Here is a 134,391-nt window from a genome sequence, read left to right on the forward strand (position 1 = left end):
GTTTGAATAAACATATGTAGAGGACCATGGGAATATGTTACTTCTTAAATATTGAAGCATTGCCTAGAAAAAATATTGTTGAAATACACATTTTCTGATCTGGTGGCCTACATTTGCACCGGACCACAACAAAGGATGAGGATCGCCGGGTAACCATTGTTAAAATCTACATTGTAGAACATTTCATCTGAAGCCGAATGTTGACATCACACGGAACACCATATACGATACCGGATGCCAGACAGCAATATGCCACAATAGCTCACCATGAGCATTTCGTGCTCAGGGCGACTGAACAAAAACACATTATTCCACAACGAGCGTAAAATGATTCTACTATACCTTGAGCTGCATTATGACCCTGCTCCCCCCTCCAGGGAGGGAATTTTTAAGGTTATGTTTTTCTTAACCCTGAAGGTAGTTGGCATTTCCTGGAAAAAGTTAGCAAAATTTTGTTGGGTATTACAGAGTTATGGGACTTTGAGACGCATACCCTTTATTTTTCCTTTTTACTCTTTTTAATTTGCAATACTGCTGCTATTTATTCTTTTAAAGCAATATTGTTGCTAAATAACTGCTGCACAAACATATTCTATCGAATCTAGACATTGTGAATGACAAATCTACCTACATAGAGTATCTTTGATACACACTCATTGTAAATATCAACTATTTTTACAAAAAGTTACGTTGCTTTGTTTTGATCAGTTCATTTGATTGAATTTCTACAGACGAAACCAAAGTTTTGACTTTCAAAATGTCATGAAAAAGTAAATGGAATTGATTTCTTAATTATTTGATCAGTTTTGGTAAATCAGAAATACATCTTAATGTATTTTTCAAAAATGAGTTATAATTGAGCAGAAATATGATGTTCTATCAACTGTAATGTTTTCATACTGCATTTGTATTGCAAGGAATGCAAGTTAATTTATCACAGCTCAGGCTCTGTTGATAAATGTGCTCAATTGGCTCTATATATTTGTTCCAAGGTTTATTATTATGTTCACATTTATATAGCTCTCTCTGTTTATTAAATATGCAAGAAAATGTCATTGCTGTTTCTCCTTGAAATAATACTGACAACACAGTTCATAGCAATTTTCATTTGAACTAAAACTGTGAATAAAAGAGGAACACAATAATATGTGCAGACGTTAACACCGCTCTATTTTGAAAATACTGTGAGTCTTTTGCGAAATTATTAAAATGAAATACTATTTTAAAAATATACAATAACATAATTAAGAAGGCTATTGTCAAGCAATATGGTTCCCTACCGGCTCCACCATTGTCAGAAATTCCACCATTTTCAGATTATTATTTTTTTGGTTACCATAGCAACCACAATTTTTGACGTAGGAACAAAATGAAATGACGTGCATAATGTCCATATTGCCATCTATCCATGTTGCAAGTTTCATGAAAAAGTATTAAGAACTTTTAAAGTTATCGCAGGATCCAGAAAACCACCATTTTCAGCAGTATTTCTAGTCTATTTGTTGCCATAGCAACCAGAATTTTTGACGTAGGAACAAAATAAAATGACGTGCATAATGTCCATATTGCCATCTATCCATGTTTCAAGTTTCATGAAAAAATATGAAGAACTTTTAAAGTTATTGCAGGATCCAGAAAAGTGTGACAGACTCACAGACTCACAGACGCACAGAGCGCAAACCATAGGTCCCTTCCGGTGAAACCGGTAGGGGACAAAAAGTTGTTTTCTATATATAATTAATCTTGCGAGTAAATTATATACAGTTAGAAGAGTAATTATACTAGAACAAATGAAATCCGTGCCACATGTACTATTTAATTCTTTATACGGCTTTCAATTAAGAAACTGTTCAATGAAATAAATCTGGGTTTCTATGTATATTGTACCTTTTAAAAATGAAGTGTAATAGTATTCAAATAGTACTTGTGCCTGTAAAGTGGCAGAAATTCTCTCAATTGTCTCTGTTCATAAACTTATTATGGAAAAACCTATTAACCTAAAACTTTCATAGAACTTAAAATCTAGCCAAAAGATACATAGGGGGGAACTATGTATTGTTCATTTTGAAATAACAGTAAAGGAAGAGGTACATTTACTTACAGATTATAGTTTACAAAAACTTAAAGATGTAGCAAAAAACAAGGTCGACATACAACTCCTCAAAACATAGACCAGAACACTTTAGTAGCCCGCACAATTGGATTTTGAAAAACATGAAATACACAGGTGAAGGTACCAGTTGTTCACCAATCCAAGTCATGTTCCAAAGCGGGTTCATTCATTACCTGATGATGATGACAATCAGCCCACTACATAAAAGTACATGCGTATATCTTTAGATGCTACCAGTAGCTCTGTTCTGTTTCCAGTCTATGGTTGCATTTTATCAAAGTAAAGGGCTTCAAGCAAAATTTAACTAAATGTGTTACAAAATGTGCTCAAGAATCAGTTAAGCTATCAGCAATTCAAAAGTTTGATAAACGGATGCTTTGTGAAGTTCAGAATCAAAACTTTATTTCACCTGAAGCAATCTACCATAATGCTAGCAGAAGAAATAAAACAAGGTCTTGGACTATCCATGCAAGTCATGAAGGCTCAGAAGCAAGCATGATCCTATTAGTGCACACTGAAGCTTTAAAGTACATTATGTTATTATGCTGAAGAGCATAATGTACCAGGACATCATGTGGAACGGCTCACAATGATAAAAGAAATATACCTTAGCTACATTTTCAAACACCACCCTTCTAGATACAATGAAACATATAAAACCTGTAAACTCAAAGAAATAATTGTCAGAACTGTTCCAAACCCATTTGATGTGGAGTTGTATTGTTTATCATCTGGTGTTCCTGCTGAACCTAAAGCAGCTGCCAACATTCTCAAGGCAGTTGATATTGGTTGTGCGGCTATGGAAGCCTGTATCACTGGCTGTCTCATTGAAAAGAATGTATTGATACATGATCCTGTCAAGCGAAACAAACTAAATACATTTGCTACATCCGAAGTAAGACAATTAGAAGTTCTAGTAACAAGCTGGCACAGGTTAAAACTGAACACAACATATTGGCACAATTGATCCCTCTTTCAATTCAGAATGATATTGATCTTGAACGGTTACTTTCTTCTCCACTTTCTCCATTACCTTGGTCTTTGGAAACAGCTGATGGAATGTCAGTGAAAGCGGATTAAGCAAAGCTTTTACATGATATGGAGACAAATTGAACCAACACCAAATGATGATATTCCCAGTATCATTGATGGCAACGCAGTACTACACAGTCTGGTATGAGTGCCTGATACCTTTGAAGAAGTAGCCAAGATGGGTTTTGGTCACCTTTGAAAGTTTGGTCGTAATTTTGGCACAGATACCTATCATGAAACTGTAGTCAAATCATCACCATCATTTCTATTGCCAGGTGCAAAAACCAAAACGCCCAGGGAGTGGCAAAAAAAATCCACACCATTTTAACAAAATACAGCTTAAAAAATTACCATTGGAACAATGGAGCACTGACAAATATGCAGAACAACTTTAGGATCGCCAAATGTATTATGTTCTTGGTGAACGATACTGTCTGCTTACAAGATATGACGGACTGATAACTGAGGTACTTCCAGACGAATCTATGTTTTCGTCTCAAGAGAAAGCAGATACAAGAATTATGTTGCACTCCATACACGTAAAAGAATTTAAACCTGACACCAAAACCATAATTGTGAGATCACTCGATACAGATGTATAAGTGCTTCTTATTAGGTATTGGAGACAAATTGGATGTTCAATCCTATTTGACATGGAAACTGGAAACAAACGAAGACTCATCGACATAGAAAAGATTGAACAAGCAAAGGGGAATGACTTTTATTCAGTGTTACCCGCAATTCATTCACAGCTTTACTGGTTGCAATACTGTGAGCGCATTTGTGAGAAGGGGGAAAGTAGGTCCAGTAAAGCTTCTCGATAAAAATACAGACTTAATGCGTACCTATGCCAAGTTCGGTAAAAGACAGGAGTGTAGTGATGCATTGTTAGTGGAGTATTGTGTATGTTATATGTATGGAAAGCAAAAAAAATACTCAGATGTAAATAAGCTCCGGTCTTAAACTTTCTGTAAGAGAAATTAGATCAAAGGTAATACTCTAAACTCATGCGACACTATTGACTTAAGTTTGCTACCTTAATGCGAAGCAATACTTAACATGCACACCACACGAGCTAATTACCAAACATATTTTTGGTTACACGCCCATGAAAGATATCCCAGCATGCCTGATTTTCAAAATAGTGGCTGGAAACTTTGTGAAAACGGAATCAAATATGTGTGGTCTGATAGTGACATTTTCCTCAGTGATCTAGTGGACATACTCTGTACAAAGTTGCAACAGGATAAAATCAGGACGAGGATGAAAATGATGATAGTATTGAAATCGACAATTTGCTTGATAAAGTGTTCGATGATCAATTATATAACTCCTGTGTCCTAACTATGAAAATGAAAAAATGGCAAATCGTGAGTTACAATTTGATTTGAAAGTATAAAATAATAATAATAATAATAATAATAATTATTATTATTATTATTATGGTTATTATTATTATAACAATAATAATCATAATAACAATAATAGTTACTATATTCAAGATGATACAATTATCAGGTTATAAATATCTTCTAAGTTGAGTATTAATCGCTCTATTATTTGCGTGAGAGATGAATTCCTATCTATGCTATCTCTTTATCATCATTATCATTATCACTATTATTGTTATTATTATCATCATGATTAATAATTGTAACACATTAATTATTGTCATTATTTTACCAAGCTTGTTGGCATATTGTTTGATAGGATAATTTGATTTACAATTAGTATGTTAAAGAAACATGTATGTGAATCATATACAAATATATGTAAAATATGTATGTGTCACATATATTTTAATAGAATATATTATTATATAAACATAAGAGGAAGGCTTTGAATGATTACAATCTTTTCTTTATTAAGAAATGTTAAAATAATTTGTTTTATTACAAAGTTTGTATTTTGTATTTAAGGTAATCTAAAAAAAATATTTAAAAAACGTTTTACACTCATATATTTTAAAGTTAAATTTCTCCCCGCTAGCCAATTGCAAACAATGTGTCATGAGACTCAGTGTATATAGAGGATTTAAAACAAATAGGGTCGACAAAATTCTCCTGGTGTTCTTGGCTCACGGCCTATACGCATTGCAACGCACATTCCCACACATCGACAGTCTAAATTTGTTGGAATAAAACAGCCTTTACTATGTTTCGCATGTCGGTCGTCAACATTTTTGAAGTCAGAAAAAAAAGAAAGAAAGAAGCCTCACACGTTGGTAAGTAGATACTCTTATTCATGTATGGATCATATTAAAAGTTAAAACTTGCTTTTAGATAATGACATGCTGTTTGATTGGATGCGCCAATGTGGGCAACGTTAATGTGTGACAAGTCAAGCGAGACGCTGTTGTATCGGAAAATTGCTGTAGTACGAGTAAACATTGAGAGGTACATTATTATTATTTGATTGTTCACATGTAGCATAGTTTGTGTATAATCAATAATTTATGCAAGCGATAAATACTAAAGTAATGCATTTTATTTCGCGCAATGAGTCGCATTAACAACTTAAAGGACGTTGAAACAATGAAAATCATTTTTCTCATTGAATCAATTGTACGACTCTTTTAGGTTGTGTGCAGTTTGGCAGCTAGGAGTGCGATAGAACTGATGTGTTTTTTGTTATATAAAATACCAATGTCTACAACGGATTCAAAAAAGAAAAAAAATATTTGGAACACACCCTTTTTTTAAAAATTCACATGATGGACATTCTCGAATTATTAGCACCTACATGTTATTCATTGCTCGATTAGTTTTGCGAGATCCGTATAAAAGACTCTGATCACATTCTGTCATTGTGTTTTTAAAGTGTATTGTTTATACTAGTTTTCACGTTCATATGTTGTTAACGAGTCATACATTATGTTTTGAATAAGAGCGTCTACATCCGTGCGGTGCCCAGTGTTATATGTGTTATAAACGAGTATTATTCTAATACAGTGCATGTATTATTTGGAACGCGTGCAATACGTCGAAATAAGTATCACATGCAAAACTACGATACGACAACCTTTTGCAGTTTGTTTTATTGCATAATACTACATGTATTTCATTTAAATATGATTTGAAATTTAGGGGTTTTATTCCAAATTAATTCAAATGAAGCATGTACGTCGTGAAGCGAACACTTAATTACATGAGCCCATCACTGGTATTTTTTCAAGCATTTAAATTTGCATCAGTGTATAACGTTGCGATATGTCACCTCTGTTTAATAGATGTGTGAAACTAATCATGTATATATTACTGACATTTGAGATGACTACACTCCTGTGATTGTAAAGGGTATGTTCGTGACGCTAATCAGTAAATAAAGTATGATTGTTTGATAGTTTTGCTGTTAATTACTTGTAAACATGACATTATACATGCGTTATCAATCTTAAATTGACGCGCGCGATGTTGGAATTGTTAATAATTGCCCTTCAACATAATATCCACTGATAAAATGCTGACTTTTCAAATTTTCCATTTTAAATTACTTACCGATTTGCCCAAGTCATCATGTTTCTTAATTTGATGTGTTCTGTCGCCATTCGATGAATTGCTTGTTAACCCCAGTAAACACTGAAATACCGATATCATTTACAATTACTTTATCTTGCTTAAGTGAAACATAAGAATTTAAGTTTATTAACATATATATCTTGGTATGAACATTAGTAACAGTTGATTTTTCATACATGCACTAACTCGTATTTTTGAAAGAAACTGTAAACAGACATACGTGGATAATGTGAAATGTGAGCTAACTGTTTTATGGATACTATTATGTCTATTGTTGATTTATAAACCAATGTCAACATTTATTTTAAGTTTACCAGTATATCCTTATCGTTGAGTTCATTGCGCTTTAAAATGACGAGAACCTTTTTTACATACTGTATGGCAATCTTTACGCTCGAATATTAATACAAAACACACTGATAATATAATCAAATGTATGATATAAATTAATGGTCACTTCTTTCACTTTAACACCTATTGTGTTACATTTGTATGTAAAACATACACAGATAATTAATTCGAAATTAATAGCATGTATTGTATAATATAGTTTACCTATGTACGGTCATTCAAATGATAAACTGGATAATACCGTGAATTGTTGTTCTCAGCAGTGAGTCAATAAACATAATATCTTACGTTCTTAACGGGCGCTTGCGAGAGTGAACATGTGTAAATTTTGTCACTTGACTGAACAAAAAAATCAAGGTATTAATTCGGAAGCAAACATATGCTCAGTGTATTCAATGCATTCAAATATTCTTTGTAATTTAGTTACTTTTAATTTGTAAACATTATTGCCTAGCAATTGCTTTAAGAAATCAACATTCCGTTGCCTTGTGTGCTTACAATTAATAAGCCGTGGTTTTAAGACGTGATTTTAAGGGGGCTGATTTTGACCCTACCATTAGACAAAACGACTAGGAACGTTATAAGCGACATATATCTGCTGCGAATTAAATTGTCAAACCGATCCACAAATAGAAATTAGTTAAGGTATTTTACAATGACCTGTGATAAGACAAACAAATCTTGCATTTTCTAAGTGCTGTGATTTTAAGGGGTTCTTGGCAAAAAAAAAGAACCTAATTGATATCAATAACTCAAATTACGAACAAATATATAATTTATACATACTTGAATGACGCTGATAACCCCGCTGTTTAAAACGTGTTTAGTTTCACTTTTTTGTAAAGATTTGGTTTGCTTTTAGATTGACCAAGCTAGGCTCCGCATGAATTTTCATATTTCACGCATACAAGAGCGATTTTCGATGATAAAAGCGTACCAAGCAGTAAATGTTTCACTACATATCACTTTTTTTCCCGTGAAATGCTTTACACTAAACTTAAACAGACCAGTTGGGGTAAGACCATTAAAATTTGCTCCTTTGCTACCGAAGACTGTTTATCATTTCGGATACACTATACTAATTTAAATCCGTATATAATTAAATGTTAAACCTTTATTTTCATAAAAAATCAACGTAAACATTGTTCATGTAGAGACAGTCCTAACTTTACATTGTCTTAAAGAGCATGGTAAGTTTAATGATTTCAAGAAATAAAATGCCATGCGAAATGTGAGAGAGACCTTGACAGGAATACAATTCAATGTTGTTTAAACGTTGTTTTTTTTAATTTGATTGTGACCCGTCTTCGTGCAGCCAAGTTTACGGGAAATACCTCTGTCGTCTCCAATCTTAAAACATAATAGTATTTTTTTTATTGAACATCAATGCTCGTCTGCACACAGGTCGAGAAAACAATAGGGAAACGTATGCAAATCCCTGAGAACTTGACTCCGGTAAATCAAAATGATTGTTAGCGATTATAACATCGAATATATAAAGCTATAGAATTTATCCGACTCATAGCCAAGCCGAAAAAAAACACACATACAAACCAAAATATTTAAAGTGCGGTATAAGTATCGACAACGCGTTTAAAAGAGAAATACACGGTCACAAAATGTTGAGACAGACACGCTGTAAAATTGAAATAATCTTAAACTGTATAACTGTCAAAGCTGTACGCTGGATGAATGTTCTATATATATTATCATTATAATAGGGAATGAGGCCGTAAAAATATGATTTCTGACTCGGATAAACACAACGTGAAAATACTCTGTATTTAACATAACGTTTGCACCAACATAAACCGATCCAATGGATTGTATGTTTATTAAATTACCTTGGCTTAGAACGATTGAGGAGGCCGAAATCGCGTGTATTTCAGTGGTGAAGCATTTGTAAATAACGTTGTTTTCATTATTTATAATAAGTACGTGTGATCATGAACGATGGCGCAAACATAAACTGGTGATTGATTTTCTATGAAAAAAGGTGACAAGATATTCAAATTTGATTCAAATAAAATTAAAAAAGTAGTCCATAGTCAGGCGTAAATGAAATATTATCAGAAATAACTTCACCGATACTAAACAAAAGTTAAATTCTTAACATTAAATAAAGAAAGGTAATTCGTTAGTAGTTGTTTAAAAAGTATATATTGTAAGACACACGAATTAAATGGCGTCATACAAAACGCACGAACAATACCGCGGAGTGGTTTTCATTTTATCTCATATGACAATTATTTTGATTTTAATATGAACACCATGTTCTATTAAGTTGCATTCGGTTATTTTGTGCATAGAAGTAGAAAGAAGATAAGCGAAAGCAAACTGTACGTGACGCCTTATATTTCTGCTGTAGGTTGCTGTCTTCAACGAAAACTAGTTAGTTTTCATATTCATACAATACTAGATAAGAACATGTGACTCGTCATAGAGCACACATTACACTTTTTGATGTCTAAGGTTTGACGCAAGCCTTACGCATTCTGAATAAAATATGTGTATATACATTTTCATGGTAGCAAACGATCACGAATGAGTAGTTACTTCAACTTTGCTTTATTCATATGTTCTTTATTATAAATAGATATGGCTTGAAAGTTGCATAGTGATGCAAACATGTATTAAAGCAGTATTATGAAAAAAATGAAGAAGGACTGACAACTATCAAAATTGACTTAACATGTTTTAATGTTGTTGATTCGGTTTTCTTTTTAAAACATTATTACGCAAGAAAAGCTCAATACATTATACAAAAACAATCATTTTATGATACCAATTAACTAGTTTGCATTGTTAATAACTCGTCATGTAAATATTACTTACAGTGTTTTCATTTTCTTCATTCAATTTTGTTTCTGTGGTTGATGTTGGTGCGGACTACACAACGTGATAAAGATAAATCTATAGAAATACAAACGTGTTTGAACTAAGCACATATAGCTACAAACTTAAACATGATTTTAACAAATCGATCCTTATTATTTGACACCGAATACGAGATTGCCATACGTCAAAATGATATTTATTGAAACAGGATATTGTTTAACGATTAAAACGTATTGCGGAAACCTTAATAAGCGATAAATATAATATTTAATATAAGTTATACATTTACGAGTAGTCATCAATACTAAGAGACAAACTATAATAAATATTACCATTTCCGAATCGTTGGCCTGCGAAGAAGCGCAGATGAAAGCTGAAATATAAGAACACAAGTGGATACAAAGGCCAATCTAACAAAAGAGTTAAACTTTAGTTGCATCCGTAGGAGAGCATTCATCACTTATAGGTCATGTATACGTGGCAAGGGGCGAATGACTTATTGCATAACAATAAGACACAAAACAAAAAACGATGACGAAAATAAACACCATGGAATAACATTGGAGTCACCGCCATGGGCAGGTTGATACCGGTCATAGCATTGGGGGTTAAACACTTGTTTAAACAACTTGTGGTATAAATGTACATGCATATAAATTGATGTATGTGATATTAATATATTAAAATTGTTACATTTAGTAGTCAAAAATACATAGTTTAATTTTCTATGTAGTTTCTATGAATTTAAAAGAATAAAATCCGGCAGAGGATTGGATAAACATGAACGTACCTTTCTTCTTTAAATAAACTTTGACGCATGCGATTCCAGTTATTGTCAGGGCAGCAAGAAGAAGTACAATTGCAAATATTAATGAAGAACTATTTGTTGCGCCTTTATCCAAGTGGATTTCTTAAATGCAAGTTGTACACTGTTATGAGACCTTTTACTAGAAAACGATAATATTATGGCTTATAATAACTTTATTGGATTATTCTTAGTACTTTGAGAAAACATATTTAACAGTTTTTGACCGCGAATTGTGCATGGCGTATATAGTTCGTATTTGTACTTTATAGCGCACCATTTAATAATATGTAAATAAAAAGTACGCACAAACATAACGCTTGCAAAGAACGTGAATACTATGTGCCTGTAGTATTCTCGGCCAATACAGTTACATTAGTAGTGGTATCTGCTGCATCCAAAATGTGTGCAATAACGTCAATACTGATAAAGATGATTGGGTTGTATGTTTCACAACAGATATATGTTCCAAAGGATTCATTCAGACTGTTTATATGCAAAACTCCTCCAATGCCTGTGTAAGACAGATTGTATGTGTTATGTAAACTTGGTTTCAATATAGTACATGCTTTCTTAGTCACATTCTGCAAGTATTACTGTGGCGTTTGCTTTATTGCTGATGAATTTAAAAGTAAAATCCGCATTGGACGAGCACTCTATGGATTTATCCTTCAATACGCCTAACACGATATGCCCATTTTTTTCTGAAAGACGTGGCTCTAAAATTAAATGAAGAAAATTGCAACAATAACCGAACAAGAATATTTCAAGTAGGTGTGTTTAGACTTCGGTCAGCATTATAATATCAAGTAAAATATTCCTTTATTTTTCTTATTTTCGATATACATGGTGTGATTATTAACGTAAGCAAAAAAATAATGTCAAACTTGGTCGCATTCAAATTTAATTCAATAACAATCTCTACAAGTACACTGTTCAGTTCTACAGTTTTATCCAAACATAATTCAGTACGTAACATGATGACAAACTAACAACTGTTGATATCCTTTCATGTCTTTTTGTAATAAAAATTTACGTACCAGAAGCTTTGGTTGGAACACTATAACTATGTCCGTTTGTGGCTGTATATTGCGATGCTGTTATATCCGTGCTTACTAAATTCTTAGGAATATACGTTTCATAGCATTGATAAGTTCCACTTGTTTCTTCGTCTAGATCTCTTATTACCAGGATACCACCACGTCCAGTGTACGAAATAGTGTATACATGTGTATACAAAGATGCCAATAACACACATGACTTTCTGTTAATAATATCACATTCTGCAATGGTCAGAAACTTCTTTAACAAGTTGCTTTACAATTTGAAAGTGAGATCGGTGTTTGAGGCAGATTCAATTGACATTTCCTTTCTTCGAACGACTTACATGTTTCCGATAATGGTAGTACATTCTGAAATAGTATGACACACATGTGATTTGCACTACTTCAGTTATTGTGTGAGTGTGTTTGCTGGTGATAAACACTCTCGTATTTGTGGTTAATTGAATATTGACGAGCATAAGTTAATTTCATAAGTGCTTAGATATGTAAAATGTATTTAATGTATAAGAAACATTTGAACCAAAATAACATAACTTTTCCGAGCATTGAAAGAAAAGTTTGATATGCATGTGGTTTACCCAATGTAAGGAAAGTCACGAGTCCGAAATTCACGGGCCACATCATCTGAGAATGTATGAAACCTGCATATTTTTATCACAGCTTTTCTTTAAACGAAACAATAATCTTAAATATAGAGTATATTTTTATAAATAACGACACTGACCTAAACATACGTATAAATCACTAATGCGCTATTTCGCCGTGGCTGTATTACCCAGCTTTTCACCTTAAACGACTTTTACTAAACGCCAACAGACACGCATGAATATTTTCGAATACGTCATAGGTTGAAACCAATGAATTTTGGCTACATCACTGTGTCTGTGCTCAGCGCAAAGGATGTAGCACTGTTCAGTGTAAGGAATTCCAGAGTACTCTCTGTTTGTTCAAACGACACAAATTGTGGCCAAGTTAAAATTACGCGTTTAAATCCATCTCAAAAAAAATCAGGGCCAGTATTCGTTAACTAAATCGTTCGGGGAATATATAATTTACTATCGATAAACACAGTTTTTTATTTCAAGATGAGAAAACAAACGTTACCGAAATACTTTTAGCGTCACGATAAGAGGAAACTCGTTCAATAATCCAACCACAATGTTTGCCGTACTCGGTCAGCAAGCTGGAAATCGTCCCTGAACGCCTGGATAGGCTGCCCTTATATACAAGTTTGTTATTTTGAATTCAATTTTGTATCGAAAAGTATTGTGCTAAAATGTGCCATTTACAATTCGCAATGGGTTTTTTAATGACCCTCGTCTAATTCTATATGCGCCCATCATATTTATAGCTCAATAAGGCTGCGCATCTCTTAGTCTGGACAGGAGATACATAATGAGACCATAACACATTGAGTGATTTTATAGCATCGCCTCTGACCAGACTGCGCAAATGCACATGTTGGGTGAAAGATACGCTAGCCGAAACGCATAAGACCCATTTTCTCATGACGCGGCTATGAAAGTGGGATTTAAATGTGTCGAAAGAAAACTGCGTTTAAATCAAATATTAACATATGATATGTTTCGATAGTGAAGCAATATACTCGTAATAAGGCATGTGAGGACACCTATGATGTGCACTTCCGTAGTATAATTTTTATCTACTTACACTTATTTGTGGTTTGACAATTGTAACACGCATTTCATGCGATGAATATGCGACTTACAAGTAAAAACAAGATATGTGTTTTTCAGAAACACTATGTCCCCTTTTGCGCCGGTATGAAGCTATATATTTGACCTTTGGCCTTGAAGGATGACCTTGACCGCGTCCTTTCACCACTCAAAATGTGCAGCTCCATGAGATACACATGCATGCCAAATATCAAGTTGCTATCTTCAATATTGCAAAAGGTATTGCAAAATGATAAAGTTTGACCAAACAAACACACAAACAAACAAACAAACAAACCAACAGACAGTGCAAAAACAATATGTCCCCCACTATAGTGGTTGGGGAAATAAAAACACAATAGTTAAACTTTTGTTTTCAATTTATTTATTTAAAAACGTAAATTGCAAACTCTATTTCAAAGTACGCATTTACGGCGACTACCTTTTTAAAAGATATGTTATATTTAGTTGTCTTTTAATATTCGGTTTTAGCGATTATAAAGCATTTTGATGTTGTATACAGTATATCTGTAGTAATTGGTTAACTCATGTTCAACGTTTTATAAATTGAGAACTGTGAATATAAACAAGCTTAACCTTCAACTATTGCGTTGTTAACACTCGTAAATACAACAGATCGCCGCTATATGTTGAGAACAAAAGAACGTTTCCCAGGAATATAAAACTTAACTCCGCTGTAGAAGCATGAACGAGGTTACGAAACATAAAACTCTTGTTATATTTTTTTTTATTATTCGGTTTTAGCGGTTATGAAGCATTTTTGTTGTTGTCTATCGTATCCCTGAAATTATTGTTGAACACATGCTCAACGTTTTATAAACTGAAAATATAAACAAGCGTAACCTTATACTATTGCGTTGTTTTCCCGAATCTATTAATAGCCTCAGATTATGAATGACCTGTACTACGCCATTAAGACGATGCAGATGGTAGGATATTTTAACCATTCAAAAACAATCTCTTCCGTTGAAGAACTCAAAAATCAAACCAATGCTCGCTTTCGATAAGGAAAACACATGTCTGCTTCTTGAATCTAAAAGTCATGCTGTTCCTTCTCGATAACTCTGACAGCTCGAACTATGATTATATTTCCATTAATATCTTTGAAAATAAAAGCGTTCTTTTAATAAAGGTAAGGAGTGTCTTAAAGTTGAATAAAATATAATTATTTACTAGTAATAACCGTGACTCAAATTACTTCGTGTAAGTACAAACCATGCGAAATATTAGCACACGGAGCAATCAGGTCATGTTTCAGTTTGAAGGTATTATGGCAATAAAAAACAACTACATTCCTTCTGCAATGTCATGTTTAGTTTGTTTTTCATAAAACATCGCTTTATTGAAACTCATTTATAGGTGCATCGATACAATGTAATCCAAAAGTAAACATTTGATATAAGACTGTACACTCGTACTGTTCCAAGCATAAGCTTCCTATTTTTCAAAGCGGTAGTAGCCTACTGTTCCGAAAATAAGCTACTTTACGTTGTGAACATTGGCTGCCTACGGTTACAAACTTTAGCTTCAAGCCTACCAACTGTTCAACCATTAGCTGCCTACTTTTCCAACCATTGGCTCCCTACAGAACCAAACAGTATCTACTTACTCTTCTTACCATTAACTTCTTACTGTATCAAACAATTACTGCCTATTGTTTTAAATATTAGTTACCGTCTGCTCCAAAACATTATCTTCCAACTGTTCGAAGCATTAATTACCTACTGATCCGAACATTGGATGCCTACTGCCCCAAATATTATAGTCTTCCTCTTCAAACATAATTTTCCGTCTGTTTAATCAGTAGATACCTACTGTTCCAAAAATTAGCCACTTACTCTCCAAATACAAGCTGCCTAATGTTCCAATGTATTTGAAGAGTTTCGGTTATATGTTATTATATATATATTTTTAATATATATATATATATTGTACAGTGGCAGTAATATATCCTTCTATGCCCCTTGTAATTTAGCCGTCATGAATATAAATTAGTTATATACATATTTTATGATTATCTGAGTACTTTTATGTACAAGATGTTGAATGGTACCTGCTACAGTTATGCCGGCTTGCTCAGTTTGCAGAATGCTTGGCTAGAAATCAAAGGATTAATGTGTGTTGTTATAAGTCTACGACAATTCTCGTCCTACCTCTGAGTCAAGTAGATCAGACGTCTTATACTTTTAGAACTTGTTAACCAGCTAGACCAGAAAAAGTGCCAGTAAGTTGACTGAACCCATTGAAATTAAATATTGTTGTAAACATCGAGAACAACAAAACAAACAAACATTATTTCTATGCTATTAAAATCTTTATAAATAGACATTTAAGACACATATTGTACATAGTGTTTGTGTCAATTTCCTGTTTAAAACAAGAGATGTATTTGTCAGAAACTTTAACAAATAAAATTAATAACAAAGTTTATCATTTAAATAGTGTTTATCTATTGTTGGGAAGTTCCTACTTTTGATTTATGTTTATACCCGAGTGTCCACAATTTATCAGAAAAAAACTGATTTGTTTGGTGCTTAAACTTCATTCTAACATCAGTAAACGGTGAATACAACATTGAATATGTCATCATACCCCTATTTATTAAAAGATATGTATTAAAAACTACTATACTACGACTACGACTACTACTACTACGACGACGACGACGACGACGACGACGACGACGACGACGACGACGACACAGACTACGATACGACGACGACGACGATACCACGACGACCACGATTACTATACGAGACGACGACGAGACGACGACGACTACTAGACGAGACGAACTACTACGACACACTACTACTACGACGACAACAAGACAAAGACTACTACTACGACTACGACAACACTACACACACGACACATACAACTACTACTACGACTACTACTACTACTACTACTACTACTACTACACTACTACTACTACTACTACACTACTACTACTACTACTACACTACTACTACTACTACTACTACAACTACTACTACTACTACTTCTACTACTACAACAACTATTACTACTACTTCTACTACTACTACTACTGCAGCCTTGCCTGAGATATTACAAAAAGATCAGGCAGTAATCTGTTATTCTCTATTTTCATGTGCAGTTTCAAGAACATTATAAGATAATTACAATTTGTATATATGAGCATATAATGAGGTTGAAGCTGCATGAGAAAATCAATCGTCAAAGCCTTTTATTATTTTTTGCTCGTCCATTTAATTGATTCGTTTAAACAACTACGTATTGAAAATATACATCTCCGGGACAAAATAAAAAGTCACGTTTGAGCGTAATGTATGATTATCAAACTTCAACATTCATACTTATGTTTAAGTATACATGTACAATCACCGTCATCACAGTTGATAATATTGTCGATTATAATTGCATAATTTATCTTCAGATCTTAAATGGTACTAAGTGTGTGCTTATGCTAGCATGTGAAACATTACAATAAGAGTACGAGCGTAGTATATAAACATATATAACACATTTGGTAGCCCTAGGCCCAATTGTTATGGACAGGAAGATTTTTAAAGTTTGCACAAAAGAGGCTTTATATAAGCATATGTTCAGTTTTGTGACCCCCGGGGCAGGGTCAAATTTGAGCCCAGGGGAATAATTTGAACAAATTTGGTAGAGGACTATTAGATGTCACAACATATTAAATTTAGTATCCCTAGGCTCTATAATTATGAACAAGAAGATTTTTAAAGTTTGTACAAAATAGGCCTTATTTAGGCATATGTTCATTTTTGTGACCCCCGGGACAGGGTCAAATTTGACCCCAGGGGCATAATTTAAAAAACTTGGTAGAAAACTTAAAGATTTTAATACATACCAATTTTGGTAGAAATAGGCCCAATGGTTATGGACAAAAAGATTTATAAAGTTTGCACAAAAAAGCACCAATATAAGCATATGTTCAATTTTGTGACTCCTGGGAAACATTCAAATTTGATCACAGGGACTTAATTTGAACAAACTTGGTAGAGGAGTATTAGATGTCACTACATACCAAAGTTGGTAGCCCTATGCCATACGATTATGGACAAAAAGATTTTTAAAGTTTGCACAAAATAGGTTTTATTTAAGCGCATGTTCATTTTTGTGACCCCCGGGGCAGGGTCAAATTTGACCTGAGGGGCATTATTTGAACAAACTAAGTAGAGAACTATTAGATGTCACTACATAACGAATTTGGTAGCCCTAGACCCTACGATTATGGACGAGAAGATGTTTAAAGTTGGCACAAAATAGGATTTATATAAGCATATGTTCATTTTTGTGATCCCCAGGTCAGGGTGAAATTTTACCCCAGGGGCATAATTTGAACAAACTATGTAGAGAACTATTAAAAGTCACTACATACCAAATGTGGTAGCACTAGGTCCAATGATTGTGGACAAGTAGATTAGAAATAGGCTTTATATAAGCATATGTTCAATATACTGACCCCCGGGCGGAGTCAAATTTGACCCCAGGGGAATAATCCGAACAAATTTGAAAGAGATTCACCCCAGGAACATTTGTGAGAAGTTTTATCAGAATTGGACATGCAGTTTAGGAGAAGAAGATGTTTAAAGAAAAAGTTAACGCACGCACGGACGCACGCACGCACGACGGAAACAGGACCATGACATAAACCCCGCTGGCGTCTGGCCTGTGGAGCTAAAAATAAAATATAAAAGCTAATGTTTTTCTTCAGCTTGACTAAATGGTGTAATGTTACCTATTGCCGTTATGTGTCTCAAATTGTTGATCCCCGATATACAAGTATGTCTGAGAACGTCAAGAATTATTCTAAATGATGCTTGTTCCCAAGATGTTTGCCTTGTCTTTAAAACCATAACGAGATAATTATGTATTGGATTCTAGCCTGGTCATGGTCAAAGTTGACATAACAAGTGAATATTTTATACAGATCAAAGAAGGAATTTATATAAAAATCCACCAATTTTATATGTACTTCTATTACCTATGTTGATAAAAACACAATTCAACCAACCCCGTCAGTGTGTCACAGCAACAAATAATTCAGTCATTTCAAGATCTCAATCTGGTTTTATTAAAGGACGATACATTGGTGAAAATGTACGTCTGATACAAGAATGCATAAATTACTTCAACCAATCAAACAATGCTGGCCTCATCTTCTTTGCAGACTTTGAAAAGGCTTCCGATTCACTAGACCATTCGTTCATGTTCTCTTGCTTAGAAAATATGAATTTCGGTGAAAGTCTAATAAAATGGGTAAAACTATTTTATACCGATATTAACAGTATAATAATTAACAATGGCTTCTTGTCAAACAGTGTTAACATCGAACGAGGGGTACGACAAGGATGTCCCCTCTCATCCTCACTATTTATTATATGCATCGAGTATCTATCACACTATATCCAATCAAATGAACATATAAATGGAATATCGTTAGAACCTGACGAAGAAATTAAACAGTCCCTATTTGCTGACGACGCAACTTATTTTTTAAATAACAGTATTGACTCATTCAATAATCTTATAGAATCACTTACCCTTTTTGGAATGGCATCGGGTCTTAAACTTAACACAAGTGAATGCACTGTGCTACGAGTAGGTAAATTTAAACAAAGTAATATTCAACTTAAAAAAGAAATGAAATTCCACTGGACATCAGATGAAGCAACAACGTTAGGAATAACCTTTACAAACAATGAAAATGAAACCATTCTAAAAAACATACTGCCTAAATTACAAAAATTTAAAAATTGTTTAAAATCATGGCAGCATCGTAAACTTACGCTAATCGGAAAAAACACAGTGTTAAAAACGTTTGCACTCCCTAAATTAATTTATACACTAACAGTTCTCCCAAACCCACCAAATGATATTATTAAAGATATACAATCAGAAATATTTAATTTCATATGGGACGGTAAACCTGATACAATTAAGCGAACTCAGTTAATTCAATCTGTAGAAAATGGAGGTATCCAATTAACGGACATCGACTCATTCTTGAATGCAATCAAATGCAGCTGGGTTAAAAGATATCTAGATAATACCAATACAAGTAAATGGGAATTATTCTACCAGGAAATCCTAAAAAAATATGGTGACTCCTTACTTTTTGAATGTAACATCAGCAATACCATTTTGCATGAAATTGCAAACGAAAACATATTTCTGTCTCATGTCTTATCGGCATGGACTAATGTTACTCATAATCTAGAAACCCAAATCACCAGTAAAACTATTTTATGGAATAAAGACATAACTTTAAACAATAAGACCTTTTTCTATAAACATTGGTTTGAAAAAAACATTAAATATGTCGACCAATTGTACGATTACAGAATAAAAGACTTCTACTCTTTTGAGAATATATGTTATATATACGGAATACCTTCGGGCAATTTCCTAATGTATTACACATTAATTAAAAGCATACCCATACATATTAAATCTACAATTAATACAAAAGACACACCATGTACTCAAACATCATTCACAGAAAACATACTTGCAAAACAAAACAAAACAAACAAAATATTTTACAAACTACAAATTAAACACCCTGCAGAAAACTCCAAGATTCAAAATAAATGGCAAAGCCTTCTTCGAGAACACGAATTTAATTGGAAACAAATATTTATCATGCCATATAAAACAACTATTGATAGCACACTGAGAAATTTTCAATATAAATATGTCCATAGAATCATAGCTACAAATAAATACCTTTTTAAGTGCAACCTATCCAACACAAGTTTATGTGATATATGCAGCGAACACATTGAAACAATAGAACACCTTTTCTGGGAGTGCAAACATATTCAAATTCTATGGAACCAGTTAACAACATTTCTAGAGAACCAACAATTAAAATTAAAACTGTCTCTCTTAAATATCAGTTTCGGTGTGAATAATTTTAAAATACCAGAAATTAATAAGACTGTGAACATTATCAGATTAATGAAATATTTTATATTTAGCTTCAAATACATAAAACAAATACCTACTTTCAACTGTTTTATAAACTATTTAAAACTAAAGATCCAAATTGAAAAAGAAATAGCCCTCAACAACGATAAACTTCATATTTTTGAACAAAAATGGAAACGCATAAACTTTCATAACCCAGTCCAGTTGTCTTCTACCTAACTCTAGTAATAACAGCATACACCACATGCAACCAAAGCAAAAGAAAACAGTATATCCTAGCATATCATGTATAATATGTGTTTGACATTATTACTGTTGTATTATACCACTTTTGTTCTTGCTTATGCACATATTTACATTGTTTGTTTAATATTGAATAAAAAAAACTAAAAAAAACAAACAAACAAATAATTCAAAACTAAGTATTTTTTTTCTTTTTATAAGATTTGTTCCTAAGACATACATAGCCTTTTAACTTGAACAATTACAGCTAAGACTGCAGTACTTGATTTTGTAATGGATGATTGAACTTCATTTAATCACTCAAATTCAAATTTTTTACAAATCGCATGTCCAAAGTTCCTAAATAAAATATCTGTAAACAAATTTCATTACAAAAACAAGAATATCAGTGAAACTGATGGTTGCTCCCCAATGATGCGCTTTGTCAATCTATGTGTTAATAACCACCTAAAATATCTATTATTAGCCTCTGTGACCTTAACCTTGACCCCAGTGACCTCAAACCTCATCAAAAGCTAGAGGTCCATGCAAGGTACCTACATGCCAAATATGTAAGAGATTGGTAAAGTATTGAAGGTGCTATGAGAAACTGTAACAAAAGTGTGACGGAAAAATCTATTATAAGCTTCAGTGACCTTGACCTTGACCCCAGTGACCTCAAACCTCATCAAAAGGTAGAGGTCCATGCAAGGTACCTACATGCCAAATATGAAAGAGATCGGTAAAGTATTGAAGGTGCAATGAGAAACGGTAACAAAAGTGTAACGGAAGGTAGGAAGTAAGGAAGGAACTTCAAACTGGCAACTATATGCTCCCCGAAAATTTTCGGGGAGCATAAAAACTAAGATTAAAAAAATAACGTTACAATGTATTGGACACTAAAAGAAAAAGTGCCAGTTCAATGAGTATGTGGTTTGGTTTTTAGCAACGATTGTACAGTACAGTAGCGCGCAGTAATTGCTATTTATAGAATGCTGTATATGCAGGCTCAATAAAATAGGTGTTTTTTTCATAATGTTGAAAAATAATACATACTGTTAATGACAGGAAATTATTAATAGGGCTCTTTTTTTATCTTCAGTTCCAGAGTTTTTCTGTAGAGAATCTACTCATAACTGTGTTTCAACAACTTATTCTTATAATTATGTCATTTGTAATTCCCAAATGTACCCAACAGTAATTGTGGACGTGAAATCATTGTTGTATTTTGCATTCCCTAAAATTAACAAATAAGCACCAGTCTATTGGACATTGAATTCTCCTGCTGCAAAAGTATCTAAACATTCAAGGTCAAAAGTGCACCAGTCTATTGACATTGAATTCTCCTGCTGCATGTTTATCTAAACATTTTAGGTCAAAAGAGCACCAGTCTATTGGACATTGAATTCTCCTGCTGCATAATTATCTAAACATTTGAGGTCAAAAGAGCACCAGTCTATTGGACATTGAATTCTCCTGCTGCATAATTATCTAAACATTTTAGGTCAAAAGAGCACCAGTCTATTGGACATTGAATTCTCCTGCTGCATAATTATCTAAACATTTGAGGTCAAAAGAGCACCAGTCTATTGGACATTGAATTCTCCTGCTGCATAATTATCTAAACATTTTAGGTCAAAAGAGCACCAGTCTATTGGACATTGAATTCTCCTGCTGCATAATTATCTAAACATTCTACGTCAAAAGAGCACCAGTCTATTGGAAATTGAATTCTCCTTCTGCATACTTATCTAAACATTTTAGGTCAAAAGAGCACCAGTCTATTGGGCATTGAATTTTCCTGCTGCATAATTATCTAAACAGTCTTGGTCAAAATTTATCTTAGTGAGCAATGCTAACAAGAAAAACATTATTTCTTCTGGAAAAAAAAACCAACAACATGTATTCAACGATTTAAAACCAGACATGTCTGCTCCAGACAAAACTGTCTAATAAGTTAATTACTTTTTTTATGAAAACAGATGACAAAATGCAAGCAGTCAAGCTTTGCCAAGCAGTCCAGGATTTATGATTCCAAAAACTAATCACAGACTTCCCAGCATATATTTATGATGGCAATTGGAATAGTAAATCAGCTAATGCTCATTTAAAACAAAACATTGTTAATCATTTAAAATAAACATTTCAGATTTCAGAATGACTGACCATAAAGCCTTGCAAAGATATTGAATAAATTCACCATCAAATTGTCATTCATGCCTCATTTAGTGATACAATATAATCAATAATCAAACACTATGATAGCGTTTTGCCCTACAGTCGCTGGCTGAAAGTAATGATGAAACATGGAATATCTCTTGCTAACCGATTAACTAATGTCAGTTTATGAGAAATGAGAGGAAGGGTGGCTTTAGCACAAAAGGTTACACTTCACTCTACACTCTGTCAGTCATTTGACACTCATACATGGGTATATTGGCTTTTCATTCCCAGAGTATCGATATCAAACAAGATTAATTGATGACTTCATATGACAAAGATCGAGTTTCATATCTTCCAGAGAAATATCAAATTGGTTACATTTATCATATTTCTGACATTTTTTTCTATGAACTCAAAATCTGTGTAGCATAACAATGTTCTAAAATTGCCTGTTTGATGCACTTTCCATATCGATTTTGATAGAGTGTGTTTGTGGCTTCCCAAGCAGAATATTCATACTGTTATTTCAGATATAAGCTTTTACACCATGCCACTTTAAGTTGCAGCTATAGACTTCTTATTGATTTCTTAACAAAAAATGCCCTTGGTGCATATTTATTTGCACGTTCACAGTGAAGTTATGTGTATCTACTCCAATTAAGTCATTATGAGATTGCTTGTAGAACACAATAACTATCGATAGATGACAGACTACAAGCTACATCAAACAATGCTTTGTTTCATTGATGTGTTTCATATTGCTTTCATATTTGGTATGCATGTGTATCTAGACAACACCTATCCAAGCGCACACAATTTTTTACCCCTATGACCTTGAACTTGGGGTCAGTTTTCAGGTTTCGAAATCTGCGACTTCAATTCGAAAAAGGCTCATAACTACTGTGTCCCATCAGATATTGCTTTCATATTTGGTATGCATGTGTATCTGGACAAGACCTTTCCATGCGCATATAATTGTTTACCCATGTGACCTTGACCTTGAACTCAGGCCAGTTTTCAGGTTTTGAAATCTGCGACCGCGATTCGAAAAAGGCTCATACCTACTGTGTCCCTTTAGATATTGCTCTCATATTTGGTGTGCATGTGTATCTGGACAAGACCTTTCCATGCGCATATAATTGTTTACCCCTGTGACCTGACCTTGAACTCGGGCCAGTTTTCAGGTTTTGAAATCTGCGACCGCGATTCGAAAAAGGCTCATAACTACTGTGTCCCTTTAGATATTGCTTTCATATTTGGTATGCATGTGTATCTAGACATAGCCTATCTATGCGCTCACAATGTTTTACCCTTATGACCTTGACCTTTCACTTGGGGTCAGTTTTCAGGTTTCGTAATCGGCGACGGTGATTCGAAAAAGGCTCATATCTACTGTTTCCCATCAGATATTGCTTTCATATTTGGTATGCATCTGTATCTGGACAACACCTTTCCATGGGCATAACAAATTTTTACCCCTGTGACCTTGACCGTGAACTTAGGGCCAGTTTTCAGGTTTTGAAATCTGCGACCGCGAAACGAAAAAGGCTATTAACTTCTGTGTCACTTCAGATATTGCTTTAATATTTGATATGCATGTGTATCTGGACAATACCTTTCCATGCGCATACATTTTTTGACCCCTGTGACCTTGACCTTGAACTTGAGGTCAGCGTTCAGGTTTGGAAATCTGCGACCGCGATTCGAAAAAAGGCTCATACCTGCTGTGTCCCTTCAGATATTGCTTTCATATTTGGTATGCATGTGTATCACAACAAGACCTTTCCATGCGCATGAACTGTTTTACATAGCTGCACATTTTGATTGGTGAAAGGTCAAGGTCATCCCATACGGTCAAAGGTCACATATATGGCTTCAAAGCAGCGCACTAGTTGGCATTGTGTTTCTGACAAACACATCTCTTGTTATAGTCTTGCTTGTGTTCATCTAGTAATAACGTAATTATCCCCACGCCGCATGTTTGACCCAAGGGCGCCCAAGAGTTGGTAATGGGGCCATGCATAATTGAGATTGACAGTATTGTCAAAAGAGATGTTCAGTATCAATTCGACGTAAATGGGTGTAGAAATTAAGAAGTCAATGTAAAATAACCAAAAAAGGAGTGAAAATCTCTGACCCGGCCCCACCCCAACCTCCATAACTTTTGACCCAAGGGTCAGATCAAAATTCAAAATAGTTCACTGAGGCACATACGGTATGCTCATAGCTACCATGTGTGTGAGTTTTAAGGTTCTAGTGCTAATAGTGTAGGAGGCGATTGACACATGCATGCCAAATATCAACTTGCTATCTTCAATAATGCAAAAGTTATTGCAAAGCTTTAACCAAGGTTAAAGTTTTGGGACACACAATGAATGAATGAATGACAGACGGACAGGCCAAAAACAATATGCCCCCGATCTTTCGATCTGGGGGCATAAAAGGAATATGATATACAATGAATATGATATACAATGAAGACAAGCGAACACAAACGTCTCATTAAAATGCAAATCACAAGCCAGTGACTGGATACTTAGCTCACATGTCTCATTGAAATTAATGTTCCCAATTTTCGCACACAAAAAAAGACCAATTTAGCTTCAAAATATATTACCTTTGAAAACCTATTAAAGATATGCCTTGAGAATTTCTTTTTATCAAACATCTTAAATCTTAGCTGGGAGATGATTTTGTTTACAAAGTAGCATAAGGAAACAAATGTACCTATGTCAACCAGATAGACTGTTTTTTAATAAATGTAATACCATTAAAAAAATCCTTAATAATTCTAATACAACTATATAATGTTAGAATCCAAATATAAAACATCTAGGCTTAAGTGGGCTTAAAACTATAAAAAAAAACTATTTTTAGAAAAAAATGACGTTACCATAGTATTGCATCGGGCCTTCAACAGTTGTATCATACAGTTTTAATAACACGTTTTATTACTAGACAAAATATTTACCCGTCACAAATGAATGGATTGAATCATTTCATAAGTCCAAATCAGTTCAAGGTAAAGGTAAAAGCAATTTTGAATGATATAAGGAGATTGGTTACGGCGGTTAAATGCAACAACTGTATTATTGTCTAATAAGTTAAGCAATAGGTTTTGTTGATAGACAAAGAATAAAACATTCTACATCTGTCATCAATTAAAACATGGATTATTAACATGAAGTACGTATCGAGTCTGAATTTAGAAAGAATCTTCAATTATACAATCTAAGAAATAATATGTTAACTGTTATCATTATTAATCACCATTCATGTAAGTACATGCAAGATAAAAAAGTAACTTACATATATAGGAATCATATAAAGAATATCAGTCATGTATTTATTTCTAATTTAGCCAAAGTTTAATATGAGCCTTGTTCTGGGAAAACTAGACTTAATACAAGTGTCGTCTCAAATCAGCCTGTGCAGTCTGCACAAGCTAATCTGTTACAGCAATTCCCGTCTAGACTGGATTACAAAGGAAGTCTCTTCTTAGCAAAAGTCCAGTTTAGGCGGAAAGTGTCGTACCTGATTAACCTGCGCGTCAGCTCATCAGGGACAACACTTTAGGCAAATGCGTTAAACCCCATTTTACCAGAGCAAGGCTCGTTTTTTTATTTCAAATATTAAGCGCATGCAGTGGACCCAAGTTCAACATAAGGATAATTACTTGATGGAAGTTTTTCATAATTATAGAAGACGGGATGCAGGAAGTTCGACTCATGGGCCTCAGAGGGGTCACCGGTGGCCCGGTTGAGTCTGATGATGTCGTTTCAAGGCCCGGAAAACGAGGCCCCATACTGCATGTTTAGGACGATTATCCGGCCCGCGTCATGACCGGACGACTCTGGGAGTTCGTTGATCAGAGTGATTGGGAACTCCTCTAAATATATGTACGTGTCATTCCTAGAGAACAGAAGTGCACTTTGATACAAACATTAAACAAACATATGCAGTCTTTTCAGTTGTTATGCTGTTTGCTACTCATCAGTATCTTAGGGTTTGAAATGAAGCCTTTCAAACTTGAATATATTAAGAAAGGACTTGAATTTGATTTTCTTAAGGACTACAAATGCGTCAAAGTTTGTAAAGGGTATATATCGTGAACATCTTGTAATCCAAATTATTTAAAAGGCTAATTAATACAATCATTAAACAAACATAATTATCAGGACCATGTTGTTTGCACATTGTTTTTTTTAAATTATGAAATGAATTATTCGTCAGGATTATCATACCAACTTAATCCTGAAGAGTAAAGATGTTGGTTTCAGAATTTTCAATAGTATTTCAGTTAAAAGTCAGATTTCCATCATACAATGTTCCTAGGAAAGCTGATTTTACCACTACTAAGTCCATATGAAGCCAATGTATGAAAATGTCATTAATGGAGCACCAAAATATGGTAAAGGCCCTTTTATTTCGTTATTAAGCCAAACTTTTATATACATTCAAATAAAACATGCATGCCCGCCATATGGGCTGTCAGTTGTAGTGGCAGCCATTGTGTAAATACGTTTTTTGTCACTGTGACCTTAACCTTTGACCTAGTGACCTGAAATTTAATAAAGGTCATCTGCCAGTCATGATCAATATACCTATTAAGTTTCATGACCCTAGGCCTAATTTTTCTTGAGTTATCATCAGGAAACCATTTAACTGTTTTGAGTCACTGTAACCTAGACCTTTGACCTAGTGACCTGAAAATAATAGGGGTCATCTGCCAGTCATGATCAATGTACCTATGAAGTTTCATGATCCTAGGCGTAAGCATTCTTGAGTTATCATTCGGAAACCATTTTACTATTTCAAGTCACTGTGACCTTGACCTTTTACCTAGTAACCTGAAAATCAATAGGGGTAATATGCCAGTCATGATCAATGTATTCTTGAGTTATCATCCGGAAACCATTTAACTATTTCGAGTCACTGTGACCTTGACCTTTGACCTAGTGACCTGAAAATCAATAGGGGTCATCTGCCAGTCATGATCAATGTATGACATCACCGAGTATAGAGAACATCTGATAGATGTCAGAAGCCTCGTTGATGAGCTTGAGGATGTGGGTCAGCAGTTGGGACGAGGGGGCGCTGGTATGGGGCCAGGGGACACGGTGGTATCGCCACTCCAGCAGATGGAATAAGGCACGAGCTGAGAACACAAAGGATCAAATGTGGTGGATATGGGATCACCATTACAATCAGAGCTGCATTTCCGGAAAACTGGGCTTTCATTTTGTAATTTACCTAAAATAGAGTTTTCAAAAATCAAAAACATAAAAGCAGAAAGTATTATTCCTGATTAGCCTGTGCATGCATCAAACCCAATTTTTCCAGAATGCAGTATTCATGAATTTGAGGATGTGGGCCAGAAGTTGTGAGGTGGGGTGGGCGCTGGTATGGTGCCAAGGAACGCTGTGGTTTTGCTGCACAAGCAGACCAAAATAGGGATCAGCTGCAAGCATGGACAAAAAAGTCAATTACTTTGGGCTTTATGCATGTGGGTAAAGTGTTGTCCAAGATTATCCCCCTGTCTGCATGAAGAAAAAAAGTATTCTTGAATAAATGTACGTGGTGGATATGGAGTCAGCCTAAAAATCAGAGACTCGTTCAGGGAAAACAAGGCTTAATGATTGTGTGTAAAGTGTTGTCCAAAAGTGTAGTCTGCAGAGGGTAATCAGAGACAAAACTTTTCACCTTAACTGAATTTCTCCAAAAAAGAGTATAGATTTACACGTATATGGAAATATGATAAAAAAAGAAAGCGTTGCTTCTGAGTAGCCTGTGTTCACTGCACAGGTTCATCTGGTATGAAACTTTACACACATGATGCATTTAGCCCAGTTTTCCCAGAATGAGGCTCATTCAAAAATCCTACCCTGATCCCTAAGCAGGGCATTATACATAAAACCAGAAAATACAAGCAATGTAAGAATGTGAACTGTTTATTAATGCGGCAAAAAACAAAAGCTTTAGGTTTCCCACATTTGCTTTTAGCTTTTTGCATACCAAAGTAGACATTTTTTGCTATCATTATATGTGTCTGTTATGGAAATTTATGCATTAAGAAAATTATCAACAAATCAATGTCCAACTAATAAAACAAGAGCACCGCATAACGGGTGCCACGCTCGGCTGCGAAAGCTTGTCAGAAATTTTATTCTAATTGTTTTAGAGGTCACAGTGAACTTGACCTTTGACCTAGTGTCCCAAAATGGGTGTGGTGTGTAGAAGTCATTAAGGTGCATCTACATATGATGTTTCAAAGTTGTAGGTGGAAGCACTTTGATTTTAGAGGCAATGTCAAGGTTTTTGTTAAAGTTTGATATTAGAGGTCACAGTGAACTTGACCTTTGACCTAGTGACCCATAAATGGGTGTGGCGTGTAGAACTCATCAAGGTGCATCTACATATGAAGTTTCAAAGTTGTAGGTGGAAGCACTTTGATTTTAGAGGCAATGTTAAGTTTTTTATTAAAGTTTTATATTAGAGGTCACAGTGACCTTGGCCTTTGACCTAGTGACCAAAAAATGGGTGTGGCATGTAGAACTCATTAAGGTGCAACCACCTATATAGTTTCAAAGTTGTAGGTGGAAGCACTTTGATTTTAGAGCCTATGCTAAAGTTTGATATTAGAGGTCATAGTGACCTTGACCTTTGACCTAGTGACCCAAAAATGGATGTGGCGTGTAGAACTCATCAAGGTGCATCTACATATGAAGTTTCAAAGTGGTAGGTGGAAGCACTTTGATTTAAGAGCCAATGTTAAGGTTTTCGCACGACGCCTACGGCGGACGGCGGACAAGCTAGTTTTGACAATAGCTCGAGTTTTCTCCGAAAACAGCCTCGCTAAAAACAAGAGAAAATAACCATATAGTCAGTGAGTTTTGTCAAACCATTATCTAATTATCTAAGGCATTTTTTTTCCTGTTTTTAAATAGAGTTGTTCACAGGTTGGCAAAATGACAATTTTCAAAAATAATTGTCATAGATTCAACCTAGAATGTATACATTATGTTTAAACAAGAATGTATACATTATGTTTTAACTCTTTCAGTGCTGGAACCGAATGTTGAAGGCCTTTGCAAACAGAACGTGGCGTCTCATCAGGATCTATGGCAAACTGTTTGCTATTCTGATAGTATGATTTGAAAAAATTTCGAAGAAAATGCTAATTTTAGAAATTCAGCAGACGACATTTTAGCAGACGACAAAATTCCCAGCATGAAAAGGGTTAACATGCAAAATAACACTCCTGACTAATAAATTCCTTTAAACATTGGTTCATTAATGGATAATCACGATTTTAAATTGTTAAAATCAGTGTTTGTTACACTTCATTGATAATTTGGAAACTACGTTGAGTATTTAGATAGTGTTTATGTTTCTAAAGCTGGATGGCACACTGGTAATGTGTTAGCTTTTGCTTATAGGACTGGTTCTTCACAGTAAATATACTACATTAGCAGCGTTCTGATATAACTGGGCTTAATGTATGAGCGTAGTGTTGTCCCAGATTAGCCAGTTGACAGTCAAAAAATATTTCGCCTAAACAGGATTTTTGCTAATAAGAGAAATTTAAACAAAAATTTCTATAACAAATCAAATTTTCATCCATAAGTAGCCTTTGGAATCTGTGCAATCTAGGACAAGACTTCACCCACATGCATTAAGCCCGGTTTTCCAAAACAAGGTTCAAATGTTGTATATACAAACTAAATGCTTTCACATTAATAAATAAGTTTTAACTAAACACTGTATAAAAGTACCTGAGTATCGGAAGCCGTGAATGAAGCCCCCCGCTGACTTGCGGAAGTCCAGCGAATGAGATGCAGTTCCAGCAATGAACATGCCGGGGTGTTCCACTGACTCGACGTTGCAGTTGATGTAAGCATATTTCTTGGCGCGACCCTTTGGCCTGCTTATTGTCATTTAGCTGGGTGGGGGAGATGGATATAACGAGTTTTATCCAACTGAGCAATCTATGAACCAAAGCCTTCATGTATAGATTTTCATATATTAAATTACCTAGTGAAACAAATTTCTGAAAATCAATATTTCCAAAATAACACATTAATAGTATATTTTTCATTTAACATGCAGAAAATGCAGCTATGACATAAACATAAGGTATTCTAAAAATGTTGCAATAAAATATTATAGTTTAAATAGACATGCAACCATACTTGTCTTGGGTAAATACTCCAATTTATCATTTGATAATTTAAATGAGCCTTTATATTCTGGAAATACTGAGCTACATGCATTTGTGTAAAGTGTCATCACAGACTAGCCTTTGCAAACAGCACTTTCCACATAAATAGGATTTTCGTTTAGAAGAAACTACCTTTGAACAATAAATTCCATAAAAGCAAAATCTTTCATCACTGATTATAATGTTTCCCTACCAAAATGAGACTTAAATAATAAGTCGCACCTCTTTTCCACTCACCCATTAAATATATCCGTATCAAAAACAAATCCAAGGCATCTGATGATCTTATCGTAAGGCTCGCGCATCGAAAAGTCCATCTCCTCGTGCGAGCTATTTTCACCATCTTTTACAGCGAGAATTAACTGCCCCTTGTCATTCTTAATAAGCCCCATCTCATCAATAGACGCCTCCAGGACCCCATCCAGTGACTTCAGCTGATAGGTGTCCAACAACCCATTGTTAACAGCCCTGAAAGGTAAAGGGCAAGGTCGAGAAAACTGTTTTAAGAACTTGACTGAACTGAACTGAAACTTGCTTGTTGTTGTAGTGATGAATACATCCCCACCCCCTGAGCCACAACTTTAAAATAATGTTGTGATACCAGTTCCATAAAAAAATGAAAATTGAAAGTGAAGGCTCGCGCATCGCAAAGTTATCGAAGTCCATCTCCTCATGTGAGCTAGTGTCACCATCTTTTACAGCAAGAATTAACTGCCCCTTGTCATTCTTGATAAGCCCCATCTCATCAATAGACGTCTCCAGGACCCCGTCCAGTGACTTCAGCTGATAGGTGTCCAACAACTCATTGTTTACAGCCCTGAAAGGTAAAGGGCAAGGTCGAGCAAACTGTTTTAAGAACTTGACTGAACTGAACTGAAACTTGCTTGTGGTGGTAGTGATGAATACACCTCCCTCCTTGCATCACCACATGACAGTTAAGTTGTGATACCAATTCCATACAAATTTGAAATTTGAACATAGATTATAAAAATATGGTATGTATCCAACTACTAATTAGTTATGGCCCTTAAAGATAAAAGCTGCTTTGTTATGCCTCTTGATTAAAAATAAGCCTTTTTATGGGAAAAAACGCGCTTAAGGCTTGTGAGTATTGGTGCAGATTAGCTTTATGTGCAGTCCATACTGGCTTATCTGAGAAAAAAACTTTAATTTACCTTACCTTACTTTACCTTAATTTCATTTAGTGTTTGTATATAAAACTCTACATCATATAGAATGGATGAAAATTTAACCAATTAATTATTCTGTGCTTTTATATTCAGCACATATAATGCTGGTTTACCTTCTGAACAAAATTTTAAAGGGACTGTCAACCACGACGACGAAGAAAAGAAAAGTTCTAAAATACCGTCTTTTTACAATTATTAGTTTATATTGATTAAAATATCACGACTGGTATATTACATTACTTGAAAAAATTCATATTTCCAGTATATTTGTAATACAATTTTACTGGGTATGTCTACCAGGTAACTACCAGCTAATTGTAAATAACACATGCAGATTGATCATAATCGTCACGTGGTAAACCCATGAATGAAAAGTGTGCATGCGTAGTGAATTCTATATATTTTATATATAAATTATCAATATAATTGCGTTATTTATTGAGTGTATATTGTTATGTCACCTATTTTGGCGATGTACTTTCGATTTCACATCGCAAAATTTTATTACCGATTTTACTGAAAAAATGAAAAATTAACAACTTTTTTAAAGTAATGTATTATACCAGTCGTGATATTTCACTCAAAATAAACTAATAATTGTACAAAAATTCTGTATTTTATAACTTTTCTTTTCTTCTTCGTCGTGGTTGACAGTCCCTTTAAGGTCAATGCATATTTAACAGTTAATTATTGGCAAATTTATTGTTACTTATTGGTTGAACTTGCTTGAGCCACAATATAACTATTACACATGTGAAAAAAATCAGACAAGAAAAAAATGACTTATCATGAAAGTGCCCGATATTGAGTATGATTACCTTAATTGTATCACCTACCTTCAATAATTAGTGTCATCTTACAGTAGATCTTTTGATTCAGATTTTAGCTAACTGATAATTATGACCATTATGCAGGAGGCAAAATTACCATATGAGTGTGTTCTGGGAAAAGCTGGGCTTAATTCATCTAAGTCATTAAGTGTCATCCCTGTTTAGGATGTGCGCTTAACACAGGCTGATCAGGGACAGCACTGCATAAAGTGTCGTCCTATATAAGTCTGTGCAGTCTGCACAGGCTAATCAGGGACAACACTTTCAGTTTTCATGGAATTATTTGTTTAGATAAAGTCTCTGCCAAATGAAAATCCAGTTAAGGAGAAAAGTGTCGGCCCTGATAAGCATGTGCACATCACAGGCAAATCTTGGACAAAACTCAATGCAAATGAGCCATGCTTTGTGAAAATTGGGTTAAATGCATTTGTGTAAAGTGCTGTCTCAGATTAAAGGGGCCTTTTCACGTTTCAGTAAATTGACAAAACAAAACAACAATTGTTTCCGATTCCTAAATTTTCGTTGTAGTTATGATATTTGTGAGAAAACAGTAAAACGTTCTGAACATTTACCATGCTCTTAAATATCCATTATATGCATCTTTTGTCAATTTAAAAACCTGAAAATTATAAAGCGTTGCAACGCGAAACGATTATATATTTTATCGAATTTTGTTGTTCTCGTTATATTTTGCGATACTACGAATTTGGCATCTATATAGTATAAAATTCATTTAATTGTATAAGCGTGGATGGCCGAGTGGTCTAAGTGATAGACTTTTACTCCAGGGGTCAAAGGTTCGAGCCCAGGTGAGGGTTACTTTTTTCTTTCTGTATTTTTATTCTTGTTTTTTACTGGAGCTTTTTAGATCCAGTGTTTATATTTATCAATATAAAGCAATGACAAACGTCAATACAGGCCAAAGTCTGTGAAAAGGCCCCTTAAACATGTGCAGTCGGCACAGGCTATTCAAGGATGACACCATCCAGCTAAACTGGATTTTTGCTAAGAAGAAACTTTCTGTAAACAAAAAATACCATAAAAGCGGAAAGTGCCGTCCCTGATTAGCCTGTACGGACTTCATAGGCTCATCTGGGAAGACACTTTATGCACATGCATTAAACCACTGTTTCACAGAGCAAAAAGCATATGCATTAAGCCACGTTTTCGCAGAATGAGACTCATGAACTAAGAATGGCCACATAGACATCAATATATACCTCCTGCATCATTAGATGTCGGGCGGATAAAAGGATTCAAATTTCAATGGAATAATCTAATATGATTAAATTCATATTATCAACAGTTTTTTCTTCTATAAAAGCAACTTCTGGAATATGCTCACACCCATCGTCCAATATATTTTTCCTGAGACACTAATAAAGCTCTTTCAAAGGAGATAAAATACCAATAGTTAATGGATAGTTTTAGTATGGACAGGAAATTACATGTACTGACCGTAATAATATTCTTTTAGCTCTTTTGTCAGATACAGATCTCCTTGATTTGAAATGATTAATGATCAAGTCAAACTGTGTCTGTAAATGTCAATTTCAGTTTTCAGACGGATCCTAAGTTAGCAAAATAGCACAAAAGGAAACTTTATAAAACCAATTTTCTATAATCTTTAGCTTGTTACTATTTCATACTAAGGTGGGGAAATGCCAGTATGGACACAAGATTGAAGAAAATATGTCACTATCATGTGCGTGTGTGTGTGGTGGTGGTGGAGGGTGTATTTCGGGTGTATTTCAAAATTTAAGTGGTTGCGTCCCTGCCTAAGGCTGTATTATTTGAGGACCCGTAGTGGGTCTCAGCACTCATAACCTATGAACTATTTGACTCACAACAGTTCGGATGAAGTTTTACATTATAGTTACAATTTACAGCTTTTTGTTTTCAGTTACTGAGAGATTTTTGTTAATTTGTGTGTCTTGTGTTGTGGGGGATGCCCGAGTACCAGAAGAAACCCCACCTGTCTAGTTTGGAGACAATCAATAAAACTCCCATAGGTTGTAAAAATAATATCTCACAAAGTCATCTTAAGGAATGCCCGGGGAATGTAATGATATTTTTTCTAAATTCATAATTTGTAGCAGAGATTTATTTGTACATAAATATGATTGATATTCATTTTGACCATTTGTTTAAAATTGTATTATTTATAAATGTGGTATTATTATTATTTGTAAAGGGGCTAAATTCTTTAAATGCTTATTCCTGTGCATTTCTGTTTCAAAACCTGATAAAGTCTACATAATTTTCATATTGCATCTAAGGTTAAATTAGTAAGTTTGTACTAAGCTACCAATGTCCTACCTTAGATCTCCCACATAGTGATACTAAGCTACTAATATCCTACCTTATATCACCCTCATAGAGGTACAAAGCTACCAATGTCCCACCTTAGATCTCTCTCAAAGAGGTAAAAAGCTACCAATGTCCTACCTTAGATCTCCCACATATTGATACTAAGCTACCAATATCCTACCTTATATCACCCTCATAGAGGTACAAAGCTACCAATGTCCCACCTTAGATCTCTCTAATAGAGGTACAAAGCTACCAATGTCCAACCTTAGATCATCTTCATAGAGGTAAAAAGCTACCAATGTCCCACCTTAGATCTCCCACATAGTGATACAAAGCTACCAATCTCCCACCTGAGATCTCCCACATAATAATACAAAGCTACCAAACTCCCACTTTTATCTCCCACATAGTGATACAAAGCTACCAATGTCCCACCTTAGATCTCTCTCATAGAGGTACACATTTACTAATCTTCCACCTTAGATCTCCCACATAGTGATACAAAACTACTAATCTCCAACCTAAGATCCCCCACATAGTGGTAAAAACTACCAATGTCCCAACTTAGATCCCCCACATAGTGATAAAAACTACCAATGTCCCACCTTAGATCTCTCTCATAGAGGTACAAAGCTACCAATGTCCCACTTTAGATCTCTCTCATAGAGGTATAAAGCTACCAATGTCCAACCTTAGATCACCTTCATAGATGTAAAAAAAATAACCAATGTCCCACCTTAGATCTCCCACATACTGATACAAAGCTACCAAACTCCCACCTTAGATCTCCAATATAATGATACAAAACTACTAATCTCCCACCTTAGATCTCCCACATAGTGATTCAAAGCTACCAACCTCCCACCTTAGATCTCCCACATAGTGATACAAAGCTATCAATGTCCAACCTTAGATCGCTCTCATACAGGTACACATTTACTAATCTCCCACCTTAGATCTCCCACAAAGTGATACAAAACTACTAATCTCCCACCATATATCTCCCACATAGTGATACAAAGCTACCAATCTCCAACCTTAGATATCCCACATAGTGGTACAAAGCTACCAATCTCCCATCATATATCTCCCACATAGTGATACAAAGCTACTAATTTCCAACCTTAGATCTCCCACATAGTGGTACAAAACTACTAATCTCCTTCCATATATCTCCCACATAGTGACACAAAGCTACCAATCTCCAACCTTATATCTCCCATATAGTGATACATAGCTACCAATCTCCCACCATATATCTCCCACATAGTGATACAAAGCTACCAATCTCCAACCTTAGATCTCCCACATAGTGGTACAAAACTACTAATCTCCCACCTTAGATCTCTCTCATAGAGGTATAAAGCTACTAATATCCCACCTTAAATCTCCCACATAGTGGTACAAAGCTACCAATCTCCTACCATATATCTCCCACATAGTGATACAAAGCTACCAAACTCCCACCTTAGATCTCCCACATAGTGATACAAAGCTACTAATTCTCAACCTTAGTTCTCCAACATAGTGGTAAAAAACTACTTATTTCCCACCTTGGATCCCCCACATAGAGGTCTACCACCTTTGATCTCCCACATAGTGATACAAAGCTATTGATCTCCTACCTTAGATCTTCAACATAGTGATACAAAAACACTAATCTCCCACATAAGATCTCCCACATAGTGATACAAAGCTACCAACCTCCTATCTTAGATCTCCCACATAGTGATACAAAACTACTAATCTCCCACCTTAGATCTCCCACATAGTGATACAAAACTACTTATCTCCAACCTTACATCCCCCATATAGTGGTAAAAAATACCAATGGCCCACCTAAGATCTCTCTCATAGAGGTACAAAGCTACCAATCTCCCACCTTAGATCTCTCATATAGTGATACAAAGCTACCAACCTCCCACCTTAGATCTCCCACATAGTGATACAAAACTACTAATCTCCAACCTTAGATCTCCCACATAGTTATACAAAACTACTAATCTCCAACCTTAGATCTCTCTCATAGAGGTACAAAGCTACCAATGTCCCACCTTAGATCTCTCTCATAGAGGTACAAAGCTACCAATGTCCAACCTTAGATCACCTTCATAGAGGTACAAAGCTACCAATTTTCCACCTTAGATCTCTCTCATAGAGGCAGGGCTTGACACTAACTTTTTTACCTATTGACCCAAAGGACCACCAGCTTTCAGAAATTACTGGTCCTCCAAGATTTCAATTTCTATGTTATTTTACATAAATGTCAACTTACTTTCCGGACTATAAATATCCACAGTGTATTGAGCATTTTTAACAAGAAAACTATACTTTCTACTAAATTATCTCTTATTCTTTTCATATTTTTTCTGTAGTTCAAGCTCCTCTTAATTAGTTTTTGGGTTTTTCGGCAGAGCTTCTTTTTGTTTTTTTAGGCAGAGGTTCAACCACCCTGGAATGAAATTCCACATCGTGAAAACTTGTAATCTTGAAAATACGCACGTTAACTCTCCGGCAATATCAAAACATTATTCGGCGCCCTCCAGTGTAAATTCGTTCGGTAAACAAAGTATATTCTGATGGTACTAAGATCAATAAAATGCTGATTATGGCTGCTTTTTCAAAATAATAAATACCATTTTGTTCATCCCTCCATCCAAACGCTTCAAATATTATGTTAATGTGTGTATCGATCACGGCGAATTCCGGAGACATTTGCGGGAGACATTTGCAAAACGCAAATCGATTTTTTGATCCGACAACAGGTTTTGTCATCCGAGCATCTAAAAAAATTGGAATTTCCGATATGTTGCTATTTTTATCTCGATCTAGAGTCGGCCCATAAAATAATGATGAAAGTATCAGTTTATTATGAACATATAAAGTTGTTTTATTGATAAAAAACGGCTTTCCACCAGTATTTCACAAAAGCTGGCCAGGATTTTTCACTGGTCCAACGGATCAACCAAATTTCTAGTTTCACTAGTCCTCCCTATTTTTTTCTGACCCCGGATCAACGGACCGCCGTTAGTGTCGAGCCCTGTAGAGGTACAAAACTACCAATCTCTCAACGTAGATCTTCTACATACAGATACAAAGCTACCAATGTCCCACCTTAGATCCCCCACATAGTGGGTAGCCCATGAAAGTCGAACCCGTAACCTTGAAATCATGTGGATGAGGTTGGTGGAGCCATAGATGTGTTTGGCTGTCTCAAAGGCTGAATTTCCTCTGCCTACAGATACCAAAGACATGGTGACAATTATATCACAAAGATTTATTTTTTTAATAAAGAGAACAAGATTTTTTAAGATTTAGCATACTGCATTATGAGTTAATAAACATTATATTTATATGTGTCAACATGCAATCCAGGTAATCTTGGTACAAAACAAGAGATGTGTTTGTCAGAAACACTATGCCCCCTACTGCGCCGCTTTGATTTATTATTGAAAAAAATATCAACAGGTTCAGATAATTTTTACAAGGGAAGTAATTTTTTTAAAGGGATATAATATAAAAAAAGATTTCCCTTGTAAAAATGATCTGTACCTGCCAAATAAAAAATAGAAATTATCTCCCTTTAAAGCTTATTACTTCCCTTGGATTTGTTTTTTTGACCTTTGACCTTAAAGGATGACCTTGATCTTTCACAATTCAAAATGTGCAGCTCCATGATAAAATGCATGCCAAATATCAAGTGTTTATCTTCAATATTGAACAAGAGGGCCAAGATGACCCTAGTTCGCTCACCTGAGAGGAATCGGTTCATTCAATCTTTACCAAATGTCAAACTTGACCTTGATATTGTCCAGACAAACATCCGGGTCAAGTTTCATCATTATTTCATATGCGAGTCATGATCAATGTCCCTATGAAGTTTCATCCTAGGCGTAAGAATTCTTTAGTTATCATCCGGAAACCATTTTTCTAAGTTGAGTCACCTTGATCTTGACCTTTCCCCTAGTGACCCTAAAATCAATAGAGGTCATATGCGAGTCACGATCATTGTATCTATGAAGTTTCATGATCCTAGGCATAAGCGATCTTGAGTTATCATCCAGAAACCATTTTACTATTTCAGGTCACCGTGACCTTGACCTTTGACCTAGTAACCTGGAAATCAATAGGGGTCATCTTCGAGTCATGATCAATGTACCTATGAAGTTTCATGATCCTAGGCATAAGCGTTCTTGAGTTATCATCTGGAAACTATTTTACTATTTCGGGTCACCTTGACCTTGACCTTTGACCTAGTGACCAGAAAATCAATAGGGGCCATCTACGATTCATGATCAATGTACCTATGAAGTGTCATGATCCTAGGCCTAAGTGTTCTTGAGTTAGCATCCGGACACCATTTTACTATTTCGCGTCATCGTGACCTTGACCTTTGACCTAGTGACCTGAAAATCAATAGGGGTCATCTACAAGTTATGATCAATGTACCTATGAAATTTTATTATCCTAGGCCTAACCGTTCTTTAGTTATCATTCGGAAACCATTTTACTATTTCGGGTCATCGTGACCTTGACCTTTGACCTAGTGAACTGAAAGTCAATAGGGGTCATCTGCGAGTCATGATCAATGTATCTGTGAAGTTTCATGATCCTAGGCATAAGCGGTCTTGATTAATCATCCGAAACCCATTTTACTTCTTTGGGTCACCGTGACCTTGACCTTTGACCTAGTGACCTGAAAATCAATAGAAGTCATCTGCGAATCATGATCAATGTATATATGAAGTTTCATGATCCTAGGCATAAGTGTTCTTGAGTTATCATCGGGAAACCATTTTACTATTTCGGGTCATCGTTACCTTGACCTTTGACCTAGTAACCTGAAAATCAATAAGGGTCATCTGTGAGTCATGATTAATGTACCTATAAAGTTTCATGATCCTTGGCATAAGCGCTCTTAAGTTATTATCCAGAAACCATCTGGTGGACGTACGGACCGACATGAGCAAAACAATATACCCCCTCTTCTTCGAAGGGGGGGGGGGCATACTAAGAAAACTGCCCCCCTCCCAGCAGCCATGTTATTTAACTGACCGGAACCATTTTTGAACTCAACTCTCGTATCAAGGAAACAATTGTTCTGAGCAAATTTTATGAAAATTGGGCCAAAAATGTGACTTCTACTGTATTCACATGTTTTCACTAAATACATATATAGAAATATGCCCCGCCCACTGGCGGCCATGTTTTTTCACCGATCCCGACCATTTTCAAACTCGTCCGAGATATTAATTAATCCAATGTTTCGACCAACTTTCATGATGATTGGGCAAAAATTGTGACTTCTAGAGTGTTTACAAGGTTTCTCTATAGCCAAATAGGGAAAACTGCCACTAAATAAATATAGAGAAAAATGCCCCGCCCACTGGCGGCCATGTTTTTTCACCGATCTCGACCATGTTCAAACTTGTTCGAGACATCAATTGAACCAATGTTTTGACCAACTTTCATGATGATTGGGCAAAAATTGTGACTTCTAGTGTGTTTACAAGGTTTCTCTATAGCCAAATAATGAAAAACTGCCCCGCCCACTGGCGGCCATGTTTTTCAACGGATCAGAACCACTTTTAAACTCAACCAAGATATCATTAAAACAAACATTTTGACAAAGTTAAATGAAGATTGGGCATTAAATGTGACTTCCACAATGTTTACAATGTTTTTCTTTTTTTTTGACCTAGTGACAAAGTTTTTGACCCGGCACAACCCAGTTTCAAACTCGGCCGAGATTTCATTGGGACAAAGCTTCTAACCAAGTTTCATGAAAATGGAACAAGAAATGTGGCCTCTAGAGTATTTACGAGCAAATGTTAACGGACGGACGGACATACGACGGACAAAGACCGGTCACAAAAGCTCACCTGAGCAATAAGGTGAGCTAAAAAGTTATGGCCAATGTTTAACTTTTCTGACGGACAGACTGACTGACGGACAGTTCAACTGCTATATGCCACCCTACATAAAAATAATCGGATACAATAAAACGACTGTCCAAACTGTTCATTTTCAGCCCTGATAATTTTAACGATGGTTGTTATATCCAAATTTGTTAGTGGTCTCAATGCTTTTTTTATGAACAGTTCAGTTTTGCAATCAATTAAACATATATTCCATGAACTGATGCTTAAATGTATATTTGAGTTCTCAATACTTTTGTCGAATTCTTATTTGCTCAATGCTTTAAATCCTTTAATTAAAATTGTAATTGCCTCAATGCTTTAAATGCGTTAATCAAAATTTCAATTGTCTCAATTCGTTAAATGCTTGAATCAAAATTTCAATTTTCTCAATTTGTTATTCAAACTGTCAGAGCTTCTTTTACTAAGGATGAGAACCGTTTTTCCCTCATAGTCGTCTGTGTTCAGTGACATATCCTCGTAAGTGTCAACGTATTGTATCCCGTCAAACACGGGCGCATTCGTCTTACCCATCCCTGTAGCGATGATCATGTGGCTGCAACATTGAAAAACATTGATTCTAGTAATCATACACACAACATGGAAATCATTGATTCTAGTAATCATACACACACCATGGAAATCATTGATTCTAGGGATCATACACACACAACATGGAAATCATAGATTCTAGTAATCATACACACAAAAAATGGAAATCATTGATTCTAGTAATCACACACACACCATGGAAATCATTGATTCTAGTAATCATACACACAACATGGAAATCATTGATTTTAGTAATCATACACAACATTGAAATCTTTGATTCTAGTAATCATACACACACTATGGAAATCATTGATTCTAGTAATCATACACACAACACACAACATGGAAATCATTGATTCTAGTAATCATACACACAACACGGAAATCATTGATTCTAGTAATCATACACTTAACATGGAAATCATTGATTCTAGTAATCATACACACAACATGGAAATAATTGATTCTAGTAATCATACACACACCATGGAAATCATTGATTCTAGGAATCATACACATTACATGGAAATCATTGATTCTAGTAATCATACACACACCATGGAAATCATTGATTCTAGTAATCATACACACAACATGGAAATCATTGATTCTAGTAATCATACACACAACATGGAAATCATGGATTCTAGTAATCATACCGACAACATAGAAATCATTGATTCTAGTAATCATTACACAACATGGAAATCATTGATTCTAGTAATCATACACACAACATGGAAATCATTGATTCTAGTAATCATACACACAACATTGAAATCATCGATTCTAGTAATCATACACACAACATGGAAATCATTGATTCTAGTAATCATACACGCAACATGGAAATCATTGATTCTAGTTATCATACACACAACATGGAAATCATTGATTCTAGTAATCATACACACAACATGGAAATCATTGATTCTAGTAATCATACACACAACATGGAAATCATTGATTCTTGTAATCATAAACATAAGCCAGACTTATATAGACGTCAACAAAAGCTATAATTTTACATTTAATGCGCAATTAAGTACAATGGGGTCTAATGCATGTGCGTAAAGTATCATCTCAGATTAGCCTGTGTAATCTGCTCAGGCTAATCAGGGACAGCACTTTTATCTTTAAGGTATTTTTCATTTAAAGGAAGTCTTAGCTTTAATCCAGTTTAGGCATAAAGAGTTGTCCCTGACATATGTCTCTAGGGCGACACGTCCGTGAATGCATTAAGCCCTATTTTACCAGAGATAGGAACATTATTCTTTTTTATTTAAAGTTGGATTAAACTTTTTTCCAATTTCCATAGGGTCCCATTAAAAAGACTGCCAATAACCAAAGCATTTTTCTTGCCTTTCCTTTTCTATATCTTATTTAAATAATGGATCTGTCCTCTTTCAACAATTGCAAATAAAAAGAAAGCTTCTTGCAACTTCTAAGAAAATAAACTTTGTCCACATGACAGCAACTTTTTTGACAATAGCAAACTCATAACGTCATGAAAACAACCTCTACATTTTGCAGTAATTTTCACTGTTTATAACAGTGTATTATCAGTTTTAATTTATTGATATTTCTTTCTTAATGTCACCTTCTGGGAAAATTAACTCACAAGTTATTTTTGTAGTTTAGAACATATGTGCCCTGGTTGTAAATACAACCAAAATTTTAATAACAAACAAGGTTAAAACATATCACTTTATTTTCAGAGCAACCACTATGACTGAAATAAAACAGTTAAATTTGTTCATGTCTTCGAATTTTGACTTGAGGGTGGGGCCTTTATTGCTTTTATTTTAAACTTATTTATTTCAGCTTGAGTGCATTTTAGTACTTTCTACTTATTTGAATATTTAAAACGTTTTGAGTCCGTTTCCTAGGCCTAGAAGAAGTACTCGGTGCTTTTGGGCAAGATCTTAAGAACACTCACACAGTAGGGATTTCACCCGTGACAGCAGCTTTTGGATTTTAACTAAGTGGTGTTTCTGGCTTTTATGTTTGCATGTATTACAACAAGCATCTTAAAATGAGCAGGTTTTCAACGAAGATATAGAACATTATGTAATACAAATGTTATTAATTATAATGTTTGGTATTTTCCATACTTCATTTACAGTATCAGTGATAATTTTTCATTTTTGACCAATGAGTTTTAAAAGTGCACATGTGCTGAAACAATGAGCTTTTTTAAAAAACAATGAGCTTTTTTAGTTTCCAAATTATTAATAAAAAAACAATTGAAATATCAACAAAGTTTTAATGATTCATTAACATTTTAATTTCTCAAGGTGACTGTTATAGCTAAAAACACATATATAACACTAGCACTGAGTTCCGAGTTTGTTATAACTAAAACACTGAGTTCCGAGTTCAATTCTTTGAATAGAGCCATTAAGGCAAAAACGTGTTCGAAACAGACTAAAAGTAGATGTACTTGCCCCCTTGACGCTCTCGGATGATGCTACATGTGTATTCTCTCGGATGATGCTACATATTTATTCTCTCGGACGATGCTACATGTTTATTCTCTCGGACGATGCTACATGTTTATTCCCTCGGATGATGGTACATGTTTATTCTCTCAGATGATGATGCATGTTTATTCTCTCGGATGATGCTACATGTTTATTCTCTCGGATGATGCTACATGTTTATACTCGCGGATGATGCTACATGTTTATTCTCTCGGATGATGCTACATGTTTATTCTCTCTGGTGATGCTACATGTTTATTCTCTCGGATGATGCTACATGTTAATTCTCTCGGATGATGCTACATTTTATCCTCTCGGATGATGCTACATGTTTATCCATTCGGGTGATGCTACATTTTTATTCTCTCGGATGATGCTACATGTTTATTCTCTCGGATGATGCTACATGTTTATTCTCTCGGACGATGCTATATGTTTATTCTCTCGGATGATGCTACATGTTTATTCTCTCGGATGATGCTACATATTTATTACTTTCGGCAATTCCAAATGCAGCCTTCAAAGTTAATTGATCTTTACAGGGTTTTATTATTATTTTTGGTGGCATTTCGACAGTTCAGAAAGCGAAAGTATTTTGATGGTTCTACGTCGTCTTATTCAACCTTATAGTTCACGCACAAAGCAGAGAACCATTATTAAATGCAGATACAAAAGACTTCGTATGACGTAGTACACATATAGCCGGTGTTACAGTAGAAATCACCTTTTGCGTTCCAATAAAATGTGGAAGAAAAATCGGGCCGTTTTAAGTATCGACAAGTACCTTTCCTATTTTGTATTTCTTGAGAATCAATGCGCTTCATTAGACGCAGATATGTTTGTCACATGCGCTTTTGGTTATTTTAATGCACGAATAACGCAAAACGCACATGAAAAATTATCACTGAAGTATAAATATCCACTTTTAAAACAACCAATTATGAATATAATACTTTGTATACATATATTGTTATCTTAAATAAACTGATTATTTCCAATAAAAAATGACAACTTAACATAAAAACAAGGCAAGTCAGACTCAGTTCTGAATGTAGTCTCTAAAATTGCATACGTTACTCTCAGCCCTCTCCATGAATCGGCAAACAAGAAAAAATGAACGAGTTTATTACATATACCATACTTTAAAGGGATCTTTTCACTGTTTGGTAAAGTGACAAAATTAAAAAAAGTTGTTTCAGATTCGCAAAGTTTCGTATTAGCTATGATATTTGTGAGGAAACAGTATTACTGAACATTTACCATAGTCCAATATAGCCATTATATGTATCTTTTGACGATTTGAAAACCTAAAAATTATAAAGCGTTGCAACGCGAAACGATTGAATAATTTGGAGAGTTCTGTTGTTGTCGTTTAAATTTACGAAACTACGAAGATTGCTTATATAAGGTATAAAATACTAAAACTGTGTAAACCCGGCGGAATAGCCGAGAGGGCTAAAGCGTTTTTACTTAAGACTTACTCCAGGACTCCGGGGGTCACTGGTTCGAGCCCTGGTACCGGCTACTTTATTTTGGCATTTTTAAATTTTATTCTTGATTTTTTACTGGAGCTTTTAAGATCCAATGTTTACATTTATCAATAAAAAGCATTTAATGACAAACTTCAAAATATGCCAAAATCTGTGAAAAGGCCCCTTTAAGTAAAGATTTAATGCTTTAACCCTTTACCACTTAAATACATATTTTGATGCCTTTGTAGTCCATTAGAAAGTTACATTTAAAGCCACACACCTTGCCTCTGACTTTGAAATGAAATACATGTTAATCAATACATATGGATGCAATTTGAAAGTTTGCAAAATTGTCATTAAATCTATTGCATAGTTAGCAAGAAAATTATTATTTTTCAAACGGTACCACTTTTTAAAACCGAAAGTAGGATTTCGATACTTATTCGTCCATTCATTTCGACAAGAGAGATTATTTTTAAGTTTTAAAACGCAAAAAAGACGGATTTCTACCATGTAACCAACAGATATATTCTAATTGGCTTGGATAAAATGAAATATCTAGCCTAGTTAGCAAGTAATTTATTATTTTTCAAACGGTATCGCTTTTAAAACTCAAAGTAGGATTTCTAGACGTATACGTCCATTTCGACAAACGCGATTATTTTTAAGTTTTAAATCTCAAAACAGATGGATTTCTACCTTGTAACCACCAGATATTTGTACTTAAATTTACTATGCCAAATAATGTGCTTCGCTTTAATTAAAGACTTTTCGTACTAGATATTTAAGGCTTCATTTCTAAATCTTAGATACTGATGAGCGGCAAACCTGAGCCTGAATAAACTGCGAGTTACTCGCAGGCTGTTCAGGTTTGATGTTGTTTGCACATAGCCGTTTTCACTTTGCTTCTGAGTGGGAAAGGGTTAATGATGGTATGAATCCTGTATCTCAGAGTGTACATGGACACTGGATTCATTGGCCTCAAACGTGAGCAAAAACAATATTAACTTAACGTCATTTTTGGTTGTAGGTTTCTTACATTTATTATCTTTCAATATTAATCTGCATGTTCCACTATACTAAAAGACAACCAATTGACAGCAGTTTGAAACTGCAGTTGCAAGATTTATTAAAGAAAGAAAATCAACATGCAGACAAGGTGTAATGTGTACAGGTTTTGTTGTGAAATTCATCCCAAGACAGGCTGATGTATATCGTTACAGACCATTGGCTGTTTATGCCAGCTAATTAAAGGCAGCTTAAGTGGCATTAAGAATATCTGGCAAAGAAAAACAAAATATTGAGAATCTATTGACCACAGTCCATTATAGAGCCATAATATCAATTTGAGACACACTCTGGGATAATTGGGCTAAATGCATGTGCATGCAGTTTTCACAGGCTTATAATTGACAACACTGTCCACATAGATAAACTGGATTTTTGTTAAGAAGAGACATTTAATTGAACAACAGCTGTGTTTGTGAAACACAATGCACCCTATTGTGCCGCTTAGAAGCCTTATATTTGACCTTTGACCTTGAAGGATGACATTGACCTTTCACCACTCAAAATGTGCAGCTCCATGAGATACACATGCATGCCAAACATCAAGATGCTTTCTTCAATATTGCAAAAGCTATGACCAAGGTTCAAGTTTTGGGACAGAATGACAGACAGAATGACAGACAGAGAGACAGACAGGCCATAAACAATATATAGCCGGGCCGATCATTCGATCCGGGGGCACAACAATTCTATGAACGTGGAAAAATTATCACTGATTGACCATTGCAGACTGCACAGGCTAATCTGGGACGATACCTTATGCACAGGCATTAAGCCTGGTTTTCCCAGAGTACAGCTCATTCTTCAACATTTTTTTGTTGCATAGCCCAGTAAATACAAAAAAGATCAGTTGAACCTTCGGATAATTAATAGGCCAAAAAAAATTTCGACAACTTTCCAATGCTGTTCTATGTGTAGGTGTCTGCTTCTGCAGGTTTACCCTTTGATGGAAGGGATACACTTATTTCTAGAATTTAGATGCGTAACAAAACCAGGAGACAAACAACATCTATGTAACAGTTTGAAATGGCATGGAATTAGGGACGTCACATTTTTTATTTGTTTACACAATGTGGACCATCAATGAAGATACAGGATTGCCAATGACTGATGGATATTTGGGAGGGCTGAATGGCAGTCAATTACAGAGGCATGAGTCAATCATGAAACACAATTGCAATACTATTTTACGCCACAATATTTAGTTGATTCTCCTGTTTTTTCCTTAAGAAAATATAATTAGTGTTAAAGTTGCATTAGGCTCCAAAGCACTGAAGATATGATAATGGATTGCCCCTGTGATAATGCTTAGTCAGATTTGACCAGCATCCTGCAAAACAAATTGATCTAATGCCATGTGCTCCAGGAGCTACAGTCGATTGGTGTATAACGGATAGCTAAGGACTTCGAGTCTCATTTCAACGTAAACACCATGCATTCAGTAGTTTCAGTAATTAAACCATTAAACCTAGATAGACACATGTCTTTCCTACTGAAACCTGCCAGGGGTTTTAAATTTCCGAAATAATATAATTTGTTCAAAGCGCGAATTTCATGGTACACTGATTCAGCCATTACCGGATCGCTTAGGTCTTTATCGGATTACATGAAAGGAAATTCATTTCTGCGTTTAATAAGACCAAGTTCATGGAAATCGCTGCACAATTGATGAAGCAATGGCTGTTCAAAGCGATGCACCCTATATTCGGGTCATTTTGAGTAGAATACCTTGTTATATATATAGATTTGATAGTGAAAAATATGTTTTAAGAGAAATCAATTTTTCGTTATAATTTGATTATTTTTCATTAAAAATGATGTTTTTACTAATTAATATCATAGCCACACGCTAACCACATGTGTATTGGACAACTTCAATTGAGTTTATATTATTTATTTTGAGACAATCCCCACATTCCTGAATATGGGTCACCACATGTCCGTTATTCACTAAATCCCGAGTTGCACCTGTCATGCTTATTTTATATGGTACGCATCAATTTGGTTTCTGAGCATTCTTACTTTTGTAAAGGACACATAATACTAAAATATGACATCAATGAACATTATGTTTACCAAACAAAATCTGCAAAATTCAAGAAACCATTCGTCTGCAATTTTCCTGTCGTCACAAAAACGGTGCGTACATAACGTGACCTTGTTTTGCTTTCGAAAAAAGAAACAGTTGTAAACATTGACACACGTCAACAAAAACATGAATCGACTTAACAATGATAGGCTTTTTGTATTCAACTCATAGAAAACTATAAATCTTAACATAAATAAAAGTATTTTGCAAAAACCGTTTAACCTATCCGTTACTCACTAAAATCTGCTATACACCAATCGACTGTACTCTACCCCTTACAAGACTATGCATATGCGCAGGCTAGCCTAAGGCTACGCTGGTTGCATATGACATAAGACCCATTTAAAGAAGGCCACGGCTCAATAGACGCTTGATTGATTATAAAGATGTGAACTTAAATTGCATGATTGAGATTCATAATTAAGGAATATATAATTGGTTAATTGAAAACAATAATTTTGAAAGATAAATAATACTTATACAAATATAATACAAACAAGAGGGTCAAGATGGCCCTAGTTCGCTCACCTGAGAGGAGTCGGTTCATTTTATCTTTACCAAACGTCAAACTTGACCTAGATATTGTCCAGACAAACATCCTGGTCAAGTTTCATCATTATTGAACCAAAACTCTGGCATATGGAGTGTTTTTGTTTTTGTAAGATTTGACCTGGTGACCTCTTTCTTGAGTTGACCCCCCCCTTACCAAACATCAAACTTTGCTTAAAAAAATAAATATTATGACCAAGATTCATAAAATCTGAAACAAAATTGTGACCTTAAGAGTGTTTACAAGGATTTTGTATAATATAATGAAAATTTGGACAATCTAAGGGCAATAATTATGGCATTAATTATGTGATATATATAAAACCAATCTTTGTACCAAGTTTCATGATGATTTGGCAAAACATGTGATTTCTAGAGTGTTCACAAGCTTTTTTACTATATAAGTATAAGAAAACTGCCCCCCCCCCTTCGGCAGCCATGTTATTCAACTGACCGGAACCATTTTCGAACTCAATTCTCATATCAAGGAAACAAATGTTCTGACCAAATTTCATGAAAATTGGGCAAAATATGTGACTTCATAGTGTTCACATGTTTTCACTATATACATATAGAGAAAAATGCCCCGCCCACTGGAAGCCATGTTTTTTTACCGATCTCGACCATTTTCGATCTCGTCCGAGATATCAATAAAACCAATGTTTTGACCAATTTTTATAATGATTGGGCAAACATTGTGACTTCTAGAGTGTTTACAAAGTTTCTCTGTAGCCAAATACGGAAAACTGCCCCTCCCCCCCCCCTGGCAGCCATGTTATTCAACTGACCGGAACTATTTTCAAACTCAACTCTCATATCAAGGAAACAAATGTTATGACCTACTTTCATGAAAATTGGGCAAAAATGTGACTTCTAGATTGTTCACATGTTTTCACTATATACATATAGAGAAAAATGCCCCGCCCACTAGCGGCCATGTTTTTTCACCGATGTGGACCATTTTCGAACTCGTCCATATCAATAAAACCAATGTTTTGACCAAATTTCATGATAATTGAGCAAAAATTGTGACTTCTAGAGCGTTTACAAGGTTTCTCTATAGCCAAATAAGGAAAACTGCCCCGCCCACTGGCGGCCATGTTTTTCAACGGACCGGAACCACTTTTAAACTCGACCAACATATCATTAAGGCAAACATTTAGACAAAGTTACATGAATATTGGGCATGAAATGTGACTTCTACAGTGTTCACAAGGTTTTTCTGTTTTTTTACCTAGTGACCTATTTTTTGACACAACATAACCCAGATTCAAACTTGATCGAGATATCATTAGGACAAATCTTCTGACCAAGTTTCATGAAGATCGGACATGAATTGTGGCCTCTAGAGTGTTTACAAACCAAATGTGGACGACGGAAAGACGGAAGACGGACAAAGACTGGTCACAAAAGCTCACCTGAGCAATCAGGTGAGCTAAAAAGATAATAGATTTTGAAAGTTTGAATTTAACGATAAAATGACAGGAATTACTATTTACAAACAGAAAGACTAACAAGAGCTGTCACCATCAGATGACATATTCCGCCAAAAAACGCTTTTTCAAAACCTAAACGCAGATTTCGAAACCTTATCCCGGACCCTAAGTTCAAGGTCAAGGTCAAAGAGGTCAAAATTAGTGTGCCTATGGAAAGACCTTGTCCATACGCATGCATACCAAATATGAAGGTTACTTCTGAAGCGACATAGAAGTTGTGAGTATTTTTCTAAACCTAAACGCAAAGTGTGACGGACAGACAGACAGACAGACAGACAGACAGACAGCCAGACAGACAGACAGACAGACGGACAAACAGACAGACAGACAGATATGCGATTACTATATGCCCACCTTTGGGTTATAAAAATGTCATGATTGTTCTTCAAGAATTATGAACAATAGGCTAAGATTGACTGAGGGTCCATACCCAGGATGTCAGAACATGAAGATGGGGATAATGACAAGCATCTTACTCTTACATGACATATGCATGGTGTATAACCATATCGGTCCCCCTCTCGGATGAAAACGCTATATCGGTACCCCTATCGGATGCGGTACCGGTCATTCTCGGATAAAAACATGATTCTATGATGGAGAGTGGTCACCAAAATAGTGTTTTTGACCTTGAAGGAAACGCAGTACGTCTAAAGTAAGTATTGCACGGAACATAACAATAATTGACTTATGTTTGTATGTTCTTCGTTTTAATTTTCCGTTTACTGAAGTTTTGATATAAGCCACACAGTTTCACGTTGCACTGTTGACTATCGCATCGTTGTGTTGTTAATATGACTTTCCATTCGCTACAATGCACTTAGGCCTAAAATTTATATCAGAGACAAATCCGTTATAACTATGAAATATTTAAAACTCATATTTATTACTGTAACGTATGTAAAATGTTCAGAAAATCGTCATTTTGGGTTTACCTGAAGCACAGGTATCCCTCTATTTTATGGGATTTCACCGCACAGGCAACCTCTCGGATTCGATTCACTAAATGCAGTTTGTTTATTCACGTAAACTGTCATATTTCTCAGCTGAATTAAACATTATTGTTTAATTTATAAATATACAAGTACGCGATTTAAGTAACAATTGCGAAGTTACTTATATGTAGCTCTATAAATATAAAGAAATTTTAAAAAAAATCTTCAAATCACGATCAACCAAAGCGACGAAAGACATCCCAAACATCTACTGCAACGGACTCGCAATGGGCTGGGAAACTTAATTTGATTTGCCAGAAAGACGACGCGAAAAAGCAGAGGAAATCGAAAAGATCACACGTACCAAAGCTCTCTGTCGTGTCGAGAGGGTGTCACCCCGTGCGCTTACACTACAAGTGCGACGAAACAAACGTCTTGCCTTCCAGAAGACTTGGTATTAAACTTTAGGATCTTGATTATAAAATGAACTGTACTTGAGCAATTTGTGGAACTAGACATTGAACATGTTGAAAAAAAATGTTTTTCTTATCTATATATGTCTATGTATGTACTAAATTTTGAAGGACGTATCGACGGCAAAACATTACAATATTTAATTTCAGGAATCATTCAATGCATTTTAAGTATTTACTAAATGATCGCTTAAAACACAAACCTCTTATTCAAGATTCTTCGCAAAAAACGTATTTAAGCATTGAGGCAAACGTGATATTTACTTTTCTTTTTTTCTTTAAGATTACATCAATATAGTGTTATCTCTAGTAATATAAATTCGCAAATATGGAATATTTTGTTTTGTATGCCTTCGTAGAGTAGATATTTCGTCAATATGTCCTTTTTAACTGTTTTTTTTAAACTATGTACACTTCTTTGTTCATAAAGCAATCGATTAGTGTGTTGTACTGTTTTAAGCAATAACGATAACTCACTCAATTATTATATAATAGTAATAATATATACTACAATAAAATCTGGTTGATGATGTTATGGAAGTTATTTGTTAAGCATGGGGCAACACACCTAACGCCCCATAGCATCTAAAGCAGAAAGTCATTTTCTGAAAAGTATGAGCATCAAACAAATGCTAGAAATAAACATCCTCCGATGAATATTATTGATTGTGCAAAAATTGTTTTTTACTTAGATGTGTAAAGCAGATGAAAACGCGCGCATACACTAAAGGCCTTATAATGGTAATAATACGCCTAAAAACTCAAAAAAATCACTAAAGTTCAAGTAATTAAAGGCCTATAGGTCTTACATGTCCGAGTCATCCTGGCAAAACTTGTATAAAAACAACCGAATAGCAATAATGCAAATTAATTTACGCGTGCACCGCCGAAGTATGATGACGTTTCTTGAAATATCATGCAGCAGTTATTCACAAACATCTCCGGACGAATCGACGAACATTACCAACAACAATATCCCTCCGGTATTGGCCGGGAATAAAAAGCAGATAATAGAAAAGTAAATTACACTTCAATAAAGACGTTTTAACAAAACAAGTAACGTCTAATTTTTATTCAACACGCTCTAACATCAGACCATTACGGTAATGGAGTAGATAAACATCTTTAAACAAAACAAAACATTAACAAGGCACATTACCTTATGTAAGCTTGCTCAAACGACAGTTTATAGTATTTATATAATCATACCATCTCAACATCAAATTACAACAGTAAACAAGAGCGACACATTTTAATTAAATACAGGGGATGCATAACTCGCTCCGTTAGAAAAAAAAATCATGTAAAGTATACATTACATGAATTCCCATGGAATCAACAAACATCTTGGCATGAACAACATAAATAATAAAACATAAATATTTTTAAGTAAATGCTTATACAACGCAAGTCGTTTTAATGACTAGGTATATATACCACTATCTTTTAGCTTGTGGTCCCAAAATTTGCTTCCCCGAAAATCATAATTACATGTATAAATGTAATAACCAGCATGTTCTAACCAGCATGCAATTATCTATCACTGTAATATATTGTTCGTAATTTTGACATGTCTTTAAATAGTTGTTATACGTTTGGTTGTTTACACCATTACAGCAGCGCTTCTAACTGACAGAAGAGAGACATAGTATAAGCCTCGAGCTTCCTTCTCAATTCTGTCCAATTGTATTTTACAGCCTTTATGTAAAGCAATACTGCAATTCTACCTGCCTAGCATATTGCTCAAATATAATATGTATGTTTGTATTGTATTGCTTATATGTACTTTCAATGAACTAAATAAATAGTGTTTAAACCAACCTGTATTATATGTTATGCTCTCCGTGAATGGAGGAAAATAAAAGTCTATCTATCTATGCAAGTGCTGAATACAATGGAAAATGTTTGCAGAGACATCGTAGGAAGAAATGAGGTAACACAGATAATGGTTTATTTCATAAAAAAGTGAGAAACTAACATCTTGACATATACGGAACAAAACGTGCAATTAAGAAGCACTCATAGCAATTATATGTCAGACTTGTCACATATAATGTCGCAGTTTATAACAATACAAGTTATGTTATGTTTCATCTTTTGTAATGTAGCTTGAGGTTTCGTATCTTTGAAAAGTATGAAAGAGGTATACATTTAAACAGAGGAAACGTTCTTTAAAACATCCATATAAATGGTAAATTCATTCACGACAGAAAGTTCGTGTATTACCTTCTTACATGGGTATGGGTGTTGGTCATTTGGAAGTCATGTCACAAAATGTGCTTAAAAGGAAGTTAAGTTCCAAAGAGGAGTTAACCAATAGTTTTTTACAATAAATTAGTTATCAGAGATACAACGGCGTCGGGAAAATGAAATAATCATGATTTTAGTTATATTTTACCGAACACGTGCGTCAATACTGTGTATTATAAGAGAAAATGATATTTGTACATCCCATTTCTCGAATGTTAGGAGACAACAGATTTGTGGACGGTTATCCTTCAATAACTTTTTTTATTCCGACGTCTACGATCTTGAAACACAAAACCGAGGGAAGCACAAACACCGGAGAGCCGAAAGGGCGTATTCATTTAAAATAATTATAAATACAAAGGGGCTTACCGGGTGAAAATATCCTCTCTTCCTTCAAGAAAACCCAACAAACGACGCCACCTTTGAAGTTTTGTTCCAACTTTCTCACTTAAACGCGGTAAGCTCCCGCATACGCATGTCCTCCCCCCCTGTTATAAATGTACTATGATTATAATCAAATTAACAAGAACTATGGTCAGTGATGTATATCTTCATTAAAGAAATCAAATAGTACTCCAAATCATATCAATGTATTTTTGTGAATTACGGTACAGATGGTAATAGTATCGCTGTTTTTTCGTCATGTGTTATGTACAAAGTTCTGACTAGTCTAGTTTCAAAGATGTATTAATACTAAACTCATAGAGACGGTACTGTATATGTTTTTGATCATAGTTTTTGTTAAAAATTTAACAATCACCTACTATCCAGTTCTTGTTTTCGCTACACAGAAACACGAGTTATTTTATTTCTGTTTATTGCTGTTTAGTTTGTTGTTGTTTTCCAACAATGTTTTTCCTAATAGATTTAAAAATTAGAGATAATGCATTTGTATCAGTTGTTGTTTTTTCTCAAATAGACAGTGTAAATTAGAGATAATACATAAATATCAATTAAACAATATATCCTTAAAAATTTACATAACAGGTTTATATAAACATGTACACTATACTTTTTACTATAATGCGAATACTGTACTACTGTCGCCAATCACATACTAGATCTGTACTGTTCATTTATTTATATAGTGACATGTACTTTTTCGTAATAAACTTAAATACACTATAATAAATTTGTTCTTATGTACATGGAAAATAAACTGTAACGTTGAATTAACAACTTAATTTAAGTTGTTAATTTGTTGAGTGACTCTTATCGCTGTTGAATCTTTGTCTCAAATAAAATCAATTCCGCATAACACAATTAATCAAATTTCAATATAAAAATTAGTATGAAAATAAGGCTTATATTTCGCTTTTGACTGAAGCTAAATTGTGTTCATGTGCAAGATAAGCATTTAATTAATTTTCAAATTGTCAACCTTCAGAACATTTCTGTTAATTTGTTTGAGTGACTCTTATCGCTGGTACATCTCTGTCTCAAATAAAATCAGTGCAACATAACACAATTAATCAAATCGTAATATAACAATTCGTATGTAAAAAAGGCTTCTATTTTGCTTTCAACCGAAGCTAAATGTGTTCATGTGCAAGATAAGCATTTAATTAAATAATATTCAAATTGTCAACCTTCTGAAATCCCAATCATCACACCAGAAATGGTAACATATATATATATATTATCAGTATACGAGATACATTTTAGTTTAAATTATACTTTGCTTTTGTTTTAATACTATTACAAGTTAAACTCAAATTCAAGCACACTACGTATAAAAAGATAAATGATACTATATGTAACAAATAAATCAAAAAGTATCAACCGTTGTTTTATAAGTTGTCAGGTTCTAGTGGTATGCAATTACGTACAAAACTACCTATTGTGAAAATGTTAATTCATGAAATTTATTTTTAGTAGCAACTTTTAGTAAGCGAATATCTGTCCATGTCTTATAAACACTTATTGAAAATAGTTGATGTATTTTTTAAACCTGTAAACTAAGACCCAAATCAGAAGTTCACATTAACAAATATATTATAATAATATTTATTATAAATAAAGAACAGCTTAAATATGTTTTAAAAGCTAGCCAAATGGAGGTTAATACAAGCATCAAGTCTGGTTACATTTGTATCTTATTTGTTTTATGTAAATTCACATTTTCATTATATATATATATATACAAACTTAAAATTGAAACCATACAAGAAATTGAAACACTTGAAAAAAACAATTGCATGAAACAAACACAAATGATAACATCGCCATTGAAGATGAAATTGCTTCTAAAAACAATATATTTGAAGGAATCTATCATACACACCTCAATGGCATAATACTTCGAGCGCGAGCACAACATGTTGAACATAATGAAAAAATACAAAATACTTTGCAAACATTGAAAAACGTAGAACAAAAAACTATACACAAAGTAGTTCAGGGCATAGACATTACAAAAAGAAATCAAATACTAGAAGTACAACGCCTATTTTATGAAATCTTAAACAAACGAAAGAATGTCGAAAATAACACCCTTTTTAAAAAACACATCATGCTTTGAATGAAGAGGAAAACAATTATGTAACGGATTACCGACTGAATATGAATGTGGATAAGCTCTTAAAGAAATGCAAAATAACAAAAGCCCGGGATCTGATGGCATCACAATCGAGTTTTATAAACAAATTGAAACGATATTAAAGTACATTTAACTAATTCAGTAAATTATTCATTTAACAATGGACGTTGAACCGCGCTTCAAAATCAAAGTTTAATATCATTAATTCAAAAACCCGGAAACAACTTAGAATCCTTGTCAAACTTGCGCCCGATAAGCTTACTGAAAAATGATTACAAAATAGCAACTAAAAGTAAAGCAAACAGAATTACAAAAATATTACCATCAATCATTTCAAAATCTCAATCTGGTTTCATAAAAGGACGTTGCATTGGTGAAAACGTTCGTCTTATACAAGGCATAAACTATTTCAATAATTCAAATAATTCTGGTCTAATATTCTTTGTAGACTAAAGGAATTCGATTCGCTTGATCATTCATTTATGTTCTCTTGCTTAGAAAATATTAACTTTGGTGAAAGTCTCATTCAATGGGTCAAACTATTCTATACCGATATTAACAGTATAATCATTAACAATGGCTTCTTTTAAAACAGTTTCATCATCGCTATTTAACATATGCATCGAGTATCTATCACATCACATCCAATCAAATAAACATATACATGGCATATCGTTAGAACTTGGCGACAAAATTAAACAGTCCCTATTTGCTGACGATGCAACTTATATCTTAAATGACAATAGTGACTCATTCCATAACATAACAGAGTCGCTTACCCTTTTCGGAAAGACATCGGGTCTTAAACTAAACAAAAATAAATGTACTTTGCTACAAGTAGGTAAATTAAAACAAAGTAATCGCCATTATACCCGCGTATCTTGACCGGGTCGAAGACATGTGTAAGTAAAGCCAAGTTAAGAAGCATACCCTTGTGGTACTTCGCCTTCAATTCTTGCGAGCTATCGAGATTAGCCCCATATGTTATACACTGCAGATACATTGTGTCTATATGCTATCACTCGGAATAGATGTATCTGTATCAGTGATGTGTCCATACAAAACTGCTCCTTTCAGAACTGCCAATTTAGAATCTGGTGGAATAATCACTTTTAATTCTGGAAATTCTTCCCGCAACATGGTTTGAACGTTCATCGATTCGGCAAATTGGTCGACTAAAACCATATTAGTTACTTCCTTTAAACTTGGGTTATTATTTAATACAGTTTTAATGTGGGCAATAAAACTTGATATTTCGCTCTCAAACCATGCTTTAATCTTCGTTGTTTCTATTCTATGTTTGGCGTATTGCGACAGTGAATTCGGGAGCCTCACGAAACATACATTTTGTGAAAAAATATATTTTGATCGGGTTTTGTCTGAAATTTCTTGTAAAAGTTCGTAATAATCTCCAATGCGCTCTCTGCGTAATTTGTCTAAGTTTCCAGCTCCAAGCTCTCTATCTAGATTTTCCAAAATCTTCTTCTCGACGTTTGTAAAGCCCCAAGCCCCACCGCTTGCTAGTATCACATTGACTTTGCCTTCAGATAATACTTCGTATGCCAATACATCTGCAGTCCCACCTGATAAATGAGCCAAAAATAAAAACACATATCATGGATAGCAACAGGAACCGTACACATAAGGGAACAATTGATAATTGTTAATACATTTTTGATAAACAAATGTACCATTATATTAAATAAATTATATTCAAATCTGTTATTATGATAAATAAATTTACATTCAAATACTGGCATGTTTAAGCCGGAAATTCGATGAATTATCTGACCTCCAATTTTTACAACCAACCATTTCGACCCAGGCGTTTGTAATTCAATTTCTGGGCTGTCTTTAATGTTCAAACGTGTCAACCAAGTGGCCGCAGCCACCGAATCAACAACCAATTTCAGTCGTTGGTTTTTTATTCCAGCCTTCAGATAAGACAAAAGCATCAAACAATGTTTGTGTCTTAATAAATTTAAGAGGGCTGCTGACTCAGCATTAGAAGACGAGAACAATTTATACTTTATACGAAAAAATAATCATAACTGGTAAAACATATAAAGCTATGATATATAAACATGTTGTACGGGAGAGACGTGATATGAGGAATATCGGCCAAAATAGGTCAAACCAAGCGCGATATTGTAGTATGTTTAGGAAGAGTTTAGTTATAGTTCTGGAAGTTAATCTTGAAGACAATTTTTAATTATATGTGTATTTAATCTATTATCCTATCTTTCTAAGGTTGTTAGACAGTTAAACCACAATGCTTTACAACGCGGAAATTAACACCTTTATTAATATGTTAATATGTTTATTTCCGATCTCCACAAACGTATGTGTTTCAAATGCGAAAAGATGACTAATTAAATTCATTAATTTTGTTTGCAATCAAATAAACACGGTTGATACGGTACGTGATTTTGGAAGGATCGTTTAAAGTGCCAGTTTTTTTTAATGACATGTCTATGGAATATTTATACGCATACCATTGTAATACCATTTTATAGGAGTATACGTACCTTTACAGCAGATTCTCGAATGAAGAGTTTTGCCTCAGAAGTCCATATCGCAGGCACGGTTATAATGAACTGTATGCTGGTTTCAAGCAATTCCGGTGATGCGTGTTTTAAAGCAATTAAGAGATGTTCTTTCAGAAAGTGTAGTGTCATGGTAAATATTTCCATCGCGGGATATGGATTGCCTTCTAGGTCATCAATTGTCGTATCCAAGGAACAGTTCTATTCAAATACATAACATTTTTGGTTACGCATTAAATGTATATGTATAGGTACACTGTTTTCTAGCGAGCACAATCTCATACTCAGGTTTTGCAGAGAACACAATATAAACCTATAATATTTCATTGTCATATGTGGCTATGTAATATTGGACATCACAAAACGTGTGTGGACTTTATTAAGTCCGCAAAGTAAATAATCTTATAATAATTGGTATAAATTCAAACAAGAGATGTGTTTGTCAGAAACACAACGCCCCTATTTCGCCGCTTTGAAATAAAAGTTCAATACATCATTTAGCAGGTTTAGAAATGATCTCCCTTTTAAATCTTATTACTTCCCTTGAATTGTATTTTTTGACTTTTGACTTTGAAGGATGATCTTGACCTTTCACCACTCAAATGTGCAGTTTCATGAGATACACATGCATGCAAAATATCAAGTTGCTATCTTCAATATTGCAAAAGTTATGGCCAATGTTAAAGATTTCGGACGGACGGAAGGACGGACAAACTGACTGACGGACAGTTCAACTGCTATATGCCACCCTACCGGGGGCACAAAAAGGATGAATACATATTATTCAATCAAGCGAAATAACTCATTTGCTCATTTAAGGCCTTGTTTGAGGATTGCTAATCCTATGTGGTATTCCAGCTTGCATATCCGTACTTATACAAGGTATATTAGCTCACCATAAAATTAGTCGTCATATTATTTTCTCGGCCGTTATAGAAATGGCAGTGATGGATTTCAATTATGAGCTGTAGTAGTTCAGTATAACTGTATTGTATTATGATTTATATATTGTTTATCATTTTAACACCTTAAATAATAATAAGTAATTGTTTATCATTTTAACACCTTTACTAATAATAAGTAGTACTAGTAGTACTAGTAGTACTAGTACTAGTACTAGTAGTAGTACTAGTAGTAGTACTAGTAGTAGTAGTACTTGTAGTAGTAGTACAGTGTTTTTTTCACCTATAGGGGAATGGTGGCGGGGCCCGTCCAAAGGGGAAAAACGCGTTGTTTTTTAGGAAATGGGGAAAATTAAAAATTTACTCTTTTATATGTAATGATATTTATTATATGAATACACATGTATGCATGAATGTAATATTCTCAGCTGAATGTCTTTGTCCTATTTCTTAAATATATACCAATGATTTTTTCAACATTAGTTTCAGACAGTTCAGTCGTCATGCACAGTCTTAGTTTTCCTTGCCATTTTGAGTCTAATTGGGATTTTTTAAATCGATAAAATGGAAAATGTGAGCATTTTTTATCAATAAAATGGACCTTATTGGAATGTTTTTATCAACGAATATTGACACAATATACCTAGATACATCAGGCCCTTCCCTGGCCATTTAGGGAAAAACTAACTTAATATAACTCTTTATAATAATTCAAAATCATATTAATTATAGTTATATACTTTATTAGTTGTTTATGAAATAAATTTGAGATATATCAGGGCTCAACATTAACCGAAAAACCAACTTGCCCTACCGGGCCAGTACTTCCAAAATCTACTTGCACTGAACGTAAAGCAACTTGCCCAAACATGTAACTGTTAACCTCATATTGTTTGATAAACCAAAATGATACACCACAAAAGCTTTTTTTATTTTTGAACATTTAACAAAATGATTACAGAACTTAAAGTCTAAATAAAATGCTCTCTGTTCTTTTTTGCACTTTTCCGGGCGGACAACTAATTATAAAATAACTTGCCCAAACCCAACTTTTACTTGAATATCGGCCCCGAAATTGCCATAAAAACACGGTAGTAGAAGTAGTAGTACTAGTAGTAGTAGTACTAGTAGTAGTAGTACTAGTAGTAGTAGTACTAGTAGTAGTAGTACTAGTAGTAGTAGTACTTGTAGTAGTAGTACTAGTAGTAGTAGTAGTAGTAGTAGTAGTAGTAGTAGTAGTAGTAGTAGTAGTAGTAGTAGTAGTAGTAGTAGTAGAAGTAGTAGTAGTAGTAGTAGTAGTAGTAGAAGTAGTAGTAGTAGTAGTAGTAGTAGTAGTAGTAGTAGAAGTAGTAGTAGTAACAGTAGTAGTAGTAGTAGTAGTAGTAGTAGTAGTAGTTACTATATTAATAGAAACAACAATAGTAATAATAGCATTATACAAGACATTGTTAATAATATTATATAGGTCGACGTGGTGTAATGAATATGGTGCCCGCCAAGCGACTGGTAGGTCATGTGTTCAAGACGTTCTTTAACGTTCCCCCACAGACACCAAGTACTTGTTCTAGGCCAAGGAAACGGACTCGAGAGCCTTTCAAATAAGTATTAAATACTTTAAATGCAATAGAGCTAAAATAAATAAATGAATGGGCAATATTTACTTAAATAAAATTATGTTATAGTCATTTGAACATGCCATTCAAAAATACGAACAAGACTCTTTCAATACAATAGATAAAACAGAAATAATTCATGATTCAAATTCATATTATATAGGACTTTTGAAAAAGTATTTGAATAACCCCACATGTATTCACTAACTAGGTTTAGTTAAACTATAATTGGTGCATTAATTTACTTTGTTATCGTGACATTAAACAAATATTTATCAAACGTTATTATTCGTATTAATGGATTCAATTATTGTCTTTGATTAATAGTACCTTATACAATTCCATTTTAAAACGTCTGAACAATCTCCAGCCTTGGTGAGTGTTTTCATTTGCCAGAAAATCATATTGTTTTTCTGCATCAAATCCAAACGAGTGAAATGCCCCTTTGTTGTCCAGAAGTACAATTGTCGGAGTTTTAGTTGCCACTTCGGTTGATGAGCCGCCATATAACCAGTTCTTGTTGATAACCACGTTGTTCGGATCGTGGGTGAAAGAAAATGCATACCCACTGTGTGTTGTTCCAAGTTCAAGGGCAGCAACAGCTTGAATGCTTGGGGGGGATTCTATGTGCTGGGTATAAATTAAATAATAACATAAGATAACAAAAACAGTTTACTTTGAACAATACATGAATGTTTAGTTAACAAAGCAATACCAATATACCATTACCTTAAATAGGTTTACCAACAATGCCAGAAAAGCATAGTTTTGATAGTATTTCAAATAATTATAATATCATGCGTTAGAATTTTTGTTGAAATTTGACTCTAGTCTGTAAATAATATAAGTATTTAGAACAAGGGGTTCCTAGATCGCCCACCAGTGTATCGGTGCATGGCCCTGTATTCGACACGAGTGTGCTGATTTCAACAATCTTTTTGAAAGAACACAATATAATGTCAAACAAAATTTAAATGGAATGATTTAAGAGCAAACATTGTAGTTTATTTACTATTATAAAGTCCGATTTGTAATATTTTACAAGAAAACAGCCATAAACAAAGTCCATAAATCATTACACCCTTTACCATGTATGCTAAAGAAAAGAAGATATATATAAGTTATTCACCACACAACTAAATGTGTCTTGTTACCCTCAGTGAGTGGCAAGTTTTGATTTGGGCGACATGACTTAAAGTCCTTTTAGAGGAGAACTACTCGATGTTTCAACCCTTTCTCGCGTAATTTCAAAAATATGTTTAAACGTTATTTACTATATAATGATATATTCAGCATGTGGCCCCTGATGCGTGTTCAGTATTTACCTTATGGGCGTGATCTGGACAAACTTAGCACAGAACCTCTTTTCCATGTTAAAAACATTTTTTAAATCTTACTTTTGCAGCTTCAGAAAAAAATAAGTATATTTAAATAATTTGACCACTTATGCTTGGCTAATTTTAACCCCATGCGCATTGCAACAAACTTTGGACAACTTTACAAGACTACAACTTTTAATCATATATGTATCATATTAAAAGAAAAAATTTGCTCTCAGATAATGACAATGACAAGCTGTTTAATTGGTTGCGCCAATGTGGGCAATGTTAATGCGTGACGAGTCAAGCGAGACGCATACGGAAAGAGTTGTATGGGAATGTTGCTGTAAAACGATTTTACATTGAGAGGTACATAAGTATTATTCAATTGTTCACACGAAGCATATTTTGTTTATAATCAATAATATATGCAAGTGATAAATACTAAAGTCAAGCATTTCGTGCAAGGAGTCGCATTAGGTACTGAAAGGACGTTAAAACAACAAGCAAATTCGTAGAATTGATATCCCCCGCAACAAATGCTTTGTTTGAGGATGGGTGCAAATCGGACGGATGAACATACTGACAGATGGACGGACGGATATGGCTCCGGACACAAAAGTGACGGACGGACAGCCGGACAACGCCAAAACAATATCCCTCCGAATCTGGCCTCCGGCGGGGGATATATACTCATACCAAGTTTCAATTAAATCCGCCAAAGCACTTCCAAGATATGGCTCCGGACACAAAAGTGCCTATAGTAAAAAGCATTTTTTCAAGATACAAAGGGCCATAACTTTGGTTTTAGCAGATGGTGTACAATGCCATTTGGCGTGAATCATCCACTTATGCATATATATACTAATACGAAGTTTCAATGAAATACGCCAAAGCACTTCCAAGATATGGCTCCAGACACATAAGTGACGGACGGACGGACAGCCGGACGGACGGACAGCCGGACAACGCCAAAACAATATCCCACCGCCTCTGGCGGGGGATATATACTCATACCAAGTTTCAATGAAATCCGCCAAAGCACTTCCAAGATATGGCTCCGGACACAAAAGTGCCTATAGTAAAAAGCATCTTTTCAAGATACCAAGGGCCATAACTCTGTTTTTAACAGATGGTGTACAATGCCATTTGGCCTGCATCATCCTCTTATGCATATATATACTCATACCAAGTTTCAATGGAATCCGCCAAAGCACTTCCAAGATATGGCGTCGGACACAAAAGTGCCTATAGTAAAAAGCATTTTTTCAAGATACAAAGGGCCATAACTCTGTATTTAACAGATGGTGTACAATGCCATTTGGTGTGCATCATCCTCTTATGCATATATATATACTCATACGAAGTTTCAAAGAAATCCGCCAAAGCACTTCCAAGATATGGCTCCGGACACAAAAGTGCCGGACGGACGGACGGACGGACAACGCCAAAACAATATCCCTCCGCCTCTGGTGGGGGATAATTAAAATCATGTTTTCTGATAGAATAAATTGTAAGACTCGTTATGGCTGTGTGCATTAAGACTGCAAGGAGTGCGATTTAACTGTCGATAAAGTGTTTTATATAATATACAAATGTCTAAATCTGATTCAAAAAAGAAAAACATTGTTTAGAATACACAATATTAACAATTTCGCAGGATGAACATTATTGATTCATTAGCATCTACATGTACATGTCATTCATTACTCGTTTACTTTTGCGAGATCCGTATAAAAGCCTATAATCATATTCTGGTGTTGTGCTGTTAAAAGTTTGTATCCTTTATAATAGTTGTCACGTTGATATGTTGTTCATGAGTAATAAATACTGTTTCAATGAGAGTGTTAACATCCGTGCGGTACCCACTGATATATACGAGTATTATTCTAATATATAGTGCATGTTTTATTTGAAATGCGTGTTATACGTCGACATTAGTTTTACGTGCACAACTACGATACGACAATCTTTTGGCAGTTTGTGTTATTGCATATCACTTTTCGATTTCAATATGAATGGAAATAAATGTATTTTTAAATCCAAAGTGATTCAAATGGAACTGGTACGTCGTGAAGCGGAATCTAAATTACATGAAGCCATCGCTGGTAATTTGTCAAGCATTCACATGTGCATCAGTGTCTTACATTGCGATATGTCACCTTTGTTAAATAGATGTGCGAAAATTAAGCATGTAAATATTTCAGACATTTGTGATGACTAAATAACTGCGGCTGTAAAGGTAATGTTCGAGACGCATATCAGTTAATAAATTATGATAATTATATGGTGATTCTTTTGCGGTTATTCACTTGTGAACATGACACTGAACATGTGCCATCAATCTTAAATTGACGCGCACGCTGTTGGATGCGTTAATAATTGCCCTTTGACATAATATGCACTTATATAATACTGACTATCCATTTTTAAATACTTACCAATTTGCCAAAGTCATCATGGTGTGTGCTGTCGCAATTTGATGTACTGCTTGTTAACCCCAGTAAACGCTGAAATACCGATATCATAATTTACAAATACGTTGTTGCTTAAGTGCTTAAGTGAGACATAATAAATAAAGTTTGCAAACATATATATCTTGGTATGAACCATAGTAACAGTTGATTTTTGATGCATGCACTTATTCGTATTTTCGTAAAAAGCTATATAAAGACAAACATGTATAATGTGAAATGTGAGCTTATTGTTTTATGAATACTATTATGTCTATTGTTAATTTAACAAGAGCACCGCATAACGGGTGCCACGCTCGGCTACGGGTGCAGTTTTGAATAAATGAAAGCTTGTCAGAATTGTTTTTTTAGAGATCACAGTGACCATGACCTTTGACCTAGTGACCCCAAAATGGGTGTGGCTTGTAGAACTCATCGCGGTGCATCTATATATGAAGTTTCAAAGTTGTAGGTGGACGCACGACGCGGACGCCGGACGTCAGACGGCGAACGACGAGCTGGCTATGACAATACCTCGGGTTTTCTCCGAAAACGCCAAGCTAAAAACCAATGTCTAAAGTTATTTTAAGTATATCCGTATATTGTATTCGTTGAGTTTATTGCGCTTTAAAATGATGAGAACCTTTGTTTGTACATAATGCATGATAATCTTTGCGCTAGAATATTAAAAGAAAATACACTGATAATATAATCCAGTGTATGGTATTATATAATGTTCACTTCTTTCGCGTTTAAACACCTAACTTTTTTTACATGTGTATGTAAAACATACAAATATAATTAATTAGAAGTTAATATTATGTATTTGATAATATAGTTTACCCAAGTACGATCATTCCTATGATGCATTGCATAATACTGTGATTTATTGTTCTCAGCAGTGATACAATAAACATAATATTTTTTACGATCGCTTGCGGGAGTGAAATGTGAACATTTTGTCACTTGAATGAGAAAAAAACACGGTATTAACTCGAAAGCAAACATAATTCAACATTCCGTCGCCTTTTTTGGCTTACAATTTATAAGCCGTGGTTTTCAGACGTGATTTTAAGAGAGCTGATTTGAACCCTACCAGTAGACAAAACGACTAAGGACGCTATTAGGGACATAAATCTGCTGCGAATTAAATTTTCAAACCGAACCACAACTAGACATGCAATAATCCGGCATTTAAAATGTCCTGATGAAAAAAAATACTTGCATTTTCTAATTGCTGTCATTTTAAGGATGTTTAACCAACAAAAAAACAACCTTATTGATATCAATACGACAAAATTCCAACACATGTTTATATACTTGAATGACAGTGATAGACCCGCTGTCATAAACGTGTTTAGTTTTAATTAGCGGCAATATTGGTTGTGCTTTTAGATGCACAATGCAATGCGAGTTTCCTCATGAAAGCAATGTTCGCTGATAAAAGCGTACCAAGCAATCAATGTTTCACTACATATCGCTTTTTTCTCCGTGAAACGCTATACACTCAACTTAAACATGCCTTTTCGGGGTAAGGCCATAAAACTCGATGTTTATCATTTGGGATACACTATGCACATATAAATCCGCACATAGTTAAATGTTAAACCTTCAATTTCAGCACATAACAAAGTAAACATTTTTCACGTAGGTACAGCCCTTACCTTACATTTTTAATGAGCATGGTAAGTTTGATGTTTAACAAAAAATCCATGAGATAGGTAAGCGGGACCTTGACAGGAATAAAAGTCCACCGTTGTTTAAATGCTTTTGTTTTAATTTGATGGTGACCCTCTTCAGGTAATCAAGTTTAACTCTGTAGTCCCTAATCTTAATTATTTTTTTAATTGAACATCAATCATTGTCTGCAAACAGGTCGAGAAAACAATTTAAAACAAGAGCACCGCCTTGCGGGTGTGGACCGCTCATCTATTTTTCTTTTTAAAGGTGAAGGGACCTATCTCAATTTCAATCACAAAGGAAGGAGGGGTGGAGTGGAGGGGGGGATGTATAGTGTGGGGTTGTGGTCATGTATTACATTTTCTTCCAAAAATGCAAAAAAAATGCTTTTTTTTGGTGGTGGGGGGGATTCTTGGGTGGGATGGTTGGACAGTATTTCAAAAATAAAATAAAACAAAAAAATATTATTATTTTTTAACCATGTTTAAAATAAAAAAAAAAATTGAGGGTGGGTTGGGTCGGGGGGGGGGGGGGGTATAGTGTTAGGGTGTGGTGGTCATTTATTAGATGATCTTTAAGAAAAAAAAACACCTTTTTAGGGGGGGGATTCGGGGGGATGGTTTGGGTGGAGTCTATTGTGGTATGTCAGGTAAGAGTTGTTTTGTCAAAGTATCAATCAAATCAAATCATAAATAAAGAAGTTATGGCAATTTTAGCAAAATTTAATAATTTGACCTTGAGACTCAAGGTCATTCAAAGGTCAAGGTAAAATTCAACTTGCCAGGTACAATACCCTCATGATAGCATGAAAGTATTTGAAGTTTGAAAGCAATAGCCTTGATAATTTAGAGTAAAGTGGATCGAAACACAAAATTTAACCATATATTCAAAGTTACTAAGTCAAAAAAGGGCCATAATTCCGTAAAAATGACAACCAGAGTTATGCAGCTTGTCCTTTACTGTCCCCTTATGATAGTTTGCAAGTGTTCCACGTATGAAAGCAATATCTATGATACTTTAGGGGTAAAGTGGACCAAACACAAAACTTAACCAAATTTTCAATTTTCTAAGTATAATGGGCCCATAATTCCGTCAAAATGCCAGTCAGAGTTACATAACTTTGCCTGCACAGTCCCCTTATGATAGTTAGTAAGTGTTGCAAGTATGAAAGCAATAGCTTCGATACTTTAGGAATAAAGTGTACCTAAACACAAAACTTAACCAAATTTTCAATTTTTAAAGCAAACGCTTTGATACTTAAGGAATAAAATGGACCTAAACACAAAACTTAACCAAAATTTTCAATTTCCTAAGTATAAAAAGGGCACATAATTCTGTCAAAATGCACGCCAGAGTTATCTTACTTTGCCTGCCCAGTCCCCTCATGATAGTAAATAAGTGTACCAAGTTTGAATGCAATAGCATGATACTATATGAGAAAAGTGGACCTAAACGCAAAACTTAACCGGACGCAGACGCCGACGCCAAGGTGATGACAATAGCTCATTTTTTTTTCAAAAAATAGATGAGCTAAAAACGATTGTTATTCACTGAGAACATCACTCCGGTAAATCCAGATTATTTTAGCGAGTATTACATTAAATATATATATATATATATACATATATGATTTAGCCGACTCAAAGCGAAGCAGAAAAAAAAACAATATAAAAACCAAAACCCTTTAAGTGCGGTATAGGTTTCTTGCTCGGCACGAAAATCTGAACCACTCGCCAAGGCTCGTGGTTCAGATTTTCTAAGCCTCGCAAAATAAACTTTGCTTTATTCGGCACCGACCTAGTATTCTCTATTTACACCAACATAAACAGATCCAATAAGTTGTTGGTTTATAAAGTATCCTCGAGACTTTGTATGTAAATTGCCTTGGCTCAGAACGATTGAGGAAGCCAAATTCGCCAAATTCGTATGTATTTATAATAAAGGGAAGTTAAGATTGTATCAGGCATTTGTAAAATAATTAAACGTTGTTCTCATTGACTCTAATTTATAAGTACCTGGCGCAATTATTAACTGGTGCTTCATGATTTTCTATGAAAAATTTGACAAGATATTCAAATTCGATTGAAATAATCTTAAAAAATGTAATACCTAGTCAGGCTTAAAGAAATGCTATCAGGAATTACTTTTCCGATATTAACGAAAAGTTAATGTAAAAGCATTAATTGAAGAAATGTATTTTCCTATAACTTGTTAACAAAAATATTTTGTACGACACGCGAATCAAATGGCGTTATACAAAACAAACGAACAATTCCGCGGAGTTTTTATTTCAGATCATACAACAATTGTTTTGATTTTAATAAAACACCATTTTATATGAAGTTGCATTCAGTTATATTTGCGCATAGCCTTAGAAAGAAGATAAGAGAAAGAAAACTGTACGTGACTCAATAAAGTCCTGCTGTAGGTTGCTGTCTTCAACGAGTAATATTTAGTTCATAATTCATACAAAAAATAAGTAAATGTGCGTCAACATCGAACACACATTACACTTTTTGATTTCTAAGGTTTGGCGCAAGCCTTACGCATGCTGTATATTATATGTGTATATACATTATCATGGAATCAAAAGATTCTGAATGATAAGATACTTAAACTTTACGTTATTCTTGTGTTCTCTATACGAAAGAGATATGGCTAAAAGTTGCATAGTGATGCAAAAATGGATAAAAGATTATTATGAAAATAAATGAAAAATGAATGACACCTATCCAAATGGAAATGATCGTGTTGAAGGTAAGTAGGGTTATGTCTTATAAACATGTCTTGATGTTGTTGCTGTTGTTTTCTTTGATATCTGTAATACATTATTACGCACAAAAAGCGCCAAACATAACACAAAAAAAATCGCTGTTTGATACAATTGAACTATTTGGCCATCTTGATAAATCGTCCAGGAAAATTGTACTTACAGTTTTTTCATCTTCTTCATTCCCATCTTTTGCTATGGTTGGTGTTGTTGGTGACTAAACAAACAAAACGTAAAAAGCATTATTGCAATAGAAAAACAAATATGTGTTTGAACCTAGCACCTTTAGCTTCAAACTTATATCATTTTAACTAATCGAACCTTTATTTTTGGCATCGAGAACGCCATACGGCAATATTGATATTTATTAAAACAGAATAATGTATCCCGATGAAAACGTATTACGGAAACCTTAATTAGCGATATATGTTATATAAGTAATACATTTACGAGTAGCTATCAATACAAAGAGACGAAAAATGAAAAAAAAAACCATGTCCAAATCGTCTGTTGCGTTAGAAGCAGCCCAGATGAATGCTGAAAGATAAAAAAAACCGGCCTAGATACAAAGGCCGATGTAACAAAAACGTTTAACTCCAGTTGCATTCGCAGCAGAGCATTCGTATCATCATTTAGAGGTCTGGTATACGAGGCAAGTGACCTATTGCATAACAATTGGCGCAGAACACAAACACATGACGAAAATAAACACCATGGTATAACAGTGTGGACCGCCTTGGACCGGTCTATTAAAATCATAGCATTATGGCGTAAACACTTGTTTAAACACTGCGTGATAAACATACATGCATATAACATGTTTATGTGATATTAATATGTTTAAGTTATTACATTAAGCATTCAAAAATTACATATTTGAATGTTCTCATGAAGTTTCTATGACATTTTAAACAAGACTATTTCCAAGCAATAAAAGTCCCCTACCGACTCCACCATTGTCAGACATTCTACCATTGTCAGAATATTTTTGTTGTTGCCACAGCAACCAGAATTGTTGACGTATGAACCAAAATGAAATGACGTGCATAATGTCCATATTGCCATCTATCCATGTTGGTAGTTTCATTAAAAAAATATGAAGAACTTTTAAAATTATTGCAGGATCCAGAAAACCACCATTTTCAAGAAGTATTTCTAGTCTATTTGTTGCCATAGCAACCATAATTTTTGACGTAAGAACACAATGAAATAACGTGCATAATGTCCATATTGCCATCTATCCATGTTTCAAGTTTCATAAAAAAATATGAAGACATTTTAAAGTTATCGCAGGATCCAAAAAATCACCATTTTCAGCAGTATTTCTAGTCTATGTGTAGCCATAGCAACCAGAATTTTTACGCAGGAACAAAATGAAATGACGTGCATAATATCCATATTGCCATCTATGAATGGTTCAAGTTAGATGAAAAAATATGAAGAACTTTTAAAGTTATCGCAGGATCCTAAAAACCACCATTTCCAGCAGTATTTCTAGTCTATTTGTTACCATAGCAACCATAATTTTTGACGTAGGAACAAAATGAAATGGCGTGCATAATGTCCATATTGCCATCTATCCATGTTTCAAGTTTCATGAAAAAATATTAAGAACTTAAAAGGTTATCGCAGGATCGAGAAAAGTGTGACAGACTGACGGACTGACGGGCACACAGAGCGCAAACCATAAGTCCCCTCCGGTGAAACCGGTAGGGGACTAATAAAACAATCCGGAAGCTTACGTGCATACTTTTAAAGGAAATGAACGTACCTTTCTTCTTTAAATAAACGTTGATGAATACGATTCCAGTTGTCAGGGCAGCAATACTAGGAAGTACAATTGCCAATATAAATGAAGAACTATTTGTTGCGCCTTGATCCGAGTGGATGTCTAAAATATAAGTTGTACACTGTTATAATACTTCTTACTAGTAAACGATAAGTAAAGCTTCCAGTTACTTTATTCGAATATTCTTTGTACTTTTGGAAACATATGTAACGATTTATGACCGCGCATTGTGCATGGCATATATAGTATGCATATGTACTTTATAGCGTATCATTTAATAATATGCAAACAATAAGTACGCATAACCATAACGCTTGAAAAGAATTTGAATACGCACCTGTAGTATTCTCGGCCAATATCGTAAAATTAAAAGTGTTGTTCGCTGCATCCGTACTGCGTGCAATAACGTCGATACTGACAAAGATGTCTGGGTTGTATGTTTCACAACATATATATGTTCCAAACGATTCGTTGTTCAGACTTTTTATATGCAAAACTCCTCCAATGCCTGTGTAGGACAGATTATATTTGTTATGCAAATTTGGTTGCAATATAGTGCATGCTTTCTTCGTTAAGTCACATTCTGCAAGTGTTACTGTGACGTTTGCTTTATGGTTGATCAATTTAAAAGTAATATCGACATTGGAAGAGCATTCTATGAACGTATCTTTAAAAACGCCTAACACGATATGCCCCCTTTTTTGCGGACGAAGTGGTTCTGAAAGTAAAGAAAGAAGATTGCAAAAGTCTCGAAAGAAGTTCATCAGGAATGTTTTGAAAATTATTGAACAGTTTATATGTACAATCCAAGAATTTATTTCACATAACTTGACAGTTTTGATCCACCATTGGTGAATATTTATCAGACTGTGGCTTCGCGGGAAGTGAACGTCACAGGGCGGGCTTACTGCCGAACTGGTCCCCAGCAGTAAACAGGAGAAAAAAAGGGATAAAACCAAGAACAAATGGAAGGGTATGGTAGTTATTCCCTATGTGAAAAATGTATCTGAGGCGCTGGCGCGAGTCTATAGAAAGCGCACCACAGGTGTAGTAAAGCGACTACACAGCACCCTCAGACGCTTTCTTGTTCACCGTAAGGACAAGACGCTGACGAAAGAGGTGAGCGGCTGTGTATGCAAGATTCCGTGCAATAATTGTGAAACGGTGTACATAGGAGAAACAGGTCGCAAACTTAGTACTTGGATCAATGAGCACAAAAAGACGCAAAGAACAGCCCACAAGTTTTTACGCGGTCAAGAAGGAAAGAATAGGAAACAACAGACCACTCCAGTATAGTTACGAACCATAAATATGTCATTGACTGGGAGAAGGTGAACGTTATGGATAGGGAAAACAACACCGCACTCAGAAAACCTAGGGAATCGGTAGCGATAGCAAAGGAGAGGCGGGTGATGAACAGGGACGAGGGGGCTACCAACTGAGCCACATCTAAAGGCCTTTGTTTACTGCTGGGAACCAGTCCGGCAGTAAGCCCGCCCTGTGACGTTCACTTCCCGCGAAGCCACAGTCTGATGAAGATTATTCAACGGTGGATCGAAACTGTCAGGGTATGTGAAATCAATTCTTGGAATGTACATATAAACTGTTCAATAAAGATTGCAAAAATTACTGAATAAGAGTAATTGAAGTTGGTGTGTTTTAACTTTGATAACCATTATAATATCAATTAAAATATTCATGTATTCGTTATATTTTCAATATACGTGGTGTGATTATTGACGTCAGCGCAAAAGTATGTCAAACTTGGTCGCATCTAAATTACATTCAATACAAAAATCTACACGTACACTGTACAATTCTACAGTTCGAGGCAATTAAACATTCAGTACAGGATAATTCAGTACGTGATACACTGACAAGCATAACACTGTTGAATGTCTTTAGTGTTGTTTTGTAATACTAATTAACGTACCATCAGATTTTGTTGGAACAGTATAATTATTTCCCTGTGTGGCTGTATACTCCGACGTTGTTATGTTTGTGCTAACTGAATTCTGAGGATTAACCGTTTCATAGCATTGATAATTTCCAATTATCTCTTCTTCTAGATCTGTTAATACTAGGATACCACCACGTCCAGTGTACAAAATAGTGTACACATTTGTATGAGTAGTTGTCAATAACGCACATGACTGTCTGTTAATGTCACATTCTGCAATCGTCAGAAACTTCTTTAACAAGTTGCTATAAAATTTGAAAGTGAGATCGGTGTTTGAGGCACATTCAATTGTTATTTCCTTCTTTCTAGCGACTTGCATGTTTCCGATAACGGCAGTACATTCTGAAATAGTATGACACACAAAGGATTTGCACTACTTCAGTTATTGTGTGAATGTTTGTTTCTGGTGTTTAACATCCTCGTATTCGTAGTTAAGTGAATATTGACAGAAATAAGTTAATTTCATAAGTGCTAAGATGTGTGAAGTCATTTAAAAAAGAAACAGTATAAACAAAATTACATAACGTTTCCGAGCATTGAAAGAAAAGTTTGATATGTATGTGGTTTACCCAATGAAAGGAAAGTCACGAATCCGAATAACACGGGCCACATCATCTGAAAATGTATGAAACATGCACATGTTTAAACAAAATAGTAATCTTAAGTTTGTGTGTTTTAATTTCGAAATATATTTTCCCGTTATATGTATTGTTAAGACAGAAATGAATAACATATGTACACGAATGTGTGTCGCTCTAAAATGATTTATTAGTATGACCCATCATAATAAAAATAAAACAATGTGTGAATAGCATAATTGTATTCGCATATTTGAAAACAATGATGTGAACATATGTTGACATTCGTTATGCCTTGATGATTGCGAACTAAAATTGATAAATTATTTTTTTTTGCTACAAACTATGTAAAAAATAGGTGTGAAATTATTGCACAACATACTCACCACTGTTAATCAGTAGACGGATGTAGTGCATTATAAACGAATCTCGAATACAGTCCTGTCCACCAAGATTTTTACGACATTTCTGTAAAAATAAAACGAATACACCGTTAGACAATCTGCATTGTATTCAACCGTTTTACGGCACTGAAACAAACGCAAACAGATAAATGTATTTATTGGTTGTCTACTTTGCTCCATTTACTTGTTTTAAAATGGAAACTTTTACTTACTTACAATAATCACATGTTTAAGCATTGAGATTTTACATAAATGCCATAAAATGATATATTTTTGTGAAAAATGTAAATACTGTTAAAATGTTAATTCTCTGAATCCTGTAAATTGCAAACCAATGATCGCTTTCAATAAGGAATACACATGTCTGCTTCTTGAATCTAAAAATCATGATGTTAGTTCTCGAAAACTCTGACAGCTCGTAACTATGATTATATTTCCATTAATATATTTTAAAACAAAAGCGTTCTTTTAATAAAGGTAAGGCGTGTCTTGAACATGAAACTTAATCAAATATTATATAAATATTACATGTCTGACAGGGTGACAGTAAATTTGTCAACTTGAGGAAAACTGTAAACCGAGGCGAAGCAAAGGTTGACAGTATTTTCCGAAAGTTGACAAATTTACTGTCACCCTGTCAGACATGTAATATTTATTTTATTATACCGAACAAACTATTCAAACATTAGCAATTTATATAAATCATAAACAATTTTAATATTCAATAATTGCATTTAATTTCAGCAATGAACAACAATTAATATATTGAGTGGTTCAGCACCCAACTGTATAAACGCTGGTTAAAGTTACCGCTCAGTAACTTTCAAACCTTGGTAAGTTTGCAATTATTCAGGTTTAGTAACCTTCAAAGTAACTCGATTGTATAAACACGCTATACCGCAACGTAACCTCACGGCGCAAAGTTCAATTTAACCACCGGCATAGAGATGTGTAAAGTATAAGATGGTAAAAATAGCACCACACTGGAATTCGGAATGTCCCATTTTGTACACGGGTATCATCCACTAACTTATCTGTTGTGTAATGGAATGTTTTCCATTCTTTGTGTATTTATATATTAAATTATTTTCGTGTACAATAAGAGCATTAACTATAGACAAATAAAACATTGTGCAAGTTTACATATATGTTTGTATGCAGAAATCTGCAAATGCAACCGAGTTTACAAACGGCTATTATTTCATAAACTGCTCCGGTTCATTTGAACAGCAAGAATGTAGAGTACATGACGTAGCGTGTGACGAAGAAGAAAGTTTATCGTGTGCATATACTCATTTGAATATAGTCATAGGATGGCATAAGGGTCTTTATTTAATTATGCTAAACTAATTATTAAAGACCCTTGATGTACAATCGTCAATCATGGACTTATATGGATTATTTATGGATTTTATAGGTAAGATACTATTTCGAACGCGTTTTGCTTTTTGTTTGTACTTTTGTCGTTCCCTGTTCTCGGATAAATGATTTAACATAGGCACCATTGATGCATCGGATCACACACGGCATACCCATAACAGAATATTAAAAACACGTTCTGTGCGTCCTTAAATTCGTCGTCCAAAATCGGAAAACGTTTATACTAAATTGAATTTTTTTATGACTCCAGTCAATGCTAAAATAATGGCATTTATCTATTATACAGCACAGTTTCAGCTGCAATCGATATATAAATTATCCAAATAAAACGGAAATGCAAAACTGCGTACTGCGCATGCGCAAATGGGACAGTATATTTTTCGAAAATTCCGCACGTGGTTGCTATGGCAGCGGGATACAGTATTTTTTGGACAGTATTTTTTTTCCGCTGGTGGCACGTGATTACCAAGGTGGCGGGAGAAAGTATTTTTTGGACAGTAAATTTATTGGGTCTGACAGTATTTCTATGTCACGATGGCCTATGGGAGTTAAGCATTGTGAATAAAAGTGAGGTATTATAAGATTATATAATAACCGTGACTCAAATTACTAAAGTTACTAAAAGAAGTACAAACCATGCAAAATATTAGCACACGGAGTAATGTTTCAGTGTGAATGTATTATGGCAAGGAAAAACTACTACACTCCTTTTGCAATGTCACGTTTAGTTCGTTTTACATAAATGCACTTTTTGAAACTCATTTATAGGTGCATCGATAAACTGCAGAGGCGTCGGAGCTGGGGCGGCAGGGGCGGCGGCCGCCGCCCCAATATTTTCGGAAAAATTAAAATTTCGGCAAAGACCTTTTTCATTTTATGTCATTCCAATACCCGTATATTTGAAAATATCTTTACCACGAAGCAAGGTAATCACGCTTTCGCGGTTATGGCACATGTATTGTTGATTGTCATCACCCGCCCGCGGTAATGTACGTGTCAATTATGTTGTTAATTGATCGGTCTGTTTTATAACGATAATCCCTTTATTCTGGAGTAATTAAACCTTGGAATATTTAGTTGTCGGTATGATCTAATCCTTTGCTTCTTTTTGTTAATATAAAGGAAAGTATGAAACAAAACAAATGTGCCGATATCATGTAGTCCTTCATTATCACAAAATTAAAGATACCTCAAGATACCCGAATTTATTGTAATGACTCAAAGTTAATCGATAATTTAAAACAAACGTATTTAATGTTTTTACCACGTTTTTGTTTCATTTCAATATGTCTACTCCAAACAAACCAACGAATTGCAAATGTCCAAAACGGAATTTCGGGGAAAAATCCCGAAGAACGTTCTTTCAACCCGCATGATCCCTTTTATTGTGTCGCCTGCTACAGAGTACAAACTGCGGCATAAAGATATCACTTCTCTATCGTCTGTCTGTCAGTCACAACTTTTGTCAAAATATGCCTGTAATAGATGTGTATAAGGTCAGGTATCAGGCATAAAAACGCACCCGAATGCGCCATTTGATGCTAACATTTGAAAAAAAATCCGGACACCCACGAACGGGAGGGGGATACCCCCTTGCATACTCACCCCCTCCGCCGCCCCAATGTCAATTTGCTTCCGACGCCCCTGAATACAATGTAATCCAAAAGTAGACAGTTGATAGACGACTGTACAGTCGTTGGATACGTACTGTTCCAAACATAAGCGGCGTACCTTTCCATGCGGTAGTAGCCTACTACGCTACCTTCCGTTGCGAACATTAGCTGCCTACGGCTACAAACATTAGCAACGTACTGTTCATACTATTGGCTGCCTACGGTTCCAAACATTAGCTATCAACTGTTCAACCATAAGCTGCCTTCTTTTCCAACAATTGGCTGCCTATTAAACCAAACATCATATACATACTGTTCTTACCATTAACTTTTAACTGTTACAAACAATGGATGTCTATTGTTTGAAACATAAGCTACCTTCTGTTCTAAACATTACCAGTACATACCTATTGTTCGTAACATTGGCTGACTACTGTCCCAAATATTAACTTTTTACTCTTCAAGCATAAATAACCGTCTGTTTAATCAGTAGATATCTATTGTTCCAAACAACTGTTCTAAATACGAGCTGCCTAATAATTCCATGTATTTGAATAGTTTCGGTAGCAACTATATATATGTTATGTTATATATATATAGTAGAGAGGCAGTAATCTATCTTTCTATACCCATTGTCATTGAGCCTACATGAATATAAACTGACTAACATGTGTTGTTATAAGTCTACGACAATGCTCGCCCTACCTCTGAGTCAAGTAGATCAGACGTCTCATACTTGCATACGTTTATGATTTTAGAACTTGTTAACCAGCTAGACCAGGAGAAGTGCGAGTAAGTCGACTGAACCCATTGAAATAGAATATTTAATTATTTTTGCAAAAGCGAAAAAAAATTTATTTATATTCTAATCCATTTAGCACTTATAAATAGAAAGACGCATATTGTTCACCGTGTTAGTTTTAAATTTGCTGCTTGAAAACATAATGTGCCTTACTACTTCTTTATAAAATATTAAAAGAATAAACAACCAGAATATTGCATTGACAAAACATATCGAAGTTTATCGTGTATGTATATTTGTATATAGCTGAAAACGTTCTACTTTCAATTGAATTGTATACCTTTATTTTAATAATTTAACAAACGAATCTCGATTGGTTAACTTTATAACAAATTCAATTAATAAAACGTTTATCATTTAAATAATGTTTATATATACATTGTTGGGAATTTCCTACTTTCGATTTATGTTTATACTCGAGTGTTCACAATTCATCAGAAAGACACTGATATGTATGGTGCTTTAACTTCATTCTAACATCAATAAACGGTGAACACAAAATTGAGTATGTCATCATTCCCCTATTTATTGAAAGATGTGTTTTAAATCCACTTAAAAGGCACAACTATACGCAAATTACACATTAAAACAACAACAACAAACGCCAATACCTACAAACCTTGATTTTATTTAAGCAAAAAGAAAGTCTATCTAACGCCTATAATTTTATAAGATTATACTATGTTGTATTACTTATGCTTCAAATGTAAAATGCCTAACCTTAATCTACTGAGTAACATACTATTATTTGATCATTCACATGTAACACACCCGTTTGTCTTACCCGATAATCTGCGCGCAACTGTACCGATTAACTGTACAAAGTCTCAAACGAGGTCGCACAGACCCGTATGTGAAATTACGCAGCGGCGTAGCCACCCTGTGTTCTACTCAAGCTGCTATTGACTCTATTGGCTACTAGGTTATTTTGGGGGATTACTGATCTGTGTTTCGGGCTCTGCATTTATAGTATATTCTTTTATTCGGTCAAGTTATTAACATTGCCACTTGTCCTCTGCATTAAGGTGTAAGAACTGTTATATGAACGTCCTGTAATTTCGCCATATTTCGTACATAGCCGACATCTGGATAATTTACAAGTAAGTGCATAAAACTACGAAAATTCGGTCAATAAAAAAAAGCATCTTACGTGTTATGACTATTAATAATATATCACTGTTGTTAACCAATACACAATCAGAAAATGGGACAAGTTTGTACAAGGCCCTTTATTTCCCCAGTCAAACTTTATCATGTTTTTACATTCTAAAAAAACGCATTTTGATTTCCAAGGATTAGGTAATTTCCTTCCGACCTTTGTAGGTACCATATAAACATGTAGTGATTTTTTTTAGTTTGTTATGATTGTGTTGATTATGAAATGTCCATTATGTTCACATATTTAAACCTTTGTTCGGCCAACTGAGCTTTTCTGCATATACACTTATGGACTAACTATTTAAACTAAACTAATGTATTTAACCAGATTAGTTTCGTTTACAAATGGTGTATTAGATGCTATTAATACGTGTAATCAGTTAATTATAGTCGTATGTTAAATAAAATATGTTAAATAAGCTCCCATGCGAGTGAAGCTTAAATTTTTTTGGCGTTGATATATCTATATATATATAGACATGGGCAATCATTTAAATCGAAACTGTTTTAACTTGCACTGCAAAAATATAACTCAATGCATTTTGGAACGTTGTTAGTAAAAACAATTAGTCGTTCGGCCTTTCGGCAGGCGGCGTTTTAATTGCAGTTAAATTGAGAGTTACATTGACAGGCTTTACCCAAGTGTTAATGGCTAACGACATTACACACGTGTGGTCATTGATGCAATTAACGGAATAATTATCTACCGCACAGTATCGGGAGCAGCCGGGCGAAGCGGGACGGTGAAGTATAGCGGATCAATACGAAAGCATGTCACTCACGGGGGATAACCTGTGCTTTACGACACTGAATCCTGTGCAAAGTTACCAGTCCTCACCAGATATTCAATGCGGACAAATAAGTCAATCTAGTCAAAACGTTGAAGAATTTCGCAATCACTCATATCGCAGATCCTGGAATCATCCTTTCAAGTTGACGCCGTCGTCTTTGATCGCCTTAACAATGAACTCTTTGGTTGGGTGAAAGACGCATACATATATAAACTACTAGACATGTCAGACAACAACGACAGCCCTCTGCCACAATACCGCCAAGACTTATCTCGACGAGCGCGTCTATGTGAAAACTGCCCAACCGGAAGTCTGAAGGAACGCCGCGGAGCTAACGGCCCGAAAAAGTACGCCGAAGACTGCTACCTACTTCAGAAGTTCCTAGATGGAAATGTTACTGACGTCGACGATCTATACCGTTCCCAGCACGAACTGATAGTCAATTCACAACAAACACCAGCTCGAAACCAAACCCAAGATCTGAACATGATCAACCTTAAAGAGACTGATGCGTTTCTGAAAGCAGAAGTTACGGTACTGAAAAGCAATATGTGCAAAGTAAACGAGAACATAAACACGTTACATAACGATCTTCACACAGTAAAGTCAGAATTGCAGTCATGTTCAAACATCATAGCAAGCATCTCGACGTAAGCAATTCGAATAGCGAACACCTGGTTCTGTCAAATGGAATTGTAGCCATATCACGAACACTAATGAAACTTGAAAAAACACTCTTTCGGATAACATTTCTACTCTACAAACAACGGTAAGCGACAACTCTATTTGCATCGGACAGTTAAAGGATGCTGAAACCTCAATTAAAAACAGTAATAAATAATGTTAAACGATTTGACGCAAAGGCTTCAAGACGACATTACGCGCTCCACTGGCGACACTATAAGTAAGTAGGAACACGAATCAGCACTGAAATCTGTTCATACACGTCTCAATCAATGTGAACATAAAATTGCCTCTGACAATTACGGCGAAAGAATCGGTTTTCGAAAAGTCCACATCGACAATTAGCTCTAAGCTTGATAGAGTGTGTAACAGCTTCCAAGATAGTCTAAGGCTCTGCGGCATCAAACCAACATGCGCGTGCTCAACAACATCCGCCCATATTATTGTCGCGGAAACCAGTGCGGCTGGTCTACATGCTCAAAAATTAAGAACACGAGAAGTTTCTCCAGCAGACATAAGCATCAACACAAAGACAATGTCACGCTTGACCGAAATCACGCAGACTGTGCGCCTGAAACCACCTCCTAGAGCTATGAATCCCTGCTCAATGGAACAACACAACACCACAGGAGCGCGCAAATCACGCGAAATACTCATCGATACACTACCTCCATCAGAGCATCTGCTTGTAACTAGCAGCCCAGTTCCCAACCAAACAGTAATCGAGCGGCCCGACTCACACAACCTACAGGACACCTCACAACATGATATCTATGTTGCCACGCAACTGGATGGCTTCCAGCAACAAACCGGGGTCGCGGTCGCTTCAGCACAGTAGCTAGAAAGCATCACAATTCCCACGTTATAAAGGGCATCTGCCTAGACAGCGATCTTGAAGGCCTAGTAGACTTTCTCACAAATGATATGAGAATAACATATAGATCTGTCAAATTCCTTGTAACATCTCGCGACGACTGCACAGTTGCTCAAATTGTAGTGGGAAACGAGCAGGCTGAGAAAATTGACGAAAGTATCACTTGGCCAGAAGGCATATCATGCCGCCCATGGATTCAGCGCAAGAAATACGTGCGTCGCTTCCGGAACGAAACAAACCACAATAGTTCTTACACAAAATAACTTGGATCTTCGCCTACTTTCATTTAACGCTACAGGCATAATGACAGCCATCCCGTATTTACTTAAAGAATTGAACACCAAACGAATATCTATATGAGGCATCTCTGAACATTGGCTCCGCGACAACAACGCTTACATTGTAAACAGTATTGACACAAATTATCGTGCAAGTACCATCACATGCGCCGACCCAGCATACGCCAATGGTCGTTACTTCGGGAAAGGTGGCGTCGCAATCACGTGGCATAAAGATCTTCATAACCTGATTGAAATCGTAGACACATACAGCGACAGAATTGCAGCCATACGCAAATACTGCAGCTCCATCTCAATTCTCATACTACAAGTCTACCTCCCTGCAGCTAACCACGATATTAGCAGCTTCAAAAGCTCAGTGGACCAACTATGGGGCATATGTACTGTGCACACCGAATCTAATTACATCCTCATTATGGGCGACGTCAACGCCAGATTTCTCAGATCAGACGTCACCACTCATCTCCGATCCCGTGATATGTACGTTACGGAACTTGCTAAATCTCTCCATTTATATGTTGCTACGGACACAGTGTCATGCTGTGGTCCCCCATTTACGTTTTACCCTTACAATGACGCCAATCCCTCGCGCATTGACCATGTACAACTAGACGAACGTTTATCACATACAGTCAACAGCTGCGGGGTCATACCTGATGCACCACTGAACGTTTCTTGCCATCTCCCAGTCTTTATCAGCCTCTCTATCGATATCAGCCAAGATGAAACATGTTCTTCTCAAGCACTACCAAGGGTGACATACCGTTGGTCAAACTCCAATGAAATCAATGAATACAAGAACGCCATAAGTGAGCACCTGCGCTCGACTCAGTTGGACTACACAGACGTCAATGAGACGTACTCCCATATAGTCCGATGCATAAGTTCTGCGGCTGAAAAATGCGTCTCAAAACGGACATACAAACGCTTCTTAAAACAATTTTGGGAATTTAGGAACTACCAAACAACAAAAGCGAATCACTCGACAACATCACATATGAACATCTGAAATATGGCGGCCCAAACTTAACAGAGGGTCTTGTCAAAGTCTTCAACTCGATATTGACCCACTGCCAAGTACCTAACGGTTTCAAACATGGTCTTATTGTCACCCTGCATAAAGGAAAGGGGAAGCATCCGACTGACCCCAACAGCAATTGGGCTAGATCTCTTATTCCAGTGGTCGCAAAACTATTTGAAAAGCTGCTAATGAAACGCTTAGAAAACACATCAGCGTGGTCTCAACTCAATAAGGTACAATACGGGTTCCAGAAAAACAAAAACTGCAAAATGGTATCATACATGCTACAAGATGCTCGCGACTACTGCTCCGAACGTGATAGCAGCCTCCACGCATGTTATCTAGACGCTCAGTCAGCATTCGACAAAGTCTGCATCAACGGACTGGTTTACAAACTTCACCAGCTTGGTGTCCGTGGCAAGTTACTCCGAGTTATCTTTGAGTCACTCCAAATTTGCACAAGTCGTGTACTCTCACGTGGATTTGTCTCGGAACCCTTCCCGATTGAACAGGGCACCCGTCAGGGCAGCATATGTGCACCATTCTTTTACATCGTCTACATAAACGACCTGCTAAATGAACTCACGTCATCCCCATACGGCTTTAAGATCGGCGACCAGTCTTTATGTTCCCCAACCCAAGCTGATAACGTAGTACTCCTGTCGCTTTCGCGCCGCGGCTTAAACGAACTTGTGGAGAAGTGCAACTCATACGCCAACAAGTGGCGTTTCACATACAACGCTTCCAAGTGTGCCGTTATGGCCATTGGCCGAAAACGGTCCGAAGCAGTACCCACTCTCCAGATTGCATATAACTCCACACAAATACCTGAAGCGGCAAATTACAAACATTTAGGTATAATCCAGTCGATCAGTGGAAAATACCCTTACGACATTGACGCTGTGAAACAGACAATTTGAGGCACGTTCCTTTCCCTCTTCCAGAAAGTGTCCGGAAGGTCCGGAGCAAACCCAAACACCGCGATTAAACTGTACAAGACCGCAGTCATTCCCAGAGCGCTGTTTGGCTGCGAGCTGTGGAACAGTATCTCCATTGCCGACATGCAACAACTCGAGGTAGCCCACCACTTTTGTTTTAAACGTGCCCAAGGTCTCCCCCACCTCACGCGCTCAGACATGGTTCTCGGCCTTGCGGGAATGACATCCATCGTAGCGATTATCGACTTACACAAGTTAGCGTTCCTTGACTCACTATGCCACGCCCCTTCAGACGAACCGTGCCATATGCTTTTCATTCTAAGACTGTGTAAGTTTGATTTGTGCGAAAACCGGAAAATTAGCTTTATTCCAGAAATTGTGAAAATTCTTCAGACATATCACCTTGAAGACTACTTCGCGAGCTTTAAAACCAACAGTTTATTCCCGTCAATAGAGAAATGGAAATCTGTATGTAAAAAGGCAGTGCGCCAAAACGAAACCAGTCAATGGCGAATGAGGCTCGAACAACATAAAGAATTTTCGCTTTTCAAAGAAGTTCACAATAACCTGGAACCGGATACCATATGGAGAGTCTCGAAGATCCGCCAAGACAGCCTATCGCTCATGAAGTTGCTCGTTTATGTTGCAAAAATACTCCTGTACAACCCGTTTTATGCTCAAAGTGCACACACCAGTACATGCACATCGAAGTGGTACACGCACTTTTTGAGTGCCCCTTTAAAGACTCGCCGACACATCTAGAAGCGTTCATAGAAACCGTTCGGCCACTAAGCGCACCACTGCACGAACACTTAAAAACGCAGAACCTGCAGCACTGGTGCTGTACCTCATGGGAATGATTGACGACGTCATATCAGACTTGATACCTATATAACTCTATCCAGAGTTGCTGATTAACTGCGCCAATTTTCTACAATCGGTACTCGCGGTAAAGTCATCAAGAGAACTCCACGCATGTCGTCAAACCCTAAACCTGGCACTTCCAAATTTCGCTATAGTTTTTATTAGTGAAGTGCACAGGGCGCTGATTAGGGTACCAATATGACGCGTTCAAAGAACTGAGCAATAAAGTACACCTTTGCGATAACCAAGGGCCATGCTTGGAAACTATCTATGTATTTACATGTATACATATATTTATAACAATTTGACTTAATCTCTACTTACTGACTGTCGTGTGTATTTGTGCTATTTTTGTATCGTTTGTTTGTATCATGTACATCTTCAGAAATTTGAGTCAATAAAGATATATATATATAGTGACAGGCTTTACTCAAGTGTTAATGGCTAACGACATTACACACGTGTGGCCATTGATGCAATGAACGGATCAATTATCTACCGCACAGTATCGGGAGCAGCCGGGCGAAGCGGGACGGTGAAGTATCAAAGAAAAAATGCTCACCTTTGCGAACACTGGGACATTGTGTCACACCGGTCTTACTGACACGTAGTGACGTCACCATCTATGTGTAGAATGGACACTGGGGCAGTTATTCGCACTTCGAGATAAACCACAGTTAGCACGTGTAAATTCGGGAATCGGGCCAAATTTTTATATCGAGATATCGAAATATTCGACATAACGAAAATCGAGATATGCGATGTTTATTCATATAGATAAAGAAGGAAAAAGGTTGGGAAATTTAGCTGACTTCGACATATCGAGAATATCGAGATATTCGATGTCGAGATAACGAGAGTAGACTGTATAAATCATATTTAGCCATCGTTAAATGTATTCTAACTTTTATGTATCATGCTTTTTAACCAGTTTTAATCGTGCATGCAAATCAAAATATTCCTCTTTTTGATAAAAACGGTATCGTATTTTATTGGTATCGTTATTCAGAAGAGAAAGCACGGCCATGTTTTTAAACGAATAATGCACGGGTTTCTCGTTTATGTTTTAGCGCGAAAAATTCGTGGGTTTCTCGTTTTGTGTTTTGATGAGTTGCGAATCTTATGAGCGATTCGAGCAGTGTATTTGACAGGCATAAGTTATGGGGAAGGAGAATAAAAGGGTGATACAACCGCCCTCGCGCACCTGAATGAACATGTGTGTGTAAAAATTACATGTAATATTGAAATGATAGAAGTTGTTAATTAGTTTATTTTCAGTTCACTTATTTAGTTGATGTGAGACGGAATCATAACGAGACACGATTCTTTTACTGTGAATGGATGAATGTCAAAGTCTGAAGTTTCATTGATTATTTTGTTCCATTATTAAGTTCATATAGTGCTTTAAATGCAAGTGTCAATGCTAATTGAGGTGTATCATACTTTAGACTCTCACTTCCTCAAGATAATTCTTCGGCCATATATATTGATCATTTATTTTATTTCGTACTGAACGTTTAATGTAACCAGTTTTTATGCTCCCTTTCGAAGAAAAGGGGGTATATAGTTTTCGCACTGTCCGTCAGTCTGTCAGTCTGTCTGTCAGTCTGTCTGTCAAGTCTGTCTGTCAGTCTGTCTGTCAGTCTGTCAGTCTGTCACACTTTTCGTGTCCGTTCTCTAATTTAAATAGTTTTCATCCGATCTTTACCAAACTTGGTCAGAAGTTGTATCTAGACAATATCTAGGTCAAGTTCGAATATGGGTCATGCCGGGTCAAAAACTAGGTAACGGGGTCGCTTAGTGCGTTTCAAGGATTAAGCATGGTGCCCGCTCTTTAATTGAAGTAGTTTTCATCTGATCTTTACCAAACTTTGTCAGACGTTGTATCAAGACAATATCTAGCTCAAGTTCGAATATGGGTCATGCAGGGTCAAGAACTAGGTCACGGGATCACTTAGTGCATTTCAAGGATTTAGCATGGTGTCCGCTCTCTAATAGAAGTAGTTTTCATCTGAGCTTTACCAAACTTGGTCAGAAGTTATATCAAGATAATATCTGGGTAAATTTTGAATATGGGTCATGCCGGGTCAAAAACTAGGTCACGGGGTCACTTAGTTCATTTCAAGGATATAGCATAGTCTCCGCTCTGTAGTTTATGTGGCTTTCTGATTTATTTTGATATTCTAAGACATTTTATGCCTCCGAAGGAGGGCATATAGTGATCGGACTGTCCGTCCGTCTGTCCGTCCGTCTGTCCGTCTGCCGTCCGTCTGTCCGTCTGTTCGTCACACTTTGCGTTTAAATTTCGAAAAATGCTCACAACTTCTATGTTGCTTCAGATAGCAATTTCATATTTGGCATGCATGTGTATATGGACATGGCCTTTCCAAACGCACACAAATTTTGACCCCTATGACCTTGACCTTGAACTTAGGGTCCGCGTTTAGGTTTCGAAATCTGCGTTTAGGTTTCGAAAAAAGCTCATAACTTCTACCAAGCGTTTTTAGGTGGCATAAGTCATCCTTTGGTGCCCGCTCTTATTTCTTATTTTCTATATTTTATGACGATAACTTTATTTTGTTTCGTTTTGTTGTGACTGGTTAGATGTGGGTGTTTAATGCAGCTGTTGCAAAATTTCGTCATATGAACATATAATTATTCAATAACTGATGATTCAACTACCCTATTTAGAAGTATATGTTTATGGTTGTTATGGTTTTGTTAATTTGTTTGTTTTGTCGATGTCCAATGTGCATACGGGCTGCTTTGGTGTTTGTTAATTGTGTTGATTTGAACATGAATGTTACCATGCGGTATTTACATGGTTTTCGAAAATAATACCTGATGTTTAAGATATAGTTATAGCTGCTTATTTTTAGATTTCTCTAAAATTAGAGGTTTCAGGAGGTGATTAAGGCGCCAAGACATCGGGCTTGAGCCATGGGTCCTCGTACGCCACCTGTGCAATTTAAAGAAAAAAGGAAGAACAGAAAAGTTATTGTGATTGAACCTGAATTATTCATTACTATGATTATTGTTTAGGTGTACATGAAATCATGTGCACTTCCATTAATTGATGGTAATGGATGCATCTTGTAAATATCGCAGCTTCTTTAAACAAAACGTATGCTTCTCTCTGTGCACTTTTGCGCGGCGCATGGGTATTCGGGGCGTCCTGTGTGCGCTTTGAGCATCGGCGGGTAGCGGGTGGATGGTCGGCGCATCGCGACTTTGGACTTGTGCTTTTGAATTATGTGGTTAAAGGGTTAAAGTGTGTACTTGTATGCTTTTAGGTTAACGTTTAACGTCTGGTGTGTATTAATGCAATATGCGCATGTCACACATGTGCACTTTAAATTATACGTATAACGATGTGCCATAAATAATTGGTTTGGTATCCTGTCAGTTCGTAAGATATATGAGAAGAATGTACCAACGTTTACGGGCGTCTTTAGACTCTTCAACTAAGCGGTACCATTGACTTCAATTTCTGTTGCACATTAAATACAGAATTATTGTTTATTGCATGAATGTGTCGTAAGCTCTGTCAAATACAAAGACACACTAATTTGTTGTTGTTATTTTTTTATAAGAAAAAATTAACTGTTTAGTTTAACGTGGATAATAATGATGAATTGATGTTGATGATCATTATGATGATGATTATGATTATGTTGTTGATAATGAGGATTTGATAGTATTTTGGGAATTGAGAATAACAAATTCACTCGTGACTATGAGTAAGGTGTTATTTTTAGTATGAAACAAAAGTATTAGAAACATAAAACGATGAACAGTTTATTTTTCTGATGTACATATGGTTAAACATACATGGTATACATATTGTGGTCAGGATTTTAATCTTTAATAAAATGGTGTTGAAGTCATTGTACAGTATAATTGAAGATTGTGACAAAATAAAGATGCAGGTACAGCACATTGTCCATGAAGTCAGTATATAAAGTCAGCATATAATTCAATTGTGCATTGTTTAGATTAAGTGACTCAACGTGATAGAGGAAAGGTCGCGGTTGTTAAAGAATACCACACACCACATAAAGGGAAACGTTTGAAATAAGAAAAGAGATGATATCTATGTTTCTGTTGTGAACAATATTGGTACATTTTCTTTTATTGCCTTCTAAATCTCCCGAATCTAGCGCTTAAACTTAAATCAGAAGTCAGTCAGTTGTTGTGAGTATAATACAAGCATACAAGATAATTATCGTTAGTCATATATATAGAATAACAGGTTACTGCCTGATCTTTTTGTAATATATCAGGAAAGGCTAAGCATATTTTTACGGCGAGGCTTGCCGCAAGGATACATACGATGCCGCTTATTTATATGTATATAAATACAAAACAATGTTCTATTCCGTTGAAAACTTTAAATTCCACGGTATCAAAGAAAAATAAAGTTGCATAAATAAATAATAAATAATTAAAATCTTCAATCAACAGAAAATCAAAACACCATACGGATATTTATTTGGTTTTATTCATGCTTCAAACCAGTGTGGTGTACTGTGAGTTTCCATCCCGTCCGGTTGGGTCAAGATTTTCGTAATGACAGCATTTCATGTTGATCCTAAAATAGTATCATCGTATCAAACAATCGTTTTCAAACCAATGCAAACACTTATTATTTATATACGGTTGAGTACGCATAAGATACGTCTTGTATTGTCTTTAAGCGAAGCGATTTTAAATAGTTTAACATACGATTTGATAAAAAAGGCGTAAACAATATATCGTAATGTAACATATGTTTAAATAATCAGACATGTAAACACATTTGGCATTTTTTGTGGTTTTAAAATAATATTTGCTATCATCTGCTCACGATAAAAGAACAGGTTGACATAGGCAAAGCATCACATTATTTGTTTAACAAATGTTCAAGACTGACCTGTTGCAAGGTGGATCGTGAGGGCCATCTGAATCCGCAAAAGCACCTGAAAATATATGTTTTGCCTTTTGGGATTGATAAATTTTGAAAATATATTTTATTTGCCACCGGTGCAATTACATTTCGATCTTTCACTTTAAACAATATATTTTATTGAAATGTTTGTGTATTAAACATGAACAATAGCATTATGAACTTAAGAATTTTAAAAATATTCCTTCGGCGGGAAAAATGCCCTATGACGTGGATCGTTATTGCTAAATTGCAAAAGACAAATACGTAATTTGATTCGGAAAGTTTAAACCTCTTTTCAGCTATTGCTAAAGGATTGATTTTCATCAGTCAGAAATCACAAACATAACCACGTGCTCGTTTCACAATCACAAACCAAACTCAGATGTTCTTTGAACTGCTAAACACGTGATTTCTGTAACAGATGATCTGCGTTTACTGTGTATGCTTATTTTTGTCAATAATACTGTTTTAAATATTAGTGACATGTGTGCTTTAGCGAACATATAAATTGATATTTTGAGTATTTATAGATTTCTTGACATCCGTAAAGACAGAAAGACGCAACGAAAAAAGCAAAACAGTACCATATTCTTTCTCTGTATGCTACACGGATTGTTTAATTAAGTGTTCTCTTACCGCCAAAAATGTTGATATCGACTAATGTCATAAAACCACCATGTACTTGTGCTGTTCTTAAGATGTTGCTGCTATTGGATGCAGAGGCCTCTGTACTGAGTTTGCACGGTATCTGGTAAATATTATTTTGTCAATGACGCGTGTTTGCAAGGTGTTGTCTTCGTGTCCCTTTGTATTTATCTGGATCATATTGGTGAGTTCAGTTGTTGACGTTAAGGCAATATTTTTGTACTGAACTTGTGAGATATTTTCGAAGTGGTCTATTGCTTCTATTGTGTTAAGTGATTTAGGCACGGTGGAACCGTCATAACTGAAATGACTTGGTGTGTCCTCTATTTCATAATAATGAACGTCTGTGTTCTCTTCTGTGGTCGTCTCTATATCGCTCAGCATTATCGTCGAGGATTGTGGTTCTACTGTCGTATTAAATATTTTAGTAATATTTTATTTGGCTTCTACTAAGAACACACACGGGATATTAACAGCTCATAAACATAGTATTCATGAATCATACATGTTCGGTATATATTGTAACATGAAATATGAATGATAACTACTTATGTCGATCATATTCAAACAATACGTACCTCTTGAACGGTTTTTCATTCTCCAATAGGTGCAGATGGACGCATTAGTTCCAATAACAATCGCTACACCCACAACTGCCATTATGATCATAAACTGTCTGTTCGACATTGCTGTAAAGAACATTACGTAGACAGTACTTCTTTTTAATAAAGCTAAAATGCTTGGTGTCATTTTTACAGTTTTAAGGTGCATAAATATATCGTTAATAAATAATATATGATATACGTGCTTTAGAATGCAACTTTGTAAAAAATTAACACAAATAAAATGTTGTTTGATACGTTACTCTACAAGAACAAAACCTTGTATTTAAAAATGAACTCATATTGGACTGTTGTCTAGCTTCTTCAAGTTTTCAATCTAAACTTGGTTTTAATTTCTAAGCGCACTAAATCACTTAATGAATTTGCAAATCACAGTCTTAAACATCCTGGCTATGAAACCAATTAGGACATACAATTACTTTTTATAAAGCCACCATACACTTTTTATGTAACTTGGTAACGCCCATTTGATAAAAAAGCATTCTGCGGCTGTTAAACTATACATTAAGTGACACATAAGACTTTCTTTTACTTACAGGCAGGTTTTTTATCACTTTCTTGACGATTAATTTCTGCCGTATTGTTTGCATTGCCTGTCGTGGTGATATTGGCGCTTTCCGGTTTTTCTATATATAAAAAAAGACAATCCATCGTATACATCTAATACAAGTCTAATCGAAATAAAAAACATTAACGACTTTCTTGTGTTCATATGAAATATTAGCATGTGAGCTCTGAATTCGTGATGCATATTTACGTATTTTTATCCCATTCCTAGTTAACGAACAATGACGTTGGTTTAACTGAATGTTTATGAAACATAAATAATTATTTTGATATTGTTTGTAAATAGTTTTTATGCAAGTCATATTATCATGTTCAATTGAACACGTAGATGTGTTTTGCAATATATACAAAACAAAGTGACATTTTCATGTCTAGATTGAAGCACATATATGGTTTATTTATTGCTCCATAAACTATTTTCTTAAAAAACAAAAACTCTCATTCTAATATGTTTTAAACATATAATTTAATATTATCGGCCAAATCTGTGTAGGTATTGCTTATGTTTTGTATTAGAAACGTATTATTCATTAGTGTAAAGGAATTATTATCCGGCTTTAAACGTAAAATGGTGCGTGTTCGCATGTTCATGAATAGCAGTTTTATGAGATATGGATTGACCATTATTTATGTTTTGTCTTATGGGTAATAAAAATGTCATAGACCGTGCGGACGCGTGTCGTGAAGGAAAAAACAAACTCACTATGTTGATTGAAAAATGGCATGTAATATCAAATGCCATAGAGTAGATACAACTAGTACAGATATTTTCCTGAATGGCATAATGGGCGGTAAAAACCACGCCACAAGGGAAATCGGAACGGGTACTCCACCTCATATGGACCATTTTAAGCGGAAATATGGTACATGACGCGAACTCAATTTATATCTATGAACATCGCACATCAAATAATAAGTTTCGAACATTAACTTAAAATAGTTTATTTTGTTTACTGTTGTGTACATCAATGTATATTACGAACAAGGCCAACGAATACATACCTTTAATTTAGCATTAATTAACCAGAAATTATTCAACCATTTTTTGCCGATGATTCGTGAGTTTTTTGTTAACACATGTGAGATATCAAAGCAGACATTCAATCAGACTAAAGTTTCCATGCACCATTATTATTTATTATCTTTGCAAGTAGGCAGATATTTAAACTGGTATCAATTAATGAGGAATGTTGGTAGCTGAGCTCTTTTCAAACTTTAAAATATTCAATATAGCATATTACAGTCCAACTAAGTTTAGTTAAAGACGATAACAAAATATTAATAAGAATGTTTAAGAGGTGTACACATATCTGGGTTTTCTTAAATTTTGTGAATATGTCTATTTAAATAAAAATTCGAAGTAACCAGAATATTGATAACCATGAAAAGCGTTAGAAAACGTGTTTGATGACAAACTGTAAACGAATAATGGAAATATATGATCGATTGTATGTGACAAACCTTCAATTACAGAAGTTGTAATCAGTCTTTCATTTCCAAAGCTAATGTATTGGTATCTCTCAGACGTAGTTACTGCTTCCGAGATGTGGATAACCGTGGAAGGTTTTGGGCTGGTGCCTGATGTTAAAAAAATAATCCAATAAGATACCTAACCCTCTCTGATCAATTATCACAAATATGGTTAACATAAAAGCGCACATATTGGAAATCGCATTTTCATAATTTGATAAGCTTAGTATCGGTCCGGATACAATACTTCGTTTTATGACATCGAACGAGTGTATACTTGAAAAATGTATTCCAAAGCACGTATGTGATTTTGACATTAGTTAGTATAGTTAGCCCAGTTTCTTTTTGTCAGGAAATGTACCCATTTAAGAGACATCTTACTATACAATTAACATCTTGTGTAATTGAACACTTGTATTTCCACATTTACTAAAAACTAAATTGCATTTTCCACGTTAATTTCCACGTTAATTTGTCGTTTATTGCTATCGGCTCGTCCATATATTTCGTAAGACAAAACATAATATCTGATCTTTAACGTGGCGATTGTCCGATGGGTGTTTTGTTCTCGCGATTAAAAAACACTTGAATAGAGTAATTGTGCAGTTCAAACATCCTCTCCGTATTTTTTTTAAATCGCATTAAGGTAACCCAAAGAGTGCGAATTATTTGTTCTTCTGTCAAAAAGCGTATGCCTCTTAAATATCTAGCCCATTCAAACATAATTTCCATTGTTTTGATAAAGGCATAATGCCGAAACGTCAATTAAAGGAGTATAATCAGATTGTCATAAAAACATAAATATTATAGCTTGCCATTAATAAAATTGTGTTAAAGATCACACGTGGTAATTTGACATTATGAACATGTTAAAGTCCAAGAAGAAGTAAAACCATACTACTGAACCATACTTTTTTGAAGTTACTAAAGTAAGTAACTCTCGACAAAGTTTTCCTATTCTATGTGTGTAGCAGTACACTTTTAACGAAAATGTTGTGGTAATCATTATCTGTTATAACATATTTACTATTTAATCATGTTCCGACTTTATTCAATGCAACAATCTATCATATAAATTAAATCAGCAGGGAGCACTTGCATTGGAAAAAAAATATGTCTGCTAGTGCTAGAATGGTTTAATTCAATCCAAGTTTTTGGAACATTGCTCTTACTAAAAACTGCACTTTCGATGCAACAGAATAACCTACATATAAAAATATAAATTCTTTTTAAACGCTTGAAATAAGTACTTTCAGAAACGTATATCCGGACCACACACAATGCTAGCTAAACAGTTGAAGCTCGCTAACATGGAAAGAAAATGTAATCAATTGAAACAAAAATGGTCAGCTGTTAAACAAGGAAATTACTTAAATGAAAACTTACTTTCTAACGGAAGTAATATTCTTTAAAGGAGTTAATACCGAACCTGGGCGACTTTGAAGTATCCACGACTTTTAAAATTGACAAAATACAACTATAAGGTCGGAAAGTAATATTTTTTGCGATTGCTTTTGCCTAATATCAATATTGCTAATTTAAGATAAAAAATGTTATTAAAACAAATCATTTGTGAAATGTTTGCTTTATTGTTAGAAAGCATATATTCATATCATATCATTATACTTTAAAATAGAAAATGACAACGAATTATCTACAGTAATATATTAACAATCATGAAGGTATATGAACCAGCGTTTCAAATGTTTGATTTCTTATGAACTGCATTTCAAGGTGTGTGGTTTTAAATAAATTACCTATTTAAATCAATTGTTTGATTTGCCTCATTAATTTTACTTGTGTTAATTAAAGTGTTCTATATATATATGTATATATTTTATCAGCATGTACATACTTAAGAATTTCAAACGCATTTAAATAATTTTATTATTTTTGCGTAAAGAAATATTCCGATATACTTTGTTATTATATTTACTTAACGTGTACACCAAGGCATACAAAGCAAAAGCATTAAAAGAAGTATACAAACCCCTTAACTCACCACTTGCATTAACAATATTGCTTCCAGACAGATGTCCATGCACTTAAGAGGAACATCTTCATGAGTGCTCTATTTCGTTCTGGTGTACAGGGATAATACAGATAACTTCATTGGCTGTCAGACATAAACACTGTACCTTACCCGTTGATTTATATTCACATGTCTTATTGATGATTGCTATTGCGGCAATAGTTTCAAACTGAATATTTTCGTTGAAACTCCAAATGTTGAACTTGCCCACCAGAAATCAAACATGAAAGCTTGAAAGCCTCTATAGAAACACGACCGACACTCATCTTCAAGTTGGGAACAGTGTCAGCTGAAAACAAATGCGATGTTATCTCGTTAGTTAACTTCACATGCATGTGTACGTTACAGTCTTATCTTTGGAAACAAAATTGTTTCGTATTAAATCAAAATCCTCACCGTTAAGGTTGCGGACCTTAAGATTTAAAAAAGTTGAGTATGGTAATGCTGCTATTATTTAAGGGAAAACTGTTTATTAACACACTGTTAATTTTTAAAGTATTTTACAATTACTGAATAATCATTCGGAAATGAAAATACGCAATCGCAAGTTTTGTTGATAGTGCAAGAAAAACCAATCAACTGAAATACACTATAATGTCACAATTATGTTTGATGATCTGATATTATTATATATTTTACTATAATATTATATAGTTCTAATGTTAAATAAGAAGTATACTTACGTGTACCGGCGATAAATTTTAGAAGAAGCGTACTCACAACAGTCCATTACAAACAGGACATTTTCCTATCAATAACGTTCAATTACATTTACAGTTGCACCAGCAGAACAAAAATGTATTATCACTACGAGAGTATGTCCTTTGTAAAAGGAAAATGACCCACCAATTGTCTAACAACTCGTCACATACATACAACAGACAGTTGTTATATTTTAACTAATCGTTATAAATTGATAATTTCAAGAATTAACAATTTGCATTGATATAAATAACATGGAAGTTTTAGTGAACGGTTTTGTTTATGACTTTTCCTGTTCACGAAAGAGAAACGCATGGGAATTTTATAAGTAGGACAGACAATCATGTAACAATGAATGAATCATGTTTGTAATTGTCAATCCTCTTAAAAAGAAAATATATAAAAAATTTGATCACAAAACCTAGGTTGCATAATTTAAAAGGGATTATTCACAGTTTTGCAAAGTGATTATTTTGTTAACAAAATGAAAATAGTTAAATAAAAATATACGTATCAAACAATATACCAAACAGCAGAACAGAACTAATGACTAAGAAACATCATAAAATACATATTACTTGAGATTAAACTACTGACCAAATTCAAATACCATCGTGCTGAAGTTGTACCACTTTAGTTGTTTGCTTTTAGAGGTATCGAGATCGATTCAAATGACATATTAAAATATGTTTAAAATTTACAATTAATATTTACACTTTTACAGTTTTGCATTTATTTTCATTCAAGTACTTTTTCAAAAAGACGAAAATCGGTAAAACAGGCTGCTTAAGACGAGTGTCAAAAACGTCTTTATGAATCGAGATCGATTGATCTATGGACAGTTTTACGCGACACTTAAAAAAGTGTTCATTGTTTTTTTTTAATATTACAAAGTTCACACAATTTCAACGAAAATTGGCCGTTATTTATAAGATAGCGTTTTCTTTGACTCGGTATAAATGTCATATTAATAAAATACATAAAAACAATTAATACCGATGCCCTTATAAAAATTAAATTCGATAATATGTATACATTTTCGATCTAGATACGAATTTTACAGGAAAAAAACTAATTTCAGTATTTAATTAAGAAATAAATAAATGTACTTGAATAGTTATGAAATTTAAGAATCCCCATAGTTTTGTCGTGAAAATACTTATATAGAACATACGATACATCGTTGGGTATAGTGTGCAACTCGAGACTAAAATAGTACGAGACAGTAGACAGAGGAAGTTATAGTTGTTGCAAAACGGCGATTGTCCAGTTCACGTGCTTCTCTTATAAACACCGACGTGAGCTTTTCCGCAAATGTATCGACTTTATGAAAGATTAGGGCCGTGTGTAACATGATGGCCTATGGACGGTTCTTATGATGAGTCATCATTGACGATGGCTCGGAAAAAGTCATCCACGAACTGTACCAAAACCAAGGCTTCTTACCAGTTCCTAAACTAGAAGAGCATTTTACTTCTTTTCAGCCAAACGGAGAAGTAAAATTCATGCTCTTTCTATCGAAGACGGCCATCTTCGTTTTTATCCAATTGCTCCGTCAATTTGTTGTGTCAGCCAGGATTCCTTGCTAAAAATCAACTCCCCTCTATGGCTTCTAACGCTTCAAGTTCCCAAGTTTTTCTTGAAGATGAAGATATACTCATCTGCCCAGTCGGGGCTTTGAAGTTCTATCTCAGCAGAGTTAAGTCAATTCGAGGTTCTCGCAAGAGACTGTTCATTCCCCCAAAAATGGGTGAAGGATGTGTCTGCGACTTCTATTTTTAGTTGGGTAGCCTCGACTAAAAAAGGCTTACTCTTCTCTCTTATCTAGAGATTTGTCCCTTTTTAAGAGCAGACCGCATGAATTACGAGGAGACCTCATGACTTACGAGCTCTGTCAGCTTTGTGGGCTTATATTATCACACCCTACTCTATGACGTGCTCCAAGATGCTTTCTGGAGGAATCCGACCACATTTTCCTCTTTTATATCATCGTTCTCTGGAGTGCCAACAAGACAACTTGTATGTGTTGGGCCTCCTTTGGCTTTCACAAACGGTTTTGTCTTTTACGACATAGACATACTTACTCTTATCCGAGGAGTCAAAGTCAATACCGTACTAACGAAGATTAACTGATAACCCTGGTTATGGGTTCTGCTATCATTAGCTAATAACTCTTGTTATGAGTTCTGCTGTGATGGGGATTGGGGAGCTATACGCAAACCTTCCCACCGCAGCTGCAAATTCAGTTATTAGATAGCAGGTAACGTATTATGGCATTAAAACACATTTTTAAAGTAAAATTCATTTTAATTATTAAATACTTACCTGCTATCGGTAAATCTCACCTCCCATCCCGCTCTTCGACAAATATTTTTGTATATATTGAAAGAAGATTGAACTGTCGAATATCGTTTTATCCTAGGTTGCATTACACTATGTTCCGACATAGTCTATTTTGAGTATAAAGGTGGTGGCTCCCGGCTTGCAGAAATTTTCCGGATGAATAAACCCACCTTGGAAGGTAGTAGCGCGAAATATTTAACCTGGCCCTCAATAATTATTGAGATCTTCCTTTCAACATGACCGGTGCTTTATTCAAGGCCAACGAATACATACCTTTAATTTAGCATTAATTAACCAGAAATTATTCAACCATTTTTTGCCGATGATTCGTGAGTTTTTTGTTAACACATGTGAGATATCAAAGCAGACATTCAATCAGACTAAAGTTTCCATGCACCATTATTATTTATTATCTTTGCAAGTAGGCAGATATTTAAACTGGTATCAATTAATGAGGAATGTTGGTAGCTGAGCTCTTTTCAAACTTTAAAATATTCAATATAGCATATTACAGTCCAACTAAGTTTAGTTAAAGACGATAACAAAATATTAATAAGAATGTTTAAGAGGTGTACACATATCTGGGTTTTCTTAAATTTTGTGAATATGTCTATTTAAATAAAAATTCGAAGTAACCAGAATATTGATAACCATGAAAAGCGTTAGAAAACGTGTTTGATGACAAACTGTAAACGAATAATGGAAATATATGATCGATTGTATGTGACAAACCTTCAATTACAGAAGTTGTAATCAGTCTTTCATTTCCAAAGCTAATGTATTGGTATCTCTCAGACGTAGTTACTGCTTCCGAGATGTGGATAACCGTGGAAGGTTTTGGGCTGGTGCCTGATGTTAAAAAAATAATCCAATAAGATACCTAACCCTCTCTGATCAATTATCACAAATATGGTTAACATAAAAGCGCACATATTGGAAATCGCATTTTCATAATTTGATAAGCTTAGTATCGGTCCGGATACAATACTTCGTTTTATGACATCGAACGAGTGTATACTTGAAAAATGTATTCCAAAGCACGTATGTGATTTTGACATTAGTTAGTATAGTTAGCCCAGTTTCTTTTTGTCAGGAAATGTACCCATTTAAGAGACATCTTACTATACAATTAACATCTTGTGTAATTGAACACTTGTATTTCCACATTTACTAAAAACTAAATTGCATTTTCCACGTTAATTTCCACGTTAATTTGTCGTTTATTGCTATCGGCTCGTCCATATATTTCGTAAGACAAAACATAATATCTGATCTTTAACGTGGCGATTGTCCGATGGGTGTTTTGTTCTCGCGATTAAAAAACACTTGAATAGAGTAATTGTGCAGTTCAAACATCCTCTCCGTATTTTTTTTAAATCGCATTAAGGTAACCCAAAGAGTGCGAATTATTTGTTCTTCTGTCAAAAAGCGTATGCCTCTTAAATATCTAGCCCATTCAAACATAATTTCCATTGTTTTGATAAAGGCATAATGCCGAAACGTCAATTAAAGGAGTATAATCAGATTGTCATAAAAACATAAATATTATAGCTTGCCATTAATAAAATTGTGTTAAAGATCACACGTGGTAATTTGACATTATGAACATGTTAAAGTCCAAGAAGAAGTAAAACCATACTACTGAACCATACTTTTTTGAAGTTACTAAAGTAAGTAACTCTCGACAAAGTTTTCCTATTCTATGTGTGTAGCAGTACACTTTTAACGAAAATGTTGTGGTAATCATTATCTGTTATAACATATTTACTATTTAATCATGTTCCGACTTTATTCAATGCAACAATCTATCATATAAATTAAATCAGCAGGGAGCACTTGCATTGGAAAAAAAAATATGTCTGCTAGTGCTAGAATGGTTTAATTCAATCCAAGTTTTTGGAACATTGCTCTTACTAAAAACTGCACTTTCGATGCAACAGAATAACCTACATATAAAAATATAAATTCTTTTTAAACGCTTGAAATAAGTACTTTCAGAAACGTATATCCGGACCACACACAATGCTAGCTAAACAGTTGAAGCTCGCTAACATGGAAAGAAAATGTAATCAATTGAAACAAAAATGGTCAGCTGTTAAACAAGGAAATTACTTAAATGAAAACTTACTTTCTAACGGAAGTAATATTCTTTAAAGGAGTTAATACCGAACCTGGGCGACTTTGAAGTATCCACGACTTTTAAAATTGACAAAATACAACTATAAGGTCGGAAAGTAATATTTTTTGCGATTGCTTTTGCCTAATATCAATATTGCTAATTTAAGATAAAAAATGTTATTAAAACAAATCATTTGTGAAATGTTTGCTTTATTGTTAGAAAGCATATATTCATATCATATCATTATACTTTAAAATAGAAAATGACAACGAATTATCTACAGTAATATATTAACAATCATGAAGGTATATGAACCAGCGTTTCAAATGTTTGATTTCTTATGAACTGCATTTCAAGGTGTGTGGTTTTAAATAAATTACCTATTTAAATCAATTGTTTGATTTGCCTCATTAATTTTACTTGTGTTAATTAAAGTGTTCTATATATATATGTATATATTTTATCAGCATGTACATACTTAAGAATTTCAAACGCATTTAAATAATTTTATTATTTTTGCGTAAAGAAATATTCCGATATACTTTGTTATTATATTTACTTAACGTGTACACCAAGGCATACAAAGCAAAAGCATTAAAAGAAGTATACAAACCCCTTAACTCACCACTTGCATTAACAATATTGCTTCCAGACAGATGTCCATGCACTTAAGAGGAACATCTTCATGAGTGCTCTATTTCGTTCTGGTGTACAGGGATAATACAGATAACTTCATTGGCTGTCAGACATAAACACTGTACCTTACCCGTTGATTTATATTCACATGTCTTATTGATGATTGCTATTGCGGCAATAGTTTCAAACTGAATATTTTCGTTGAAACTCCAAATGTTGAACTTGCCCACCAGAAATCAAACATGAAAGCTTGAAAGCCTCTATAGAAACACGACCGACACTCATCTTCAAGTTGGGAACAGTGTCAGCTGAAAACAAATGCGATGTTATCTCGTTAGTTAACTTCACATGCATGTGTACGTTACAGTCTTATCTTTGGAAACAAAATTGTTTCGTATTAAATCAAAATCCTCACCGTTAAGGTTGCGGACCTTAAGATTTAAAAAAGTTGAGTATGGTAATGCTGCTATTATTTAAGGGAAAACTGTTTATTAACACACTGTTAATTTTTAAAGTATTTTACAATTACTGAATAATCATTCGGAAATGAAAATACGCAATCGCAAGTTTTGTTGATAGTGCAAGAAAAACCAATCAACTGAAATACACTATAATGTCACAATTATGTTTGATGATCTGATATTATTATATATTTTACTATAATATTATATAGTTCTAATGTTAAATAAGAAGTATACTTACGTGTACCGGCGATAAATTTTAGAAGAAGCGTACTCACAACAGTCCATTACAAACAGGACATTTTCCTATCAATAACGTTCAATTACATTTACAGTTGCACCAGCAGAACAAAAATGTATTATCACTACGAGAGTATGTCCTTTGTAAAAGGAAAATGACCCACCAATTGTCTAACAACTCGTCACATACATACAACAGACAGTTGTTATATTTTAACTAATCGTTATAAATTGATAATTTCAAGAATTAACAATTTGCATTGATATAAATAACATGGAAGTTTTAGTGAACGGTTTTGTTTATGACTTTTCCTGTTCACGAAAGAGAAACGCATGGGAATTTTATAAGTAGGACAGACAATCATGTAACAATGAATGAATCATGTTTGTAATTGTCAATCCTCTTAAAAAGAAAATATATAAAAAATTTGATCACAAAACCTAGGTTGCATAATTTAAAAGGGATTATTCACAGTTTTGCAAAGTGATTATTTTGTTAACAAAATGAAAATAGTTAAATAAAAATATACGTATCAAACAATATACCAAACAGCAGAACAGAACTAATGACTAAGAAACATCATAAAATACATATTACTTGAGATTAAACTACTGACCAAATTCAAATACCATCGTGCTGAAGTTGTACCACTTTAGTTGTTTGCTTTTAGAGGTATCGAGATCGATTCAAATGACATATTAAAATATGTTTAAAATTTACAATTAATATTTACACTTTTACAGTTTTGCATTTATTTTCATTCAAGTACTTTTTCAAAAAGACGAAAATCGGTAAAACAGGCTGCTTAAGACGAGTGTCAAAAACGTCTTTATGAATCGAGATCGATTGATCTATGGACAGTTTTACGCGACACTTAAAAAAGTGTTCATTGTTTTTTTTTAATATTACAAAGTTCACACAATTTCAACGAAAATTGGCCGTTATTTATAAGATAGCGTTTTCTTTGACTCGGTATAAATGTCATATTAATAAAATACATAAAAACAATTAATACCGATGCCCTTATAAAAATTAAATTCGATAATATGTATACATTTTCGATCTAGATACGAATTTTACAGGAAAAAAACTAATTTCAGTATTTAATTAAGAAATAAATAAATGTACTTGAATAGTTATGAAATTTAAGAATCCCCATAGTTTTGTCGTGAAAATACTTATATAGAACATACGATACATCGTTGGGTATAGTGTGCAACTCGAGACTAAAATAGTACGAGACAGTAGACAGAGGAAGTTATAGTTGTTGCAAAACGGCGATTGTCCAGTTCACGTGCTTCTCTTATAAACACCGACGTGAGCTTTTCCGCAAATGTATCGACTTTATGAAAGATTAGGGCCGTGTGTAACATGATGGCCTATGGACGGTTCTTATGATGAGTCATCATTGACGATGGCTCGGAAAAAGTCATCCACGAACTGTACCAAAACCAAGGCTTCTTACCAGTTCCTAAACTAGAAGAGCATTTTACTTCTTTTCAGCCAAACGGAGAAGTAAAATTCATGCTCTTTCTATCGAAGACGGCCATCTTCGTTTTTATCCAATTGCTCCGTCAATTTGTTGTGTCAGCCAGGATTCCTTGCTAAAAATCAACTCCCCTCTATGGCTTCTAACGCTTCAAGTTCCCAAGTTTTTCTTGAAGATGAAGATATACTCATCTGCCCAGTCGGGGCTTTGAAGTTCTATCTCAGCAGAGTTAAGTCAATTCGAGGTTCTCGCAAGAGACTGTTCATTCCCCCAAAAATGGGTGAAGGATGTGTCTGCGACTTCTATTTTTAGTTGGGTAGCCTCGACTAAAAAAGGCTTACTCTTCTCTCTTATCTAGAGATTTGTCCCTTTTTAAGAGCAGACCGCATGAATTACGAGGAGACCTCATGACTTACGAGCTCTGTCAGCTTTGTGGGCTTATATTATCACACCCTACTCTATGACGTGCTCCAAGATGCTTTCTGGAGGAATCCGACCACATTTTCCTCTTTTATATCATCGTTCTCTGGAGTGCCAACAAGACAACTTGTATGTGTTGGGCCTCCTTTGGCTTTCACAAACGGTTTTGTCTTTTACGACATAGACATACTTACTCTTATCCGAGGAGTCAAAGTCAATACCGTACTAACGAAGATTAACTGATAACCCTGGTTATGGGTTCTGCTATCATTAGCTAATAACTCTTGTTATGAGTTCTGCTGTGATGGGGATTGGGGAGCTATACGCAAACCTTCCCACCGCAGCTGCAAATTCAGTTATTAGATAGCAGGTAACGTATTATGGCATTAAAACACATTTTTAAAGTAAAATTCATTTTAATTATTAAATACTTACCTGCTATCGGTAAATCTCACCTCCCATCCCGCTCTTCGACAAATATTTTTGTATATATTGAAAGAAGATTGAACTGTCGAATATCGTTTTATCCTAGGTTGCATTACACTATGTTCCGACATAGTCTATTTTGAGTATAAAGGTGGTGGCTCCCGGCTTGCAGAAATTTTCCGGATGAATAAACCCACCTTGGAAGGTAGTAGCGCGAAATATTTAACCTGGCCCTCAATAATTATTGAGATCTTCCTTTCAACATGACCGGTGCTTTATTCAAGGTCATACAGATTAACTGCGTAGCACATCAGTACTCCCCACCCCACTGACGCATTGTAACTAATTAAATTGTATTAAAGGATTGATTTTAAATTTGAAAAGTATATATATATATATATATATATATATATATATATATATATATATATATATATATATATATATATATATATATATATATATATATACTATATATATTGCTTAAGGACTGTTATATGTGCAATAAATATTGTTCAATACGCGCTTCAAACATGCTGTACAGGCAAAGTGTAACATAAAAAAACATTAATCGATTGGAAAAACTTTAAACATGTCAAAAGAGTTTCGAGCTCGACAGAAACAAGGCAATACCTTTGTTAATCATCAAGTCGGTTTAAAATGAACAGGTTATATTATACGAGATATATACAGATATATACAGATATACAGATTTTTAAGTATCAATAATACACGATGATTATCATCTAAATGCATACACGACTTAGAATATCAACGGAATATTTCTGATGGTCACATTTAAAATATCATCAAATTAGAGTATTATCTTTTCATAACAAGTATCCCTAATAAAAAGCAATCGATGGCGTTTTAAATAGAATTATTGCATAAACTCTATCTATAATGCCATCTGGCGGGGTGCAGAAACTTGGCAAAAAGAGGGCTTGAACGGGAGAAATCGTGTATTAACAAGGCGATTCACGTGCCGTTCAAGCCCTGTTATGTGTTTTTCATATCCATAATCTGGTCCACGCGCAGTTACTTCCCGTCTCCAGCCTTCGACGACTTTCCAAGCATAAATGGGGAACTGAATAAGTACCAGTTTCCTCATGCATGCAGGGATTATGACTATTTCAATCCACTTTTCAAGTTATACCATCTGCACTCTTTTGACAACAGCTTTGTTTTATTAGCAACGTCAATGAAGTTAAGGTTATTTATACTCAACACTTTCAAAAGACTATGCTGTAAATGTAAGTGTTTATGTACCTTCAACTTTCCTGCTGTAAATTCCAAAATAATTCCTCATTTCTTACTTTGCGCGGCTGCATTTCAACTTTGCATTAATCCACTGTTTGAACACATTTTAAATCGAAAACTGCCTATCCGAAGGTAAAGCCTCGTCATTTCGGATGATGACCGAGTGAGGCATATGTAAAACACAACCTTGAACTGTATTGAAATAATCGAATTATTTTGTCGATGTCGAATGAACAAAACATATTGTTTTCAATGTTATTTAAAATTATTTTGGTATGTGTGATTTGTTTATGCAATAATAGCGAAAATACACATTTTCTCGGACATGATCATCTGCGGGCGATCTCAAAATCCGAACGGGTTTTTCGAGCGCCCGCAGATTATCATGCCCTCGAAAACGTGTATTATCCCTATAAATAGTGAGCACTTTAAAAGTAGTGCATTAATAAGAATGTGCGGACGAGCTTTCTCATTCTAAAAAGTGTTGACAAATTTGAATTCTGTCGAATGTGCCTTTTATGAACATGTTTAGCAATGTTCTTTACTAATACAATATTAATTTGGTTTTATTCCATCCTTGCTAAAGAACTTTGAGATAGCTCTTGAATGTTGGAATGTATTTATACAAAAGTATATATATGCTTGTACAAAGTGTTTATTCGTATGATGAGACATGCTGTTAGGTAAATTACGTCGTGAGCATTGTAGTGAATTACTTTGTTGTTAAAATGATTCATTATAATCACCGACAACAAAGACAAAGGCATTTTAATTTTCTTCATACAATTATATATTCAAGAAAGCTTGACTTACATTTCGTAACGTTAACCCATTTTGATCGGTTAATCTTCAAATTATTGTACACTACGTCTAGCGCGATTTCTGCTATCCACCACACTCCCACCATGGACAATATTTCGTGAGCGTGGAAAATCACCGCGATCTGATGGTGTTTCCATCGTGATAGATCGACAGTGGCTGATCTATAACCGGTCCTATTTACTACCGATTATATTTTATTTCTTACTAGGGATATTTTGGATATTTTAGGATATATTGATGTTTACTTCGTGTGTTTAATGTTATTCATGAAATGTTAAGCACGAATTATTATATATATATATAAATATATATATATATATATATATATATATATATATATATACATATATATATATTCCTTGCCTGATGGTTTAATGATAATAATTCAAAACCAACGATCTTGCCAAGGCAGTTCAATTTTATTTCTGTAAAGCGAGACAAAGAACTATTATTAAATTTTCAAATAATATACATGTGAATCTACATGCACAGTTTATAATAGCATGTCATATAGCATTTGAAATAAAATACTTCTACAGTAATTTTCAGAAACATTGGATTTCAGTAACTAACAATAAAAGGCCTTCATTTTAATATTTGTTGTATCAGTTTGCGGTCCAGTTATTATAAATTCTACACAATTCTTTACATACCGAATAATCATGTAGAGTTAACAATATAATGCTATTAATTATAACAATAACATCCAAATACAACTAAAATCAGTAATAAACTATAAATTACCTCACTAAGTAAAATAATACAAACAACAAATTTATCCAAAATGTAAATAATTATAAGAATCATACCTGTAAAGCGAGACAGAAAATACGGTTTGCGCGAAACTTAAATACTGATAATAGGGGTGTGATTTCGATCGTGATAGGTCGGCTATCTTCGGACTTTCCGTAAGATAGTATGGTATTCATCGGTTTCTCCTTTTTTGGTAAGTTCCTAGGTATGTTTTTCTGATGAATCAGTGACCAATTAACTGGTATTAATAGATTTTTATAATTCCTAAGTGCTGAATAAGTGACCTGCGATCAGCTTTCGTACTGTTTTTGCAACCAATTTATATTTTTGGAACTGGGGATATGTGTTTTGTTGAACCGAATTCTCTGATATTTATAGGTTTTTAACCTCAACCGAAATATATGTTTTGTTTTGTTGTTGTGAATAAGAATTTGCTTGCGAAGTATTTTCTTGCTGTAGGTAAAGACAGGTGTAAAAACATGATCTTATTTATTTTGTTCTTGGTAACCATTTGCTATTATAATATGATTATAATATATGATAATTATATCTAATATAAAATAAAACGAAAATTACATTTAATAAAATAAAATTTATAATTAATGTAAATATATTAATCCATGAATTCAGTGTTTTGTTTTTGAAGGGATTACAGAACACTGCGGGCGTTATCTGGAAATCGATCTCACGGTGGACCACCACGATCGCGATGGACCACCGCGGCCTCGGTGGTTCGCGGTGAAATACAAGTAAATGTGAATGAACATGTATATTTCGATATTGCAGACCGTATAATTTTTGCAAAGTTCTAGAATGTTTTGTTACATTTGTATGTATATTTGTATAAATTGTAACTTGATTGTTAACAATCGTCATTATTTTCTATTGTTTACCCTCGTTCCAGGATCATTTGACATGTCGTACATCGAGCGTGATGTACTTTATATTTTGTTTCTACAGTTTCTGCGTGAAGATTTACTTGTTGTTTATTTAAAGAAGTGTTTGTTTTTGTTAAAATTTCCGACAGAAATGAGAAGATGCGTTCAAATACCATCTGTTCTATTATGTGTAAATGGATATAAACAACGAATTCTCCATTTTATTCGATATAGTAAATTCATGTAGACATCAAATTCTCCATTTTATTCGATATAGAAAATGGATGTAGACAATACATTCTCCATCATTATTTCGTAAGAAAACAAGCCTTTTATTTGTATTGTAATACGGCACATATACAATAAATAGACATACATATACATGTATAACAAAATCATATTTATGACAAAATCAGTATTTAAATACATGTTTATAATATTAATAATAAAAAACTTGTCAGCGTTGTTACTATGTTCATAATTTTTCGAGAACCATATTGTTGGTCGTTTCTGAAATAAAAGAGTAAAACAGTTATAAAAAAGGTTAATTGTGAAATTATGACTCGTTATATTCATCGCGATTTCTAAACAACACTTCTTATCGATAATTTATAAATTTGATATACATTGCATTTGCTCACTGCACAACATTATTGTAACACAATCAGTAAATCAATATTTACCATAATATTACGATTTCTCTTTTAACGTTATTTTACATACAGTGTATGTTTCAAACTTGTTATTGAACAAAGAACAGGTAGACAAATAGTCACTCACCAACATGACAACTGATCTTTTCGCATGACTATGATATTAACATATCGCGGAATTTAATACTTACTGCGGATGTCTTGTATTTGTACATGTCCATTTATTCGATTCAATACATGTAACAAAAGAAACAGGAAATCACAAAAATAGTCTGATATCAAATTACATGTACATGTCACATGTTTGTATGTAATTGTTGACGAGCTATATATGTACACAAACGAGCAAGGGTTTTCGAAAGGTTAACAAAAAAAATTATTTACAAAGTCGAATACACAAACATGTAACATAAGCTCTAATGAGCTTTTTAAAGCGACTTACAAGTAAATTCATACACAAAAAAACATGTTAAGATCACTGTTAAGATAGTGTTAAGAAAAACAAACTAAGTAATGCATATCTCATCACAGACAATATGATATATATGTTATTATTATGCTAGTGTAGTACATCTAAGTGGAAAGGTTCTAGGAAGGATATAGACACAATACACATATATAACCTAACATACAAAAATTATACAAATATAACAGAGTTAAAACTTGTGCTGTAGCAGCTGATTTTGTCCATATGTCTAAAAACCGCCAAAAAAGAAAGAGTGTAAAACACTGAAAGACGAATATTGGCACAACAATGCGACAGGCAAACAATGTTTTAAGAAATCGAATGTCCCCTCAAATTAGATTTGTGAAGAACTGAGCAGCAGCTACCTCACAAGACAGAGTATACATATCTTTAAATGTATGCACGTACAGCATATTGTTAAAGCCGGACATTCAAAATAGACATAGGCTAGTACACATATGACTAAGGACATATGATTAAGGCTAGTATTTAGCACATATAATCAAGCACATGTAAAGCATGTAAAGCATTGCAGGCTAAAAAAGCTATTGTGAGCATACAACTAAGCGTTCTAGACTTTGATAAGCTATCTATGAATTATTAACTAGCAGCAACAGAGAACAAATAACAGTAGCAGAACAAAATAGAAAAGCTGGCAGCATAACAGTAATCCAGTTTATCGCTGCCAAAGCTATTGAAATGCCAATTATGTGACATCGCACGAGGAACAAGAGCAGTTTCCTCCCTGTCAAGTGTTTACTAGATATCGGAATTGGTTAAAAGAGGAAGCTTTCCTGAAGTTTTCTGGAAGGTCATTCCATAGTTTGGCAGCAGCTTTTCTAAAAGATTTCTTACCATATCTTTCTGTCCTTAGTAGGGGTATCTCAACAGTATAAGAGTGCCTAAAACATTTTAATGCAGTAAATCTTGTAGATACTCAAGGGACATTTTATGAAGAATTGTGTATGTTTCTAAGGCAATAGATCTTAACCTTCTAACTTTCAGTGAAATACGACCAGATTTTTCAAGTAATTAATCATAGCTGCTACATCATATAGCATATCATATCATATATGAATCTCAGAGCTCTTTCCTGTATTTTCCGTACCTTTCTAGCAGTAGATTTATGAAAAGAAAACAAATGCAATGGGATAACCAAAATACATGCCATGTGCAATCTATTTGACGATTATGCACACACAATTTGACAGTAACGTATTGTTATTCCTACATATCATAAAGAAGATAAAAACATATACAATTATTAAAAAAGAAAAGCAAAGTGATAGCACAGTGTCCATTTAAACAGATTCAGATAAGAACTTAATTTTTAAACATAACGTTTGAGTGTTCTGGTGCCCGTTATAAGCTTTAACATAAGATATCAGCGCGATGCAGCTTTACAATATACAATATGATATACAGATTACTAGTACATTGTCTTGGTATTATCTCTTTTCACTCTCGACTTAACCAAGACGACACATTTCCGAGGATGTGTTCTTGTTATTGTGACGACTGCAATTAAAGTGATCTGCGTCATATGTCAACAAGTTTTTCGTCTTAATTAGGCGCCTATTATAAATGAACATATACTGTATATATTATACAAACATAGTTTATAAATATTAAGTTTACCAGTGATAATGTCATATCTAAAGGAATATTTATTTTTACATATGTTGAACCCTAACATTTAATAAAAATTGGCAATATGTATTTTTTTGGATACTATTCGAGTGATCAAAGACATATTGCACGTTTCAGCATGCGTTAACTTGTGCAAATATTTTATCATAAATGGTAACTGTAGACATTGCCGGTATTGTTGCGTATAAACCTAATTTCATATCCAGGTTTAAGAATGAAAACGGATTGTAAAAATCTCAAGCAAGCAACTCCCTTACCATACATTTCTTAGTAATTCTATTGTAATGTAATATTTGGTCAAAATTAAGATCAATGTTTTGCCTTCACATAATCGCATAGGCCTTATTTTATTGATGAGTATTTTTTATACAATGTAATAGCCTGTAATTGTCGCGATTCAATATCGAGTTATGTTCTAAGCAAAATGATTGCAACATGTTGTTTCTTTGGGAGTTATAGACATTTAATAAATTTGATAAACTATTATCAGAGTAACCGCTTTTATACCACTGCAAGAGAGTCTGGAAAATAAAACACAATCGAATTTCATAAAATGTTCAAAATGTATTTTTAATTCGAAATAACGAGCAAGTACGAAACGCTTGTTACACGCGCGTCTATATAATAGCGCTTATTTTATTATACTAACGTTGCAAATAAACATGTACTTACGTAGATTTATTTGTGTAAATATGACCGTCAGAAAGACCCCACCTATGATTCCGATACTCAATAAAAATACCATTGTCTTGGTGTCTGATTTTGCATCGTCCGAACTATAATCTTAAATGAATTTCAAATAAACTCTTACAGCATTCAATACATTCAAACATGGTGTCAAAAAACAATTATATTGGTCACCGTCAATATTTTGTTTATGCTTATATTTGCATAAATGTGCATTATAAATACATAATTCAACAAAAACGAATCTGCTTAATTACATTTCAAAATATAATGTTTGTGTTGCCGCATATATTCCCATTGTTAAAAAGATATTGAAAAAAACAAGTATTCATATTACATGTTAAACTCTTATTGTTGTGTGTGGTGGTCTCATATCTTTCCGTACGATCCATGTATGGTAACGTAATGTCAATGCTCACACAGTTGCCAGGGTTGTATGTTTCACAGCATTTATATGTCCCGACTGTCTCTTCATCTAAGCTATTGATGTGTAAAATCCCTCCACGACCAGTATAAGTAAGGTTATATTTGTCTTCCAGAGATGTTGCAAGCATGCGACATAACTGCATCATTCTGTCACATTCTGCGACAGTAAGAGATTTGTTTTAGTGCTTGCTTATAAATATAAATGAAAGGTATGATCACGTTTTGCGTATAGTTGAAACTTACTTTCTTTAGAATTGTTAAAATTAAAGAAGCTATAGCAACTACATGGGTAATACCTCATATGATGCATGTATGACTTATTATAGTAGCAACATACAAATAGTTCTATTTGTGTAACAACATACACATAGTAATATTACAAATAGTCAAAGTAATAGTACGTACTGTATATTGTAGTTTTGAATACCAATAACACTTTGTTTGTGCATGCTTTTATATTGGCCTTGGTAACTAACCATTTATTTATATTTCAGGTTTATTCGGCGTGGCTTCAAATGAGACAGATGGTGTAGAAATGGCATTATCTTTACCTTTTCATCGTGACGTATTATTTAAATTGTGCCTTCATGCGCGCAAATCATTAGTCGTATCATTATTGCTTATTGCGAATTGTTTTTTCGGAAGGACTTCATCATGATACTCTTTTTGTAAGAATTTATATCAACTCTGCAGTTTTTCATTATCATATTTTACACAAAATGATTGAATGAGTTAATGTATTGTTCAATCATGCAAAATAGTTATATTTAATGGACCACATGTGTCATCTAGTATAGTTGAATATACTGTTTGGTATTTTTAAAATGTGGTTGTTTTTAGTATACTGTATTATGTTTTTTACACGATGATTAAGTTCAGCGGTCAACTACAGCAGCAGCAAAAACATCAACACATATTTAAAAAGCATTATTCTACTGACCTACGATACGAACATTTCCTTTTTGAACGCCGTCAGCCTTTCCTCATTTATTAACATAATAATTAGTTAATCAGTTTTTGCATCACAAGTTAAACTAGGAGTGACACGGCAGAGGCCGAGGCGTATCCCCACGCCGCTTAGATGTTATATTTAAAGGCAATCGGTTGGGAAATGTCTGTGTTGGTGGGGCCCTTGGGTAGGTAATGTGGACATGGATGGTCGAGATAGACCGTGTTGTCATAAGAGATGTTCAATATTTATTTGAAGTCAATTGGTGAATAAATGAAGAAGTTAATTAAAAACACAATTTTGGGTAAGAAAAAATTTGGGTACGAAAATTGTGGGTACGAATAACTTATGCCAAAAAAAAATTCGGGTAAAAAAACTTTGGGTACGAAAAAACAATGGATACGAAAAAAAATATGGGTTCGAAAAAATATTTGGTACGAAAACAAATGTAGGTACGAAACATATTTGGGTACGAAACAAAATGGGCACGAAACAAAAATTGGGCACGAAATAAAGTTGGGTACCAAAAATTGGGGTTACGGGGAAGTAGTACCCGTGGACCTCTCGATAAATTTGAAAGAGGACGGGAACCAAGCTGCCTTTACCTCGATCAATGGCCCTGGGGTTGGTAGTGTGGACATGGATGGTCGAGATAGACCGTGTTGTCATAAGAGATGTTAAGTATTAATTTGAAGTCAATTAGTGAATAAATAAAGAAGTAATGTTAAAATAAAATTTTGGGTGGGCGTGGTTGTCAACAATCTCCTCATACACTATATGCACTAGGACCTTGAAACTTACACACATGGTAGCTATTAGCATATGTGCGACGGTGCACTATTTGGAATTTTGATCTGACCCCTGGGTAAACAGTTATTATCATGTGCATCGCATGTTGTTAGTTAAATGAGTTTTTTTACCCATTTCAAAGTTTTTAGTAGGCGTGGTTCTCCACTATCTTCTCCTACACTATTAGCACTAGAACCACGAAACTCACCCACATGGTTACTATGAGGATATGTGTGACGGTGCACTATTTTTAGAAATCACAATATGAGGAGCATATACACTGTTAAGCCAGTTTGGTTTTTGCTTATTTACTTACTATAAACAAAAGTGTATTGTTTACATAAGAGCTAACTTTAACACACCAAGTTAACGGTTCGTTAACTAGTTTTATTTCTCGCGCAAACATAAACGCAGCTATCAGTGTTTTGATTGTAATCTTAGCTTCATTTTTATAGATTTGGTTTACTTACATATAGTATATACTCTCTTTAGCCAACTGTTTCCATTACGAGGTATATTTTATTGTAAACTAAATAGCATATTATCAAATCATGTTGCAGAATGTAATTATTTACAGTGGAAACATGTTGAAGCTTAGGGAGTTGTAATATTATTGTCTCCGCTTACTTTAGCAGTTCATAAATATATATTAGGTAAATTGCGTTTTACTATCTTCACAGTCTGCACTACTTACATCGCCAAATGGGAAACACACAAATCAAAATGCGGACAATGAAGAACCGAACCGAACTGTACGTAATTTTTAACAATTTACGATTTAAACGATCTGTTTTTGGAAGAAAATATTAGCAGTCGCTATTCAAAAAATGCATGCGCTGTGTAATAGTTTATTTAATATTTTTGGCTTGATGTTTTATTCAAGCTAAGACCAGAGCAACACGTCTAAATAATACATACACTGAGCAAAAATTGCTATTTTGATCTGTGTCATTCAATCCTAAAATATACCCATGACAATTATATATTGCATGACAGCATTACTATAAACGCTATTACACCAAATCTCTGAGAAAGGCCATAATAACATTACAACGACTGTTTTGTTTTCGCGAAGTTAAAAAAAAAAACACGTCTGTCCCCAATTGCTCCGCGTGTGATTCTTTGACAATTCAAACCACGTGTAAAATTAGACGTCAGATTTGCGCCAGTGGTGTGAACTCAATTTTTTGAATACATGTTCTACGTAAAGTCATAATGTAAATAATAGTTATACAAAGGATAACTAAAAAGTGTCATTTTTAATAAGATAATAAGGACGTACTAAAACTAACTTGACAACCATTGATTTCATTTTGCTTTTCTTTTTTTTACCGCTTTATGCCTGATATATAACACCCGCCAACGTCAACACAAGATTATAATAACTTGTTTTTTTGGGGTTGTTGTTTGTATTTGCTTACTTAACTAACTTCATTTGTTTCAGATTTTAGTATGCGCCTTTAGTCCGTATAGTCGTTTTATTTACACATATTGTATTTATAAAATTAGTTGGAGGTCATTTATTTACAATTCTAGACACTAGCGGTTTAATCTTCAAACAATTTTATATCGTTACTTCTTTTAACATAACATACGTTCGTATGCCAATGTCTCCATAAATTAAGTGCAATGGTTTATGCAGCCCTTATAACTCGCGGGAACAAGTTATTTTTATATAAATTAAAATGCTGACCATGAAAAATGGAACGAAGCGAAAGCAATCAAATGACACTTGACTATGTTCTGCTTAATAAATCAACATGAATAAGGCGATAATTCGTTCTGCAAGCAAGAAGTCCAATAAGAATGCCGTCGAATACTCATCATACTTTTCCGTAATATGATGTCATGGTCATATTATTTCATATATATAATATGCAATACGTGGAAGTCCTCAATGGAGAACACGGATCAATTGTGTTTCGTGAATCATAGCATCACGATGCTTTTAATTGCGCTGACAGTCATGAACAAATACCTGTAATGTGTATTCACAAAAATGTGTGTCGATGTTTAATATGTAAGTGATATCATTATGCGTAGCTGTTTTAAAGTCAAATCAAGTAATGCATTTATTAGTTTTTGTTTTTATAACATATTTTTATTTTTTATATAGGACATGCAAACAATTGCAAGACTCAATACGTTTTCCGTTGTGGCTGCTTTTGATGTCGGGACAACTTATAGCGGGTATGCTTACTCGTTTACTGAAGATCCTTTTAAAGTGATAATGAACAGAAACTGGCTCAACAGCGGATCATCTCATGTTATAGCGCTTAAAACTGCGACCAGCGTTCTTCTCGATGCTAAAGGAGAATTGTTCGCTTGCAGTAGAAAAACAACACCAAGGCTGGAGATTGTTCAGGCGTTTTAAAAAGGTACAGTATAATGGCAAAGAAATATTGCCAATCACATCGACGCATTTAATACAGGTCGTTTTTGGCAGAGTGTATGCTCTTTTTGTTGATTGTCAAGTAGTTTCCAAAAAGAAAACTGACTTATACATCTCAAAAACTTAATAAATACTTGCGTACAATGTTATATGATACACAAGTATGTTTTACCCATGAGAAATAACGCATGGCGGCTAGCGCGTTTCATGACAATTTTAAACTTGACCAATGCGTTCGTTATCAAAACCAAACTAAACGACAATCTACGAAATCTATGATCGACTCGCAAGAAGCATTATCGTTGAGGTGAATGCTTGATGTAAGTTTGTTTAATGCTATTTTTTAATTTAGTGTTGTAATATGCTTTATTCAGTTCACCCTGTAACATCAATTAATGAAATTGAGTAAAAATATATTACAAAGTACATGTAAAGTCAAAATATTATGTACATAATTTTATGCAAAAAACAACCACAAAACGTTGACTATAAGCCAGAAGGAACTTTTTAGAATCAAGAAATACACACTATTCCAAACACACGACATAATTTCGAATTCTTAAGAATAGTGGGGTACTTATAATGGTGATCAAACGCAGAAATGATTTTAGAGTTCTACATATACTGTCAGATACTTATTTAAATTTATACAAGAGTCGTCAGTATTTATTGACCATCTTTCCAACACAACAGATTTTCAATAGTTTTATTCAGCATACTTTAATTTTATTGTGCATATGTTTGAAGTTTGCGCTATTATTAAATACATGCTCTTAATGTTTCTTTTATATTTGTATTTTAATAGACTCTTTCTGGACAAACGACGATTGATGATATAAAAGGCAATTCATATCCTGCAATTGAAATATCAATAATGGCAATACGATTGTTACATTGGCATCTTCTAACATCTTTAAAGCGCATGTCACCGTTATTGAATGAGACCGACATCCAGTACGTCATCCTTGTTCCTGCCATGTGGGCTGCTGAAGCGAAACATTTGATGAGGGAGGCTGTCGTAAAGGTAAAACTAGTTTTTGAATAAATAATAAATCCAGTGTTCGCCATTATTTGTAAGGTTAAATTGATTTGTCTGAATCCGTTAATAAAAACAGTTCATTGTTGTTGGTCTTTGATGTAAGTAATATAAAATAAGTAATGCCGACAGCGACAGATAATGCCAGGTAAAATTATTTGCACCTTTTGTACGTAATTTGCTTACCTTGCTCGGATTATGCAAACAACTTGAAGACCTTAACCGCTATTTTGCACTTAAAAGGTAAAAGACGTTCATTAAGATATAAGTACTAAATTTATAGTAATCAAAACATAATATATCATTTTAGTTTCAATATTTAGAACATTCATTAACATACTCTACACTCTATTAACCAAAAAACTTACCACAACTTATTCTCAGGATGTCATTTTTGCCTGTAAAAGTGTTTATTCATGTGGTTTGTATTATTCTGAAAAAAATCACATTATAAATTTATTTTAAAAAACGTCCGATTAGAATAGAAATTTGTACTGGTTTGGAAAGAAAATTTTAACATAGTGTTAAAAGAATACATTTATATCATATACATGTACTCAAATAATAATGTTTTTGTATCTCATTTGAAGGCTGGAAGCAATGGCGAAAGACTGCAACTGGTGCCTGAAACGGTTGCCGCGGCAAACTGGTGTACACGTTCAAAAGATACCCTAGCAACTGACATAATCACAACTGGGTCCAAATGTGTAGTGATAGATTTAGGAGGTAGGTGAATACATTTATAATCCGGTCTACACCTGTCATTATAAAACTATGAGAAATGCATAACGTAATTATCTCAGCTTATAGTATGTCGTATCAGTATACCAATATTGAATTATTGTTACATGTTGTAAATTATAACATATTACATGAGTTCATAATTGCCTTGCTTTGATTGTTAATGCACTTAAATGTAAATGATATTGTCATCGTACAATAATTTGCATACATAGTATGTAATATTAACCAGGTGGAATCGCAGATTTAACAGTAGTGCGAGTAATGTCAGGCGGTAACATCGAGGTATTACAATCAAGCGGCGGTGCTTGGGGCGGAATGTATGTTGATCGGAAGTTTATGGATTACTAAGCAAATGCGCTAGGAGCTGGGGGGTTAGACAAACTTCGAAGAGAGTACATCGAAGATTATTACGAACTTTTGAAGTTTTTTGAAAATTCAAAGCTTTCGAAAACTATTTTAACAAGAAAAGTTTCTGTAGTGCGCGTCCCTGATTCACTGTCGCAAAAAGATAAACATCGGATAGACATAACGGACATAAAAGCATGGTTTGAAAAGCCAATTAAATCTATTATTGAATGTGTTAAAGAATTATTAGGTAATGGAAAAGATATTAACGCAATCGTGTTAGTCGGGGGATTCGTCGAATCCATGTATGTACAAAACATGCTTATGGACACTTTTAAAGAAATAAATCTGATTGTTCCGGAAGAGGCCGGATTAGTGGCTCTTAAAGGAGCCGTGTTGTTTGGACACGACCCTGGTATACCGATAGTTGCATCACAACCTATAGACATACCATAAGGTTTACATTATACGACAATGATTGGGATTCGATTCTATATGAGGCGAACAAGTCTCTTCATAACCCATATCTCTGACGACGCAGATGACCCTCAGTCCGATTGAGGTAATGAGAATGTTCTTTATAAGGCTGCCACAAGGGGCTTTGCCTTAGTTGAAACGTGCATAGCTAGGTGTTACGGAGTTAGAAAGAAGGAGGGATGCAGTGTGAAGTATTTGTGAAACACGCGAAAAGTGGAGCTCAACAAATATTGTATGCAGATAGGATTAATCTGAAAAATTGTATATTTGAACAACGATTATATTTAATTTTGGGAAGGATAGTTTTATGTATGAAGACATTTAGTTCGCATCAAAATGCTTACTTGAAGCTAGATATCTGATTGCGAAGTATTTGGACTGCTTTCTGGAAATATGAGAATTTGAAGTTGTGGAAGTGGTAGTTGTTTGGTAGTTCTTGCAGTAGTAGTTGTATGAGGATTATTATTATCAGCAGTAGTGTAAAAAGTAGATGTGGTCAATTTAAATGTCATTGCAAAATGTTGTTGCAATAATTATTTTTACGTTTTTATTGTTGCAGAGTATTGTGTGTGCTATTTTGTTCTTCGTGTTGTTGTTATATTTGCAGTTTAAGGTGTTTGATTTTGCTTGTTGGTTAAGCTAGTATTAGGATAAGGGATCGTGTCGCTGCTAAAGTTCCTCATGTGGCTACTTGCAGCTCGAAGCGGTAGTATGTTTATTGTATAATTGTATAACTGTCGATAAGCTTTTTTTCAGTTGTAAGGGTCACATACACTTTGAATAATATGTATGGATTCAATACAAATGCCGTTTAGATGATCCGCAGTCGGTTAATTATTTTTCTAAATATTGTTATACATTTATTATTTTAATACCGGTCTGGCATTTTGGAAAATATGGCTTCTTTTGTATATTTTTGTTGATGTACTAAGGCTTGCAAATATTAACAATATAAAGTAACTACCCAGTTGCTATGTTAAGTAAGAAAATGCTTAAAGGTCATGTAATGTGCTCAACACTTTTTTCATGTCAAAAGCTTAACTGTTTAAAATCATTTGCCGTATAATGCTTCTTTGCCACATTATAAAAAGACCATCACTAAATATTTACAGTTATTAATTTGTCTCAAATTGAATTAATTTTTAATAAGCAGCCAACATACGCAATATCATTAAAGTGAATGTGTCTCTTTATACATAACGTCTTGCTTCTGTGTTTATAAAGGATAAGCCATGCATTTTATATGAGCGTGTTGTATTAAATATACTTACCCCAACCCAGCCTTGTGGTTTATTTTCCTGAAAATGCAAATTAATTTGTTCGCAGATGCATTCTAAATAATTAAACTATAGTTACACGCTGAAGTCTTTTAAACAGTAATAACTCACCACAAGTGTTGTTATTATAATAATATAGGAAATGTACACTACAATTATTTGGAAATGTTGTTTTTCAATTTCTACAATTATGTTTTATTTTAATGTTGTTAAGCTCAGCACGGTACAGAAAAGAAGTAGTTAGATACGTGTTTACAGTTAAAATTATAAATTATATAACATACTTTGTCGATGAAAAAAAGTTGCAGAAACCTTACTCTGCCTAAGAAAGTTACGTTTGTAAGTTATTGTATATAAGTGGAGTTCATTCAAAATCTTCGCAGTCTTTTTTTAGATTCTGAAAAAAAGTATTTCAAATTTAAATCTTTTTTACGATTGGTACATTTATATCTTATATATTGTCCGCTTAAGTATGTTTTATTGAATGTGTAATACAGTAGAATTGCAATAACTCGAGTTGGTGATTTCTCGAAAACTGGCGATTACTCGAGCATTAAAGGAAGTCCCTAACAATTTCCTTTAATTGTTTATATACAAATACCCGCAATAACTCAAACATGCGATTTTCGATAACTCGAGGTCGTCTGCCGGTCCCTGAAAGGCATTTAACACCTAATTAACTGGCAATTATTCGAAGAAACATTCTCGTCTGGTCGTTGCTAAAATATACGAGTTGTGAAAACAGCGCAATCAAGCAGACGATAAACGCTTGAGTAGGTGTGAAGTTAGTCGTATTCATTAAATACAAATGGTGTATTGATAATGTTGCTTTTCGTGTGTGTTTTTCATGCGCATGTACGTACCTTGTGTGCTATTTTAGATATGTAACATGTACATTTAATATTGTTTTAAAATGTTTATTTATATATGTGTTATGTGTGAATGTTGATAGAATTAAAAATATGAAAAAAACATATTGAATATTTCTTGAGTAGATTCTAGGACTCAGAGCCGGTTTATTTACCTTGGAATTTTCGAAGGTATCACATCTTCTTCATCAGCTGATCACTGATTCACTGACGTTACAATCACATGACCGGTGAAGGGTCACGTGATACTACCTTCTTAAATTCCAAGGTAAATAAACCGGCTCTGAGTCATAGAATCTACTCAAGAATGCATCAACCAGAGCAGAGAAACCTACATGAACGTATTAAATATTTAGTTTACTGGAAACTTTAGCGATGTTTACAAAGCCGTTTGATTGTCAAGCACCGTCTTACATGTAAATACAGCGTTTGCGGTAAGAAACCAACCGAAACAGCGAAAAAAATACCATGGATTACTCGAAAATTGCGATTACTCGAGCATCAAGGTCAGTCCCGTGCGACCTCGAGTTATCGCAGTTTTACTGTAGTTACACATCTTCAATAAAATAATGATGTTTACATAAATTTGCTTTTTTCCTATCCTTTTTATCAGTCAGTATTGAAAGCAACTTGATCTAAACGTCGTTGGTGATTACAAAATAATGTTCGACAAACATTTAATTTAATTTTCATGGAGTATTGTATATTTAGTTGAAGATCATATTTTTTTTTAAAGATATCATTATTTGGTTAAGGTTTGGATTTGTTAATCCTTTCAAAAGATGTAGCTGTGAAGGATCTGATGGTTGGCTGTTTAACTGCGAATTTTCTAGAGAAATATTGAGCATTTAAATTGTCCTTTTCAACTTATTTTACGTCCCTATTTTGCGTTTTTGTACGTGATTGAAACTATTCCAACACCTATTTGTGAACCGATATACAGCGGTGATTTTTTTAAGACTCATTATCTATGCAGCTTTTATCATGCAGACCTGCTTTTACTAGTACGAAAAGTAAAATTCTACAAATGTTATCAAATAACACGTTCGTATTAACTTCCGCAAGTCATTCATTTAAGGAAAGTGACCAATAGCCTATACATCAGAACAATACATAAAACACAGCATTCAATGCAAAACAATGATTAAAAACACGGATCGCCACATTAGAATATTGCATAATATGGAGCGTTTATGAACCGTTTGAGGCATATCAAAATTAAAATAAAGCCCTTATTTAAAAAAAGCAAGAACATAAACATGAACTTCGTAGAATTGCAGTTCACATTGAAAAGCAACAAAAGAGCCTCATATTTTTTTCCTCGTGAGAACTCGATATTGAACGCCTGTCACATTGTTTTTGACAGAACGATGTTTTTATTTACTTAATGTACGGAAATTATGTTCCAATACACCCGCCCCATGAAAACATACCAAATAGTATGTATATTTAAAGATGTTTTAATGTGTGTGAGTACGTAAGTAATTGTAAATCTGGACCAAAATAGGGTTTTAAGGCGCTCTAAATCGTGTTGAGCCTTTTTTAAACAATATCTTCCAAGGCATTGATTCCAATTTTAATCACGTGTGTTTGTGATGTGTTCTTTTTATATATATATAATGAAACATTTTGAACACTCAAAGAGTGACATTTAAAGTCCAATGCGTTTTGCCCTATGATCTTGACACCTCTGCACAACATTTTTTTCTCATGGTGACTCAGTCGAGTTTGAAAATGGTTTTGGTCCATAAAACAGGCTTGCATTGGTGCGGCGCATTTTATACCACATGACCTCATGAACAATCCATACATCACATCATATTCTGCTTCAAGATGTGGTTCAAACTCCTTATACAAAATGATATTGCTTCTATCTGAATATAGTTACAACTAATTAAGTGATACATTTGATTGTATGATGTTAAAATGTGCTTTTTATGATGATGATGATGATGCTCATGATGATGATGATGATCATGATGGCGAAGAAGAAGAAGATGATGATGATAATGATGATGATGATGATGATGATAATTATTATTATTATTATGATTATGATGATGACGACGACGATGACGATGATGATGAGGAGGATGAGGATGGGAAGGAGGAGGGCAGCGACGATGACGATGATAAAAATGAAATTTTCTTGTCTAGTTCTTGGAGGGACAATTAAATGGTTAACCAACCAGTTGTTCCACTAGAGTAATCAATTACTTATCCGATTTCTAAAAAGCTACATGTACATGTTTCTTTTTAGGTTATGCTGAATTTAACTGTTTTTAGTTATCTAAGTTAGTCATAATTAGGTGTTTACATTTGTTAAAACCTATTTATTTTAGCTCGATTGCATCGCAAGCCTTAAGCTAAAGGAAACGCTATCGAGACTGTGCCTGGAACCAGTACTGCAGATGCCTTTGGGGGGAAATTTAAAGAACACTTCTACAGTGGGGATCGAACCCCTAATCCCGGTTCCTAGGCGGATACCATATCCATTACACCACGGCGATGTTTAATATACATGCTTACATTGAATATTAATGTTACATACAGTAATATTATTAAAAAATGCGTACTGTTCGAATCATATACGACCAAATACTGACAGTCTGTCAGTCAATTTTTAATTGACATTAAACTTTCTCTTTATTTAGGTACAACAGAGACAATTTTATTTGGTTCTAAACCTAGGTTAAAGTCTGGTGCTTCTGTCAATGTTAGTTGTAATGTACTCATATTCAGTCAACTTCTACAGTCAAATATCTGTTTTTTGCTATCATGGTGTTACCAAATTTTGGAAAGATAAACTTCAGGTCACACAAAATAAATTAATGAGTTGTATTCTCAATCTAGGTCATATTTCACATATAGGTAATGAACATTGTAAGATTTTGATCTGGTTACCTGTTAAAAAGAGAGTGGAACAAGCTACCCTATGTCATGTTTTCAAAATCAAAAATGGTTTGGCTCCTGAATATATGAGTGAAAACGTTGCTCCCTTTGACACTCTTCATTCATACAAGACTAGGTTAAGTGAAAGTGGGTGCTTTATTTTACCCAGAGCCAAAGGTTTTGGTGCTAAATCTTTTGCATATAATGCTTATAACGTTCCATTTTATTTATATTTTCTCTCTGATAGGCGTTTCTTGTTTGATTTAATTATTTTTAATTTGTTTAGCAGTCACATAAACAACCAAGCTATGTAATATGGAATTTTTACACCCATTATTGCTGCTTCTTCCTGTATTTGCGCGATGATTATCTGAGATATTAACTCTATGATTCTATATTCTCAAATCTTTTCTATAAAGAAGGAATGTAGTTGACAATTGTTTATAGTTGTATTTGATCGTTCGTCAAAAAGTTGTAATTCTGTTACTCTTGTATCTGCAATGCAATTGAGTAATTAAATAGTAATTAAATTGAATGCGTTTTAATTCCCTTTTATTATTGTTTAATTTGAGTTACAATGCTATGACGTTAAATTTTATTCACACTTAAATGTATTATGAATATTGCTGGGCCAAGTGTGAGGTTGAGCGCTCTATAACCAGGTGTAAACCCCCAATGCTTTGCATTGACCGTTCCAAGGCGGTGACCCCAGTTTTATTCATATTTTGTGTTTATGTTGGTTTGTATTGTGCTGTATTGTGCTGTTTTGTACTGTTTGGGCAATTGGTCACTTGCCTTAAATAAAGGACCAACTTATTGTTTTTAATGAGAATTCAATACTTCTCCAGCAGCTGGAGTTCCACTTCTTTATATTGTGTTCTGTGGAACAAACTACCTTCCTCCTAAAGGAATATTACAAGTATATCTAATTTTAAGTTACCAGTTAAAACTCATCTTCTTAATATGTAATCATTCTTTTAGATCTATATAGTGCTTATAAGAAATATGTCGGAATGTATGTATTTTATTTGCAATATATTATAATCCAGTAAGACCTCCGTGTGTATAAAGAGTATGTTTTCTCATAATAGCTTTCAGATGGTCTTATGTGTACAATGGTATTGCCGTCGTCACAATTTGCTGTATGGGCACTCTTGCGGCAACATCATTGGCCTACCTTCATCAATATTAAATTAATTAAATTTTGTCATGATGATATTGTGGCTTAGGTCAATGTTTTTTTTCAGGTTGGGTCAAAGATAGGTCAGTACTTTAACTTGAAACAGCTTGAGAACATTTTACAGGTCGAATTGTTTTGCGTAATCATCATGGCATAGTTTATGGTATAATTGTTCTCTATTCATATGTATCTGGAGTACGAATATGGTTTCTAGTACTTTTTAAACATGGCTTCGAGTTGGTTGGGAAGTTTTTCGTTTGTGACTAAATTGAAACGTTACCAAATGGGAAGTTTTTCGTATGTGACTAAATTGAAACGTTTCCAAAAAGCAAATGAAATCACAAGTGTAAGCAATCGACACGACACTAGCTCAGAATATCGTATGATAATAATAACCATTGAGAATTATATAATGGTCCATTGAAATTTTAATTTTGTATCAAACATTATGCCGTTTTCCTGTTAATTTAAATGATGAAAAATATGGGTTCCAAACGTTTAATTGATAATTTCAAAACGGCCAAGAATGGCCTTCATTGCCTATTTTCTAAACTTGGTAGGACGATTTATTCCAATAATGTCTCCGCAAGGAGAAAATCTGACATAAAGAGGAAAATAAGCTCGTTTATCACATTATTTAAATGCAACTTTTAAAGCAAATCAGATTAATTATGTATGTTTTGGTCTCTCGTGAGCGCCTGATGGTTATTAGCGTGCTGGTTTATTATACTTAATGTGCTGTTTTTTTGCAATATATATCTTTCATTGATAAAACTTGAACTATGGCAATATGCGTCTGTACCAATAAGATGTATCTAGAGCTTTATTATTTATTTTTAAATTTGCTATTGAATTGTTGATTTACGTGTATTTATAATAATGGTGTTTCTATGCATTTGAAATATTCATGCAAACGTGTAGAAGAGCAGCACATACATTGAAAAGTGAAAACATTTCACTTTCATATTAAAGTGGACATACTGTCTACTATATAATGCATACAATACACGTAAAAACATGGAATCTTTGCATTTGTGTTAATATTGCAATGTACCGAAAATGCATAAGCAACTTACGCATTTTATAAAACATACGACTACATATCAACGTTAGAAATCTAAATACTTGCATGTGTGCTCATGTTGTGGGATGCCTGTATAAACAAAATAAGTAAAATCTCCTGTGGCTATTTTTTTAATGATGTGGCTTTTACAATCTTAACACACACGTCAGTTCCGTTTTTGAAATGGGCATACAATCCAGTTGATTGCGTATTTTAACGATTGAAGATGAATCTACAACACAGATCTGCAATCATAGGCTTACAGTTTCAATTTTGCAAAGATGGTCTGGTACTCATAATGAACATGTCAATCCGGGATGGTCGGGTTGCACATTTTTCCACGGTATCACTCACACACAGTTCATCCCGACCAGTACGGACGCATCCAGATTCGTACAGATACCGTTATCATATATAATTACATTTTTCTAGAATATTTATATGGTACATAATTGAAGCACAATTGTGATAATGTTGTAGTGGCTTAACTAGTAGAGAGTTATCATTCGAAAACTTTAGTCATGGTTAAACGATTTACTATAAGTAATGCTTGTATAAAGGTGGTCTACGATAGTAATCAGATTAAATAGTGAACCTTGCATTGACACGTATGTTCATAACATCGCCTGTACACTTTGCAATTAATTTTTGAATAATTTCATGGAAGAAGAACGAGAATGAATAATAGGTCTTCTATCAAACTACGACATACACGCTTATGGTATAAAATATATACAATAAACATCTGCAATTTAGCTAAAGAATATTGTTGGTTTTACGTTATGTTGTATTCATTTAGATTTATAAAAAAGGAACTTCAGGTAGAAAATTAAAATATCCAGTGTTAAAATGTATTTGCGCAAAACATCACGCATGTACTTTTAATGACTTACCAGATTCTGCACACCGGTTACATTCTATTCAGGAGAGCAAAATCACACTCTGCAATGAGATAAAATAAGTGTCTATGTAAACCATGTAAGAAGCGCAATTATGTACAATGATTATTTAGGCCCCATTAATTACCTATGGCAAATTGAGACCATGTCGGGTCCTTTTCCTGGGTAAAAAAAGGCCTTTGGTTAAAACAGAGAACTAATGATATAACCTCTCACTGGTACGACCTGCATTACATCTGTGTGAACCGATTAGCGCTTTGATAATCTGCACGCTTTTGTGGCATATTAATTTAGTGAATACTTGCTATTCCGATAATCACCCAATTTTGTTAACCCAGGGAAAGAAACTGACTTTTTACGGAAGTTTACCGGATGGGAAACACTCTTTAGTTCTTTTGTTGCCTTTGCAAATACTAATGAGCTCATAACCAAGTACACGTCATTATTATGTAAAACTAATTTACCTTTTAAAAAAACGATTTGATAATATTTCTTACTCATGACTCAATGCATAATGCCGTTATGGAGCCTGAGTATTCTTCTTCAAGACATTGAATAGACGTTTTGTTCTTCGCAACGAAAAACACACCCATATGAACATGCAAATAACTCCAACCCTTGTCGTGAAGATCAAATACAAAACTTTTTCCTCAAATGTCAACAATCATTCCCTTAATTCACTTGTTTATCAGTGCATTTTTATATCATTTAATACCGTAAGAAAGAACGACATAATGTTCACAATAATATTTAAATGGTGTTATCCTAAAAAACCAACAGTGACAATAGTACGTGCTGTACATATATGTTCAAGATAAAATAAACATAAATAAAATATAATTTTTGCTTAATCTTGGCTTAATTATATAATTCATTCCGTTTGAGCATCAGACTAAATTTATTTACTAACATCGCATGATCCTGAATGCTTACATGAAACAACAACATCTGTCAAGATCAGTCATAAGTGAAAGGTCTTTTGATCAGATGGGCGTCATTTGTGGATGTTATTCAAATAAATTTAGAGGTGTCGCTGAATCACACAAAGTTCTTAAATTTTCGTTCGAAGGATAGCTCGTGTCGCTCCAGCTTACAAAATACACAAAGTACTTTCCGTTTGAAACGACTTTTTCGAAGATTTTATCTTTTTGCCGCATATGCAACAACTATAAAGAATGAAGTATACATGACGCGAAATAAACTTATGCCGTATGCTGATACTAAAAATGCGTTGTCGTTGACGAATAATCATGAGTCGTTTTGCTGCTTTCTTGAAATGTGTGACAATCCATAGATCACGAATAGATCGCATAAAAATCCGTGGGGCGGATAAATATCGGACATGATTTCGGATCCCAGCTGGTGAGACCTTTTTATGAAACTAATTGTATGGATTATGTGGGCATGTTTTGTTTTGCCAACTTCCGTCACACACAATTTATTTCTTCAATTTCTTATTCAGACGACACTATTTGAGCATCAATGTTATGAATTTATCTCATCATCAATCTTTCCAAATTGATTCACAATAAATAATAGTGCTTCGTGTGTATATTGGAAGCACACGTAAGTACGTGATAGGTTCACACATTAAGTTATTCCAAACTTGAGATAGATCTGCCGAGTACATTTTTACGGACTGTCGTTATCAAGACCAACTTTCTTTGCATTTTAAATGTACAAGAAGAAATGTATTATTGTCTGTTTCAAATGACACGAAACATGTGAAGATTTAGAACAAAACCGGTCGTTCCCGGCATAAATAAGAAGGCGATTCGCTTCCAACAAATATCGTTCACTAAAATACTTTCATTTACATTAACATTGTATTCGGTATTGGTTAACTTCTTTCTTGCTATTGATGCAATAAGACCATTAGAAGCATGTTGGCATGTTCAGTTAATTGCATGACCGTATAGTTATAGATGCTATTCAAACATAGACCAACGGCCCTAATTCAACTCAAATGATCGCATAAGTATTGTTAAGGTAATCACGTTGGCATAATAAACATCTGCACGGTGATGTTCATTCTTAATAACTCAATGTACTAAACTAAAAGAGTGTTTTCATTATAGAAATGAACTAAGATTTTAAGCATGGACACATGTACAAACAGAAAATGGTTGTAATATAATGACTATTTTTGTCAGGTTGTGTGTGTGCAATTTGGGCAACAGGCCATTTGTCGCTTGCAAGCGACTAAATACATTAAGGGGGCGGTGGTTCTCCTGGTGCTGACTCTTGCGCTCCAATATTATTATATTCATTCTCAGGCTAGTAGAGTTCGGAAAATATATCAATAAACTGAACAAAACATTCAAAGTATATTTTTGTTGCTTGTATTGATTATCAAATAATTGGGTCATGGCGAGTTCAAGGATAACAAGAAGTTGCTTATTCATTTATTATCTTTGCACATACCAATACATCTGATCAAATTTACCATTCTGACAGCATACAGCCTATAAATCAAAAACATGTGATAGCAACCCAAGGGTTTGGCTTATGTCGTTTTGATAAATCTAACATCTGCAAATTGCATGAACCTTTCATGTCAATACCATGCATGTGATGTAAAGAAAAGGATCACGTGACTTTGTGGGGTTCCCCCTTTTAACCTGAATTGATATGTACACGACGGTAAGAGGTGCTTTATTTCAAATAACTTTTAAAAAAAATTCTTAACAATTTTCACTAGTGCATAAAATACAGATTGTAATGCTGCTTATAGCAATGTGAAATACATCGTCAACAAAAAAAAATTAATAAGCCAATGTTCATGTTCAAAAAGTCGGTATCTACTGCATTGATTGTACACGATTAATGCTTAACGCAAGGTACAATTTGTCAACGATTTCAGACGTATTCAAGAATTTATTCTTATACCTTAAGATATCGACACAAACTGCAAGAACAACTGTCTTGTATGCACTAATGATTTTTGCAAATGTTTTTCAATAACTTGTTTAAATTCTGTCCAGTCCGTGTGTAAAAGCCGGGAAACCCCGTTGATTCTGCACCCTGCAATAGTAACGGCAAGGATAGAGCCACAACATGTGACATGGTTTTCTTACAGGCAAACTATGAACATGGGGTTTTGTATCAGTCTATACGGAAAAGGGGGTTTAAACCGGTTGAAAGAAGAGCGGTTCGTTAAAGAATTTATATACAAGTTTTGTTTCTAGAGTTAACTTGTTCTCATATACCTTGGATTTCAAATGTGAACTTTGTCAATAATACACAATGTGTCGGCAGTGTTAAAGATCAATTCAAAATTAACTCCATATCTACATGCAATTAAAAACATTTGTAAGATCTTAATGAGTATCTTGGCAGATAATAAATATCACAAAATTATATTCAAGAATATTGCGCTAGCAAACTGATGAAATACGCGTCTTAATTTTATCGCTTTTTTATTAATATTTGAACAACCGTTAAACAGTAAGGATATGTTTCTACAGGTGTTGGCACAATATTTTATAAAAAGGGGAATTGTACATTACGTATTTCTCTAAAACTATTTATTTTAGCTCGATTGTATTGAAAGCTATATGCTTCTAGAGGCACTCTCGAGTCCGTTTCCTGGGAATAACCAGTACTTGGAGTGTCTTGAATGTTCCTCTTTTTTGTGTTAATTACGAGTCATTACCTCATGAGGTTCGCATTTAAATGAGCACAACACCAAATTCGAATAACAAAGGTCAGCACATAAGGTAGTCGTGAAGACTCAGCGATGACCTGTAAATAAACTCTGACATTCACACAATTCGCATAACACCAGTATACTTTTTTTCTGCATATTACCGAATTTCAAACTAATGCAAAACCCCAGATGTGTTTAATTATAGTCACTTCAATTATTGATAACTTGCTTACGTTTTTTTAGGTCCTCTTTTCTTTAACTAGTTTTAGACGATTATGTAACAAAACTGAAGCGGAAGGTATTGAAATGAGAACTTTTTACTGTCCAAACTGCAATATGGAATTATGAATTGCGTACAAAATATACATTTCTATGCATTTGTATGTTCTTCATGTGATAACATGTATTGTACTTACAATATTTGTTAAGTCGTATTATAGGGACTTCTTTACACGTTGACAAAATTTCCAAACAATTGTCATAGATTGAAACACAAGAATCAATGTGATAAATTCAAACAAGCAAAAAATACACTCTAAGAAGACACATGTTGACAGTTGAAAATATACTCGTTTATAACAATTTTATATCGGACAGTTGTTTAATATAACGTTTTGTGAAAAACGGTCGATACAGACAAACACGACAAATGTCGTTGGTTGTATTTTATAAAATGAAGTAACCAACATAAGATGTTGTTTTCATACTTGTATAATAACGATTGTATCATACATGTACATGCATATTATGAATATGTGAACATATATAGATATATAATTATAAATATAGCAATTATAAAGTAGATATCACTTTTAGCAAGCAAAATAACTAAAAATACAATATAAGCATATCAAATTTGAGTACATTAATGCTTTAACTATTTACAACTCATCTCCAAAAGCCTTTTTAGATGATTTTTTAAATACTTGTAACATCGTTATGGAATTAGAACAGTTATGGAAGGGAAAGCCCGCCAAAAAAAATCATCACCAGACATGTTGAACGTGTTGAATATTAAGCTCATGTGTTAAACGGAGCTTTTTTGTAAATGCTTATAAACAACATTTAATATCTGTATTGAATAATTATAAAGTGTAAAACGTTGTATATTCCCATTTTACCAAGTCGATATGCTCATTAATCAATTATGAATGTAGAGAGATTTTAATTTTAATGCGATCGATTTCCAAAGTGTACATGCGCTTCTTCATTTTACGATCAGAAGTTTAAGAAGGTACATGTGTGTATGTAAACAATTACATGTATAGTTGGCCTAAAATTTCCTGAAATCTGACATCTGATGGCATTTCTTAGGCATGGCTTCCTTTTATGTTATAATGATTTCAAATAATCTTTTTTTTAATCTGGAGGGGATGTCACCCTCTAGGATGCTAGACGACCCTGTAATTAGGTCAAAAGGTCAATGAGTGCATTGTGCTTTAAACATTGTGGTAACCATTGCCAAAAATGTGAAATATCAGATACGATTACTGATTAAATCCTGAACTGACGTATATGTGATACTTGAAGGGATATCTTATTTTTTAACTGATTTTGGCTTTTCATAAATAGGTCAAAGGTCATCAAGTGCACTTGTATAACCCGTATAGAACGAAAATTGCAGTATATGTTGAAACCAACCAACGATCCATGTATTATATATTTGTATGTAACTTTTCAATGAGAGATGGATACTTTGATGATGGAAAGGGTAATCTCAATTTTAGACTTTTTATACTTATTGCGTTTTATAATATAACAACTTTTTATTATGAGAACGAAAAACATTTCTGCATTATCCTATTAATACAATTACGAGACTTTAAACAATGAAAATATAGTTGCACGTATACATGTGTGATCTACATTACAATCTAAGTATATATATTGTTTTATATGCATAATATGCTAAATACTATTTTAATAACAGATTTCAGCTAAAATAGTATACTCTAATGAAGTTCTTAATACTGTACGTTCTATAATGTCATATTCATGCAAATTAGTTATTTTTACTTCACCAAATTAAGATTAATTTTAAAAGATATGATTAATATAAAACAGAAATTATTTTACCAAAAAACAGTGATCAATTTAGTAATATATTTCAAGATCTTGAAGTACCATTTATAAAATAAAACAAATGTTCATCTGACTTAAATGCACTAGTATGACCTACTGTATCATCATGCTGAAGATATTGTCGGTCTTGCGTGATAATTTTTTTTACATACGTTACATAAATTCACAGTTTTGTTCCAAAACACGAATTACTATGGCAGTATATGTATCTCCTTATCTTTAATCGTTTACAATAAGTATCTAGGGCTTAAACAGCCATTCGCTTCACATTCGCATTCAAACAAGCATCCTTGGTCAAATCGATAGCACTTACATCGTGCTGTACTACACTTGGCTTGACAGCCACATGATGCTAACTGGAAACATGCTGCAGAGACCTTAGGTATCCTCGTCCATACCGGTTTCAATGAATGTTCTTCAAGTTTTCATGCGCCAGTATCAAGTGGATCACCAGGCTGCAAATCCTTATCTGTGGCATTTAGCCATATCTTAGCCTGATAATTTGCCTATTTAAATGTTAAGTTTGTAGGGGGTAACAAATCCAAACTCTTCTTGGCTTTAAAAAATAACCGATACCTACGTGTGTCATTGTTTGGTGGGTGGTCCTGACAGCAGCCATACAGCACACAGCAATTTAGAAACTGCTAGAGCATCACCATTTCAACCAACACCTTTCAATGTATCAAGTTGTGCGATATACTTCACCCAGGCGGTTTTCTTACTTATTCCATTTAGAGCAGACGTGGTGTCGCTTCCTGTCAATGCGTGAAACCCTTAACATGTTCTTTATGACATTGTCACCTAGTTTTAAAAATAGTGTGTGCACAGGGTAACATTTTCTTTGTTTGTCTGTACCAGATAAGATATATACCTCGGCGTCAGCTCCAATGTGGTATATAAACAAAAGCAGAACGCCAGTGTCTCTACAATATACTTCTAAACGCTTGTATCCTCTATCAATAGCGTCCCTTGAGTGCAATATCATCCGCGTATCTGCCTCCTCATAATTTACACATAGGTTTGTCGCATCAAAAGTACTCGACTTTGAATCAACATCACCTGGAAATCCACCTCCTTGATCCTGCAGGAAGATTTTCTGATTGTTGTAGCAATTCGTTTGAGAGAAATTCAGCCAAGTCTGCTTTATTGTCATCGTGTATGATATACTGTTCCTATATTTTTGGAAGAGGAACGTTTGGACTTGTTATGAGCTTCCTAATAGATCGACGCTTTCCTTTCCTCTTAACTCTCGTTGCTTCTTTGATAGATTTACCTCCAAAGTATCGATATAAAAGTCACATCAACTCGGGTAGTGTTTGCGCTGAAATGCCTTAAAACAAATGTTACAAAAACAGTAGCATATTGTCCAAATGTTTGACAGTCCTAATGCTTACCTAAACTCTGTATTAGCGCGTTTCAATCAATTATCGCACATGTTGCATTAGTCGTTGTCGGAACGGCGCGAGGAGTCACTATATCATTGTC

General features: G+C 34.5%; 1 protein-coding gene, 1 long non-coding RNA gene and 1 pseudogene across 14 annotated transcripts; all 3 read right to left on the reverse strand.

The window, feature by feature from the left end:
* Nucleotides 1-26,380: 26,380 nt before the first annotated feature.
* On the reverse strand, nucleotides 26,381-58,132 carry LOC127881398 (FAD-dependent oxidoreductase domain-containing protein 2-like; annotated as a pseudogene).
* Nucleotides 53,398-79,781, reverse strand: LOC127881924 (heat shock 70 kDa protein 12B-like). 8 transcript variants are annotated; one of them, XM_052430142.1, is made up of 13 exons: nucleotides 79,723-79,781; nucleotides 75,126-75,207; nucleotides 74,731-74,776; nucleotides 74,135-74,503; nucleotides 72,539-72,919; nucleotides 72,184-72,303; nucleotides 70,906-70,949; nucleotides 70,576-70,629; nucleotides 65,951-66,019; nucleotides 62,521-62,820; nucleotides 59,658-59,876; nucleotides 58,922-59,063; nucleotides 53,398-58,712 (listed from the first exon to the last, which is right to left on the reverse strand). In XM_052430142.1, the coding sequence occupies exons 3-13, from the start codon at nucleotides 74,774-74,776 to the stop codon at nucleotides 58,138-58,140; spliced, it is 2,319 nt and encodes a 772-aa protein (XP_052286102.1). In that variant the 5' UTR covers nucleotides 75,126-75,207; nucleotides 79,723-79,781; the 3' UTR covers nucleotides 53,398-58,137. The 8 variants fall into 8 exon arrangements, with proteins under 8 accessions (XP_052286102.1, XP_052286097.1, XP_052286098.1 ...); XM_052430137.1 differs by having other exon boundaries at nucleotides 58,874-59,063; XM_052430138.1 differs by having other exon boundaries at nucleotides 58,874-59,063; nucleotides 79,659-79,736.
* Nucleotides 79,782-89,393: 9,612 nt separating this feature from the next.
* LOC127832499 (uncharacterized) lies at nucleotides 89,394-104,781 on the reverse strand. 6 transcript variants are annotated; one of them, XR_008026925.1, is made up of 8 exons: nucleotides 102,334-104,781; nucleotides 95,802-96,120; nucleotides 93,791-93,907; nucleotides 92,299-92,388; nucleotides 91,718-91,828; nucleotides 91,131-91,546; nucleotides 90,480-90,525; nucleotides 89,394-90,158 (listed from the first exon to the last, which is right to left on the reverse strand). It is a non-coding gene; the product is annotated as an uncharacterized LOC127832499 (long non-coding RNA). The 6 variants fall into 6 exon arrangements; XR_008026926.1 differs by lacking the exon at nucleotides 95,802-96,120 and adding an exon at nucleotides 101,621-101,939 and having other exon boundaries at nucleotides 102,334-104,780; XR_008026927.1 differs by lacking the exon at nucleotides 102,334-104,781 and adding an exon at nucleotides 96,515-97,316 and having other exon boundaries at nucleotides 91,131-91,543.
* Between the last annotated feature and the right edge of the window lie 29,610 nt (nucleotides 104,782-134,391).

This window comes from Dreissena polymorpha, chromosome 5 (genome assembly GCF_020536995.1).
Source record: "Dreissena polymorpha isolate Duluth1 chromosome 5, UMN_Dpol_1.0, whole genome shotgun sequence".
In the NCBI taxonomy this organism is placed as follows: domain Eukaryota; kingdom Metazoa; phylum Mollusca; class Bivalvia; order Myida; family Dreissenidae; genus Dreissena; species Dreissena polymorpha.

What these genes read in the sequence shown, in the direction of transcription:
- LOC127881924 (XM_052430137.1), bottom strand. Translation starts at nt 74,776, where the DNA reads ATGATGTGGCCCGTGTTATTCGGATTCGTGACTTTCCTTTCATTGG. An exon ending in TTCGAGAATCTGCTGTAAAG is followed by an intron (nt 59,064 to 59,657) that starts GTACGTATACTC and finishes TCTTATCTGAAG; the next exon opens with GCTGGAATAAAAAACCAACG. An exon ending in AAACATGCCAGTATTTGAAT is followed by an intron (nt 58,713 to 58,873) that starts GTAAATTTATTT and finishes CTCATTTATCAG; the next exon opens with GTGGGACTGCAGATGTATTG.